Source organism: Phyllobates terribilis, unplaced genomic scaffold, assembly GCF_046119375.1.
Source record: "Phyllobates terribilis strain yellow unplaced genomic scaffold, ASM4611937v1 Scaffold_1100__1_contigs__length_419211, whole genome shotgun sequence".
Lineage (NCBI taxonomy): Eukaryota > Metazoa > Chordata > Amphibia > Anura > Dendrobatidae > Phyllobates > Phyllobates terribilis.
Genome location: NW_027363860.1, coordinates 314,392 through 419,212, shown reverse-complemented (window position 1 = coordinate 419,212; position 104,821 = coordinate 314,392). Strand labels below are relative to the sequence as shown.

General features: G+C 47.8%; 1 pseudogene; it reads left to right on the top strand.

Moving 5' to 3' along the window:
* The first annotated feature begins 37,246 nt into the window (after positions 1 to 37,246).
* LOC141243036 (protein transport protein Sec23A-like) lies at positions 37,247 to 93,838 on the top strand (annotated as a pseudogene).
* Positions 93,839 to 104,821: the final 10,983 nt, after the last annotated feature.

Genomic DNA, 104,821 nt, shown 5'->3' with positions numbered 1-104,821 from the left:
AGCACTGCTCTCGGTTGGAATGGAGAACATGATGGAATGCACCAGTGCGTCTTGGTACTCCCGCATTTTACGCTCCCGGTTCAACGGTGTTATGAGGCTTTGTAAGTTGTCCCGGTAGCGAGGATCTAGGAGGGTGGACACCCAATAATCAGCCGTGTTGAGAATGTGGGCGATGCGGCGGTCGTTTCTCAGGCACTGCAGCATGAAATCAACCATGTGCTGCAGACTGCCAACTGGCCAAGAAACGCTGTCCCCTGCTTGAGGCGTGATCTCTGCCTGCTCTGCATCACCCCACCCTCGCTCTAGATACTGACTACTAGAGCATTGTGTACCTCCCTCCTCTGGACAGATGTCTTCCTCATCCATTGACTCCTCCTCATCCTCCTCACAAAGTGTCCCCTGCCTAGGCCTTTGTGAGGAACCACGTTGCGCAGACTGTAGAGAAGCAGATGGCATTTGTGACTCCTCATCCTCCACCTCTTCCAAAACCTCGTCCCTTAGTGCTTGCAGTGTTTTTTCAAGCAGGCAGATAAGGGGGATAGTCATGCTGACTAGTGCATCATCTGCACTCGCCATCCGCGTGGAGTAATCGAAGGCACGCAAAACGTGGCAAATGTCCTTCATAGAGGCCCACTCAGTGGTGGTGAAGTGTGAACGGCGCGCACTGCGACTTGTTTGCGCCTACTGCAGCTGGTACTCCATTACTGCTGCCTGCTGCTCACACAACCTCTCCAACATATGTAACGTTGAATTCCACCTGGTGGGTAGGTCACATATGATGCGATGTTCCGGAAGACATAATCGGCGCTGCAGAGCTGCAATGCGTGATCTTGCATTGCTGGAACGCCGCAAGTGAGCGCACTCTATGCGGACCTTGTGAAGCAGTGCATCAAGATCCGGATAGTCCCTCAAAAAACTCTGCACGACCAAGTTGAGCACATGTGCCAGACATGGGATGTGAGTGAGGTTGCCTAGGCCCAGAGCTGCCACCAGATTTCGGCCATTGTCACACACTACCATGCCTGGCTGGAGATTCGCTGGCACAAACCACACGTCGCTCTGCTGCTTGATGGCATTCCAGAGCTCCTGCGCTGTGTGGCTTCGATTCCCCAAAGAAATTAATTTTAATACGGCCTGTTGACGTTTGGCCATGGCTGTGCTCATATCGGTCATCATAACAGGTAACCGTTCACGGGTCGATGTGGAGGTAGACCGTGACGGCTCCTGCAGCGCTGATTCAGAGGAACTGGAGTATGAGGAGGAGTCAATGTGTACAGACTGGATTCCTGCAATCCTTGGAGTTGGCAGAACACGTACAGCGCCACTCTCAAGATTTGTACCCGGCTCCACAACATTTACCCAATGGGCAGTGAGGGAAAGGTATCGTCCCTGTCCATGCTTACTGGTCCACGCATCAGTGGTCAGGTGGACCTTGCTACTGACGGCGTTTTGTAGCGCATGTTTAATTTTTCCCTCCACATGATGTTGCAGGGCAGGGACGGCTTGCCTGCTGAAATAAAAGCGGCTGGGCACGTTGTATTGTGGGACTGCCAATGCCATAAAGTTACGGATTGTGTCAGTCTCCACCAGCCTGAATGATAGCATTTCAAGGGCCAGTAGTTTAGCAATGCCAGCATTCAGAGCCTGTGCTCGGGGGTGGTTTGCCGAGTATGGGCGCCTTTTCTCCCATGCCTGTGCTAACGATGGCTGTAGACTGGCCTGGGAGTGTGAGGATGACTGGGAAAGTGGTGCTGTGGGTGCAATTACACTGTGTCTCTGTACAACAGTGCCAGAGATTCTTCCATGGCGATCCTGTGAGGAAGCCGAACCAGCTATGTGTGAGCTGGAGGAAGAGGCTACAACACGAGCTGAAGAGGTGGTAGGTGGCGCTGTAGGTTGGCCTAGGTCTTCAGTGTGTTTTTGTAACTCCACCACGTGCTTGGTCCGCACATGTTTCCACATATTTGTGGTTTTGAGGTTGCTGACACTTTTCCCTCTTTTCACCTTCTGATTACACAGCTTGCATTTGACAAAGCAAATGTCATCTGCAACTGTGTCAAAAAAGGACCAGGCACTGCAAGTCTTGGGAGCGCCCGCTTTGGATTTTGGAAGAGCCATGCTCCTAATGGGTGCCGAAGTGGAGGCTACAGGCAACCAAGTCTACCCCCTCCCTCTCCCTCCTTTTTGGGCCGTTCGGGGAATCTCTTCCTCAGAGCTGCTCCCACCACCTTCCTGTCCCTCACGCCATGATGGGTCAAGGACCTCATCATCTACACCACCCTCTTCAAACAACTGCTTCTCCTGGGTAGTCTCGACAGCACAGTACGCACCAGAAAGTGGCACCTGAGTCTCATCATCAGATGCGTACTGAGGTGTGCTGCTGACCATAGGCACTGGCCCACCCGCCTCTTCAGATTCAGAGAGACAAAACGGTTGCGCATCACTGCATACTACCTCTTCTTCAAATTCTAGAATTCTGCTTGGCTGGCCCCCTCTTTCCAAGCCAAGAGATTCAGAGAACAGAAGTAGAGATGGCTCCTGTCCAGAGCTCTCTGACTGCCTGGGCAATTTGGCAGGTGGTGAAGAGACAGATGGGTGCTCTTCAGTGCTCAGGACCTGAGAGGATCTGGAACTAATTGAAGTCGATGCGTTAGCTGCCATCCATCCGACAACGGCTTCAATTTGGTCCTCGCGCAGCAGTGGGGTACGGCTAGCTCCTACAAAGCTGCGCATAAAGAACTGTTCCCTGGTAAAACTGGGGAATGCTGAGTCACTGGTGCCCGCAGCAGGCACAGAATCCCCACGTCCTCTCCCTGCAGGCACAGAATCCTCACGTCCTCTCCCTGCAGAAACTCCACGCCCACGTCCACGACCAGATGCCTTACTCCCTGCCTTCTTCATCTTGGTAGACTGATAAAGATAGGCAGAAAAGTACTAAGGGCTTAGCAGCTGTTCAGGAATAAGCACACTAACAGGTATAAGAAACACTAATTTTATAAAGTGTGGACTAGACTTTAATATGAGCTAATGTGGCCTACACAACTGTAAAGTGGAGTGTTTGGTGAACTTTATTTAGGTTTTTTTTGTCACAAAAAGACACTGGATGTGCCTAAAGATGTAATAACGATAGTATCACAAACTTTTTGTAGCTATTACAATGTAGGAAGGTAACCTACAATGCAATAGATGAGGCTGCAAAAAATAGGCTAATACTAATCTGGCTGGGGCTGCAGGGCCCAATGCTGCAGAAAGGCTCCTCTATCTACTCCTATATAGTGTGTTTGGAATCAATTTAGCTGAATACGGATGGAACCACCACGCTAATAGGAGATATCAGGAAAAATTATGAATTGGCAATAAAGGACAATGTATGAGGCAGTGACACACACTGAGTGCACTACAACCAGACGGGGTTGAAGCACACACTACAGGGTGAGCTGCACTCACACACACAGACCTTGCAGACAGCAGTGAACAGCACAGGGAACTGTGCACTAGCGCTGCAAGGCACAGCGATTTAGAAAGTAGCTTGGGTAAAGCAGTATAGAGCAAATAGGTAGCTAAAACTGTCCCTCAGAACAACAGCGTCCTATCCCTAACTGAATTCACAGCAGAGTGAGCTCAAAATGGCGGCGGCGGCTTTTATAGTGCATTATGACATCATTTCAGCAGCCAATCACAGCCATGCCATTAGTTAACATGCCTACATGCCTAACAGGATGTGCCCACACTTCTTAGGATCCTCATTGGCTGAATAAAATGAAAATGGCTCATTGCATTATGGGAACTTCCGATTCCGGTATACGATATTGCAAAAGTATCGGAATTAAGTATCGGAATTCCGATACCGCGAATATCGGCCGATACCCGATATTTCAGTATCGGAATGCTCAACACTAACAGTGACTTTTCCTCATCCTGTACCTGATAACCCGTCTATTTCTTCCTATGAGCTTGACAAGATGTACCTCGAAGCAGAGTTTACCCCCAAGTCTCTGCTCCCCTCCAACCCGGTGGAGGACTTCCAGTTGTCTCCTGTACCCTCTGGGGTGCCACCTGAAAATATGTGGAGAGAGACTTCCTTGTGTACTGTTCCTGGTACTCCACCCGTTTCGTCTGTTGCTGAGGATGGCTGGATAGGAGTTAGCATCCTAGCTAACCAGATGAGACCAGTTTTTCCTGTGGACAGTGGGAGTGATCTCCTTGAAGTGAAGGATTGGCCCTCGAATTCCCTGCGGAAGATTCTGGTAGGCCTGAAGAAGAGGGGGCGTAAGGGGGGGGGTACTGTAACATACCTGGCGGCGCCCTTGCATGGTGGTCCATCTCCCACTGTGCAAGAGCGCGCACTTGGTCTCCGGTCCAGAATGTCTCTCTGGCTTCCCTCCATGCTGTCTGTTTGTGTCTGTTTCTGCTGCTTAAGGGCGGCGCCCGATCACTTCCTGCTTTTTGTACCTGCTGTGGGTCACACCCCTTGTGCGTCCTCAGCCTATTGCTGTCTGTCACCTGGTATATAACCCAGCTGCTCCAATCAATCCCGGCCTGAGCATTGTGCTTCATTCAGTGTGTGCTTGCACTCTGAAGGTGCCAGGTCCCGTTCTGTGTTTCTCTTGTCTGCCTATCCTGGAGGCTGTATTTCCAGGCCTGTCTGAACACGCTCCTAGCCTGTTCCCCCCGCCTTCTAGGGGCTGATTACCTAGACCCGCTCCTGTATCTTGTCTGTCCTGTCTGAACACGCTCCTAGCCTGTTCCTCCCGCCTTCTAGGGGCCGATTACCTAGACCCGCTCCTGTATCTTGTCTGTCCTGTCTGAACACGCTCCTTGCCTGTTCGTCCCGCCTCTCTGGGGGCCGTATTCCCAGACCCGCTCCTGTATCCCGCTGCAGTGTAGGTCTCTTCCGTACACTCAGTTCCAGTCTGAACTCTCTCCTATCCTTTACCTGTTTTGCCTCTATGTCCGTTCCTTTCCTTTTTCTGCAGAGTCTGAACTCGTACCTAACTCCTGCTTGTTGTCTCTGTACTCCCGTTTGTGAGTTTGTGGTCCACTCGCTGCTTCTCTGCGGGTGCCCTGTGGGTGTCTGGCTCTGCCTTTCCCTTCCTGTCTGTTCCGTGTGAACAGAGCCCTGTCCGTCCTGCTCTGACTCCTTGCTCACTTCTCCGGCAGTCTCGCTCAGCTCTGACCCTTTGCTCACCGCTCCTGGCGGCCTCGTCCTGCTCTGCTCTTGCTCACCGCTCCAGGCGGTCTCGTCCTGCTCTGCTCTTGCTCACCGCTCCAGGCGGCCTCGTCCTGCTCTGCTCTTGCTCACCGCTCCAGGCGGTCTCGTCCTGCTCTGCTCTTGCTCACCGCTCCAGGCGGTCTCGTCCTGCTCTGCTCTTGCTCACCGCTCCAGGCGGTCTCGCTCACCGCTCCAGGCGGTCTCGTCCTGCTCTGTTCTTGCTCACCGCTCCAGGCGGTCTCGTCCTGCCCTGCTCTCGCTCACCTCTCTGGGCGGCCTCACTCTGCTATGCTTGTCTGCCACATCTGTGGTTCTGTTCCAGAGTCCCAGTGTGTACTGGGTCCTATCCCGCCTGTGTTCCTACCTGCTAGTGCCTTCCTGTCTGCATTCTAGCCGTGCTTGCCTGTACCCCCCTGCCTGCATACCCGCCTGCCTGCATACCAGTCGTGCCTGCCTATTCCCACCAGTCTGTGTGCCAGCCTAACCAGTCTGTTCCTATATTCCCCTGTGTGGGTCAACAGCCGTGTCCGGGGTCTGTCCTGGAGTAGCACCTGGTCCCTCTGCTCGGTTCCTCCTTGGTGCACTGGCGTCGTATGCCGTCGTGCGACCCTGGTCGGATCGGGTGAATACCTAGTTACGCCCCTCCAGGCATTCACTCTCCGGCACGGTCCAGTGGAATCACACGCACACGCCGCTCAGCCCGGGTGTGTGCATTACAGAGAAAAGAACAAAAATCTATGTCTAGGGTCTGACAATGGTCTTGTGTCCAATTCAATAGCATAGAAAGTAAAATACACACTACTAACATGATTGTAAAATTCATGATTCTAGTTTATAGTGCATGTCATTTCATGTCCATTATCAATGATAGTCTTATAGGTAACTCAATAGCATAGAGTATTAGATATACAGTACAATACCGACATGATTATAAATGTTATGATTGTAGTAAACATAATATCATATTCAGTCCCATGGACTCAATCATAAGCGTAGCCTAACCACCCCACATAAAACTCGACGCGTTTCTCCTTTAACAAGGTTCATCAGGAGTAGTTAATGAGGCAAAGTTATTGCGGATATCAAAAAGCTACTTATCTGGATCCTTTACTTATTATGACACAGAACCTGAGAGACCCAGCCTCATGATAGGGCATTTAGGGGGTAATCCGAGGAGAGTCCCCCGCAATCCCTGTGTTCCGATAATGGGACCCTTTCTCACTGTCAGCCCTTCTTTTATAAGCCCCTTTTAGTACCGGCGTGCGTTCCACCAGTAACCCGAATTGTGTTACTCACACAGCCGAAAATACAACACCGGAACCAAGGTGCGCCCCTCTAACACCGGCGTGCGTTTTATATAGATTCGCTCAGCTTTCCACAAGTAACCGGAAGTAACATCACTCATATTGCTGGAAGCACATGACCGGAACTAAGGTGCGTTCCACCATATGCATTCCAGGTATAGTCCCCTCCTGTATCAGTCCAATGGCCGGAAGTACATGACCATGTGCGTTCCCCCATATGCATTCCAGATGCCACCACGATTTGTAGTATCCTAAGGCTTCCATGCATTTCCCAGTATATTCAGAAATCAGAGCGGGCGATATCTATATCTCTGGTGTCTAAATGCAATCTATGTCAGTATAATCACAATAATTTAATTCTCAATTTTTATGAATAATAGAAGGGGGTCTTCTTTCTGTATAAAAGCATATTTGATATATTCTACAAAGCATGCAGAATCACACATAGTGCATTGAAAAGTGCTACCGTGTATTATCAGATAAACCAGCCCATGATTAAGGCATCAGAAGCACATCACCCATTAGGGACAATGATGCAGAGCAGATTTTACCGTCATGTCTTACACATAGCGGCATTCAAATATAACAACCAAAATTCATCTGTTTGTTCAACCCATTTGGTGGAAAAGACTTGAACCTGTAGATCCATTTCAGTTCTTTTTGCGGAATATTTTCAGCCCGGTTTCCCTTCCTGATTGCAGGTGTTACAATCTCAATAACCAAGAAAGAAAACACATTTAAATCACCCAGATGCTTCTCCATGACGTGAAGAGATTGACGTGTCCCTGGCATGCTTTATGTCTCCTATGTGATCCCCTATTCTCCTTCTAAGCTCCCTTTTCATCTTACCGATATAATTTACCATCATATATACGTGATACGTCTGATCTGATACAAATATACATCACAAAGTGCCCATAAGCTGCAAAAACCTAAGGCATAGACTTGAATCAACATCCAAACTCAATAATTACCTTGGGAAATGGAGACCCGATATCGCTGACCACAGGACCCTCTCACCCCGATGCTGTTTCGCCTCGCTTCTTCCGGGGGAGAAACGGCGCTCTGTGATGCATATTTGTAGAAGTTTACTACCATCTAGTAGCCTTCCTGATAGAAGCTGCATATAAGGGATTATCATAAACTATGTGCATATCACATTGAGAAGCAACTATTGGATATTATGATAAGGATTTTACTCATTATTTTGGCTGTAATTGGAGAAAGCTATATATATATATACAGTATATAGTCATTTGACTCTGATATGGATAATATTGAATTTACATTGCGTTTTTTGGGGATATATGTGACCACAGTGCCCTCTTGAGGCATCTTTGCTTTTTTATTTGAATACATTGCTTTTATTGAACATTAATAAAGATTCTTGTTTTTACAAATTTATATGGCATACTTCTTTTTCTTGAAGACTTTAAAGAGCCTTTAGGAAGGGTAATTGATTATTGGATTTTAAGTGCCATAGTGATGTTGGAATTTGGACATTCACTTTGGAATATCTAATGCTGTAGAATGACCCTGAATAGAGGCAGAAACCCCCTTTTTATAGATCACAATTGTTCTTGCAGCCATCATTCACAGGTCAAGGGTCAGGGATGAAGGTGGAAAGAGCTCATGACTCATTGTTTGAGCATTTAGTTAATTTACATAGTTGGTAAAAGCAGGGGGACTCTTTAAATAAACTAGCTAGCTTAGTATAATATACAATTAGCATAGTATCAAACCATATTGCTCCATGAACCTATCTTTCAAGATTTGCATACAATAAGTTGCAGTACATCTCAACTCAAGTGTCAGGATTATTCAAACAATAGCCTGTGTTAATCAACCAAACAAGAGCACAGGTTAAAAAAGTCAACATAAAAATATAGCTCTTGCCTATCAGAAAGTATGTCTGGCATAATTAAAAAGAAAAGCTGTGTTGTCACAATAATACTCACCCGTCCGACATACTGTCCCACACCGTAATCCATTATTAGAATGTCACTTATAGAACAGCCACATCGTTAGATGTGACTGCTCTATCCAGCAACTGGTGATACACTGACAGGAGAATAATCGCTCTCGGCAGTGTATCCTTTCTCAAGCAGATACCCTGAGCTCCATCCCATGGATTTCTGGGTCAACAAATTGGACCAAGCTAGAAATGGCCCAGTTTACTATGGGTGTACTGTCAATTCCAGCTACAATGTAATATCAAAGATAGTGTTCAGCATGGCCCTTGGATTTTTCACACTAAAACGTACCAGGTTGTCCGTTTTAAATGTGAAAAAACAAATATTTGTGAAAATGAATCGGGCATGTATCAGTGCAGACTTTCATGCACCGTTGGCTGATGCATCAACTATTCAACTATTCCATCTGTCTGCCGGCCAGTCCGTTGACTGTCTTCCAGACCATTCTGCTGCCACCAAGAGAAATGGACCACACACTGCCAGAAATCGCCTCCCTGTCCATCATGTCTTGGCCTTTAACTTCCAAGCATTTTATGGTCTGACATCTTATCTTTCTACCATGCTGCTTCTGCTGCAGCCACTGCACAAATCACTATATTATGGGATTTGTCCTAATTCCTGGAAATAAAAATACATGTAAGTGGCTTCCTGTCCCTGCTTTTCCCCAGTCTATTTGATATCAGAGTGTCCACCTTTGAAGTACAGATGATGGCAGTGATGGGTCAGCACCTATTTGCTGAACATCGTTCTGGTAAGGACAACACTCAGAGGAGGACAAAAAGTGCTGACCCGCTCACTGCCAGCATCTGTACTCCAAATGAATATTTTTTTACAGCAGTGCAACTGAATGTAGGCAAATAGTCTATGGAAAAGCAGGATTTTGGAAGTCACAAATAAATGCATATGATTTTTTTACAGGAATAAAGACAAATCCCTTAATAAAATGATTTGCAAAGTTTCATAAATTTCCATGCTGGCCAAAATAATTTTTATTTTAAATGAAAGTTAATTACTCCATAAAGGGAATCTGTCTAGAGGTTCTTGCTATGTAATCTGAAAGCAGCATGATGTAGGGGCAGAGACCTTGATTCCAGCGATGTGTCACTCACTGGGTTGTGTATGGCTGTGTGAATAAATTAGTGTTTTATAAACAGGAGATTATCAGTACAGGACTAGATGTCACGTGAAACCTAGTCAACTGTTCCATGTAACCCCGCCTCCACCACTGTTTAGCTGCTGCCAATATAGGGTGTAAACATAAAGCAGCCAATCAGTGGTGATGGCGGGGTTATTCAGAGCTCAGTATTTGAAGCTCTGCTAGATCTGCAGGAGAGAAAACTATGACTCATCGCTGGAATCACAGTCCCAGGTCCTAAATATTGCTACTCTCAGATTCAAGCCATGGCCCCACTATCAGTATTTGTTCAGTATTGGGTCAGTATTTTTTCTCAGAAGTGGGAGCCAAAACCAGGAGTGGGTGATAATGAAGAATTGGTGACTTGTTTCTGTTATACCTCTTCTCTGATTGTTCCTCACCTGGTTTTAGCTCCCACTCCTGAGAAAAAATACTGACCAAATACTGATAGTGGGGCTGTGGCCTTAATAGGAAAAACGTTAAAACCATTTAAAATTAAGGAGAGAAAAATTTATGCCATGACCCATTAAATGATGTCACTTTATTACAGTGGTGATAATGGTGTTATACTGTGGCAAAACATGGAGACACTGCAACTTTATATTATGGTTATAAAGAATGACTGACTGTTATGGCTGTGAAACAGGAGGATTGCTCAGAACAATTGACTCAAACTGACGATGTCACTGTCAGAGGTAACATCATCTTACTGTGACTGTGTAATTTCTCATAATCTATAATGTCTATGTTTTCCCCTCACTAATATGCTTCCCAGAGGCAAACTACTGCCCGATTGGCTGGTGCCTACTGTTCTGCTAATGACCTAAGACTAGTGTTGAGCGAGCATGCTCGACACTGCTCGGTACTCGCCCGAGCATCTCACTACTCGGGATGTTCGGCAAACACCGAGCATTTTCGGGTTACTCGGACGGGAGCTCGGGTCTCCGCCCTGCATGTTTGGCGCTCTTTACAGAGCCAATGAACATGGAGGGATTGCCAGCCAGTCACTGTAATGCCACAGCCATGTTGGTTGTGGGCATTACAGTGATTGGCTGGCCGCACAGCGTCACCTCGAGTATTTAAAACCGGGCGCCGCCACCTTGCACACAGTTGCTCCGGATCAGACAGTTTAGGGAGTGTGCTGCTGAGCTAGGGAGAGATTTATACTGGGAAATAGGTAGTGTAGGGTCTCTAAAGCCTGCCAAATCAAACAAACAGTCCTTCTGAGGACTAATATCCATCCCAGATATCAGGCAGGCAGGCAGGCTGTATAGGAGACGCAGTGGTTATACCAATAAACACTGCATTACAGTCCTATGTGCTGCTTCTCAAATTGCTAGACCTAGCCCCAGGTCTCAGGGGCCATGAAAAATCCTTTTTTTTTTCATCTAAATCCTCTTTTTTTTTTTCCTCAGTCAGACTGTACAAATACCCATCTTATTAACCTTTTGGTATCCACCCCCCCCCCCAAAAAAAAAATTGAGTGTGTCTGTGAGTCTTCAGACACAAATATATCTGTTTAAAAGAGTCTGGCTTCGGCCAGATAACTAGAACTGTGGTTTTGCAGTCCCACGGTTCAAATCTCTGTATTGTCCACCTTTTTGCCTTTTTTACATAAAAAAAAACAGTTTGAGTGTCTCGCTGACTGTTCAGACACAAATATATCAGTTTAAAAGATTCCGGTGTAGGCCAGAGAAATAGAACTGTGGTTTTCCTCTTCCACGGTTCGACTCTCCTTTTTATTACCCTTTTGCCATTGATAGTGCGAGTGTAAGCTATTTTACTTCATTTACAATGGACAAGGCGCGTAGCAAGGAACGTGGAACTGGACGTTCTGGTGATGGTGCGTGCAGAGAATGGGGCCGTGGCCAAGGTGAAAATGTGCCACAACCAACAGCCACATCTTCTCGCTCCCAGTTCTTGACCGAATTCCTTGGGAAGCACACAACACCACTATTGCGAACTGATCAGTGTGAACAGGTTATTAATTGGATAGCAGATAATACTTCCAGTCACCTGGGCACTACAACCAAGTGTTAGTAGCCGTGAGTCTCGACCGCATACTCCTCCTCACCCTGATGCTCCTTCCTCCCACCATGCCGAGTGTCGTCATACAGCAAATGATCCCACAGTTGGACACTCTGAAGAGCTGTTCACTGGTCCATTTCCATATTTGGGCCCCTCGCCTGCTCCGCTTGAAGTGGTGGAAGAGGAGATCCCATGTAGCGATGGCCAAATATTTAAACCGCCTCGGCCACAGGAAAGCAGCGCTGGCAATTTATCACAAGAGGTGGACGATGACGAGACACAATTGCCACGAAGTGAGGAGGAGGACCGTGGTGCGGAAGTGGAAGAGGAGGAGGTGGTGGATGATCTAGTAACTGACCCAACGTGGCAGGAGGACACGCAGAGTGAGGCCAGCAGCACACAGGGGGAGGGAGGCAGAGTACCCCAACAGGCAGGAAGAAGCAGTGTGGTGGCCGCAGACAGAAGGCGGGCAACCGTTCCCCGTAACACCAACACGAGGGACGTTGCCAGTACAACCGGTAGGTCTTCCAGAGTCTGGAATTTTTTTAAAGACTCTGCTGATAACCCCAAAAAGGCCATTTGTACCATCTGCCAGGCCAGCATCAGCAGGGGTGACAAAACTACCAGCCTGACCACCACCAGCATGATCAGGCACATGTCAGCAAAGCACCCGACTTTGTGGGGCGAACCCCAGGGTCCACGACCAGTGTCAGCCGGTGTCACCACTGCTTCTTCCGCTGTTGTGCGTGTAAGAGAACCCCCTGTTGTGCGTGCAAGGCAATCCCCTGTCCATACTGCATGCTAAGATGCCCCCTCCTCTCAGTCTTCACTTCTTATAGCAGTTTGTCAAGAAACAGCATCAACATCCACGTCCACGTCCCACCGCAGCGTTCAATTGTCCATATCCCAGACCTTTGAACGAAAGCGCAAATTCGCAGCCAACGTCCCACAGGCCACAGTCCTAAATTCGCACATTTCACGACTGCTTGCGTTGGAAATGCTGCCTTTTAGGCTGGTGGAGACCGAATCCTTCTGCAACCTTATGGCGGTGGCCGTCCCTCAGTACTCGGTCCCCAGCCGACACTATTTTGCCCGGTGTGTCATCCCCGCACAACACAAGCACGTGTCCCAAAACATCTGCCGTGCCCTCGACAACGCAGTTACTGGGAGAATCCACCTGACAACTGACACGTGGACAAGTGATTGTGGCCAGGGATGGTACATCTCCCTGACGGCACACTGGGTAAACATAGTGGAAGCCGGGACCTAGTCGGACCTTGGGACGGAACACATCCTCCCCACACCGAGTATTGCGGGCCCTATGTCAGTCAGAGTTGCCCCCACAGTGTACAGCTCCTGCGCATCATCTCCACCTCCTCATGTTCAGCCTCCATCTTAGATATCACCACATCAGTTACAAGCCGGAAGCAATGCAGTACTGCCTCAGCCAAGCGGCAACAGGCTGTGCTGAAACTCATAAGCTTAGGTGATAAACCTCACACTGCTTGTGAGTTGTGGACAGCTGTGAAAGAGCAGGCAAATCTGTGGCTGAGACCGCTGAACCTACATCCGGACATGGTCGTGTGTGACAATGGCCGTAACCTGGTGGTGGTTCTGAGGTTAGGCGAGATCACACACGTAACATGCCTGGCTCATGTGCTTAACCTCGTGGTTCAGCGGTTTCTTAAATCGTACCCCGAGTTGCCAGATCTGCTCGTCAAAGTACGCCGCCTGTCAGCTCATTTTCGCAAGTCGGCTACAGCTTCCGCCGCCCTTGCTGTGTTGCAGCAGCGTTTGCAGCTTCCGGCACACCGACTGGTGTGTGATGTCCCCACACATTGGAACTCTACCCTCCACATGTTGCAAAGGATTTGTGAGCAGAAGAGAGCAGTTGTGGAGTACCAGCTGCAACAAGGCCGTCGAAATTCAGGTCAGACTCCACACATAAGACCTCAGGAGTGGACTTGGATGCCTGACACATGTACCATCCTGACAAACTTTGAGGAGTCCACCAAGATGGTGCGTGGCAATGACGCCATCATTAGCGTCAGCATCCCACTTGTCTGTCTTTTGCAACGCTCTCTGCAGAGAATTAAAGAGGAGACATTGCAGCCAGAGTATGATGAGATGGATCAAGAATCCGTAGTGGGCAATTACACACAGCCCAGCCTCATCTCATCCCAACGTGCATTGGTGGACAATGAGGGAGAGGAGGAGGAGGAGGAAGAACAGGAGCTGGTATCATGCGCTGTAGACGGTAGAACCTGTACAACTGTTATACCGTCGGTTCAGCGTGGGTGGCCTGAGGACAGAGGGGAGGAGGAGAGCATGGTCAGTCGTCATCTTGGTGAGGACACAGAAGTCTTGCCCGTTACCAGTCTGGCACGCATGGCTGACTTTATGTTACGCTGCCTTAACCGTGACCCTTGCGTTGTCAAAATGTTGGGTGACAGTCATTACTGGTTGGTGACACTTTTAGACCCCCGCTACAAGGAGAACTTTCACTCTCTTATTCCTGAGGTGGAGAGGTCTACGAAAACGGGGGTAGTACCAGAAGGCCCTTGCTGCAGAACTGTTAAAAAATTCCCATCTGAACATGCTAGCGGCAGAGGTCACAGTTCGTTGCCCAACCAAGGCGTACAGGCGAGAGAGACGCAACTCCAATCCAGCAGAGGCAGGGGAACACTGTCAATGTTCTGGGACAGTTTTCTGAGACTCGCCCAGCTTACAGGCCCTGAGGCGTGGGGTACTCTCACAAGGAGTGGAAAGTTTCAAAAGATGGTGAGGGAGTACCTTGCCGACCATGCCAGCGTCCTCCGTGATTCCTCTTGTGCCTTTTAATTATTGGGTATCCAAGCTGGACACTTGGAATGAACTCGCTCTGTACGCCTTGGAGGTCCTGTCCTGCCCTGCTGCTAGCGTGTTATCGGAGCGTGTTTTTAGTGCCACTGGGGGAATTATAACTGATAAGCACACTTGACTGTCAAATGACAATGCTGACAGGCTGACCCTTATCAAAATGAACAAGGGCTGAATTGGGCCAGACTTCTCATCAACACCAAATGACAGCAGAGTAACATAAAGTCAAATTCACTGTGTTATTTCGGGAGGTGTATTCCCATGCACCGCTTCACACCCACACATGGGTATACGCTTCCTCATTTCGGCTGTTTTTTGCTCTTCTCCTTATCTTCAGCCTCCACCACCACTATACCACCAGGGTGACCGTGGTCCGTGTTGCCAGCATTGCAAGTTCCTCCGTCCTAATTTTTAGCAGCTTTTGCTTGGAAGGCATAGGCAAAGACTATGGGAGACCAACTCCCCAGTAATGGGAATAATGTTTTTAATATGCTGTACTGCATGGCTCTTGTAAGGGGCATTGCAAGTTCCTTCGTCCTAACTTTTGGCAGCTTTTGCTTGGAAGGCATATGCAAAGACTATGGGAGACCCACTCCCAATAATGGGAATAATGTTTTTAATATGCTGTACTGCATGGCTCTTGTAAGGGGCATTGCAAGTTCCTCCATCCCAATTTTTGACAGCTTTTTTTTGGAAGGCATAGGCAAAGACTATGGGAGACACACTCCACAATAATGGGAATAATGTTTTTAATCTGCTGTACTGCATGGCTGTTGTAAGTGGCATTGCAAGTTCCTCCGTCCTAATTTTTGGCTGCTTTTGCTTGGAAGGCATAGGCAAAGACTATGGAGAGACCCACTCCCCAATCATGGGAATAATGTTTTTAATATGCTGTACTGCATGGCTCTTGTAAGGGGCATTGCAAGTTCCTCCGTCCTAATTTTTGGCAGCTTTTGCTTGGAAGGCATAGGCAAAGACTGTGGGAGACCCACTCCCCAGTAATGGGAATAATGTTTTTAATCAACATAGAAGAAAAAGTTTTCCAGCGAAGTGGTATCCAATTTCCAAAATTTATTGTGCAAAAGATAAAATCTTCAATCCAAACAGGGGGTTACACAGTGCTTAAGCCAACATGTTTCGACAGATGGTCTTAGTCATGACAATGTCTTAAGCACTGTGTAACCCCCTGTTTGGATTGAAGATTTTATCTTTTGCACAATAAATTTTGGAAATTGGATACCACTTTGCTGGAAAACTTTTTCTTATATGTTGATTACTGGTCACAGGACAGTGTCCGTGGGAGTGAGTATCTAACGGGACAGATTTATACTACTGGCTGGGGAGCTGCTTCACCTCCTTTTACTATAATGTTTTTAATATGCTGTACTGCATGGCTCTTATAAGGGACATTAAAATTGTCATGTTAAGCTACTGTGACCTCCATGCCACTTCCAAGGGGCATTAAAACCGTCTTGTCAAACCACTCTGAACTCCACGTCTCTTCCAAGTGGCATTAAAATCGTCTTGTTAAGCTACTGTGACCTCCACGTCTCTTCCAAAGGGCATTAAAACCGTCTTGTTAAACCACTCTGACCTCCACGTCTCTTCCAAGGGGCATTAAAATCGTCTTGTTAAACCACTCTGAACTCCACGTCTCTTCCAAGGGGCATTAAAATAGTCTTGTTAAGCTACTGTGACCTCCACATCCTTTCCAAGGGTCATTGATATTGTCTTTTTATTCCACTGGGACCTCCACCACTCTTCCAAGGGGCATTGATATTGTCTTTTTATTCCACTGGGACCTCCACCTCTCTTCCAAGGGGCATTAAAACCTTCTTGTTAAACCACTCTTAACTCCACGTCTCTTCCAAGTGGCATTAAAACTGTCTTGTTAAGCTACTGTGACGTCCACGTCTCTTCCAAGGGGCATTAAAATCATCTTGTTAAACCTCTCTGAACTCCACTTCTCTTCCAAGGGGCATTAAAATCGTCTTGTTAAGCTACTGTGACCTCCACGTTTCTTCCAAGGTTCATTGATATTGTCCTTTTATTCCACTGGGACCTCCACCACTCTTCCAAGGGGCATTGATATTGTCTTTTTATTCCACTGCGACCTCCACCAATCTTCCAAGGGTCATTGATATTGTCTTTTTATTCCACTGGGACCTCCATGTCTCTTCCAAGGGGCATTAAAACCGTCTTGTTAAACCACTCTGTACTCATCGTCTCTTCCAAGGGGCATTAAAACCATCTTGTTAAGCTACTGTGACCTCCACGTCTCTTCCAAGGGGCATTAAAACCATCTTGCTAAACCACTCTGAACTCCACAGCTCTTCCAAGGGGCATTCAAATGTTGTTTTTAATTACCTCTACCCTCCATGACTCTTCCAACGGACATTGCATTTCCTCCTAATTTTAGTCAGCTTTTGCTTTTCAATGCATAGGCGAACACTAAAGGAGACCCACTCCCCAATAATGGGTAGAAGTTTTTAGTACGCTGTAATCCACGTCTGTTTCAAGGGGCATTGCAGTTCCTCATAATTTTTGGAAAGCCTTCCATTCACTACTTAGATCAACAGTGCACAGGAGACCCAGTTGCTATAAATGGAAAAAACAGTTTAGTTAAGGCCCTCTGACCTCTATGTCACTTCCAAGGGGCATTGGAGTTCCTCGAAATTTTTGGTAGGCATTGCACTCACTGTATGCCCTATAACTGTGTAGCCGAACCGCTGCTTTTGGTACAGAAACATATCCTACAAGACATGTGTGGTTGACTGGCCTGATATTGATGCGAATGGTCCCTGTTCCTCCTGCTCTTTCTCCTTTGCCACCACCTCATCCATCATTCATCACCTGAAGCTTTGTTTTAACGGGAGTCATAGAACTGGGATAGTAGCAGGAAAACATCCAGCAATCCTCGGAGGAGGTAGGATATGCGCCAAAACGCTGACCACCTCAAGCCTAGCTGCTACTACATACATGCCCTTGTATTCCAAGGAACAGAAAGCTAAGGAAATGGATGGCCTCATGATCATGAATAATTTACTCATTGTGTAGGAGGCCGACCACTGTTGCTGTCTACCTTCTGAACTTTGTGTTGAAGCCTGATTGACCCAGAACCTGCAATCCTCTATGTCTGGAGGACGTGTTGCATCCCAGTGTCCAACTGTGTCCCAGCTTCCACAATATTAACCCAGTGTGAAGGCGTCAGTGAGATGGACCATCCCTGGCCACATTCACTTGTCCACGTGTTTGTGGTTAGGCTGTCCTTCCCACTAAATGCACTGGGGAGGGCACAGGTAATGTTTTGGTATGCGCGCTTGTGTATAAGGCGCACCGGGACAAATAGGGGCGGCTGGGGACCGTTTATGGACACCTGACCGCCCCCAGGCGGCTGGGGACCGTGTGTGACCGACCTGGGTGTCAGATGCTTCCAGGGGTCTTCCCCATGCTGTTCCCATGTCTTTTCAGCACTGTATGCATGTGTCACACAGGACATGGCCAGATAAGATTGTAAAATGTTAAAATTACGTTTCCCGGTGAATGCATTTGTCACGGTTGAAAGCAATACAAAAGTGCAAAAATGCATAAAAAATGCTACTTGTGAACATAGCCCAAGGTGTGGAGAAGTATTTTTGTTTTTGGTTATTTATTTTACCTTATACACAAGTCTTTACCCTGGAAAGGATGTTCCTTAACATATTTCACAGGAAAACCGTTTCAGTTTAGTTTTTGAACGTTTTATTGTGAACCCGTAAAAGTGGCTTAATACCTCTGACCACGTTGTTGACAGCAGTGACCTGGGGGTCAGAAATGCTTCCTGTGGCGATCCCCATGCTGTCCCCATGTCATTTGAGCACTGTCACTATGGTTTTGGGCACTTTTTAGAATTTCTACAGACTGCCAGGGGTACCGCCGCAAAAATGCTCGGGTCTCCTATAGACTAACATTGGGCTCGTTGCTCGGGTTGAGCACCCGAATATCACGGTGAGCTCTGCCCGAGCTTAGAGCACCCGAGCATTTTAGTGCTCGATCAACACTACCTAAGACTAATCTTTAATAATCCGAACCTCTCACTCCTGTCTCCAAGAATTTTTGAGAGCTGCACCAATTCTCTGGAATGCACTACCCTGGACAATTCGGTTAATTCTCAATGCCCAGTTTTATGCGTGGCCTATCGCCTCACCTCACTTATCTAACTATTCCCATCTTGCCCTTCCAAAATTTTCCTCAGAATTTGGTCCCTGGTAGTATCTGTGTTACCCACCCCCCATGCACTTAATAGCACTTTGGATCTGTACTTGTACACATACTGTCTGGTGACCGGTTCATTAATACCATACCTCCCAACCTTTGAAGAAGAGAAAGAGGGACAGATAATAAATACATTTTGGCCACACCCCAATCCACACCCAATTACCATTTCTTTCTATTTTGGCAGGAGTTGTGAGAGGGGCACTGGTAATGAGGGGCATTCAGCAGACAGCCCTCATTCCCAATCTTGGTATGCATGGCACCCCTCATCCCCAATTCTGGTATGCATGGCACCCCTCATCCCCAATCCTGGTATGCATGACCCCCTCATCCCCAATCCTAGTATGCAAGGCCCCCTCATTCCCAATCCTGGTATGCATGGCCCTCTCATCCCCAATCCTGGTATGCATGCCACCCCTCAGACCCAATCCTGGTATGCATGGCACCCCTCATCCCCAATCCTGATATACATGGCCCCCCATCACTGCACACGTGAAAAAAATAAACAATTCTACTCAGCTTCCTTCCTCCCCTCTGCTCTGCTCCAATGCTGCGCCTTGTCTGCCAGCAGCTCATGTTAGCATCTGAACAGCGCATGATGTCACTGCCAAGCGCCCTCAGATGCCGAGGTGAGCTGCTGGAATATTTACTCCTCTCCGCGCCGGGACTATGGATGTGGAGAGGAGTGAATAGTCATTCTCCTTAATAGCACACACAGCAGCGGCCGCGCTCCTGCTGCGGCTCTGCTATTCTGTGTGCCCGCTACTAAAGAGAATGAATATTCACTCTTCTCTATGCCCATGGGAGTGGGGAGGAGTGAATATTCATACACTCTAATAGCGGGCACAGAGGATAACAGAGCTGCAGCAGAAAGCCGGCAGCTGCGATTGACAGTGTGCGCTGTTAAGGAGAATGAATATTCACTCTTCTCCACTCCCACAGTAGTGGAAAAGAGTGAATATTTATTTTCTTTAGCAATGGGCACACATGGTAGCTGTAGTTGCCGGCCACTGCCTGTGCCTGCTGCTCCACCACAGCAACCCCCCACCACTCTCCACAGCCAGGAGAACAGCTAAGCCATGGCGGGACTGAGCCTTCGAAGAGGGACAGTACTGCAGAAACCGGGATGATTGAGAGCTATGGAATACCCTACCTATTATATTGATGACCGGACCATACAGTACAAGCACTTCTTACTATTCACCCTTCGTGTCTCCACCATTTCCTCATAAATTGTGGCTTGCGAGCAGGAACCTCACTCCTCTTGGTATCTGTTGAATTATGTGTTACTCTGTAATATCTTTATTGTCTGTACAAGTCCCCTTTGAAATGTAAAGTGTTGGGGAATATATTGGTGCTATAGAAATAAAAATTATTATAATTATTATTATCCATGAAAAGGGTTCACTCATAAGTGTCTTTTCATAAACTTGATGGATTTGTCAATAAAAGTGTAAAACCTTATGAAATGCTGATAATTGCACTTCAGTAACTGTCGAAACATCCAACTAAATCTAAAAACACTGAAGCAGCAAACAGTGAAAACCAAAATTTGTGTCAGTCTCAAAACTTTTAGCCTCGAGTATATGATTTCTACCGAAAATTGATGACTGATGTCAAGGAAGTTTGAAGGGGAAGATGGGCAAAGCAGGTTGAGTCTGAAAGAGAACAGAGGGGTCAGGAGGAAGGATGAAGGGCTCAGAGTGGTCCAAAAGGAGCAACCAGATCTGGTGGAGAGTGAGATGAGCTGGAGGGGTGATAGAGAGGTCTGGAGAGTACAAAGGGCTCAGGATGGAACAGAGGGGTCAGGGTGGAGTGATGTGACACAAGAAAGAGGGGTCTGGGGGAAAGCCAAAGAAGCTGAAGGACATGTAGGGTCTGAAAAAGACAGAAGGATCTGGAGGAGAATGATATGATCTGGAGGACTACAGAGAGGATCTGGAGGAGGAGTAGATGGGTCTCATGAGTACAAAAGGCTCAGGACAGAACAAAGAAGTCAGAAAGACAGAGTCGTAAAGATAGACACAAGAGGGTTAAAAGGCGACTGAAGGGCTTTGAGGAGAAAAGAAATCTCTGGAGATCACGGAGGGGTTCAGCAATAGTTAATTCTCCTCCATCCTAGTAGTAATATATTTACATTCACATCCAGATCTGAATGTTTCTGAAAGAATTGGCTCTTGTGTAATTGCAACATACAACACACACAATAACACAATAAAGTAAATGTAATGGTACCTGAAAATGTGACATGAAGTATCGAAAACATTATAGGTGCAGCTCCAGAAGTGAATGGAGTACGGAGCACAAAGTAATAGAAACACCGCGGCTGCAGCTCTGGATGTGATTGCAGTAGGGGAGTTTTATTCTGGAAGATGCTGGGAGTTGAATCGGTGAGATGTGGGTCACAAGTAGGACACTTGACCATTGGGACAGACAGCTGTTATAGGAGCTGAGAGCTTATATTACTTTTTCCCTTCAGTCGAGTAAGACAAGTCCAGTAAGAGAAGTACCCAACTCAGTGTCCGGCACAATGGCCAAGAATTCTAATAGTGACCCCGAGCTCACAGGTTCACTTTGTATCAAATGAAAATCATTAAAATGCACTAAAAGTGCTGAATGTAAAGAAAAAATGATTAGAAATATATTAGCCAGTGAATTTAAACAGCAATTAGCCCTATATGTTTTCTCCACCTTTGTGAAAGGCTTGCACCTTCTAGTTTGGGGGATGCTGGGGCTTGAGCTGGTGAGATCTGGACTCTGGATCACTAGTAGGACTCTAGACCATTGTACCAGACGCTGAGCTGATTCCATCTTACTGAGCTGAAAGTATTAAAATCTGATGAGAGCGGAAACATTAACACTAAGTAACGGAAATACTCAGCTCCTCTCACAGCTGAGGGTCTGGCACAATGGTGAAGAGTCCAGCTAGTGACCCAGATTGTCCTTGTTCATCTCTCATCATCATACCAAGTAAATATGTCAAGTGTTTAAAATATTGAAGCTGAGCATGTGACCTTATTAAAACCTCTTTGGGAGTGTAGTCCTAATTTTAATGATTTTCATCATGATTTATTAAAAAAAAACAGACTGATCATTTTGATTTTCAATGATTTTAGTGATTCCTGGTGATTTTCACTGAATTCATCAGATTCGAATCAATGTTACCAAATTTGGCTGATTTTGTTGATATGATAGGAAAATAGGCAGGATGGGCTTACTTGTGAACAACAATAGTGCAAATAAGTACAAATCACCCGGATGCACTAATAGTGAAAGCTCAGAATTTCTTTTCCTGTTACAGTTCCCATTCTCAGCAGCTATTAATATGCCCAGCGCGGTATGAGAGGGAACCAGTCAGGAACTGGCACAATGGGTAAGAGTCCCGCTAGTGACCCTGATCTCACTGGTTCAACTCCCTGCAGCCTCAAGCATAAAGATCAAGAATCTTTACACTATTGAAGCAGAACATATAGGGTTAATTTTGTTGCTTTAAAAGTCAACTGGAAAATGTATTTTAAATACATTTTTCTTGATTTTCACCCCTGTTAGTGCATTTTAAGGATTTTCACCTGAATCAATGTCATGATTTATTCAAAAAGAAAAAAGGGCGCCCACTGTGATTTTCACTGATATTAGTGCTTCTTGGTGATTTTCACTGATTTTCACTGAATTAGTCTGATTCAAATCAACGTGACTGAATTTGGCTGAATTTGCTGATTTCATCGAAAAATAGACAAGATGGGATTACTTGTGAACAATAATAGTGCAAATAGTGCAAATTAGTGCAAAACACCAGGATAAATGAATATTAGTGCAATCCCCCCCCTTTTTAATGAATCATTTGAATCAGGTGAAAATCATTAAAATTCACTAAAATTGGTATAAATCATCTAGTAGATTTTAATAGCAATCACTAAGAAAGTCAATAGTCTATGCTCCTTTATCAAAAGTTTCTAGCATGTTTATGCTGATGAACACCAGGAGTCGAACCTGTGAACAGTAGGTCACCAGCAGGACACTTGCCATTGTCCTAAATGCTGAGCTGGCTTCTTCTAATAGTTCCCTGTCTTATTACTTTCTTCGTACTAATTGCTAATGAGAAACCAACTGAGTAAAAGCAATTCTCAGCTCTCTTAGCAGCTGAGTTTCTGGCACAATGGTTAAGAGTTGACATAGTAGCCCAGATCTCCCTGGTTTGATACCATATGTCCTCAAGAAAAAAGATGAGTTGTTTTTAAAATAATAAAGCAGAAGACATGAAGTTAATAGTGATTGCTTTAAAAGTCACCTGGAAAATCTATCTCAAATAAGTTTTTTGTTGATTTCCGCCAATTTTAGTGCATTTTAATGATCTTCACCTGATTCAAATAAGGATTAATTGAAAAAAAGGGGAGGGTTTTGCACAAATATTAGTGAATCCTGGTGATTTGCACTAATTTGCACTATTGTTGTTCCCAAGTATCCCATCTTGCCTATTTTTCTATGAAATCAATAAAATCAGCCAAATTCAGTCACGTTGATTCGAATCTGATGAATTCAGTAAAAATCAGTGAAAATCTGTGCAAATCACCAGGAATCACTAATATCAGTAAAATCACAGTGATCACCCTGCTTTTTTTTTTAAAATAAACTATAACCTGAATCAAGTAAAAATTATTAAAATGCACAAAAATTTGTGAAAATCAAGAACAATATATTTGAAATAAATCTCCCAGTACTTTTCAAAAACATTAATTAACCTTCCATATTCTGCTTTATTATTATAAGTATTCAATGTCTTTATTCTTGAGATTTCAGGGAGATGAACCGGTGAGATCTGAGTCACTAGCAGGTCTCCTAACCATTGTGCCAGACACTCAGCTGCGTTGGAAGTTTAGCATTTCTTTTACTTATTGTTACAGTTCCCATTTTCATCAAATATTCAAATACCCAGGATATACGAATATTCGTGCAAATCTCCCCTTTTTTTAATAAATCATTTGAATCAGGTAAAAATCATTAAAACCAAGAAACAATTATTCCAGTAGATTTTAACAGCAATGAACCCTATACATTATGCTCAATTATTGTAAGCTTGTAACATGTTTTTGCTGATGAATGCCAGGAGCTGAACCGATGAAAGGTAGATCACTAGGAGGAAACTTGACCATTGTCCTAAACACTGAGCTGATTTCTTGAAGTACTGGACTAGATCCCTGACTTTCTGCATTGGTCGTATTAATAGCTAATGAGAAACCAACTGTGTAAAAGAAATTCTCAGCTCTCTCTACAGTTGAGTTTCTGGTGGAGCGGGGTCTCAGGGCAGCGTAGCGAGGGTGTCGAATAGATCGTTGACGGGTGCAGAGTCGCGGAGGAAAGAACAGACAGAAGCAGTAATTGAAGTCATCCAAGTCTTTACTCATGGTGGTGCTTTCTCAGCTCAGAGCTTCTCTCTGCTGTCACACGGCAAGCTGCGGCTGCCAGGGTGGGGTTCAGCACTAGAGATGAGCGTTGTTCTACTCGAACTGTTCGCCAATCTCAAATTCGAGCTGTTTTGGGCGGTGTTCGAGCCGGTCGGCGAACACGAACAATTTGAGAAAAATTCGGCTGTTCGAGGTTATGTTCGATAACTGTTCGTGCACCAAAATCATAACTGGATTTTTTCTCAGTAATGATGAAAATTAATGTTAATACGCAGTTTGAGTGTACAGCGGGGTGTGGGGAGGGGCAGGGGATGGATCTCTGCAGGAACAATGAAGATCTCCATTTTTTTTTCTCTTTCCCGCATTTGCAGTGGGGAGGTGCAATCTGTCAGCCTATCAGCAGCGCACACACGGAGCGAAGTGCTTTTTTTCACACAAGCAAGGGCATGTGTGATTGGCAGTGTATGTCACATGTCCTTGCCCTATAAGACCAAGCCATTTTCCCCGTCGCCACCATTTTCTCACTGCTGCAGCTGCGTGTTAGACGGCACCGCTGTTGCTGTGTGCGCTATACCTTGTTAATTTCAAGCCAATTTTCGCACAAATATACAGATAGCTTGGGAGTAGGGAATAGTTGTGATTGCAGTCCTTTTAAGGACTAGGTTACAGCATTTCCTACGACTTTTATCAGGCAGGTCTGTGCTCTTAAATAGATAGATTGTGGGAGTAAAGACTAATTGTAATTGGAGTCCTTTTCAGGACTAGGTTACATCAGTTCCTATCAGTTTTTGCCAGCCAGGTCTGTGCCAGTGCTGTGCAAGTTTTTTTCACAGCATTTGGCTGAATCTAGCAAAGCTAATCCTTTTTGGCCTATTGCAGAGTGTGTTAGTCAGTGGAGTAGCCTATCTGTGTTGCAAGATATACCACCTGTGTATAGAATACCAATTTTTTTACTGCACCTAGTGAAGTAAAATCTTTTGGGCATAGCATCATTCTATTAGTCCATCTATACTGACCTCCATCAGGTTGCAAACTGAATATAATTTTTTTCTGCATCTAGCTCTGAAAAAATATTTGGGCTTCTAGCGGTGTGTGGGACTTGGTCTATTAGTCCATCTATACTGACCTCCATCAGGTTGCAAATTAAAAATAATTTTTTTCTGCATCTAGCTCTGAAAAAATATTTGGGCTTCTAGCAGTGTGTGGGACTTGGTCTATTAGTCCATCTATACTGACCTCCATCAGGTTGCAAATTAAAAATAATTTTTTTCTTCATTTATCTCTGAAAAAATATTTGGGCTTCTAGCAGCGTGTGGGACTTGTTCTATTAGTCCATCTATACTGACCTCCATCAGGTTGCAAATTAAAAATAATTTTTTTCTGCATCTAGCTCTGAAAAAATATTTGGGCTTCTAGCAGTGTGTGGGACTTGGTCTATTAGTCCATCTATACTGACCTCCATCAGGTTGCAAATTAAAAATAATTTTTTTCTGCATCTAGTTCTGAAAAAATATTTGGGCTTCTAGCAGTGTGTGGGACTTGGTCTATTAGTCCATCTATACTGACCTCCATCAGGTTGCAAATTGAATAAAAAAATTTTCTGCATCTAGCTCTGAAAAAATATTTGGGCTTCTAGCGGTGTGTGGGACTTGGTCTATTAGTCCATCTATACTGACCTCCATCAGGTTGCAAATTAAAAATAATTTTTTTCTGCATCTAGCTCTGAAAAAATATTTGGGCTTCTAGCAGTGTGTGGGACTTGGTCTATTAGTCCATCTATACTGACCTCCATCAGGTTGCAAATTAAAAATAATTTTTTTCTTCATTTAGCTCTGAAAAAATATTTGGGCTTCTAGCAGTGTGTGGGACTTGTTCTATTAGTCCTTCTATACTGACGTCCAGCAGGTTGCAAATTGAATATAATTTTTTTCTGCATCTAGCTCTGAAAAAATATTTGGGCTTCTAGCGGTGTGTGGGACTTGGTCTATTAGTCCATCTATACTGACCTCCATCAGGTTGCAAATTAAAAATAATTTTTTTCTGCATCTAGCTCTGAAAAAATATTTGGGCTTCTAGCAGTGTGTGGGACTTGGTCTATTAGTCCATCTATACTGACCTCCATCAGGTTGCAAATTAAAAATAATTTTTTTCTGCATCTAGCTCTGAAAAAATATTTGGGCTTCTAGCAGTGTGTGGGACTTGGTCTATTAGTCCATCTATACTGACCTCCATCAGGTTGCAAATTGAATAAAAAAATTTTCTGCATCTAGCTCTGAAAAAATATTTGGGCTTCTAGCGGTGTGTGGGACTTGGTCTATTAGTCCATCTATACTGACCTCCATCAGGTTGCAAATTGAATATAATTTTTTTCTGCATCTAGCTCTGAAAAAATATTTGGGCTTCTAGCAGTGTGTGGGACTTGGTCTATTAGTCCATCTATACTGACCTCCATCAGGTTGCAAATTAAAAATAATTTTTTTCTGCATCTAGCTCTGAAAAAATATTTGGGCTTCTAGCAGTGTGTGGGACTTGGTCTATTAGTCCATCTATACTGACCTCCATCAGGTTGCAAATTAAAAATAATTTTTTTCTGCATCTAGCTCTGAAAAAATATTTGGGCTTCTAGCAGTGTGTGGGACTTGGTCTATTAGTCCATCTATACTGACCTCCATCAGGTTGCAAATTGAATAAAAAAAATTTCTGCATCTAGCTCTGAAAAAATATTTGGGCTTCTAGCGGTGTGTGGGACTTGGTCTATTAGTCCATCTATACTGACCTCCATCAGGTTGCAAATTAAAAATATTTTTTTTCTGCATCTAACCCAGCCAATAGTTTTGGCCTAATACCACAGTTTGGCCACTCAGCTCTGCTCGGTTACCATCCATTGTTTTTTTGTGCAAACAACTCCAGAGTTGTGAATTAGTTAACCACCAAAATGAGTGGAAAAAGGCCTGCTGCTGGTGGAAAGGGGAATAGGCGTGTTGGGAAGGGGAAAAAAGGTTGTGTCCGTGGGGTAGGTGCAGAAGAAAGACCATCTTCCAGCCAAACTAAAATGTCTACTTCTTTTAGCGGACAATGTGATAAGATCCCTTTCTTACGGCCACGCCAATCGCTACAAATTCCAGATGAGGCACAAAAACAGCAGGTGCTTCAACGGATATCAAGTGCTCCTTTAAGTGGGCTCTCCTCCACATCAACTTCAACATCACAAATACTCCAGTCCTCAAAGGTGTCACCCAAATCGCACTTGCTTCCTCACAGCTCCCAAATCTCCAGCTGCCCGTATGAGTATGAGGTAGAACAGATGGTTGAGTCTGCAGAGCTGTTTACTCATACTATAGCCTGGGAATCAGAGGTCGACTCCAGCGCTTCTGTGAATCCAGACGAGGAAATGATCTGCACTGATGCCCAGAATCTTTATGAGTCGGATCCAGGACCAGACGCAGAAGGTTCTGACCATAATGTAGACCCTCATTCCCAAACTGTAACTCCTGTTGGTGGAGACAATGAGGAAGACGATGATAAGACTCAAATACCTGATTGGAGCGACAACTTTAGTTTTTTGTCAGGGCAGGAACAGGTTGGCTCTGAGGACGACGGGTGTGATAACGCACAGGGTGATGATGATGAGGTCGGAGATCCCACTTACTGTCAACCCACAGTCAGCCAAGAGATGAGGTCAGCAGAGGAGGTGGAGGAAGATGCTAGTGACGACGAGGTCAGGTTGCGCCTTCCTGGACAGAGACGTAGTACTGGAAGCACGTCAACAACTGCATCCTCAAACACAACTCTGCCTCTCACCACAAGTCGTGGTGGCTCTTCAGGTCGCATGGGTGCTAAGCCTTGCATAGCCTGGGCATTTTTTCAGATCGATAAAGATGACCCAACTCGTGTTATCTGTAACATTTGTCAGCAAAAGCTAAGTAGAGGCCAAAAAATACATAGTTTGAGTACTTCATGCATGAACCGGCACATGGACATGAAGCATAAGTTGCAGTGGGAAGCTCAGTGTGCTACAATGCGGTCTAGCCGGCCGGGCCAACCACCGTCTGCCATATCTTGTGCATCCGTGGCCTCTTCATCCTCTGTGACTGGGGGGACAGCAGTCACACCTGTTTTGGGGCGCAGACCTGCCACCTCTTTACCCGCAACAGCCAGCGTGATTGGCAGGTCATCATTTTCTTTGGAGGTGGTAACACCAGCTGGTCTTGAGCGCTGTCCGACATCGATAGCACCACCTTTGGATCAAGGCAACCTAACATGTCCGCCTGCATCTTCCTCACAGACCGGCAGTTTGCCGGGGACACCCTTATCAACCCCGTCTAAGCACAATAGCCAGCCCTCGGTCCCTCAGATGTGGACAAGTAAAAGACCATTTCCTCCTAGCCATGAGAAAGCTAAGAGGTTGAATTTCACCATCTGCAAGCTCTTGGCTACAGAAATGCTGCCTTTCCGCCTGGTGGACACAGAGGATTTTCGAGACCTTATGTCCGTCGCAGTGCCCCAGTACCAGATGCCCAGTCGGCACTACTTCTCAAAGAAAGGTGTGCCTGCGCTCCACCAGCATGTCGCACACAACATCACCGCTTCTTTGAGAAACTCTGTGTGTGACAGGGTGCATTTCACCACAGACACTTGGACGAGTAGGCATGGACAGGGGCGTTACATGTCGCTGACTGGGCACTGGGTAACTATGGTGACAGCAGGACAAGGGGCTGCTGTCCAAGTCTTGCCGTCCCCACGAGTTGTGCGTCAATCCTCTTTATGTCATTTTTCCTCCACTGCTTCTGCCTCCTCAACCTCCTCTCGGTCTTCCACCTGCACCCAAAGCCTGTCTGGTCATGCCACAAGCTTTCTAACTGCGCAGAAGGGATCCTGCACACCTCCTTACTATGCTGGCAGTAGGGCTCAACGTCATCAGGCGGTTTTTACATTGAAATGTCTGGGAAATGTGAGTCACACAGCTGAGGAGTTGTGGTCAGCTCTGGAGAACCAATTTCATGAATGGTTGTCTCCACTGGACCTGAAACCAGGGAAGGCCGTGTGCGACAATGCTGCAAACCTGGGTGCGGCCCTTCGCCGGGGCAATGTCACACACGTGCCTTGTATGGCTCACGTGTTGAACCTGGTTGTCCAGCAATTTTTAGCCCACTATCCCAGACTAGATGGCCTTCTGCAGAGGGCACGGTCGCTGTGTGCTCACTTCCGCCGTTCGCATCCCGCAGCTCAGCGACTTACATCTCTACAGAAGTCGTTGGGCCTGCCACTTCACCGGCTAAAATGCGATGTGCCTACCCGGTGGAATTCAACTCTGCACATGTTGCAGCGACTGTGGCAGCACCGACAAGCCCTGGTGCAATACGTTCTGACGTATAGCCTGGGCCAACGAGATTCAGAGGTGGGGCAAATCACTCTGGAGGAGTGGTCTCAGATCAGGGACCTATGCACCCTTCTGCACAGTTTTGAAATGGCGACGAAGATGTTTAGTGCTGACGATGCCATTATCAGCATGACTATTCCGGTGATTTACATGCTGGAGCACATGTTAAACAGAATTCGGAGTCAGGTGGTGGCACAAGAGGAGGTGGAGGAAGTAGAGGAGGAGGAGTTGTATGCGGAAGGGCTAACATCTGCAAGGTCCAGACGGTCGGCAGCACCAAGGCGGCAGGCATGTGAGGGTGGGGGAGATGGTTTAACCAGGGCGCATGGTAGCAGCCAAACTAGTGAGGAAGGTGCAGGAGCCCAGGAAGAAGTGGAGGACGAACTGATGGAAGACTCATCAGATGAGGGAGACCTTGATCACATTTCTGTTGTGCGAGGTTGGGGGGAGAGGACAGAGGAAGGAAGCATGATTGTTACCTCGCCACCAACACAACAGGGACTTGGTGCTCCTGGATGCGCAACACACATGAGTGCCTTCTTGCTGCACTACCTGCAACATGACCCTCGAATTGTGAGAATTAGAAATAATCCTGACTACTGGGTTGCCACACTGTTAGATCCCCGGTACAAAAGTAAATTTGCAGAAATTATTCCTGCCATAGAAAGGGATGCACGCATGCAGGAGTATCAGCAGAGACTGTTGCAGAATCTTACATGTGCTTTTCCACAAAATACCAGTGGTGCACGTAGTGAATCTCACAGTTCCAACTTGCCAACCGTGGGACCGTCAAGTGTTCAGCACTCAAACCGTAACAGAACCACAGTATCTGCTGGTAACATCAATTTTGCGGAATCATTTCACCACTTTTTTAGCCCATCCTTTGCAAGGCCACAGGAGACAAGAAGTCTGACACATAGTCAACGCCTAGAGACGATGGTACAGGAGTATCTCCAAGTAAACATTGAAGCCACGACTGTGTCACTGGACCCTTGCTCTTTTTGGGCTTCCAATCTGGATAAATGGCCGGAGCTAGCCACTTACGCCTTGGAGATCTTGTCATGCCCCGCAGCCAGCGTTCTGTCTGAACGTGTGTTCAGCGCTGCTGGTGGTGTGCTGACAGATAAGCGCACGCGGCTCTCCACTGATAATGTAGACAGACTCACGTTCATAAAGATGAACAAATCATGGATCCGAAACGACTTTTCTACCCCTGTATCATCCTGGGGAGAGTAAAAGCTTGATGATTGGTTAAAATCACCCTACCAACCGTTTTAAGCTTTCAAATTACTAATCATGTTTATCTGTATCTTGACTGGAAAATAATTTGGGCTTTGTAGCAGTGTGCAGCACTGATCCTATTAGGCCATCTATAATAAGCTTCACCAGATTTAAAATTAAAAATAATTTTTAGCTGCATCTAGCCCGGAAAATAATTTTGGGGCTCCGAGATGCGCAAGACACATAAGTGCCTTCTTGCTGCACTACCTGCAGCATGACCCTCATATTGTCAGAATTCGAAGTAATCATGACTACTGGGTTGCCACACTCTTAGATCCCCCAAACTTTTCGATCAACCTTTTCATTTTAATAAAGACCAAAAAAATGGTCATTTTTGAAATTATAAGCATTAGCAGGTTGTTAGAAACTGAAATCAAACAGTTTTCAACTCAAAACTTTATTCTAGGTGATGTTACATTTTCACATAGGACCCCTTGTTCGAAAGGAGCTTCTGAACTCTCTCGTCCATTGAATTTGTCAGGTTTTGGATGGTTTCTGCTTCAATTGTTTTGCATGAGGACAGAATACCCTCCCAGAGCTGTTGCTTAGATGTGAACTGCCTCCCGCCATCATAGACACTCCTTTTAATGATGCTCCAAAGGTTCTGAATGGGGTAGAGGTCAGGGGAGCATGGGGGTCACACCATAAGTTTGTCCCCTTTTATGCCCATATCAGCCAGAGATGCAGATGTTTTATGTGCAGCATGAGATGGTGCATTATCATGCAGAAAAATGATCTTGCTGTGAAATACACGGTTCTTCTTCTTGAACCATGGCAGGAAGTGCTGTTTGAGAAAATCCACATACATTATGGAGTTCATCTTTAGCGCCTTCAGGGATCCTAAAGGGGCCGACAATCTCTCTCCCCATGATTCCAGCCCAAAACATTACTCCACCTCCTCCTTGTTGGCGCTGTAGCCGTGTTTGCGTGGGGTGTCCATCAACCAGCCATCCTCCACTCCATTCATCTGGACCATCGAGCGCTGCACGGCACTCATCCGTGAACAAAACAGTTTTGAAATCAGTCTTCATGTAATGTTTGGCCCACTGGAGCCGTTTCTGCTTGTGTGAAGTGGATAGAGGAGGTCGACAGGATGGCGTATGCACAGCTGCAAACCTCTGAAGGACCCTGCATCTTGTTGTTCGGGGGACGTTGGAGGCACAAGCAGCTTCAAAAACTTGTCTGCTGCTATGACAAGGCTTTTTTGCCGCTGCTCTTTCAACCTGACGTAATTGCCTGTAGGAAAGAGTCCTCAATTTGCCCTTATCAGCACGCACACGTGTGTACTGTGAATCAGCTACATACTTCTTGATTGCCAAGACACTTCATCCTGATCATCGCACAATGTTGATTGTAGTCATGCCTTGACCTAAACACTCCACAATTTGTTGCTTCTCAGCAGCCGACACATCCTTTTTCTTTCCCATTTTGGCAGAAAATGTAGGCTGCTTAATAATGTGAGAGAGCCTTCTTAAGTAGTCTTGCCTTTCATTGGACACACCTGCCAAACTAATTAGCACAGGTGTCTGCAATTGCTTACAGTGATATAAAGAGCCCTGACACACATCACCATCAATGAGTTTAACTGACAAACAAACAAATTCTTCCCTTATCACTCCTAAACACTTTTTGCATAATAATTTGGAACGCGGTGTACATGTGCTTTTCCACAAAACACCAGTGGTTCACGTAGTGAATCTTACAGTTCTAACTTGCCAACCGTGGTCTGTATGGAATTGTTCAATAAAGGGCCCAAAATTAAGATAACATAGATGGGAGAGGTCTCTATGAATAGGAATTCCTAAGTATTTGATACCCTGTGAGGGCCAGGCAAAGGGAAAGTTGGACTGGATGGAATCCTATATGGATTTAGGGAGGGAGACATCGAGGGCCTCAGACTTCGCTGCATTGATTTTAAAATTTTACCATGTAACAAAGTGATCTATTTCAGCCATAACAGCAGGGATGGATATATGTGATTGAGTGATATATACTAGGACATCATCAGCAAATAGAGAGCACTTGTACTCGGTGCCTCCCACCTCAATCCACCTAATATTGGGGTTATGGCGAATTGATGAGAGCAGGTGCTCCGTCACTAGGATGTATAAGAGAGGGGAAAGAGGACATCCCTGCCTTGTCCCATTGGTGATTGTGAAAGGTGATGAAAATGTTCTGACGCACCCCCTGGGCCTTGGGACACCCGGAGCCGGACCCTTTTTGGTGGATGCTGGTGGTTGTAGTCTTCGTGGCGGCGATCCGGTTCCGTGGCTCAGGGCGGTCAAACCAGTGGCGGAACTATTTATGTGGTTTTGATGTTTAAATGTCCGACTACGCCACCCGTGGATTGCGGTCAGAGTGAACCGCCGCTACAGGGCAGACCGCTAAGGCTGGTGTTGTGGGTGCAGCAGAGCGTAGCATAACTCCCCACGGGAGGAGTATAGCCTCAGGGCAGTGTATGCGGAGGATGGGGGTGATGGTGCAGGGCAGCAGCAGTAACGACATGGAGTCAGTGATGCAGTTCAGGGCCTTTACTCACAGTTCTTATTATCCAGACCACGTCTGCAGGTAACGGCTGCCCACGTCGTACTGTGCTCACCAGGTGAGGGGCTCAGACAACTCCCAGATAACTTTGGAGCGCTTCACAGGACCCCCTTTGTGTGTCCTTTGTCTGGCCTTTCTTACCAACACTTCTGTCCGGCTGCCTCGGGCCTCCTCTTGGTAAACTTGGCGCCAGTTTCCCTGACCCTATGTGGTGCCTTCCTAGCGGGTGGAGCAAGGGGCTGCGCCACATAAAATGTCAGAGCCTCCGGTTTCTAGCTGAGGGTCGTTTCCTGCCTCCACTAGTTCGGGGACCGGTCTCCCCCTTTGGCCTGACCCCTCCACGCAGGTGGATTCGGGCGTGCGGTGGCGACTCGCCCGTCCGCACCCCTGGGATCCCTTCATTCCTCGTTCCTGGAGCCTTCTCCGCTCCTCTTCCTTCCTTCTCCCTCTTGCAGGCCTGGGCCTCTGTTACTAGGCCCGCCTCCGGAGCAGAGCTCATGCAGAGCCCCTGCTCCCTGCCACTTCTGCTCAGACTTCTCTGCACTGAACTAAGATGGTGCCCACCTTTTATACTCCCTTCTCAATGCACCCAGGAACTGCTTCCTCCCTGCTCCTGCACTGCAGGGTTCCCCTTCCTCAGTGTTCCCTCCCCCCACTCCAGCCAGGGACAGGGACTGTCATGCCCATCTCAGGGGCATATTGGTCGCCCTGCCCCACGGCAATGTGGTGTAATGCATGCAGGTGTCGGGTCCTGATCCACACTCCATCCTTATCTGAGAGTGAGATATCACACCTCTGGGTGAGGTGCAATACGTCTGTAGCAACCGAGCCCTCGGTGCTGCAGTTCCATTTATCTTCAGCCTAGGTGACGTATTGTGATACAGGGCCGTGATTTTGGCTATAAAAGGGTCCCCTAGACCCCTACCCCAAGCTTTTTAAGAGAATCATATATGGCGTGCCAGGAGACTCTATGGAATGCTTTCTCAGCATCCAACGAGAGTATCTACTTACAAATTTTTAACTGCATCTAGCCCAGGAAATACTTTGTGCCTAGTAGCAGTGTCTGCTAGTCAGCGGATTCTCCCGGCTGTTAAGCAAGCTACACCACCTGTAGTTTGGACACTTAATTTTTTCAAAGGAAATGCTTCGGGACCACGGGATACTTAGTGAAGAGCATCAGGAGGCACCCCAAGGCATAGGGGCTGGGACTGGCACTAGGATGCCTTGCGGTGGACAGCCGAGCTCGATCCTTATAAAAGCTTTTTAACTGCAGCAGCTTTAGTGGACGCTACTGGAGCTGGAATTACGCGGCTGCTGGCATGAGACTTGCCCTCCAATAGATCCTTGTAAATGGATTTAAAGTGTATTCATTCAAATTAGAGGGACAATTTAAATTAAAAAGCTTAGAGCTGCCTCCACCACAGGGGGGCTCTCTCGACCCACCAGCGGACAGGCACCAGTATTGGGAGAGGGGGGCTGGCCGTCAGGGTTCACCGCGGCTCTGGCACAAACCCGGCGACACGGAGGTGGCACGGGCAGGAGCGGACTGGCCGTCTCGGCTTCTCACTTTTTGGATTTTAGAAGGGCATGACATGCCTATATCTGTGTCTCCCCCTCCTTTTACTCCTCCACCTCTTTTCTTTTCGCATGACTATATGTACTTGTCACTTTTCCATGTGTTAGTTGTGTCTTCTGAGCAGTTTGTCAGCTTTTGGACACCTTTGAAGGTGTTTTCTATGTGTTTCTATGTGTTTTTGTTTGCCTGCCATTGGTTTTAACGGTGTTCGAAGGTGTTCGACGAACAGTTCGACGAACAGTTCGGCGAACACACGGGTGTTCGACGAACCGAACCGAACTCGAACACTACGGGGGTGGCTCAACACTATTCAGCACACTCCAGGTAGTTCAGGAGCGCTTGATAGGACCCCCACTCTAGTGTGTTCCTCTCTTGTTGAACTTCTCCCGCCTTGTGTCCCCCACTGAGTCCCGTACGGGTACTGCGATGTCCCTTATGGGTAACATGTAGCTCCTAGACCGACTGGGTGCCCTTCTTGGTGACTAGTGGTGGGAACGTGGCGTAAGGCCGGGTCCCTCTGGATAAACTCAGATTAGGGCATACAGGTGGCGACTCCGCTCCGTCCGTGTCCCCCTGGGATCCACATAAGCCTCCGGACTTTTCCGACAGAGACGTAAAGTGCAAAGTCATATAATCGGGGACCGGTACCCCCTCTTGCGCCACATTCTCCCCTGGTGAAACAGCATGTCCGCGGGCTGCAATAGAGCAAAGACAGGGTATTTTCAGGCATTCAAAATTTTTAAACAAAGCAATAACAATCTTCCCTTTATGGGAGGCACTTTTCTTAAACGTTGCAGAATATACACTATAAATATAAAGGCATTATATATATAGAAAACAGTAGAAAATATTAGTTAAGTCCAAGTTCAGCCGCATGAGGGACCTGTCCAAAGCAAACCCTCAACGTAGGCCCTGGGGTGGCTGCAGGGCATGGTGATCCCGAGTTGGACCTCTGCTTGTGCCACTCCAGACAGGTTTTTGTTCTGAGGTCTGGTGTTGTGCATATAAAACCAATAGGGGGCACCTTAATAGGTGCAAATTATTTACAATCAAGTTGGTTGACTGCTCGCTGTCCGCAGGCACAATGTCCTATTAAAACATAAACAGTAAACTGGAAAATAAGGAAGTTCAGCCTCCGGGGCCGCACTAATGATGGTATCCCCACCGGGGGTACGGCTCGTGTTTGCCCACAGATCCGGACCGGTGTCCAGTGGCAATGCGCAGGGGGGCATCTTCCTTGAACACCTGGTACACCTCTAGGGCATACCATCCACGGACTCCGTGGTGGCGGGTGTACGAGACCAAGTCTCCCGGGTAGAGACTACAGTCGGGGTGTCCTTGCTCCAAGTGGGGCTCAACGTCCCGCTGATTCACAAAGACGTCATGCTTGAACTGGGGGCTGCGGATGAAGCCCCATCCCGCTTCCTGGTGGAACCGGACGATTAGTCCTTCCTCCTGGGGCCTAGGACGCGAGGCCTCCGCCTGTCTGGCTTGGGCCTTGGCGGCTTTTGATCACACCTCCAACTGTTCACAGCGGACCCTCCGCCGTTCCCTCTCTAGCTGGAGGAGCTCACGTTCACAATGCTCTTCCCGCCATCGAGCCTCAGCTTGGGTCTCCCGGGGAAACCCCATTAGATCCCCCCCCTGGTTGTCCCATCTAAACTCCTCCCCTCTTTGGCAAGCAACCGGGGGTGCTGGCAACGGCGTTAACGGGGACCGCTGTTGGTCCTCCACCTTCGCGGACCAGTCCGGGTTCGGGTGCGTGTACACCCAGGCGAGGGCAGGTGCTGGCAGTTCTGGGAGCATGAGGGGTAGCAGGCTTCCGGTAGCTGCGGCAAGTTGGGCCTCAGGTTCCGGGGCTAGTAACTGCTCCCAAACAGTGGCGCCCGGGGATGGAGGTGACGGTAGGAGGTCCAGTAGCAGGTCGGCACACTCAGCGCCCGGGGCAGGGGTTTCACTCTTACCAGCTGCATGCGGCCTCCTGGTCTTCCTCCTTTTCCGCCTGGGCTGAGGCATCGCTGGTGGGACGCAACGTATCTTGGCGTCGGGCTGCAAGCTTCCCCAGCAGGTCCTCTCTCCACTCCGCGACCGCTTTCCGCTGGGCCTTCTCAACTCGACGGGTCAGGTCCTGCGTCTCGCCGCGGAGGAACTCGGCCTCCCCCGCTGTCAAATGAACGCTGTTCATCATGTTGTGGGGATGTCAATGGGGTAAGAGAGTGAGCCCACTCCCTCTTAATACCTTGTAATCATTATTGATCGCGTCATCTAGAAAATAAGAAAGTTGTGGGGTTGACTTAAATGGGCCAATTAAGTCCAGATGATGTTGCCAGTTCAAGGCTGTGTTTAGCACTGGGATCCTGGACCACCCAACGTAAATTTACAACGGCGCTGTGCATCGCTGTCGGTGGTCATGAAGAGCTTAATATGAAGTTGATCCCTCATTTGCAATTTTAATGGATTCCATTCTTCTACAAAATTTTGTTTTGTGTCTATGGGAATTGCTGTGGTTTCTAAAGATTTCCACTTTTCAATTTGCATAAGAAAAAAACAGAAACAGACAGCATATCCTTCACTAATAAAATGTCAGTGATTTAATTCATCTTTGCTAAAATCCGGCACAAGTGGTCCGGTGAACCACCCCGACGCGTTTCTGGCAATAAACTGCCCTCAATGATAGTAACACACTTGCATAGAAAACCTTATTTAAGAACGACATCGACAAATCACGTGCCAAAATGTAAAAGCATAATAATTAATAGGAGCAAAATAAGAAAACAATCATTATTTTACACAATAATGACTGAGTGGCAAAATAGTTAACAAATATACATAGTGTCGTTCCCGAAATTCATAACTTTGGGCTGTTTTGTATCCAGAGCTAGAATTCAATGCATTTCTCCGAGGAACCAATTTCAATACTTTAGAACACTAAACCATTTGTATCTTTAATCCACGTTCACACACTCAGTATTTGATCAGTATTTTACATCAGTATTTGTAAGTCAAAACCAGGAGTGGAGCAATCAGAGGAAAAGTATAATAGAAACACGTCACCACTTCTGCATTTATCACCCACTCCTGGTTTTGGCTTACAAATACTGATGTACAATCCTGACCAAATACTGAATGTGTGAACATGGCCTTACTATGTTTATCGACAAAATGTTTGCTGCCCTCAATGTGTTGTTGCCTTTGTTTTGTATAGCTGTTCTCCTTTTCGTTTTACTATTTACCATTCACAGTTGAATGTGAAAAATTTAGGGGAACTTTTATGAATTTGAACGCTGAGTTTTTTTTAGTAAGGCCTCGTTCACATGTTCATGATTAAACACGTATGTGAAAGAATGTTACCGGTGTCATCAGTGTTTTGGATCAATGTGTCATCCGTGAATGGTCCGTGTGTCTGTTTTTCCTATTATTGTGTCATCAGTGTTTTTCTCGGATAGATACATAAATTACAAAGTTCCTCTTCTTGGTAAAGTTAAACAGACAGCACATGGTCGGTACAATGAGGTCATCCGTGCGCTGTACGGATTTTTCACAGACGTGTATTGCCTCTTTTCATCCGTGATACCGGAAACAAATGGACATGTCTGTGAGTTTTGCATGGACACATCGTCTGTGAGAAAACACGAATATGTGAACTTCCCTATAGATTATAATGGTTACGTGTTGTATCCTTGAAAAAAGACGGATACAACACGTATGTGCAACACTGACGTCTGAATAAGGCCTTAAAGGGGTTTTCCCATGAACAAAGGACATTTTAATCAATATAGTTTGGAATAATAAGTTCCACAATTGGATATGTTTAAATACAATGTTCCTGTGCTGAGATAATCTTATAAATGTGCCCCTGTTTAATGTCTGTGTCTGACCGGGTACAGAACATGGTCTGATCATACCACAGCTCCTGGGCAGAGGAGGAGGCAAAAGAGTATACAGACAGGACAGCCCGGGATCACAGCTGATTCTTCCTGTGAGGTAAAACATTGCTTACAACAGGCAGTGAATTGTTTTACCTCACAGGAAGAATCAGCTGTGATCCCGTGTCCAATCCAATTGTGGAACTTATTATTATTCAAAGATCTATTGATTAAAATGTTGATTAAGATTAATGTTGTTTATGGTAAAACCCGTTTAAGTAAAGGCTGACTGCAATGCTGAGTGCTTCATTGTAGGCCATTGTGGAAGTGGTAGAGATCAATAGGTTTGAACTAGAGGTCAGAAGCCCCCATAAACCAACCAACCACAGCATAATTTATATAAAAAGGCCTTTATTAAACTAATGGCAGATTAGAAGACTACAAACAACAAATACTAAAAACAGAACCTCACACCGTGAGGGACATCAGAATTCATAAATCCCAATCAGGTTCCATATACATAGGGAAACAATCTCCACATAGTGTGTTTTGGACTGACAGTATTACAATTACATACAAGTGTTAAATAGTACACGGCTCCTTTATGAGAGCTCCACCAAAATACATATATTTAGACATATCAGTGGCTGAAATATCATTTTCAACACATAATAAGCTGTATAACATACACAAAGTAGTCACCAAAAGACCATAATGTGGAGATATCTACCGCAGCCAAGGGCTGTACCGCAGGAGCACATGTAATGTTTGATGTCCCTTTACCCCTACGCACGTTTCGTATACTGTACTTCCTCAGGGGGCGTGGTAAACCGGGGGAATGTCAGTTCCTGATTTACCCAAACCCAGCCATTCAGGGGATATATGCGACACTTCTTGCTTGCGCTTCATGGACCAGAGACCGGAAGGCATCAGATATGGGAGGTGGTGCTGGGGCAGGATGCGCCGTAGACGAGGCAATACAGCGAGCATGGGACATTTCACATCACCTCTAGTTCAAACCTACCCTATTGATCTCTATTGCTAGTATACACAGCATCTAAAAATATTTCAGGAAATATTTTTGATTGTAACCTTGTGAAAGGAGGACTGAATTGAAAACATGAATTCAATAATTATGATGTGTGTCCAGTGGTGTACCGCCAATGGCGGCAGGCCACATGACAGCTATGGGGTCCGCAGGGGGCCCAGAGCCAGTACCATCTCCCACCCCGTTCCTTTCCCATCATCACACTTTCATCCAGGATACCAATACAGTTGAAAACAATGATGCATCTGATGTGTCAGCACAGCAGGCACGATGATGTCACTATAACGTGCCCGCTGTGCCGAGCAGTGCAGAGCTGCAGAAGACACGCTGAGGAGACCGGAGCAGCGGGGAATGGGGAGAGGTGAGGATTTAATTTAATTTCTAGTCAAGTACTTATGGAGGCCATTATATTATATGGAGGGCAATATGGGGACCATGATATTTTATGGAGGGCTATGTGGGACCCAGTATATTATATGGAAGACTATGTGGGGCCAATATATTACATGTAAGGCTATGTGGGGCCCATTATACTGTTTGGAAGGCTATGTAGGGGAGGGGGGCATTCTACTGTTTGGAGGTCTATGTGGAGGGTAGGGGGGCATTACTGTTTGGAAGGCTATGTGGGGGGTGGCATTACTGTTTGGAGGGCTACACAGGGGCCATTATTTTGTTGCAGGGCTATGTGGGGGCCATTATACTATTTGGAGAGCTATGTGAGGTCCATTATACTGTTTGGAGGGCTATATGGCAGCTATTATACTGTTTGAATGGCTACGTGGGAGCCATTATACTGTTGGAGGGCTTTGTGGGGAGTATTAAACTGTTTGGAGAGCTAGTAGGGGCCATTATACAGTGTGGAGGTTTGTTTGGGGTCTGTCATTCTCTGTGGGGGCCATGATATTGTTTGGATTGCAGTGTTGGGGTCACAGTTGGGGCATCATACTGTATTGGGGTCACCATACTTTTCCAGGAGGATACAGCAGGGTCATCATACTGTGCATCTGGAGCGTGCTGTGTGGGAATTCACTGTGTGGGTATCATATTGTGTTTGGGGGTACTTTTATTGGCATCATAATTTAAGGAGGCAATGAAAGGGGAATCTAGAATCTAGGGCTTCAAAAGGAGGAAAATTACTCTGTAAGGGCTGCAGAGTTGTGAGGTATGCTCTTCTGTGCCTCACCAAATTTTTTATTTTTTGTGGGGGATTAGAACTTCTCTTATAGGGCCCCATTATTTCTATGTACGCCCCTGTGTGTGTCCTAATATTTATGTCCATATAGTGTATAACTCTACTGAACATTTATATACCTTAAACACTATATATGCAGGAATTCCTAACATGTTTTTACTATCCCTCAGATATGATTTAAGAACAGGCAAAATGTGGTTTCTTATGGAAGACTGGGTCTGGTTGTGCATAGTGAAAGCGGATCTGTCAGCAATTGACATTACACTTTTACATTATTAGATATTTTAAGTCTGATACTTACTTTTTAAATCTATTTCAGACTGGCTTAATAATTCTGATGAGTAATTTATGAGTCCAGCTGTAGAGTGAAATAGCTAATGAGTACAAGCATATGTGACTCGCCCCCTGGGCCGTGGGGCACCCGGAACCGGGCTTCTGTGCGAAGCTGGGGGTAGTAGTGGCAACCCGATCCCGTGGCTCAGGGTGGTCAAACCACATGCTGTGGCAGTCTATTTATAGAGTTATGAATGTCCGTCTACGCCACCCGTGTATTGCGGTCAGAGATAACCGCTGCTGCAAGGCAGACCGCTGAGGCTGGTGTTGGTGTGCAGCACAGGGGTAGGATAACTCCCCACAGGAAGAGTGTAGCCTCAGGGCAGCGTATGTGAATGCTGGGGGTGATAGTGCAGGCCGCAATAGTAAGAGTTCAGAGTCCGCTTCAAACAGTCCAGGGTCTTTATTGTAGGTATTATTAATGACCCAACAGGAGTACCGGGTAGGAATGGGCCTGGGTATCTGAGAGCATTCGGGCGAGCCCCACTGGTCAGGGTGAGTGTGTAGGCCTACCGTTCTCTCTATGCTCTTCCTGACTATCCCCCTTTTCGTGGTGTAATAGCCCACGTCCCTGAGCTGGCCGTGTACTCCTCGCCTGTATGGCTTGCGACTTGGGCCTTGGGTACCTTTTGCTTCTCCTTGCTGTACTGGTCCCTCTGTGTGGTGGAGCCTCCAGGCTTCTTAGGCCAAGGGACCTGAAATCCCTCGCAGGTTGGTTCTCTGCTGCTGGGCTTGCAACCCTGACAGCCTCGGACCCCAATGTCCGGTTGTGTGCTTCTCTCAGCCAGGACCGGCACTCGTCCCTGGCTTGCAGTTTCTCCTCTGCCTCACAGACTCCTCGGCTACAGCTGAACTGTCCCTCCTTCTCTGGGACTAGTCTCAGTCCTGAGCTAGGTCGTCCAGTTCTCTCTAACCCTGCCCCCAGTTCCAGCTTTTATAGGGGCAGCCAGCTCCCCCTACTGGCCTGGGACAGGAGGTGTTGTATGCTAATTGTCCCTGACCAGGGAACCTCCCTCCTGCTCTCAGACACAGCCTTGAATATTTGTGGCATCCAGGCCTGGCGTGACACATTCCCCCCTAGTAAAGTTTAGTACTCCGGGACTAAGCCTTTTTGGCCAAAAACAAACAGGGTAACCTATGCACGACCATAAACACAACATTAATACATGGCAACAAACAAAACACAATTGAGTTCTTTAGGTCACAGTGTGGTCTGTGACCGGGTGTCCATATCACCAACAAAAGGAGAGGGTCACAGTATGATCCGTGACCGGGTGTCCATTTCACCAACACAACGGGAGCCTTAACCAGGTGGGGGTCTGTCCTTGCCCCGAGTCCTTGACAGTCTTAATTCATTCCTTTGCTAAGGCTCCGAACATATTTTACAAGGAAGTCCCGGTTACTCAAAGTTCATAACCAGTTAGTCCATATAGTCAACTGAAAGAAACTGAAACACATAATTACTGGTCATGCAATTAACTGTTTAAACATTTGACAACTATTTATAAGGGTTATTTACAGTTCTTTAATACACCCTATATTCTCCAGCGAGCGGGTATCTGCCCCCTAGTGCTCCGGGTTGACCTGCGTAACCCACTGTCTGGTGGTGGTCTAACCTGGCTTTCCCCACTATCATTTAGGGTACAGCTACTAGCTGGGTTTTCAGGTAGTGCAGGCAGCTGTCTGCGGGTCCTTTGACTTACCGCAGGCATGGCAGGCTCACTGTCAACAGAGGGTTGACTCTCCTGGGCTGCTGGCATGGGTTCTTCTGCCTCTGGGGCTGCTTGTTCTCCTTGTTCTTCCTGCTCTCCTGTAGGCTCCGGCTGGGATGGCTGAAGGAAGTGTAGGACGGGTACCACTATTGCGTCGTTTATTCGAGTCCAGGTCCGGGGGAACTCTCCGAGAACGGTGCTGACCATTTCTTCCTTGTCCACTGCGGGCTCAAGGTCATCTTGATCTTCACTTGGACTCCGCAGTTGCTCGGGGCACCTTTTTAGGTGGTCTCTGGAGACGGTGCTAGTGGTTTCTCCTCGGTCCTTGGTAATTACACATACCTTCGGGTTGTTGTGGTCGGACTGCAGTACTGTGTACGGGTCGCTCTCCCACTGGTCATCCAGCTTGTGAAGCCTTCTCTTCCGCTTCAGGACTTGCTCACCAGGTTCCAGGGGACCAGCAGGGGCATGTTCGTTGAAGAGCCTCTCCTGCTTTTCTCTCGCTTGAGCCAGACTCCTCTCCACACTCTCCTGTACCTTCTTGTACTGTAGCCTCCGTTCCGTATCCCAGTCCGCATCTGGGGATGTGTCCTCGGGTGTCAGGACTCCCATCTCCAGGTCTACCGGCAGCTTACCTGGTCTTGCTCGCATCAGGTAAGCCGGGGTGCAATTTGTAGCATTCACCGGGATATGGTTGTATAAGTCAATCAGGTCTGGCAGCTTCTCCGGCCACAGGCTGCGTTCTTCCAGGGGCAACGTCTTGAGGAGATCAATGACGATATTATTCATTTTCTCACACAGCCCGTTGGTTTGCGGGTGGTAAGGTTTTGTCCGAATCTTCCTACAGCCGAATCAAACGTCTTAATCTGTCAAGACCTGTTCCGGATACCCGTGTGGACGGCAGAAGTGTTGTTGGAAGGCTCTGGCCGCCGTTTGGGCTGTCAAGTCTTTAACCGGGACCACCACCAAGAACTGGGAGTAATGGTCCACAATCGTGAGGGCATAGATGTAGCCGGACCGGCTTGGAACCAACTTCACATGGTCCAGAGCTACCAGCTCAAGAGGCTGTCTGGTGACGATGGGCCTCAAGGGTGTCTTCTGGCTAGTACGGTCCTTCCTTCTGAGGTGACATGGCCCCTCTCATACCGACCCAGTAGAACCGCTCTCTCAGTAGGAACTCCAGTTTCTTCCACCCGAAGTGTCCCGCTCTGTCATGGTAGGCCTCCAGGACCATTGCTGCATCTCGTCTTGGGACCAGTACCTGCCAGGTCAGCTCGTGCATCCGGTGGTTGACAAGCCTTCTGCACAGCTTACTTTCGTAGAGGAATAGCCTGCTTTTCTCCTTCCATAACTGCTTGACTTCCTCGGGAGCGTCCGGGCCAGGGCTAGCGTCTGCCTGGGTTGACATGTCTTTCACCAGGCATATTGCAGGGTTACTATCTTGTGTTTCAGCCCAGCCGTGGTGGGGTAAGGGGTTGAACATGACGGTGGTTAGGTCTTTGTCTCTTACCCGGTGAGAATACTGAGTGGCCCCATACCTGTGGAACGCAGGGAGCTCTACTTCCTCCAGCTCTTCCGAATCCTCTTCTCCTTCGGGTAGGTGGGGCATTCTTGATAGGGCGTCTGCGTTGGTGTTGGTTCTGCCCGCCCGGTACTTGATTGTGAAGTCATAATTTGATAGCTGGGCCATCCACCGCTGTTCTAGGGCACCTAGTCTTGCATTGTCCAGGTGTGTCAGTGGGTTGTTGTCCGTGTACACAATGAACTTTGCGGAGGCCAGGTAATGCTTAAACCATTCTGTGACGGCCCACACCACTGCCAAGAATTCTAGCTTGAAGGAGATGTAATTCTCCGGGTTTCTTTCAGTGGGCCTCAGCTTCCGGCTGGCATACGCTATCACTTGTTCCCTGCCCTGTTGGTTTTGGGACAGTACGGCTCCTAGCCCCACATTACTGGCATCGGTGTGGAGAATAAAAGGCTGCCATAATCAGGGTAGGCCAGGATCTCATTCCTCGTGAGGGCCATCTTCAGCTGGCGGAAGGACTCCTCTTCCGGCTTGTCCCACTTGAAGGGTGGCTTCTGACTTCTGGATTTAGACTGGCCTATCAGGAGGTCCTGCATTGGAGCTGCCATCTTTGTGAACCCGGGGATGAACCTTTCGTAGTAGCCTACCAACCCGAGGAACTGCCTAACTTCTTGGCCAGCTCTTGATTACTGTGACCTTGTCGGGGTCGGGGGCTACTCCTTCTGCACTCACCACGTGTCCTAGGTACTGTACCTTCGGCTTTAACAGATGGCACTTGGAGGGTTTCACTTTCATGCCAAAGCCTGCCAGGGCCTCGAACACCTCGGCCAGGTGCTTTAGATGGTCCTCGTAAGTCTTCGAATAGACAATCACGTCGTCCATGTAAAGGAGGACCGTCTCGAAGTTTCGGTGCCCTAGACAGCATTCCATCAGCCTTTGGAAGGTCCCGGATGCGTTGCAGAGCCCGAATGGCATACAGTTAAACTCGCTTAATCCCATCGGGGTGGTGAAGGCGGTCTTCTCCTTGTCAGCCTCTGCCACAGGAACCTGCCAGTACCCGCTAGTATGGTCCAAAGTAGAGAAGAAATTAGCTGATTTTAGTGCGGTCAAAGACTGCTCTATCCTAGGTAACGGGTACGCGTCTTTATGGGTGATGCGATTGACCTTTCTATAGTCCACGCACATTCTCATGGTACAGTCTTTCTTTTTTACCAAAACTAAGGGAGCTGCCCAGGGGCTACAGCTATCTCTAATGACCCCAGCTTCTTTCATTTCTCTCAGCATGCCCTTTGCATTCTGATAATGTGCAGGGGGTACAGGTCTATGTCTCTCTTTTATTGGTGGGTGGCTCCCCTTGGGGATGTGGTGTTCCATTCCCTTTACTCGACCGAAGTCTAGCGGGTGCTTACTAAAGATTCTCTCGTACTCCTGAACCACCCGGAAGACTCCTTGTTTTTGGTGCAGGGGAGTAGAGTCAGCACCCACATGGAGTTTCTGGCACCAGTCCTCCTTGTGTTTCTGGGAGCCATTACCCTCCACCGTGGAAGATGGAGGCAAGGGTTCCACGACCCTGATAGCACTGTGTTCAACGGCAAACAATTTGGCTAGTGTAGCGTACCGGGGCAGGTGTACTTCCCTTTCCCCAATGTTTAAGATCCGGACGGGCACCCTTCCATGACGGACAGCAGGCCCACCATTTTGACACCCCCCGGGCTGTCAAAATGGTGGGCCTGCTGTCTGAGTTCACGGGTTCTACCATGGCTTGGTAGTCTCTCCCTCTTAACCCGATTGCAGTCCGACACCAGATCATCATTTCACTTTTGGGAGGCATGGCAATGGGGAAGGGGTCGCTCATCCTCACGCTACCGATCCCACCACCAGACAGTTCTACCTGTTGCCGTCTCATCAGGGCTCTTATCTCTTTCTGGAGGACCCTCTGTTGACTGAAGCTCGCATTCATCGCCACCTGCTGCAAAATTACAATTACTTCTGAAAGACAGTTTTCAATCACATTAGTACCCAAGGTTATTTTAGGGTGACTATCTCGACGGTCAATGTCCACAATGATCACTCCCTGTGCCGGCAGTTCAACCTTACCAATCTTGATGGTCATCTCTCTGAACCCCACCTGCGGCACGGGTTGGCCATTGCTGGTGATCATGCTTAAGTCATCGTCTGGATAACGAGTTATATCAGCGTCACTCCAGTACCGCTTGAAAAGTACGTAGGGGATGGTAGTCACTTGAGACCCGGTGTCCAGCAGTGCACTCATGGGAATACCGTCCAGCACTACGGTTAAGACCGGGCGTCCCCCCACTTAATTATCGCGCCAATTAGACGGGCCTGGTGACCTTATGCCTGGGGGTTGGCCCTCTGCCCCAGGTCGGACCCATTTAAAGTACAGTACCTGGCTATGTGTCCTGGCTGGCTGCAACGGCGGCAAATCGGCTGTCCATCCTCAGTGTAACGGTCGGCGGGCCTCGCTCGGAACGACGGGATCCTCCTTTGTTGACACCACGGGACATCCTCCGGACTGGAAGCCAGCTTGATTGGTCCTGACGGGTCCATTTGTAACGACTGTATGGTCCTGGTCAATGCAGCAACAGTCTTTGTTAATTCCTAGACCTGATGGTGCAGGTTTGCAGACTGGGATGGATTTAGGGCCTGCGCATCAGCCCCCACAAGGTCTGCGGGGTAGGGCGCCGCCCCCTGGTGGTAAGTGATGGCAGGACGCCGGGAAGCTACAGCGCCACCTGGTGCGGGTTCTTGGAGAACCCGGATGGCCCTATCTTTGAATTGTGCAAAAGTCAAATCGGCGTTCTGTAGGGCCATGAGGTGCAGTTGAGTCCTCTGGGCGCTGGACAGCAGACCTTCTATGAACTGGTCAGTCAACAGTTTATCGATGTCTTGCACGCTGCCAGGGTCAGCTTGTTTAATTGCTCCCAGGGCTTCTTGCAGGTTTAAGGCATAGTCTCTGATACTATCTTGGGCTCGCTGCTTACAGCCATAGAACCGCATTTTGATTTCTGCTGAGGTACGGGTGTCAAAGGGGTCCCGTAAATGGGTCAGAACCCCCTTACAGTCCTTTTCTCTTCAGCTGTCCAAGACTTTACCTCCCGCTGGGCCGCACCAGTTAACTGCCCTATCAGTATGCTTACTTTTTGTTCTTCTGTCAGGGGATAAACTTTGAATAAGCTATACAGTCTTTCTTTAAAGTCGCCCAAGGTATGCGACTCGCTGGCATACTGTGGCAGCCAGGCCGTTCCGGGGATATAGGGCATGGAAAACGGCATCACAGCTGCAGCGGCTACGCTGGTGGTAGAGTGTCCCTCCGCGTCCGACATCTTCCTCCCTAGTTAACCGTGGCCTACCTTCCGACGATCCTCTTCTGTAGGCCGCGGTTCCACTAGCGCTGCTCTGGGCGAGGACCTTGCGTCGCATCCTGGTGACGTCAGCGTCACTCTCTCTCCTTCCAGGACCTTGCGCAGCGTCTCAGCGTAGGGCGGAGCTTCAAGTCTCGTGCGATTTTGACGTCCACGCCCCTCTTCTTCCTGCGCAGCGTCCCGAAGATGGCGTCCGATGGCGGGAAAACGGCTGAAGATGGCGGGAAACGGCTCCGAATGGCGGGAAACTTCACTCAGGTAAGTATAAAGTCTTTTTCAGGCACTCAATACCCGTTTGTGGCGGATTGGTCACAATCCTGCCGACTACGCCAAAACTGACTTGCTCCCTGGGCCGTGGGGCACCCGGAACCGGGCTTCTGTGCGAAGCTGGGGGTAGTAGTGGCAACCCGATCCCGTGACTCATGCTGTGGCAGTCTATTTATAGAGTTATGAATGTCCGACTACGCCACCCATGGATTGCGGTCAGAGATAACCGCTGCTGCAAGGCAGACCACTGAGGCTGGTGTTGGTGTGCAGCACAGGGATAGGATAACTCCCCACAGGAAGAGTGTAGCCTCAGGGCAGCGTATGTGAATGCTAGGGGTGATAGTGCAGGCCGCAATAGTAAGAGTTCAGAGTCCGCTTCAAACAGTCCAGGGTCTTTATTGTAGGTATTATTAATGACCCAACAGGAGTACCGGGTAGGAATGGGCCTGGGTATCTGAGAGCATTCGGGCGAGCCCCACTGGTCTGGGTGAGTGTGTAGGCCTACCGTTCTCTCTATGCTCTTGCTGACTATCCCCCTTTTCGTGGTGTAATAGCCCACGTCCCTGAGCTGGCCGTGTACTCCTCGCCTGTATGGCTTGCGACTTGGGCCTTGGGTACCTTTTGCTTCTCCTTGCTGTACTGGTCCCTCTGTGTGGCGGAGACTCCAGGCTGGACCTGAAATCCCTCGCGGGTTGGTTCTCTGCTGCTGGGCTTGCAACACTGACAGCCTCGGGCCCCAATGTCCGGTTGTGTGCTTCTCTCAGCCAGGACCGGCTCTCGTCGCCTCTGTCCCTGGCTTGCAGTTTCTCCTCTGCCTCACGGACTCCTCGGCTACAGCTGAACTGTCCCTCCTTCTCTGGGACTAGTCTCAGTCCTGAGCTTGGTCGTCCAGTTCTCTCTAACCCGGCCCCCAGTTCCAGCTTATATAGGGGCAGCCAGCTCCCCCTACTGGCCTGGGACAGGAGGTGCTGTATGCTAATTGTCCCTGACCAGGGAACCTCCCTCCTGCTCTCAGACACAGCCTTGAATATTTGTGGCATCCAGGCCTGGGGTGACACATATGCACACTCCACCCACCCAACCTGACAGACAACTGCAGCTTGTACTTAGCAGTGTGATATTTCAGCAGCAGCAGATGGACACGGTCAGTCAGGTTCAGTGGGCAGAGAACATATTAAACTTTCATAAAAGATTATGCAGCCGTTCTGGCATACATCATCTTATAAGGTTTAGGTAATCTATTCAGTAATGTATGCAGTTTTGTATTAGGAAATCTGGTGATGGATCTGCTTGTCAAGTGCTCACTAGGTGAGGTGGATCCTCGAAGACCAAGGTCCGGGTGGTCATACAATGCTGCTCACCATTATTGGCACCCCTTCATTTTTTCATAGACTGTACAATATTTTCAGAAATAAATGGAAATATACCAAAGTTATGTTCTCAGGATTTTTTAATTAGTGGTTCTAAGTAATGCAACAATAAAACATTGTTTTTCAACTTCCATGTTGCAATTTCAAAGAAGAAACTGAATAAACAGCTTTTGCAGCAATAAAAGCATCCCTAATTAATACTTGGTTGCATCCCCTTTGGCATTGCTGACAGCCTCCAAATGTTTCTTGTAGCCATCTATCAGCTTCTTGCACTTCCCAGCTGGAATTTTTTCCCACTCCTCCTTTGCAGTTTGTTCAACTCTTGAATGTTTGCAGGGATCTTTTTCCCAATGGCAGATTTCAGCTCACCACAGATTTTTAATGGGATTGAAGTTGGGACTCATTTCTGGCCATTTTAAAACAATCCATTTTTTCCTTTTCAACCATTCCTATGTACTTTTGGATGTTTGCTTTGGGTCATTGTCTTGCTGGAGGACCAATGACCAAGTTTTCTTATACTGGGTAGGACATTTCATTCTAAAATGTCTTGATAATTATCTGATTTCATGATTCCTGTGATACAGTCAAGCCCTCCAATACCAGACACAACAAAGCAACCCCACAGCATTATGGATCCTCCACCATGCTAGACTGTTGGTAATGTGCTCTATTCCTTATAAGCTTCCCATTGCTCCATCTGTAAACAAACTGTTGCTTTGCATTGACAAAAAGCTCTATTTTTGTTTCATCTGTCCACAGAACATTTTTCCAGAAGGATTGTGCTTTGTCAAGGTACTCTTTGGCAAAGATCGGTCGTTCCTTTTTATGCCTTTTCTTCAGCTATGGTTTCTTCCTTGCTCTTCGCCCATAAAGCTCTGCTTGGTTTAGTGTGCGGCTTATGTTACTTGTTGAAACCACGACCCCAGACCGTTCCAGGTTGGTCTTCAGGTCTTTGGATGTTTGACATGGTGTTTTTTTTCCACCATTCGCACCAACCTTCAAAGACAGCTCGTCAATTTTCCTTTTTCCCGCACGTCCAGAGAGGTTCTTGACGGTTCCATGCTTGGCAAACTTAATAACATTGCGCACTGTTGAAACTGGGATACCAAGGTCTTTGGAGATGGCCTTATATCCTTTGGAAGTTTTGTGTTTGCTAATAATAGCAGTTCTGATGTCTTCAAACAGCTCCATTGTCTTCACCATTGTGACAAAGGAAAGGACCTACCATTTTTAAAACACTGAAGTCATCATTCATTGGCTAATTCATGTCACATGGGCACCGACAATTAATCACAGGTAAATCTCACTTGTGATTTTCCATAGGCGAGTCAAAATGTGTTTCCATACTAAATTAATTTAAAGGGTGCCAATACCAGTGACACAGCAAGCTTTAGGTTTTCCTATTTTCCCTCCCATTGGTTTTTGTTTTAAATTATTGTTTATCATTTGCTCTTTTGTATTAAACACGAGTCTGTATACAAAAATACTGTTTCACTTGATTCATTTTTTTCAGGAGGTATTCCACATTATGTACTTAAACTTCATGGGTGCCAATAACGATGAGCAGGACTGTAGGGGTCACAGGCATCAGTGCAGCAGGCAGTTGAAACACGCAGGAAATGCAGACAGATAGCAGAGGTACTGGAAGCCACAGGCAGAGAGGAGACATCCTGGTGAACGCAGACAGCAGATGCCATAGAAGACTTTGAAAAAGTAACAGAGGTTCCGGAAGCTGCAGGCAGACAGGAGACATCCTGGAGACCAGAGACAGGGAGCTGTGCATAGACAAAGTAAAATTCTTAATACCAAGACACAGGGTGTGTTTATTGGTAGGCCTTATATAGGCCTAGGAAATTCAACACATGGGAGCACATCAGGATACTTGCAAAGCTCAACATGCAGAACAAGAAAGTTTAGCGCACCTGGGGTGTAGGAAGCAGAGTCCAGACCTGGGACAGGTGTGTGACACTGTTTTAAAGAAGCCCTCCCATGAAGTTTTTTTTTTAACTAAATCTGTGTATGTAGTGTAGTTTGTGTGCTAATATACTCACCTAAAGCCACCTTCTCTGGCCTCCAGCGCCGTTCCGCTCCTATTCTCAGTGGTGTTACTGCTCTGCAAGCTCTCCGGCTCACATTGAGCTCTGCGTGACACGGAAGTGGCTTTTACAATGTAAGCCTATGGAGTGTCAGAATGCTTCCTTTATAAAAGAGAGTTCTGTCTCATACATAGAGATGGAATAAGCCGGAGAGTCTGAAGTATGAAGTGACGTCGCTGAGAAGAGGAGCAGAACGGATCTGTAAGCTGAATACAGCAGAAGGTGGCGATTGGTGACATCACTGAGAAGAGGAGCAGAATGGAACTGGAAGCTGGGGAAGGTGGCGATAGGCGAGTATATTAATACACTCACACTACATTACATGCATATATACACACATTTAGTAAAAAAATTAACATGAGTGCATCTTTAATATACACAGTATATGTAATGTATCAAGTTTCCTTAGAAAACTCATTCAAGCAAATAAATGATTCCTTGTTTTTACAGCCTGTATTGCTCGATAGCACCAGCATTCTACAAGATAGGATCCTTCTGATGGACACATTTTTCCAGATCCTTATTTATCATGGTGAGGTAAGTTTGACTCTTGTCATATGCAGTAATGGAATATTTTTGCATCTATCAGTTTTGTGTTTAATTCATATTGTTAATATTTTTGGTTAACTTATTCTCCTTGTCCTGGTTTAATCTAGACTATTGCATAGTGGAGGAAAGCAGGCTATCAAGATATGCCTGAGCATGAGAATTTCCGACATTTGCTTCAGGCCCCTGTTGATCATGGACAGGAGATCCTTTACTCTCGTTTCCCCATGCCTCGTTACGTTGATACAGAACATGGAGGAAGCCAAGTAAGTGCTGATATAAATATAAGGCTTTAACAGGGAGAAATACACTAAAATGAGTTGTCTGGGCACATGATATTAATGATCATAGAAGGTGGGTGGTCCAACTTAAGGCACCCCCACCGATCAGCTCTTTTAAGGTCAGGCCGAAGCCAGATGTAGACATAGAAAGGAGTTGAACATATCAACTACATTCAATGTGTAGAACGTGCTTTGAGGTTCTGAAGATAAATTCCTAGTAGCTGATAACAGCTGATTACTGGGGGTGCTGGAAAGTGGACCCCCATCCTTCTGATATGGAGGACCTATTCATAGATGAGCAATACCATATTCCCAGACATCTCCTTTAAGGACCTACAGTCATCTAAGTTTTCATAACATTGTAAAGGCAGTCACATTGCATGGGCAATTACTCCTCACTCTATACCAGGAACAGGCCCCTACTTTTTCATAGCCTACTTTTGATATCATTTTCATTGCTGAAGTGCAAGGCAAGGGGTGGAGGTGCCATCACTTAATGTGCGTTATGGGGATGTTCACAGAGACTTTGTGTGTGGCAGAAAAATCCAGTATGTTTTTTTTTTTTTTTAGAGAAATCAATATTCCATGTATTTTTTGGATAAGATTTTCAGATCTAACTCAGTTTTTGAAGTGATTTGAAGATAGTTTTAAGCGTTTTTGCAAGGTTCCTACATGTTTTTTTGCATCCTTTTGACTTGACAATGTCAGGTTTGGAGTGGATTTTGACAGCTGTATGAAGCGCATAGTCTGCAGCTATCATTGCGTCCAGGATAAAAGCGGGACTCACCGATAGAGAATAGACCACAATTCCAGCCTCTGTTGCTTCACTTCAGCCTCCAGTCTCCATCTGGACCGTGTTGGTAAAGAGGCCTTCAAGAAACAATGTCACATTGGTCCTACTCCAAGGATTGATGTAAGTTGTGGGGTGGCATAATGTGTCTTCATGCTCCTGCCACACTTCTTTTGGGATTTTGGACATTGTAAATCTGCTCCTCTATCCATTTACGCAATGACCTTGATGGACCAACATACAGTACATGTTATGACTTCACTGTTTATCAGGTAGACAATGAACTTACTAGTACAATTTTCAAATGAATCTATATGGCATTTGATGCGCCCCCTGGGCCGCGCGTGTGTGGGGATACCCGGAACCGGACCCGTTGCGGATGCTGGGGGTTGTAGTCCTCGTGTGGCGGGGACCCGGTCCCATGGCTCAGGGTGGTCAATTCAAATGGCGGTCTATATACCGAATGTCCGACTACGCCACCCGTGGATTGTGGTCAGAACGAACCGCCGCTGCAGGGCAGACCGCTGAGGCTGGTGTTGGGAGGGCAGCGGAGGATAGTATAACTCCCCACGGGAAGAGTATAGCCTCAGGGCAGCAAGTGCAGATGTTGGGGGTGATGGTGCGCGGGAGCAGCAGTAACGACACAGAGTCCTGTAATGCAGTCTAGGGTATTTACTCACAGTTCTTTATCCACGTTACTACAGCTGGTCATAACGTCCCTCGTCGCACTGTGCTCACCAGGTGATAACTTTGGAGCGTTTCACAGGACCCCCTTTGTGTGTCCTTTCTCTGGCCTGTCATACCCCGCCAGTGACCTTGCTTCTGTCTGGCTGCCTCGGGCCTTCTCTGGTAAACCTTGGCGCCAGTTTCCCTGACCCTATATGGTGCCTTCCTAGCGGGTGTAGCGAGGGGCTGAACCACATGAAATGTCACAGCCTCCGGTTTCTAGCTGAGGGTAGTTCCCCGCCTCCACTAGTTTCGGGGACCGTTTTCCCCCTTTGGCCTGACCCCCCTACGCAGGTAGATTCGGGCATGCGGTGGCGACTCGCCGGTCCACACCCCTGGGGTCCCTTCGTTCCTGGAGCCTCCTCCGCTCCTCTTCCTTCCTTCTCCTTCCTTCTGCTTCCTCCAGGCTCCGGCCTCTCTCTTAGGCCTGCCTGCGGAGCAGAGCCCATGCAGAGCCTCGGCTCCACCTCCTGCTCTCTCTTCTCCTCTGTCTGAACTGACTCTCTAAACTAAGATGGTGCCCACCTTTTATACCTCCCTCTAGGTGCACCCAGGAACAGCCCTCTCCCTCCTATGCACTACAGGGTCCCCCCTTCCTCGGTGTTCCCTCCCCCCACTCCAGCCAGGGACAGGGACTGTCGTGCTCTACTTGGAGCATATCGGTCGCCCTGCCCCCTGGAAATGTGGTGTAATGCATGCAGGTGTCAGGGTCCTGATCCACACTCCATCCTTACCTGGAAGTGAGATATCGCACATCTGGATGAGGTGCAATACCTCTGTAGCAACCGAGCCCTCGGGGTGCTACACATTCACATATGAGCAGTACTGTTTTGTGTACTTAAGTCTCAGAATTGTTTTATTACAATTGTATTTTCTTACCCAATGAAAAAAAAAAGGAACCTGTTGCTTGGAGACACATTATTGCTGATTGTTAAACCTCTTTTGGATACAAATTTACAGCCATTTTCTATATTTGTGTAAGGACAGGATCTGTATGTAAAATCAAGAAATGTTTCCTAATTACATCCACTACCTGATAGTGGTTACAACTGTATTATGTCAGAAAAAAACACTGTTTTATTTCCTTTATAATTCTTAAGACTCCAATCCCTATAACGGTCACAAGTACTGTGTCTTATTTTTGGAATCATTCACCTGTTTTGCTGGAGCAAGGATTTTTTTCAGAATATCCATGTGCTCCCGGCCAGGAATCAATCCCAGCACATTCCGATTCACAAATGTCAGAATTTGTATAAAATACACAAACTTGTATATATTCTCCTACTGGAAGATTGCATAAAACATCATCTACGTCAGAGGTCCCCAACCGCCGGTCCGCGGACCAGGACCGGGCCGTTGGGGTTTTTCAGCCGGTCCGCGGGGAGAGGGGGCCCCTCCAGCCTCCAGCAGGGCCGCCATCAGGGCATGACTGCCCTGACTCCAGTATGGGGCCCGGCCGGTAGGAGCCCCCTCGGAGCCCCCCTCTTGTGCGTCTCTCTCCTCATGGGGCCCCCGGCCGCATGCTAAGCGCCGGGTCCGGGACATCTTAGCGCTGCGCTGCTGCGGCAGCACCTTCATGATTCCCCTGACTTCCGGTCATGTGACGGCGCCGTCACATGGCCGGAAGTCAGGAGAACCTGGTGTCAGCGATTTGGACGAGCGCCAGGATTCTGCAGGGATCGCATGGGGGTAAGTATAACAAGTTTTATTTTTTTTTAAATACAATTAACTAGGAGTGATGGGAATGGGAGATGCACATGGGGGGAGGGGAGAGATGAGAGATGCACATGGGGGGGAGGGGAGAGATGAGAGATGCACATGGGGGAGGGGAGAGATGAGAGATTCACATGGGGGGGAGGGGAGAGATGAGAGATCCACATGGGGGAGGGGAGAGATGAGAGATGCACATGGGGGGAGGGGAGAGATGAGAGATGCACATGGGGGGAGGGGAGAGATGAGAGATGCACATGGGGGGAGGGGAGAGATGAGAGATGCACATGGGAGGGAGGGGAGAGATGAGAGATGCACGGGGGGGTGAGAGATGCACGGGGGGGATGAGAGATGCACGGGGGGAGGATGAGAGATGCACGGGGGGGTGAGAGATGCACGGGGGGGATGAGAGATGCACGGGGGGTGGATGAGAGATGCACGGGGGGGTGAGAGATGCACGGGGGGGATGAGAGATGCACGGAGGGGATGAGAGATGCACGGGGGGTGGATGAGAGATGCACGGAGGGGGATGAGAGATGCACGGGGGTGAGCTGCACATGGGGGGGTGAGAGATGCACATGGGGGGGTTATGTTTACATAACTTTGTTGCCTTATGAAGGGCGGGGGGGGGCCCCCAAAAATTTCTTGCACAGGGGCCCACTACAGTCTGTGTCCGCCCCTGGGATGAAGTAAATGCAGCTGAACAGCAGCTGTCAGGACAGCTGCCCTGTCCTGCTGCAGGGCGTGATGGGGCCTCAGTGATGCGGCTCCTGGCACAGCACATTATGTGGGGCTCCTGGCATAGCTCCTGGCGGGGACCTGGTCTACACTATATGATAAGTATGCACTAAACTCCAAATCCCTCCATTACCCCGCCCCCATATGACCAAAGCCCCGCCCACCCCACCCCCTCCTTGCTGGGCCATGGAAAAATGATCTTGCTTCAAGCCGGTCCCTGGTGCAAAAAAGGTTGGGGACCACTGATCTACGTGACAACTGGTGCCGGCAAAAAGCCGGGTCCCACTGTCTGTTCTTTTCTGATGGCACTGCTGGACATCTTCAGATTTTGAAGGGATATAAGCAATCATAATGTGTTTTTCACCTGCTACACTAAGTTTTCTAGGCTGACCACTGCGCCTATGGTGACCAAATTCTTGGTGCTTCTTCAAAAGAGCTTGATCCGCACATTCTTAAACCTGACTCTTTTGAAATCTTTGCCTGGGAGAGATCTTAAGTACAAAGCAAGGCGTACCCCTCTAAAACAACCGGATCATATTGGATCTCAACTGGGACCTTACCCTTATATTTACTGTTTTACTCTAAATCATATGATCCTAATTTTATGCTTTTATCCTTTTATTGTTAACTCTCATTTATATCTAATAAACTAATCTTTTTAATTATATGCATTGACCAACTTAAATTCAGCGCACTTATTTTATCAGTGAGAGATCTTCCCCAATCCCGGTCCTTAGTGCAGCGCAAATTTACCTATTTACATATCTACTTTGGGATCCTTTTGGCTCCATCTGGACAAGTAGTGGCTCTTGTTCTGAATTTGCAGCCAGCCTAATCGACCACCTACCAGCGCCACTGCCTTTTTATATTCTCCTGCATTTACTTTTTAACCACCACAGAGGCAGCACAGTAGGTTTATACTAATCCTTCTTCTCTCCACAAACCCTTGTGTAAAACAATGGCAGACCTCTGGAGCGACAGGAAATCACGCATCCTGAATATCCAAAAATGTTTCTACATACCACATCACCAACAATCTTGTCCACCAGACAATGACAAAATGAATAATATTAAGGAATCTCTTAAAACACTAGAACAACTCCTTTTAAAAGAAATGAGAGACCTATGGGAAATAGCTACGCTGGAACGATATTTAGCACATGATAGCATTCCACGAGGCCTAATTGTCTCAAAACCCCTATCAGGCAATAGAGGTGACCCAGCCACCCTATTGGAATGGGAACATATGTTCAAAATGTTCTCCCAACAAGCAGTAAAATTCATCATCGACAAAAGGAGAAAACAAGTAATGGAAAGTAAAATAAAAATAGCCGAACTCTTTAATGAAATAAAACCGTATCAGGATTTCCCTGAGGTGATTCGCCTATCCACTAACATCAGGAATCGGATTAACAAGAAGGAAAAAGACATCATTGACAAGAAACGCCGTAAATTCGGTAGAGATGCCATTCCAACTAACAAGCGATACTGTGAAAAAGAAAATAATAGATATGAAATCATTGATGAGGTAGGAGCCACCAGCCCTACCTCAGAGGACAGATTCTCCATCTATCCTATTTCAGAAGGGGAATCCGCTCTGACTCACCATTCTAACATCGATACACCCCACCATCAACCTACCCCCACACCTAATACCCCCAATCCTCCAATTAATAACACTATCACTATCCCCACCGACCCCCATTAGCACCCAGAATAGATTTGATCTCCTCAATGATTATGGCGAAACCCCCCCGACTGACTCACATACATGTAACCGCTCTCAAAACCCCACAACACTTTGTGTTGAAACCACTGGTAATCCTCCTCAAGTCAGAAAAAGAACCAGCAGATCAAATTTTTATCAGGTGGCCACAAAAAAAGATCCAAAAGAGGCAACAGGGGGGGAGGGGAAACTCGCCAAAAAGAAAAAACAATCCGAGAAGATAAGTGAACAAAAGACCCTAAACAAAGGTATCTTTAATTTAAGTCAATATTCACTAAAACAGAACGAAATCTCCCTGCTGAACAAAGGCCTTAAATATGCCCCATCCTCCAAATTTCAGAAATTCCAAGCATTTATTGGCATAAAACAGTTTACGCGCAAACTAGCAATTAAAAAACATTTCTTGAAAAAGTATCACCAAGCTAAATACACACAATGGATAAAAAGGTATTTCCCTACAATTTCAGCACAGCTACCGCTAGTCCTATCTGACACAGACTTGTCAGCCAGAGCTTCCTGCTGCACCCCCCTCTGGAATTCTACACCAAGACAGGTACCTAGCCAATACTATACAGCCAGCCAATAGTGACCACTGACCACTCCGCCTATAATAATACAACTACCACCTTAGCTTACTGACGCCGACCCTCTGGCATAGCCTGAGCGTCCTGCTGCAGCCAGAGCCTCATATTGCATCCACCTAACGGGTACTACTATCAGAAACCCCAACTATCCTGAGACATCCCTGAGACCTCTCTGGACCACCCCTGCAAACCTACCTGGCAGGTAACTCTAGGCACCTAGTGTGCCAACCCTGTTACTACTGTGCTAACCTTGATATTAGTCCCCACTACTGCTACTATTATTAATCTTCCTTCCAGAACCGCTCTGGACAAGCATCCAGATCCTCCTGGTGCATCTACTTAAAATAGGACAAAACCAAATCCGTAACACCTACCACGGAGCCTACCTTCTAACTACTGGACCCTCACAGGTACCCCCTACAGCTTACCTACAGGTAGCCAATTATCCTCCATCGCTCCTACAACTGGGCATTATCCCACTAGTCTCTCCTAGACTAATCTCTGTAAAGAGCCATACAGGACCACTGTCCAAGCAAGACACCGTCTACATCATCCACCACCTGCTGATTGCCACACCAATAGCAGGTAAGTCGCAAACCAATATACAGTTCGGCCAACATCTTAACACCGAACACTCAATCCCACAACCTTAATTACCTTTTCCCGTAGATACCACCAAAGGTGAGCGTCTACCTACTGCAAGGACGACATCACCACTGGACCTACAGCCTGCTGATTGCCTTATCAATAGCAGGTAACTCCATTGGTATATCACTGACCACTGGTCATCCACTCACCCACCCCCAAAAAAAAACCCTAACCAGCTTGTCTTCATCCCAGGTACCACTACCTTTAACCTCACTCCGCCTACCACAAGGAGCCATCAATCAAGTCTCCTAAAATCAACCACTCATATTGAGCACCTTGACAACTTGAAAAGCAAGACACTATCCAACTATCCATTTACTTATTTTTTATTTATTATGTATTAATACCTTTTTATCCATTGTGTGTATTTAGCTTGGTGATACTAAACACCAATATTGAGCATGGTGATACTTAACACCAATTTTTAAACTATTCCCTTATTTTACACGCAATTTTATATCGCCTGTGTATCTCAATAAAAGTCTAATTCTTTTAACCAAGCATCTCTCCCCTTCTTTCTCCAATCTCAAAACCATTAGCGCGAATTTATATCTTTACATTTTTACCTTGACTTAGTTCAAACTCGGACATTCGTGGTTCCCTGTCCACAAATTCGCTGCCATTGCTAGTGACTAGCTTTACAGCGCCTCCTACACCCAATACCATTTCTTGAAAAAGGAACCAATTATAGAAAATTACGGCACAGGCAAACTAAATGAGGCTTATGTGCACACCGAACTGAAAAATAAATCCAACTTCAACCCCCTAAATGAGTATACAGAAGCTCTATTGAGTTTTCAAAAAAATATTATCACTGACATACGCCACATAAGTAATAAAAAATGTGCAAAATTTAAGAATAACCTGACAACATCAGAATATAAAGCCATACGACAATTTCAGAACAACAAACAGATTGTCATAAGACCAGCCGACAAAGGTGGTGGCATTGTACTTCTGGACTCGATCCAATACCAAAACGAAGCTTCCAGAATCCTGAACGATACACGCACCTATAAAATTCTACAACATGACCCCACCGTCACATATTCACTTGAGCTAAAGAAACTCACATTAAAGAGACTGCACTCCGGTTATATAAATAAAAAGGAGTTCAAATACATCAATATCCCCCACCCGAAAACTGCCGTCTTTTATTATCTACCCAAGATTCACAAATCACTTTGTAACCCCCCAGGAAGACCTATTATATCAGGCATGCAGTGCCTTACTTCCAACTTATCCAGATTTATAGACCACCACCTCCAAGACATTGTTCCGAAACTTCCATCATATCTCAAGGACAGAAAACACGTCCTACAATTACTAAATAAAATAGTATGGAGGGATAATTATATTCTAGGCACCCTAGACATAACCTCACTGTATACTGTTATACAGCACGACAAAGGCTGTGAAGCATCAGCACATTTTTTAGAGACCCTGAGCCAGACCCCACCAGAACAAATCTCGTTCCTAAAGGATTGTATGCATTTCATTCTGACCCACAACTTTTTTCTACATGAGGGGCACTACTACACCCAGCAATGGGGCACTGCTATGGGGACCAGGTTCGCACCTAGCTACGCAAACCTTTACGTGGGCAGATGGGAACAATCGACCATCTGCCCCGGGGGGGCGCTGCATACGAACCTGGTCTTCTGGCAAAGATTTATCGATGACATCCTATTTATTTGGTCAGGAGACCAAATCTCACTTAATCATTTTCTGGCAGATATCAATAATAATGACTTTCACCTTGAATTCACATCCCATACCAACCCTAACCAAATTAATTTCTTGGACCTAAATATATATATAGACCAAGGACAAATACAGACCCGTACCTATTCAAAACCCACGGATGCAAACAGCTTCATTCCATTGAACAGCTGCCATTTACCTCAATGGTTATTAAACATACCCCGCAGCCAATATACCAGACTTCACCGCAATTGTTCACATCCTCAGGATTTTGAAATGGAGGCAGATATTCTCACAAATAAATTCTTAGAGAAAGGCTATCAAGCTTCCTTTCTGGAATCAACAAAAACTATAGTCCAGAAAACCCCCAGGAATCAGTTATTAGTGGATAAGAGTACTAACTCCCACCCTGCACGTAAAGAAACCAATATATGTGGCACCCCAGGAGTCTGGTTGCCACAGTAATAGAAATATTATGTCTGGGAGCAAGTGGGAGGTTTCTCTTGTCAGGAGCCCTAAGCATGCAACACTGCCCGCCCAGACCTGGGAGGGGAGGAATCTGCCCTTATAAACTGGGTCTGGGGCGGGATTAGGTCAGAGAGTCCCAGACAGAGACGCAGTCAGGTCTGGAGGACAGCAGACACAGGGAAAGCAAGAACTAGGAGCTCTGTAGGAGCAGGAGCGAGTGCCAGAGGCTGGAAGCTAGAAAGCTCGCCTTGGCTGAAGACACTAAACCCGGACACGGAGTCCGAGGCTGTGGGGACATCCAGGTCCAGCAGCAGAATCCAACCGGCAGGGGATTCCATGTCCTCTGGCCAGAGAAGCCCGGAGGCACGGTCACAAGCAAGGGACCAGCACCACCATCGTGAAGCGGAGGCTAACGGAAGGCCCCAAGTCACCGGCCATACGGGTGAGCACCACACGGTATACTCAGGGACGTGGGCTACTTCTACCCACATAGAGCAAGGTAGCCAGGAAAGAGTGCAGATAGTCGGGGAGGCCTACAACTCCACCTGGCCAGGGGAGATCCTACTTGCTTACAGACTGACCAGGCCGCTACTGCTAACCAATACTCCCGGGAGGGTCTGTGTTATACCATCAGTAAAGACCCTGAACTGCACCACACGTCTCTGTGTTTCATCGCCGCACCAGCACCATCAGTATTGGGACGCTCACACCACCACTCCCATCATCCACACTAGCTGCCCTGAGGCAATACTTCTCCCGTGGGGAGTTATCCCATACTTGGCTGCGCATACAACATCAGCTTCAGCGGTCTGCAGCGCAGCGGCGGTCCCCACTGACCGCAATCCACGGGTGGCGTAGTCGGACATTTGTTATCACACTCAGACTGCCACTGGTTTGACCGCCCTGGGCACGGACCGGGTCACAGCCACGGAGGACTACAACCCCCAGCGATCCGGCTCCGGGTATCCCCTGCACAGCACAGGCCCAGGGGGCGCGTCAACTTTGGCGTAGTCGGCAGGATTTCGTGCCCGCAACCACCGGGTACTGCGTGCCTGAAAAAAGACTTTTATACTTACCTGTGGCGAAGTTTCCCGCCGTCCGGAGCCGTTTTCCGCCATCGGACGCCATCTTCGGTCGTTTCCCGCCGTCTTCTGCCGTCTTCCCGCCATCCGCAGCTGCTTCCCGCCATCGGACGCCATCTACAGGACGCCGCACGGGAAGAAGAGGGGCATGGACGCCGAAAGCGCGCGAGACCCGACGCCAGGTCCTCTACCCCGACGATTGACTGCGGAGCCGCGGCCTACGGAAGAAGAGCATCGCAAGGTAGGCCACGGTCCACTAGGGGGGAAGGAGGATGTTGGATACCGAGGGGAGCTCCACCGCCACACCGGCCGCCAGCGCAACCGCTGCAGCGGTCATGCCATTCACCATGCCCTATATCCCGGGGGCAACCTGGCTACCCTAGTACTCAGGGGAGTCACATACCCTGAGTGACTTTAGGGAAAAACTGGATAGCCTCTTCCAGGTATACCCCCTCACGGAAGAGCAAAAAGTAAGCATCCTGGTGGCCCAGTAAATCGGGGCAGCCCAAAGGGAGGTAAAGTCCTGGTCATCTGGGAAGAAGAGGACTGTCAGAGAAATACTAGCCCGGCTGAAAGACACATTTGACACCCGAACCTCAGCCGAGATAAAACTAAGATTTTACGGGTGCAAACAACGGGCACATGAAAGTATAAGAGACTATGCTCTAAACCTACAAGAGGCCCTGAGAGCCATTAAGCAGGCAGACCCTGACAGCGTGGGAAATGAAGACAAGCTGTTGACCGAACAATTTATTGAGGGTCTACTGTGCAATGCCCACCGAACCCAGTTGCGGGCAATGGCCTTACAGGACCCTGACCTGGACTTTGCACAGTTCAAGGACAGAGCCATCCGGGTGCTCCGAGAACCGGCACCAGGTGGCGCTGTGACCCACAGGCGCCCTGCTATCACTTATCACCAGGACGCGGCGCCCTTGTCTGCAGGGCCTGTGGGAGCTGATGCGCAGGCTTTGAACAATGACCCGGCTACAGACCTGCACCATCAGGTCCAAGAGCTGACTAAGAGCGTTGCCGCGCTAACCAGAACTGTGCAGTCTTTACAGGTCTCTTCTCCAGGAAAGATCCAGCTGGCATACGGACCGGAGGACGTCCCATGGCGCCGACTGAGGAGGACTCCACCGGCCAGAGGAAGACCCAGCGACAGATACAACGAGGACGGACGACCCATCTGCCGCCGCTGCAATCAACCCGGACATATGGCAAGGTACTGTCATTTAAACGGGCACAACCTGGGGTAGAGAGGGCCAACCCCCAGGCATAAGATCATCAGGCCCATCAAACTGGCGTGATAAATACGTAGGGGGACGTCCGGTCTTGCCTGTGGTACTGGACGGCATTCCTATGAGTGCCCTACTGGACACCGGGTCACAGGTCACCACCATCCCGTACGTGCTCTTCAAGCGGTACTGGAATGACTCGGACATAACCCGTTACCCAGATGACGACCTGAGCATTATCGCCAGCAATGGTCAGCGCGTGCCACAGATAGGATTTAAAGAAGTGACCATCAAGGTCGGTAAAGTTGAACTGCAGGCACAAGGACTGATCATTGTGGACATTGACCGTCGCGAGAGTCACCCAAAAATAACCCTAGGTACTAACGTAATCGAAAACTGTCTTGCAGAGGTGATTCTTATTTTGCAACAGGTTGCCAAGAACGCCAGTTCCAGCCAGCAGCGTGTCCTCCAAAAAGAGATCCGGGCACTGATGAAGAGGCAACAGGTGGAATTATCTGGTGGTGAGATAGGTAGCGTGAGAATGTGTGACCCGTTCCCTATTGCCATGCCCCCAAAAAGTGAGATGATGATTTGGTGCCGGGCAGCTATTGGTCTAAGAGGTAGAGACTACCAAGCAATGGTAGAACCCGTCTACTCAGACAGTAGGCCCACCATTTTGACAGCACGGGGGGTGGTCGATGTACGCCATGGGAGGGTGCCCGTCCGCATCATAAATATCGGGGAGAGAGAAGTATACCTGCCCCGGTATGCCACGCTAGCCAAATTGTTCACCATCAACCAGAACTCTGTACAGGCCGTGGAACCCTTGCCTCCATCTCAACCAGAGGAAGGTAACGGCTCTAAGAAACCAATGGAGGACTGGTGTCAGCAACTGCATTTGGGTACTGACTCCACTCCCTCAGACCAAAAACAGGGAGTCTATCGGGTGGTCCAAGAGTACGAGAGAGTGTTTAGTAAACACCCGCTGGACTTCGGGTGAGTAAAGGGGGTAGAACATCACATCCCCACGGGAGACCATCCTCCCATAAAGGAGAGATACCGACCCGTACCCCCTGCACACTATCAACACGCCAAGGGGATGTTAAAAGACATGAAGGAGGCTGGGGTAATCAGGGACAGCAGTAGCCCCTGGGCAGCTCCACTAGTCTTAGTGAAAAAGAAAGACAACACCATGAGAATGTGTGTAGACTACAGGAAGGTCAACCGTATCACACACAAAGATGCGTACCCGTTACCAAGGATAGAACAGTCCTTAGCTGCATTAAAATCTGCTAACTTCTTCTCTACTTTGGATCTCACTAGCGGTACTGGCAGGTTCCTGTAGCAGAGGCGGACCGGGAGAAGACCGCATTCACCACCCCGATGGGACTCAGCGAATTTAACTGTATGCCGTTCGGGCTCTGCAACGCACCAAGAACCTTCCAACGGTTGATGGAATGCTGTCTGGGACACCGGAACTTCGAGACGGTCCTATTATACCTGGACGACGTCATCGTCTATTCCAAGACCTATGAGGACCATCTGGAACACTTGGCAGAAGTGTTTGAAGCCCTGGCAAACTATGGCTTAAAGGTAAAACCCTCAAAGTGTCATCTACTGAAGCCAAAGGTACAGTACCTGGGACACGTGGTGAGTGCTGACGGAGTAGCCCCCGACCCTGACAAGATCACAGTGATTAAGGACTGGCCAAGACCATCCAGCATAAAGGAAGTGCGGCAGTTCCTCGGGTTGGTAGGCTACTACCGAAGATTCATTCCCGGTTTTACCAAGAAGGCAGCTCATATGCAGGACCTCCTGATAGGCCAGTCCAGGAAGGCCAAAAACCAGAAGCCACCCTTCAAATGGGAAAAGCTGGAAGAGGAGTCCTTCCGCCAGCTGAAGATGGCCCTCACAGGGGATGAAATCCTGGCGTACCCTGATTACATCCAGCCCTTTATCCTCCACACGGACGCAAGCAACATTGGGCTAGGAGCCGTACTGTCCCAGATCCAGCAGGGGAGAGAACGGGTAATTGCTTACGCCAGCCGAAAACGGCGACCCACGGAAAGAAACCCTGAGAATTACAGCTCGTTCAAGCTAGAGTTCCTGGCAGTGGTGTGGGCAGTAACCGAACGTTTCAAGCATTACCTTGCCTCTTCCAGGTTCACCGTGTACACGGACAACAACCCGTTGACACACCTGGACACTGAAAAACTGGGTGCCCTGGAGCAGAGATGGATGGCCCGCCTGTCCAATTTTGAGTTCACAATCAAATACCGGGCAGGACGCTCCAATACCAACGCGGACGCCCTGTCCAGGATGCCAAACCTACCGGACGAAGGGGAGGATCCAGAAGAATTGGAAGAGATCGAACTCCCTGCGTTTCACCGTCATGGGATTACCCAGTATTCCCACCGTGTGAGGGGCCAGCGATCCGCTACGTTCAACCCCTTACCCCACTACAACTGGGCGGAGACGCAAGACAGTGACCCCGCAGTCCGTCTGGTGAAGGAGATGCTGACCCAGACTGACGCCCGCCTGGACCCAGACGCTCCGGAAGAGACCAAGCAACTGTGGACGGAGAAGAGCAGACTGTTCTTCTACAAGGAGAAGTTATGCCGCAGAATGGTCAATTCCCGGACATATGAACTGATCTGGCAGGTTGTGGTACCGAGACGGGACGCAGCTATGGTGCTGGAGGCCTACCACAATGGGGCAGGGCACTTCGGATGGAAGAAGCTGGAGTTCCTGCTGCGTGAACGGTTCTACTGGATAGGCATGAGAGGAGCCATTGAGAGGTGGTGTAGAGACTGTGGCCCGTGCAATCTAAGAAGAAGGGACCGTGCCAGCCAGAGGACTCCCCTGCAGCCCATCATCACCAGGCAGCCGCTGGAACTGGTCGCTCTGGACCATGTAAAACTGGCTCCAAGCAGAAGCGGGTATGTCTACGCCCTAACCATCGTGGATCACTACTCCCGCTTCCTGGTGGTGGTCCCTGTCAAAGACCTGACGGCTCAGACAGCAGCCAGAGCCTTCCAGCTGCACTTCTGCCGCCCACACGGGTACCCAGACCAAGTGCTGACGGACCAAGGACCAGCCTTCGAAGCGGAGGTCTTCCAGGAGTTCTGCAACCTGTATGGCTGCAAGAAGATAAGAACAACGCCCTATCACCCCCAAACCAATGGACTCTGCGAGAAGATGAACCAGGTGGTGATAGATCTGCTAAAAACATTGCCCCTGGAAGAACGCAGTCTGTGGCCTGAAAAACTGCCCGATCTGGTGGACCTGTATAACCACATCCCGGTGGGTTCCACCAACTGTACCCCGGCTTACCTAACGCGAGCAAGACCTGGTAAGCTGCCTGTTGACCTGGATATGGGAGTCCTGATACCCGAGGACACCTCGCCAGAGGCAGACTGGGATACAGAACGGCAGCAGCAGTACCGGAAAGTACAGGAGAGTGTCGAGCGAAGTCTCTGTCAATCAAGAGAATGGCAGGAGAGGACTTATAACCAACATGCTCCCGCTGTTCCCCTGGTACCTGGAGAGCAGGTCTTGAAAAGAAAAAGGCGGCTCCATAAGTTGGACAACCAGTGGCAAAAGGACCCGTACACCGTACTGCCCTCAAGCCACAATAATCCAAAGGTGTACGTCATCAGCAAGGATGGAGGAGAGACCACAGCCACTGTCTCCAGAGACCACCTGAAAAAGTTCCCCGAGAAGTTGCAAAGCACGGATGAAGATCAGGAAGACCCTCAACCCGTAGAGGAAAAGGAGGAAATGATCAGCACCGTACTCTGTGACTTTCCCCGGTCCTGGACACAAGTAAACAACGCTATCGTGGTGCCCGTCCTCACCTTTCTCCAGCCAGCCCCTCAGGTGCCTACAGAATACCAGGTAGAGCTGGAAGAGCAGCCGGCCCAGGAGGCAGAAGAGTCCACACCAGCAGCGCAGGAGGATCAACCCTCTGCTAGTAGTGAGCCTGCTGTGCCTCTAGTGAGCCAAAGAGTGCGCAGACAGCTGCCCAGCTTACCCATAACACCTCCTACACCCTGTAGTGCAGGACCAGTTAGTGAGCTCCGTAGGTCCACTAGAGTCTCTAGAGGTCAGATGCCCGCTCGCTGGAAAATCTAAACTAATGCACTGTGAATTTATCTGTTTAAATGTTTATGGTTTTTGTTGTTGCCTGTTATTAATTATGTTTCTCAGTTACCCTTCAGATTTATTTGGACTAACAGGTTATGGACGCTGGATAACCGGAACAGTTTTGTAGATAGTTGCACATTGTGCCTCTTGCAAAGACGGCCGCGGAAGAGAAAACCTGTCTGGCTTGGCCTCCTTGCGGTCCAAAATAGCTAGCTTCAGCCTTGCAGCCACGCCCAAGGCCAACGCAAGGGGTTTGCTTTGGACAGGTCCCCTACTTCGCTTAAAGCTTCACCTTGGGTGACATGGACGCCCTCTTGTTTCACAAACTTCACCTTGGGTGATATGGACACCCGGTTGCGGACACGCCGTGACCTTTAAAGAACTAAAGCTTCTTGTAAATATGTTATTGTATTATTGTTTATACCCTGCATTTATGTTTCTTTAAAAATGTGTTTAGTCCCGGAGTACTAAAATTTACTAGGGGGGAATGTGGCACCCCAGGGGTCTGGTTGCCACAGTAATAGAAATATTATGTCTGGGGGCAAGTGGGAGGTTTCTCTGGTCAGGAGCCCTAAGCATGCAACACCGCCCGCCCAGACCTGGGAGGGGAGGAATCTGCCCTTATAAACTGGGTCTGGGGCGGGATTAGGTGAGAGAGTCCCAGACAGAGACGCAGTCAGGTCTGGAGGACAGCAGACACAGGGAAAGCAAGAACTAGGAGCTCTGTAGGAGCAGGAGCGAGTGCCAGAGGCTGGAAGCTAGAAAGCTCGCCTTGGCTGAAGACACTAAACCCGGACACGGAGTCCGAGGCTGTGGGGACATCCAGGTCCACAAGCAGAATCCAACCGGCAGGGGATTCCATGTCCTCTGGCCATAGAAGCCCGGAGGCACGGTCACAAGCAAGGGACCAGCACCGCCATCGTGAAGCGGAGGCTAACGGAAGGCTCCAATCACCGGCCATACGGGTGAGCACCACACGGTATACTCAGGGACGTGGGCTACTTCTACCCGCATAGAGCAAGGTAGCCAGGAAAGAGTGCAGATAGTCAGGGAGGCCTACAACTCCACCTGGCCAGGGGAGATCCTACTTGCTTACAGACTGACCAGGCCCCTACTGCTAACCAGTACTCCCGGGAGGGTCTGTGTTATACCATCAGTAAAGACCCTGAACTGCACCACACGTCTCCGTGTTTCATCGCCGCACCAGCACCATCAGTATTGGGACGCTCACACCATCACTCCCATCATCCACACTAGCTGCCCTGAGGCAATACTTCTCCCGTGGGGAGTTATCCCATACTTGGCTGCGCATACAACATCAGCCTCAGCGGTCTGCAGCGCAGCGGCGGTCCCCACTGACCGCAATCCATGGGTGGCGTAGTCGGACATTTGTTATCACACTCAGACTGCCACTGGTTTGACCGCCCCGGGCACGGACCGGCTCACAGCCACGGAGGACTACAACCCCCAGCGATCCGGCTCCGGGTATCCCCTGCACACCACAGGCCCAGGGGGCGCGTCATATAGATATCCCGATAATCCTACAATACAATACAATTCCAACATCCATCTAAAATTGTGAGAAAACATTGGGACATACTTAAAGATGACAAAATCTTGGGCGGCAAACTAGCACCAAATCCGAGATTTGTTTTCAGAAAAGCTCAAAATTTGGGCAATCTAATTGCCCCATCAGTGAGAAATCCATTTAATCTTAACAATACTTCCAACATACTCACAAAAAAACTGAAAGGTTTCTTTCCATGCAAAAAAATGCAAGGCTTGCAAACACTCACTCTCTAAACAAAGAATTATTATAACGCCACAAAAAGAATATCCCATTACTGACTTTATTACATGTTCAACACCAGGTGTCATTTATTGTTTAAAATGCCCATGTGGAAAGAGATACATAGGACGCACCAAACGTCCTATGTTCAAACGCATTAATGAACATCTACGGAACATTAAAAATCACCCCCTATCTGTACACTATTCAGAAACACATGGGGGTAATATAGCAGGCACCCAGATAATGGGGATACAAACTGTATAAAAAAACTGGCGAAATGGCGACTATATCAAGAGCATGTTGCGCAAGGAAAGCTTCTGGATCTTTGAAATGGACACATTGAAGCCAAAGGGACTCAATACTGAGATTGAGATCTTTGCCTTTAAAGGCCCCGTCACACTTAGTGACGCTGCAACGATCCCGACAACGATACGACCTGTCAGGGATCGTTGCTGCGTCGCTATGTGGTCGCTGGTGAGCTGTCAAACAGGCAGGCTCACCAACGATCAGGGAGCAGCGACATTGTGGAAAGAATCTTTCCACGATGTCCTGCTCCTGGTTACCAGCCTGCTGAAGCAGGAGCAGGCTGGTAACCATGGTAAACATTGGGTTACTAGGGGCACACGCGCACCTAGTAACCCGTTGTTTATCATGGTTACCACTCGGCTACGGTGAGCGGGAGGTTACCGCTCACTTTAGCAGGCTCGTAACCATGATAAACAACGGGTTACTAGGTGCGCGTGTGCCTCTAGTAACCCGATGTTTACCATGGTTACCAGCCTGATCGCTGCTCCCGCTGGTCACACACAGCGATGTGTGCTGACCAGCGGGATGGCAACGACCAAAAAATGGTCCAGGACACTTTGCAGCGATCAGCGACCTCACAGCAGGGGCCTGATCGCTGCAAAGTGTCACACATAGCGACATCGCTGGTGAGGTCGCTGTTGCGTCACCAAAACCGTGACACAGCAGCGATCTCGCTAGCGATCTCGCTATGTGAGACGGGGTCTTAATGACTAATGAACGCTTACCAATCGATCTCTTAATGAGGATTGACCTATCAATTAAAACTAATGGACATCAACTATATAAAGGACCATAGGCAGAAGTTGCACCATCCTTGATGAAGAAAGCCGCAGCTTTCGAAACGCGTCGGAATTGGTCCTTCTGCCACACCGTATCCATACTAGATCACGTGCTCCACACGTGACCGTGACGTCACGCCAGGTCCTGAAAGGCCCTGCACTACCGCCCCACCAGTACGCGAGGTAACTACGGAGCACGAGTCACCGGCCGGGACTCTGCTCCCACACTCCTCGCCCCCTCTCTCCACCGCTGCAACCTTTTCACCTAGGGGAGACAAGCCAAGCATTACTGAACGGAGGTAAGCCGTACATCTCCGTCACTCAATACAGACGGTACAGCTCTCCACAACGTAACCTCCAGCCTAGCTGAGCCTCATCTCTCATCCATCTGGGTGCCTCACAGTGCCTAGCAGCACAACGCAGTGGTTCATTTATACCTCTATACTACTACAGGTAAATTCCACTGGCCCCCAATAACCACTTATTGAATTAAGCCACACTGACTCATGCTTACTCTATCCTTTAGATCGCAATAGCACCTTCAGAGCTCGTCCCTCTACAGTACAACCTGACTGGTGAATTTACACCTTCAGACATCCTGTACAATAGTTATATACACGTCTACCACAGAACGCATTGGTTGACACAGACGTTCTCCTCAAAAGCAAGTACTTTTCCTGACCTTATTAGTATCCACTTTATCAAGCCACCTTTACATTTACTTACCTATCTACCAGGTTCAAAATAAGAAACCTCCACCATTGCTGTCCTACCTACTGGTCCTAAAACTCTCAGCACCATACTTCAATAAAGACCACCTCCATTCTACAACTGGTAAATATTCAAAAACAAATATATATTTACTCTCACTGGCTAGTTGGGTTACTTAATTCTGCTTCATTTCTTTAAAAAATTAGCCTCTCCTACAAACATACGTGGACGACCCCGCCACCTGTGTACATTCCTCAGAACCACCAATATCTTCAGGTAATTATCGCCGCTTCCTTAACTCCTCAGTAATTTCAACAGCCATCACTGCGTCCACTCATTCATCTCTTCTTTACTCCCCTCTCTTTAGCAGAAGACCTCGACTACCACATCCTATTGTGTACCCCTCTAAAACAACCGGATCATATTGGATCTCAACTGGGACCTTACCCTTATATCTACTGTTTTACTCTAAATCATATGATCCTAATTTTATGCTTCTATCCTTTTATTGTTAACTCTCATTTATATCTAATAAACTAATCTTTTTAATTATATGTATTGACCAACTTAAATTCAGCGCACTAATTTTATCAGTGAGAGATCTTCCCCAATCCCGGTCCTTAGTGCAGCGCAAATTTACCTATTTACATGCCATCACTTAGTTTGCATTAAATAGGTTGTCCACTACATTAACATTGATGGCCGACCCTTAGGAAAGGTCATCAATGTCTGATCGGCCAAGGTCCGACACCCGGCAACCCTGCCGATCAGTTGTTATCGGTGGCAGCGATGGCCGCCGGCCGGATGTACTCACTTGCCAAGCTTCACCATCTACTTGTAATGGCTGCTGCAGGGTTCTGCATATCCTCCTCCTATTCAAATCAATAGGAGGCAGATGTGCAGTACAAGCACCAGTCATGACAAGTAGATGGAGCAGCTCTGCAAGTGAGAACTTCCACCTGGCGGCCACCAGCGGTATCTTTCCAGAGATATACTGGAGAGAGGAGACACCTTTGCCACCTGTCCTCCGCGTCCCCCTGGACCCCATATACAATTGTGATAAGCATCTGGTGAACCTGGGTTTGGGTTATACATTTTTCTGCGCTCCACTTGGAATATATAGCCTTATTCTAGCCAGTATATCTCTGGAAAGATACCGCACTATGTATATGGACTCTTTGTAGCTGGGGTATGATATGCCCTTGCAGGTGGACTGCGTTTTTCTTCCAGCACATTGCACTTTCTTGTCATGCATTATATTTATATTATGGATATATTAATGGAAGTTAGTTACAGATTGACTAAATAAAACTGTAACTTTTTATGCCATTTTGTACTCAGGTTTTTTTTCTTTTCTAAAAACAATATTGTAATTAGTCATGGCAATATTTTAATGAAGCTCAGGGCTCAAAAAATAAGCCCTCACCCAGCCCCATATCCTGAAAAATGAAAACGTTATAGGTCTCGGAAAATGGCCCGTGTCATTTGATTTCCTTCCTCAGGGCAGGGACACACGGGCCGTATAACTCGTGCGATGATGATCGCATCGCACTGAATGGACTGACCTGAGTATGACAGCATGATGGATTTCTATGTAGCTGTCAAGCTTAGGTCAGGAGCGGTGCCGGCCAGTACCAGGTTTACCATGCCATCCTCGGATGTGAAATACGGCAGTGTGTCCCTGCCCTTACTGTGCTACTGGCCCCTATTTAAATGGGTTTTTGTACACAATTGTACTTGGGTGCCATCTAGTGGCTATACCATATTACTACAGTCAGATATTTTGAATGAATTTTTATTTGTGGATGACTAACTTTAAGCCATCTATTTAACTAAATCTTCTTTTGCTACCCCATTACCTATGACATTTATGTGTCTTTCACGTTATCACATTTTTTGTGTCCTCACCATGTGACCTACTACTAATTTTTGGTCTGATTATTTATTGTAATGTTGCCTATTAATTCTTTTGACTTTTTCAATAAAATTACATTTTTAATTAAATAGGCTTTTTTTACTATTTCATATATATTTTGAGCTCAACATATTCCATTTTTCGTCTTTTTGTTTCCTAACTGTATTGGGAGTTCTCCATCTACTTTTTGGGATTATGGTCCCTGGTATTGTCCATATTTCTGGTATTTTTATATTCTGTACATGTTTGGTATCTATGCACTCGTATTGACCTAGAGAAGTAAATTGCCAGATCAGTTTTACCATATATTAAATATGGTAAATAAAAAAAAACAAAAAACATTGTGGAGGTGCAATTTCACTACACTTGGAATTTTTTTCCCCGTTTTCCAGTACACTATGTGGCAGAATGAAAATAAAAAAAAAGTTATGGCTCCTGGAAGAAAGGGATGATAAAACGAAAACGGAAAATCGCCAGGGGGTGAATGGGTTAAAATAAAATGGTGCTGCCGGCTCTCATCTTTTACAGTGATCGTCCCCCCTGATTTGCTGCTCTAGACCACATATAGCTCTATATTAGGGGAAAAAACCCTTCCCTGCCTCCACATATGGCACTAGGGGCATTTTTTTAAATTAAATTAAACATTTTTTCCATTTGCAGGAAGCAGAGAATTACAGGATCCGACTATCTATAATAATTCAGGTTTTATTGCCACCACAACTCAGTTTGTAGGTCAGTTTGGGGGATGGGGGATGGTTAATTAAGTTGGGGAAAGAGGTGACAGAACGGCCAGTGATGAGCAATATAATGAATAATATCTTGTGAATGGATAACAAAAAACTGTCTATATATGTAAGAATCGTGTAGAACATGAAAGAAGGAAGCAAGGCGAACATCTTCCTCCTGATTGCTAGACATGTATATTATTATCTGACCCACGCTTTGTGCTTTAACTTGACACTTTTTCACAGATAATGATACCCAAGAAAACACATGATTATAAAATACTATATTGGACTTCTAATCTACTTTTGTTTTATTTTCCAGGCACGCTTTCTGCTTTCAAAAGTGAACCCTTCCCAGACTCATAGCAATATGTATGGCTGGGGACAGGTCAGTATTTATGCAGATCTGTGATTTTTTTTATTCGTCCAGTGAATAATATTTTAGTGTATTAAAGGGAACCTGTGAGCTGATACATGCTGCCCACCGCCCCGGCAGCACGAGTCCCAGACCAGCTACTGCACTACAAACATATGTTTTACTCTAAAAGAATAACATAGTATAAAACATGGACGAGGACAAGGTGATTAGTCCAAGAGGCATGTCCTCTCAGGTTTCTCTGGCTAGATTGACAGGTCTATTCTGCATCATGTCAGTCTTGTAAGGTAGGCGGTTTTGGCAGCATGAATCAGCTGACAAGTTCCCTTTAACAGGTATTTTCACCAGACATTGATGGCAGGTCCACAGGACCTTCAACTATCTCTGTAATGGGAACCCCTCTTCCTGCCTGGCGGGGCAGCTCATAGGCATCACATGAAGGTTAAGAATAAATAAAGAGATGTCTGCACATGTCGAGCATGCTTGTGGATAAGCAATAAGGCTTGGGTAGATGGCGATTTTGCCCACTGCACGGGTCATATGGACAAATTTTGCTTTGTGTGGCTGCTAAATTGCAGCGTAATGCGGATGTACCACAACTAACAAATCACAAAAAATCCAACTGGTCCTTACTATTAGCTTGATACAGTAGTCTTGTCGCAGTACAGCCACACTCACCGGCATTATGCTGCAGCGTAGAATATTTGGCCGCTCAATCTGTGTCATGGAAAAAGACTGTCTAGCCACAGCTTTACTGTCTAGAGCAGAGGTCCCCAACCGCCGGTCCGCGGACCAGGACCGGGCCGTTGGGGTTTTTCAGCCGGTCCGCGGCGCCGCTGACCGCTAGCTCCGCGGCCCTGCGCCTGGTCAGAGCTCGCTCTGTGTGGATTTATAATGTTTTCTGCCATAGCCGTGACAGCTCGCAGCTCCTGGCAGAGAACATTATGCAGGACGGGGTGGGGCGTCGGGCGAGTCTTAGTGACGCAGCCCTCCACAGCACAGCATGGTACCTGTTGTACGTCACGGGGCGGGTCTTAGTGACGCGGCCCTCCTGCACAGCATGGTGTGTTCCTGACGGGGTGGGGCGGCAGGCTCTCCTCACTGACACGCCCCCGGCAGAACATGTTATGTGGGGCGTGCTGGGGCAGCAGACTGGCTTCAGTGACGCGGCTCCCGGTACCGGTGTTCAGTGTGTAGCGCTGCTAAGCAGCAGCGCTGTATACACTGACGCTCAATGTACAATGCTGCTACTTAGCAGCGCTGTACACCGAGGTCCCGCCAGCATCCTCCCCATACAGCTCCACCCCTCCATAACCCCACCCCCATATGACCAAAGCCCCGCCCCCACCCCCACCGGGCCATGGAAAACTGGTCTTGCTTAAAGCCGGTCCCTGGTGCAAAAAAGGTTGGGGACCTCTGGTCTAGAGTGAGAATCTCTCTTTAAATAATGTTACATATAGCAACATTTCTGCAACAATGAGTAAAGTTAAGGGAATGCTATGTTTGTAATTACTTTTGTTATTTTATTTTTTGATATATATAAAGAGTAATAGCTAAACTTTAGTTAAAGAAGCACTCCTCCTCCCTTCAAAGTTTCTATCCTCTTAATATATTACAATCATCATATTATATAGCACTGTGTACTTACGATTGCTCATTTTGCCTTTTTACCCAGTTAATTCTACTCTTTTCTCTGCTCTATGACAATAGCAGGAAGTCTCTTGTCCCTGCAGGACTCCTTCCCCTCTTCTGCTCCTGACCCAGCTGATCCCTTCTCTGTCCAGGGCCTTTTGCAGTGACTCATGACTTATTCAGGGAAAATTGACCTCCTGTTTCTACATAGACCTTAGAATGATTCAGCTAGCCAGATTTTAATCACATGATGCCATAGACCTAATGGAAAGGAGAAGAATTAACTGGGTAGAAAGGCAAAATGAGCAATTGTAAGTACACAGTGCTTTAAAATATTCTGACTGTAATATATTAAGAGGATAAAAACTTTGAAGGGAGGAGGAGGAGTGCTTCTTAAATAAAGCTTAATATCCAACTGCCATTTCAGTAAAATTTTCAGTGGCATGTCTGTTTTTGATTTCAGCTATTTCTAGCTCGTCCCTCCTCCTTCCCTTTTTTATGGAAAAATAAAATGACGGTTCCCCTTTAAGAAAAGGTTAGATACGTTGAAAAGGTTGTCCGGGACTTTAACATTAGAGACTTGCCCTTAGAATACAGGTCGTCATTGTCTGATTGTTGTGGTGCGGCACCGCTGCCTATTAAAGAAGTTGTCCACTACTTTATATGAACCCCCAATGTATGCCCCCGGGGCACAGAAGTGTTTTTGTAAATACCTTGCAGTGCCTTTTCTGCCTATGAGTGGCGCTATCGCTGGCCGCTCAGAGGGATCACGTGACCCTTCACTGATATCACGTCAAGTGAGGCGTGACATCAGTGACGTGTTCCCCGCGGTGGACGCTGGGCTGTTGGCGGCAGCATGTCACACCCAGTATCTGACCAGCCCAGGGGATGGGGATGACTCGGTACCCGGGCCTTTGCCTTGGGGAAGTCACGTTGGTCGGCTCCCGGGCCCGTACCCTGGGGTTTCTCTTAAAAGGGGGTTATTGGTTGTTAAGTTTATGAAAGTTCGTGACGCCACCTGTGGCTTCTGGTGAGAATCACCAGCGCTGCGCAGTCCTCTGAGGCCGGTGATAAGGCAGCTCGATGGTATAGCTCCCCACAGGTGGAGCTAGGCCTCAGGGCAGTGTATGAAGGGGGAATGCAGGACAGGCGAGACCCAGCCGGGTCAGAGCAAGAACAGGGACAGACACGATAGTCACTTCAGTACCTTTTACTGATGGAAATTCAGGCACGTCCCGGAGCACTGTAGGGTGAAGGGTGCATGTCAGGATCCTCCCCAATGAGCGGATGTAGGGCCTCCTGTTTCTTGCCTTTGCGTATTAAGTTTCTGACCTGCCTGGAGCTAGGCCTAACTTTGTCTCTGTCCTGCGTTGGCTGACGTAGTGGTTGGGCCTTCTCTTGGAGTGCACGCTCCCAGCTTACGGGGCCTATGTGTCTCCTGGCTGTTACGTATCAGCACTTTAGCGATCCTGGGACTTGTAGTTCTCCAGGGATTCCGGTTATGCCTTACTGGGTCATAGATATCCCGGTAAGCTTCGGACCCGGTGTCCGGTAACTGCTTTGGGGTGAGCTAGTTAAGCTCCTCTGCCCCCTATGTACTAACTCTCCACTCACCTTCAGCCTACTCGGGCCCTCACTAGGCTACTCACACTAACAGCAGCTTGCCGCTCTTCACCGATCTTATGGCGCCGGCACACCTAAAGCTCCCTATTCTGAGCTACGAGCTCGACTCTGTATTCAGACTTGCACTAACTGAACTCTCCAGAGGAACTGCTGAATCACTGAGCTCCACTGCAGACTGACCTGTTTCTGTGTCTCACTCTGCAGGAACTGAACTGCCTGGCTCCACCTTCCCTATTTATTTCCCTAATGGGCTCCCTCTGTTGGTCTGAGGTGGAAGGTGGAGATGCATGAATGGTTATGGGGGCCTCTTGTGGAGGAATCCATCAAAGCACTCTTCCAGGATCTGTGATACTAAGCGCAGCTGGGCATCACATTCCCCCCTAGTAAAGCTCAGCACTCCCGGGCTGAAGTACATTTTATAACAATAACAATAATAACATGAACAATGCATTAACAATCTTCCCTTTATGGGAGGCACATTTCTTAAACATTGCATAACAATAACAAATACAAAGTGTCCTCAGAGTTCAAGTCTCCTATGGTGAGTTTCCCAAACAGGATGTCCATCTCACAGGGTAGAGTACTTGGTGGTTTTGAGGGCCCTGTCCCAAACCCTCAACGTAAGCCCTGGGGTGGCTGCAGGGCATGAAGATCCTGAGTTGGACCTCCAATAGAGCCACTCCAGACAGGTTTTCCTTCTGAGGTCACCTAGAAGGGCACTCCAGGGAGCACAATTATATACAAAAGCAGTTTTGGGCTGCACATAGTCCTCAGCCACGAAGTTCTTAGGTAAATAAAGAAGTAAATAAGCAAAACACAAATTAATAAAGACATACATATGTCTGAATATATACAATTATACAGTGCTATAATACAATTTAATACTCCAGGGGTAACTATCTACATTTGTCAGAGTTTAGCTATTTTACTGCTTATATCTGGCAGGGGCTTGGCCCCGCGTGCTACGTGTTGATCTGCGTAGTGCGGTGGTTTGTGTGGTATCAGAGTCTGTATGGTCAGTTACTCTACCAGTTCTACGTGTGACTAAGTTGTAAAACTGCCTTAACCTCTCTCCTGGACTGGCAAGTTCACCATTGGCTGGGCCTTCTTGCTCTGCTCCTACTGGGGATCCTTCGTCCAGGGATACTTCTTGAGCTGGCTCTTCTGCAGCACTTACAGGTTCAACTTGCTGTGGAAGATTTTCTGGCTGTTCGTAGAATTGGAGTGTTGGAATGATTACTGCTCCTTCTATTTGAGGCCAATCTGCCGGGAAATCTCCCAAGTCAGTGTGGATCACTTCTTCTTTAGCCTCCTCCGGGGCAGTAAGAGGTGTTTTGTCTTGAGGTTTCAGTAGATCTGGACCCAACTTTAGGTGGTCCCTGGACACTGTTGTAGACGTTTTTCCTCCATCTCGACTGATTAAGCATGTCTTCTTATTGTCAAATCTCGAATTCAATACAGTGTAGGGTTCTTTTTCCCACTGATCATCAAGTTTGTGGTTACGTCTTTTCCTTTTCAATACTGTTTCACCAGGTGTGAAAGGTTCTGCGGGTGCGTTTTTGTTGTAGTGAGCTTCCTGCTTTTCTCTCACCCGAGTAAGACTGTCCTCGACACAAGCTTGTACCCTCCTGTACTGCTCCTGCCTGGTCTTGTCCCAGTCTTCAGTGGTCATATCAGCTTCAGGTTCAACAACACCAAGCTCCAGATTCATGGGCAGCTTTCCTGGCCTTGCCCGCATGAGATATGCCGGAGTGCAGTTTGTGGAACTTACTGGTATATGATTGTACAGATCTACTAAATCAGGCAGTAGGTCTGGCCACTGGTTTCTCTCCTCAAGTGGTATGGTCTTTAGCAGGTCGATGATGATGTTGTTCATCTTTTCGCAGAGACCGTTGGTTTGTGGGTGGTACGGTGTAGTTCTCATTTTCTTACACCCGTAGAGATGGCAGAACTCCTTGAACAACTCAGCCTCAAAGGCCGGGCCTTGGTCCGTCAGCACCTGCTCAGGATAACCATGGGGTCTACAGAAATACGCTTGGAACGTCTTTGCTGCTGTCTCTGCCGTCAGGTCTTTGACAGGTGCGACGACCAGGAAACGTGAGTAGTGATCTACCATGGTCAGAGCATAAGAGTACCCTGACCTGCTGGGGGACAGCTTGACATGGTCCAGAGCCACGATCTCCAGGGGTCGAGTCGTCTTGATGGGTTGCAGGGGTGCCTTCTGGCTGTTGAAGTCTTTTCTTCTTAGGTCACAGGGTCCACAGTCCCCGCACCACCTCTCAATGGAGCTGCGCATTCCTACCCAGTAGAATCGACACTTCAGCAGGGTCTCTAGCTTTTTCCAGCCAAAGTGCCCCACCTGATCGTGGTAAGCTCCTAATACCATTTGGATGTCTGTCTTCGGGACTACTATCTGCCATACCATCTCATGGGTTTTTGGATTGACGTACCTCCGGCACAGTTTCTCACGGTAGATAAACAGCCGGCTTCTCTCGTTCCACAGCTGCTTTGCTTGCAGAGACGCATCCTTCTCCAGGGAGGCACCTTCTTGGATTATCAGCTCCTTGATGCGGCTGACAACCGGGTCACTGTCCTGGGTCTCTTTCCAGCTGTGGTGAGGCAGGGGGTTTAACGTCTTTCCACACTGCCTCCTGGAGGCTCGTTGCTCGTGGATCATCCCATTCCGGTGAAAGGCAGGTAGCTCAATCTCTTCCAGGTCATCCACTTCTTCTTCTGTGTCTGACTGGTGAGGCATCCTAGACAGAGCATTGGCATTGGCGTTCTTGCGGCCCGCCCAGTATTTAATTGTAAATTGGTAATTCGACAGCCGCGTCATCCATCGTTGTTCCAGTGCCCCGAACTTAGCTGTTTCAAGATGGGTCAAGGGGTTGTTATCAGTGAAGGCAGTGAACTTACTGGAGGCTAGATAGTGCTTGAACCTTTCAGTGATGGCCCAGACCAGGGCCAGGAACTCCAACTTAAAGCTGCTATAGTTCTCTGGGTTCCTCTCAGTCGGGCGGAGCTTCCTGCTTGCGTATGCGATCGCTTTCTCTTGGCCATTCTGCTTCTGACTTAAGACAGCTCCCAGTCCTTCGTTGCTGGCATCAGTATACAGCAGGAACGGTAGGCTGTAGTCAGGGTAGGCTAGGATCTCATCGCCTGTCAGGATCTCCTTCATCTCCTGAAACGACTCGGCTTGCTCCTTACCCCAGTGGAATGGGGGATTTCTGCCTTTGGGGGACTGCCCTACCAGGAGGTCTTGCAGAGGAGCTGCTTTCTTAGTGTAGTCCTTTACGAACCTCCGGTAGTATCCTACTAGTCCCAAGAACTGACGCACCTCCTTGAGGTTCTTCGGCTCCGGACACTTCTGGATGGCAGTGACTTTCTCCGGATCTGGTGCTACCCCTTCCAGACTGACAATGTGCCCCAGGTACTGTACCTTTCTCTTGAGCAGGTGGCACTTTGAGGGCTTCAACTTCATCCTGTACCGGGACAGTGACTCAAATACCTCTGCTAGGTGTTTCAAGTGCTCCTCGTACGTTCTGGAGTACATTATTACATCGTCCAGGTAAAGTAACACAGTCTCGAAGTTGCGGTGTCCCAGGCAGCACTCCATCAATCTCTGGAATGTTCCGGGGGCATTGCAGAGTCCAAACGGCATACTGTTGAACTCGCAGAGTCCCATCGGGGTAGTGAAGGTCGTCTTCTCCCAATCCTCCTCAGCCACAGCTACTTGCCAGTACCCACTAGTGAGGTCAAGGGTGGAAAAGTAATTTGCAGACTTTAAGGCAGCTAGGGACTCCTCTATGCGTGGTAAAGGGTATGCATCTTTATGTGTAATGCGATTTACTTGACGATAATCTACACACATTCTCATGCTCCCGTCCTTTTTCCTAACTAGCACTAGGGGAGCTGCCCAGAGACTACAACTATCCCTTATTACTCCCGCCTTTCTCATGTCCTGCAACATTTTCTTTGCCTTCTGGTAGTGAGCTGGTGGTATAGGCCTGTAACGTTCTTTGATTGGGGAATGGTCGCCTGTGGGGATATGATGTTGAACCCCCTTAATCCTCCCGAAGTCGTGGATGTTTACTGAACACCTGCGCGTATTCTTGAACCACCCGGTGTACACCCTGTTTCTGATGGGCAGGAGTGGTGTCTGTCCCAACATGGAGCTGTTGACACCAATCCTCCACCTGGGTTGCAGGGTCATTATCCTCCACTTCATCTGGTGAGGTTAAGGACTCCGCCTTGTGAATGCAGTTGTTATTTACAGCATGTAATTTGGCAACAGTGGCATAACGTGGCAATCTGACCTCATCTTCCCCACAATTGAGAAGACGGACGGGCACCCTCCCATTGTTTACATCTACCACTCCCCTGGCGGTTAAGAGCGTGGGTCTGTGCTCGAAGCAAAGGGGTTCTACTACCGCCTGGTAGCTCTGTCCTCTAAGACCTATAGCAGCTCGACACCAGATGAGCATTTCACTCATTGGGGGAATGACAATGGGTATGGGGTCCGTTACCCGCACGTTACCTATTTCACCGTCTGTTAACCTTACTTGCTGTTGATACATCAGGACTCGAATCTCCCTCTGCAGTGCCCTCCTCTGTCTTGGTCTGGCAGTGTCGGCTATCTGTTGGAGCAAGAACACAACTTCTCCCAAACAGTTACCAACAATGTTAGTGCCTAGTACCATATACGGGTTGGTGTCATCAGGATTAGTCTCTACTACAATTAGCCCCTGGTCCTTCAGCTCCACTCTCCCCACCTTTACAGTCACATTCTTAACCCCGAGTAGGTTAAGGGGGAGTCCGTTTGAGGCATATACAGAAAGATTTGGAGCTGGCGGACGTAGATCGTCCATGGACCATAACCTCTTGTAGAGGACGTCAGGCATGATGGTTACCTGAGATCCTATGTCCAGCAGAGCGTGCGTCGGGATCCCGTCCAACAAAATGGACAGGAAAGGTCTTCCTCCGACGAACCTGTTGTACCAGTCTGATGGGCCTGTTGAGTTTACTCCTGGGTGTCAGCCCTCGGACCCAGGGTTTTCTCGTTTAAAGGACAATTCTGGGCGATGTGTCCGATCTTGCGGCAGCGGTAGCAGGCAGGGTCCTTCTGTGGACGGCGCTGGTCACTGGTCCTCGGTGAGGGTGGTGTTGGCCTCCTCCTCCTTCTCATCAAGGGGACATCCTCAGGGCTATCGGCTAACAGGATTTTCCCTCCTTCCTCGGGCTCCATCCGCAGCTGCAGAGCACTCAGCACTGTGGTCAGGGTTTTGCTCAACTGACGCACCTCAGAGCGCAAACTGTCCAGTTCTTTAGGGGACGTTGCTGGAACCCTAGCTTCAGCAGCCACTGGGGAAAAGGTGGGTGTAGCAGGTACTGGGGTAGCCCCACCCTGGTAACATTGGATGGCATTTGTTTTCAGGGGCTGCTGTCCTTTTATAGCCATGTCCTTGAGATTGTCAAAGGTGACATCTCGATGATCCAGGGACCACCAACGCACTGTCCTGCTCTCCTCTGGAGACCTCAGTCCCTGGACAAACTGTTCCTTCAGCATTTTGTTCTCATTCTCAACGCTGGTTGGACTAACCTGGTTCAGAGCCCGCAGGGCCCCTTGTAGACGCCAGACGTAGTTCTGAACATTGTCCTCCGGCTGTTGGGAACAGGTGTAGAACCTCATCCGGAGGTCCGCCTCAGTAAGATCCTCAAACACAGTCTGTAGTTTTTGAAATATTGTGGACACTGACTCCTGGTCTGCGGCCGACCATGTTTCCACTTCCCGTTCCGCAGCACCGGTCAGTTGTCCCAATACAACAGCGGCTCTTTGTTTGCCTGTTATAGACTACATGTCCAAGATACCACATATCTTACGTTTGAATCCAGACAGGGTATCTGGTTTGCCGTTGTACTGGGGGAGCCACTTTGCTCCAGGAATGTACGGTAAAGTTATGGGAATGACAGGGGTTACAGGCACTGCTGGTGGAGCGGCCGCTTCGGCCTGCTCGTTGTCGGGCGCGGGTTGAACTTCAGGGACGTTGGCCGGCATGTCGGCGTTCTGCTGTTCGTTGGACATCCTGACGCCCCCCTAGTTTACCATGGCCTACCTTCTAGCTTTTCTTCCAGTAGGCCGCAGCTCCGCAGGTGACAGTTATCTTCAGGACCTTGCGTCGCTTGCGTCCTACATCAGATCGTTCAGCGACGCTCCTTACAGGACCTGGCGCTTCTTGGTTTGATGTCGAAGCGTGGGGCGTGTGCGAGGCTTCGCGCTCTTTTGCAGGTACGCCCCTTAGTTTCCCGCGGTTACGCCCTTCTTCTCGCTCAGCGGCCCAACAATGGCGGCAATCTTCACCACAGTCAAATATACAGTTCACTTCAATAAAGGCGCACAGTACCCGGTGGCAACTGGCATAACACTCCGTCGTTGCAGCGGGCAAGGAATCCTGTTCATGACGCCAGAAAGAAGATGACCAGCCCAGGGGATGGGGATGACTCGGTACCCGGGCCTTTGCCTTGGGGATGTCGCGGTGGTCGGCTCCCAGGCTCGTACCCTGGGGTCTCTCTTAAAAGGGGGTTATTGGTTGTTAAGTTTATGAAAGTTCGTGACGCCACCTGTGGCTTCTGGTGAGAATCACCAGCGCTGTGCAGTCCTCTGAGGCCGGTGATAAGGCAGCTCGATGGTATAGCTCCCCACAGGTGGAGCTAGGCCTCAGGGCAGTGTATGAAGGGGGAATGCAGGACAGGCGAGACCTAGCCGGGTCAGAGCAAGAACAGGGACAGACACGATAGTCACTTCAGTACCTTTTACTGATGGAAATTCAGGCACGTCCTGGAGCACTGTAGGGTGAAGGGTGCATGTCAGGATCCTCCCCAATGAGCGCGTGTAGGGCCTCCTGTTTCTTGCCTCTGTGTAGAATGTTTCTGACCTGCCTGGAGCTAGGCCTAACTTTGTCTCTGCCCTGCGCTGGCTGACGTTGTGGTTGGGCCTTCTCTTGGAGTGCACGCTCCCAGCTTACGGGGCCTATGTGTCTCCTGGCTCTGTTACGTATCAGCACTTTAGCGATCCCGGGACTTGTAGTTTTCCAGGGATTCCGGTTATGTGATAGAGATCCCGGTAAGCTTCGGACCCGGTGTCCGGTAACTGCTTCGGGGTAAGCTAGTTAAGCTCCTCTGCCCGCTATGTACTAACTCTCCACTCGCCTTCGGCTTACTCGGGCCCTCACTAGGCTATACACACTAACAGCAGCTTGCCGTGCTTCTCCGATCTTATGGCGCCGGCACACCTAAAGCTCCCTATTCTGAGCTTCAACTGAGTCTGGACTGTGCTCCACTGCAGACTTACCTCTCTCAGGCTTCTCTACTGCAGGAACTCTCTCAACAGACTTGGCTCTCTGTCGACTCCAGACTGAACTGCCTGGCTCCACCTTCCCTATTTATATCCCTAACGGGCTCCCTCTGCTGGTCTGAGGTGGAAGGTGGAGATGTGTGAATGGTCATGGGGGCCTCTTGTGGAGGAATCCATCAATGCACTCTTCCGGGATCTGTGATACCAAGCGCAGCTGGGCGTCACAGATGCCGGGTGTGACGCGGAGGGGTAACCCCGCCCACAACCCAGCAGCCACCAGTGGAACGCGAAAGAGGGACCTTCGGCTGCAGTCTGGACTTGTCGTGACGTCAGCGGATGTCAGCGCTGGCTGCAGCCGGGGGTCACGTGAAAAGGCACCACAAGGTATTCAGAGAAATACTTTTGGGCCCTAGGGGAATACATTGGGGGATCATATAAAGTAGTGGACAACCCCATTCAAGTGTTTATTCAGGACTTAGTTTTTAAACCCATAGTAAAAAAAAAATAAAACAGGCAGATAGTTGCTCACTACTTGCCTGTTGTAGCATCGGCGTCTCTGCCCCTTGCTAGGCAGAGACGCCGTTCCCCTCACCTCTCTGCTCCGTGCTCGGCGTCCTCCTCCTGCGCTGCTGGCAGCGCGCGCTGCTTCCCAGGCACTGTGCTTAGGGCGCTCTCCCTCTCTCTTAAAGGGGCCGCTCGCGCCGTCCTAAGGAGTCCCCGGCCAATTGCCGGAGGATCTCCCATATATAAGGCACCTCCTCCAAAATGGAGGTGCCCGAGCAAAGTTGTTTGCACTGTGTCTTCCTGTGCTTCAGCCCTCAGGTCCCGCTGCTAGCCTGACTTCTCGTCCTGCCTGCCAGCCTGTTATCCACCAGTTACCTGCCTGTTACCTGCCTTGTCTGCCAGACCGCTCACCTGGGAGCGTCCACCAGTTACCTGCCTGTCTCCTGCCTCGTCTGTCAGACCGCTCACCTGGGAGCGTCCACCAGTTACTTGCCTGTTACCTGCCTTGTCTGCCAGACCACTCACCTGGGAGCGTCCACCAGTTACCTGCCTGTCTCCTGCCTCATCTGTCAGACCGCTCACCTGGGAGCGTCCTCCAGTTACCTGCCTGTTACCTGCTGTCTCTGTCAGCCTGCTCACCTGGGAGCGCCCGCCAGTTACCGGTCAGGTATCCGCCTCGCCTGTCTACCCAGAGACTGTCCACGTCACTTGCCGTGACCACCTGCCTGTCTACCCAGAGACTGTCCCCGTCACTTGCCGTGACCACCTGCCTGTGTACCCAGAGACTGTCCCCGTCACTTGCCGTGACCACCTGCCTGTCTACCCAGAGACTGTCCCCGTCACTTGTCATGACCACCTGCCTGCTTACCCAGAGACTGTCCCCGTCACTTGCTGTGGCTACCTGCTTGCCTTCCCTGGGAGTCACCCGCTTCCTTACAAGGACTTCCTCTTTGTATTGCAGCTCAGAGGTTCCACCTCCCGGCCTCGTTACAGTTTGCTCGGGCCATGGAACCCGGTGGCACCCAAGCTCCCTCACTCTCGGACCTATGCCATGAACTATCCCATCAGAGGTCCCAACAGGAGTCCATCCTGAGTCACCTGCGTAGTGTTAACTCCCGCCTGGACACACTGACTGCCTCATTGGGAGCTGCTTCCACTCGCACAACTACTACCCCGGCAGCGTCGCTGCCCTTCAATACCATGGCATCCCTTCCCGGTCCTCGCCTTTCCACCCTGCCTCGTTTTGGTGGAGACCCCGGCCTGGCACAGACTTCATTAACCAGTGCACCCTGCACTTCGAACTCTTGGCACACCAGTTCACCACCGACCGGGCCAAGGTGGCCTTCATCATGTCCCATCTCACAGGGGAGGCACTGTCCTGGCTAAATCCTCTATGGGAGAGAGGAGACCCCCTGGTGTCCAACTTGCCAGCCTTTCTCACGGCTTTCCGGAAAGTCTTCGACGAACCAGGAAGAAAGACCTCTTCTGCCTCCTCTCTGCTTCGCCTCCACCAAGGGAGTCTCACCGTGGGCCAATATGCCATACGGTTCCGTACCCTTGCTTCCAAGCTTGCCTGGGATAACGAGGTCCTGGTGTCCGTCTTCTGGGAGGGCCTATCCGGCCGGATTAAAGATGAACTTGCCGGTTGGGACATTCCAACCACCCTGGATGACTTGGTGACACTTGCCACCCGGATTGACATCCGGTTCCAGGAGCGTACCAAAGAGGTCACCCATGAGAGGAAGTTTCCCTGCCTTGCTCCTACTTTCCAGAGACCCGTCTCTTCATCTGTAACTTCTCGGGCGCACTCGCCAGAGCCCATGCAGGTCGACCAAACCAAGATGGTCAAAACCCGTCAAGAGTCAAGCCGTGCCGAGGGGAGCTGTTTCTACTGTGGCAGTAAGGAGCACCGGATCCGTGCCTGCCCAGAGAGGTCGGGAAACGCCTGTGTCTAGGATCGCTCAGAGAGGTCGTCCTAGACAAGAGTAAACCCTCTCCATCTCTGATGCTGTCGGTCTCTATCATCTGCGGGGAGAACCGTTACTTTGAACTAGCTCAACTTGATTCTGGAGCTGCCGGAAATCTCATTTCTCAGTCCCTGGTAGAGAAATACCGCATTCCCACTAAACCTCTGGCTGAACCCTTATCTGTCACCTCCGTGGATGGGGGTCTCTAACCGCAACCCATCCAACTCATCACCGAACCCATAACGCTGCAGGTGGGAATGCTGCACTCTGAGAGCATCTTCTTCCATGTTCTACCGGGACTCTCTCACGCCCTTTTGTTAGGCCTACCTTGGCTCCAGAGACATGCACCCGTGCTGAATTGGCAGACCGGAGAAGTCCTACGCTGGGGGCAGGACTGCCATAAGACTTGTTTAGTTCCTGTTCATCCTGCTCGTCCCTCTCCTTCTCCAGCCAATCGACCCGGCCTACCGGTCCCTTATTGGTCTTATGCTGATGTTTTCAACAAGAAAGAAGCAGAGACATTACCCCCTCATAGACCATACGATTGCCCAATAGACCTGGTACCCCGCGCTACTCCACCCCGTGGGCGTATTTACCCGTTGTCCGCTGCCGAGACCCGGGCCATGTCTGAATGTATCGAGGAAAATTTGGCCCGGGGATTTATCCGGAAATCTACCTCCCCGGCGGGAGCAGGCTTCTTCTTCGTTAAAAAAAAGGATGGTTCACTTCGTCCCTGTATTGACTATAGAGGTCTTAACCGGATCACGGTGAAGAATAAATACCCCCTTCCGCTCATTCCTGAATTATTTGACCGTCTGAGGGGTGCCAGAATCTTCACCAAGCTGGATCTCCATGGGGCGTATAACCTGGTCCGTATCCGTCGGGGGGATGAATGGAAGATGGCATTCAACACCCGGGACGGCCACTATGAATACCTCGTAATGCCCTTCGGCCTCTGTAATGCTCCCGCCGTCTTTCAAGAGTTGGTCAATGACATCTTCCGTGACCTTCTCTACTCCTGCGTGGTGGTGTACCTGGACGACATCTTGATCTTCTCTCCGGATCTTCCCGCACACCGGAGGGACGTTCGTCAAGTCCTGCTCAGGCTCAGGCAAAACCACCTCTACGCAAAATTTGAGAAGTGCCTCTTTGAGCAGACCTTGCTTCCATTTCTGGGCTACGTCATCTCCCAGACCGGCCTACAAATGGATCCTGAGAAACTTTCTGCCATCCTGAAGTGGCCCCGACCGGAGGGGTTCAAGGCTATTCAGCTGTTCCTGGGCTTCGCCAGCTACTGCCGCCTCTTCATTCCGCACTTCTCTTACCGGACTGCCCCTATCTCCGCGCTCACCCGTAAGGGCGCTAGTCCCAAAGAATGGCCGCCCGAGGCAGAGGAGGCCTTCCTTTCTTTGAAACAAGCTTTTGCCTCCGCTTCTGTGCTGCACCGTCCGGACTGCAACAAACAATTCTTCTTAGAAGTAGATGCTTCCTCCTCCGGAGCCGGAGCGGTACTCACCCAAAAGTCGCCATCCGGGAGAATGGTAACCTGCGGCTCCTTCTCCAAACTCTTCTCCTCGTCTGAGCGCAATTATTCTATGGGAGACCGAGAATTGTTAGCCGTTAAGTTGGCACTGGAGGAGTGGCGTTACTTGCTCGAGGGGGCTCTTCATCCGGTAATAATTTATACGGACCACAAAAACTTGGCTTACCTCCAGAGTGCCCAAAGACTTAACCCGCACCAGGCCCGGTGGTCCTTGTTCTTCGCCCACTTTGATTTCATTCTTCATTTCCGCCCGGCTGACAAAAATATCAAAGCCGATGCCTTGTCCCGATCCTTTCTGTCCTCCGATCTTGAGGAGGAGCCTAAGCACATCATCGACCCCGCCAAGGTAATGCAGGTGGCCCCCGTGGATCTGAATCGTCTTCCACCCGGTAAGACGTTCGTGACAGTACCTGATCGTGAGAAGGTTCTGCACTGGGGACATTCGTCTAAACTAGCCGGCCATGCTGGCCAAAAGAAGACCCTCCAGCTTATTACCCGGCATTACTGGTGGCCTACCCTGCGCAAGGAGGTAATAGACTTTGTCTCGGCCTGTGCGTCCTGTGCTCGCAACAAGGTTCCTAGACATCTGCCAGCCGGCCGCCTTCTGCCTCTTCCCGTACCTGCTGCCCCGTGGCAGCATATAGCCATGGACTTTATAACGGATCTCCCTGTCTCTGCTGGTTGTACGGTCATTTGGGTGGTCGCTGACCGCTTCTCTATTTTCCGTCTCCATGGTCTTCCTCTCCACATCGTGTCCGATCGAGGGGTCCAGTTCACCTCTCGCTTCTGGAGAGCCACGTGTAAACTACTGGGGGTCACCTTGGACTTCTCTTCTGCTTATCACCCACAGTCCAATGGTCAAGTAGAGCGGATCAACCAAATTTTAACCAGTTACCTCCGGCACTTTGTTAATGCCCACCATTCCGACTGGGTGGATCTTTTACCGTGGGCTGAATTCTCCTATAATAATCACGAGAGTGAATCCTCTTCCAAATCCCCGTTTTTTACAGTCTACGGTCAAAATCCCCGGATCCTGTTTCCCGTCTCCACCTCCGTGGACAACCCAGCCGCGGAGTCTCTTGTTAGCAAATTCTCCTCCATTTGGGAGAGTACCAGATCCGCACTTCTTCAGTCCTCCGAGCGGATGAAGAGACAGGCTGACAAGAGACGTCTGGATCTGCCCCAATTCCGTCCTGGAGATAAAGTCTGGCTCTCGTCCAAATATGTCCGGCTCAAGGTTCCTTCCTACAAGTTAGGGACCCGGTTCATCGGCCCACTGGAAGTTATCAAGCAAATCAACCCGGTGGCCTATAAATTGAAACTCCCGGCCAACTTGCGGATCCCCAACTCCTTCCATGTATCTCTCCTCAAACCCGTGGTACTTAACTCTTTTTCCAAGTCTACAGGTACGCCTCCTGCTCCGGTCTCCGCTGAAGACGAGTTTGAGGTAGAGAGCATTCTGGCCATCAAGAGGGTAAGAGGAAGGACCTTTTTTCTAGTGGATTGGAAGGGGTTTGGTCCTGAAGAGAGAACATGGGAGCCCCGGGAGAACATCCATGCCCCGCTCATCCTTGATAAATTTCTCTCTGGCCTAAGAAAGGGGGGGCCTAAAGGGGGGGGTACTGTAGCATCGGCGTCTCTGCCCCTTGCTAGGCAGAGACGCCGTTCACCTCACCTCTCTGCTCCGTGCTCGGTGTCCTCCTCCCGCGCTGCTGGCAGCGCGCGCTGCTTCCCAGGCACTGTGCTTAGGGCGCGCGCGCTCCCTCTCTCTTAAAGGGGCCATGCGTTCCGTCCTAAGGAGTCCCCAGCCAATTGCCGGAGGATCTCCCATATATAAGGCACCTCCTCCAAAATGGAGGTGCCCGAGCAAAGTTGTTTGCACTGTGTCTTCCTGTGCTTCAGCCCTCAGGTCCCGCTGCTAGCCTGACTTCTCGTCCTACCTGCCAGCCTGTTATCCACCAGTTACCTGCCTGTTACCTGCCTTGTCTGCCAGACCGCTCACCTGGGAGCGTCCACCAGTTACCTGCCTGTTACCTGCCTTGTCTGCCAGACCGCTCACCTGGGAGCATCCACCAGTTACCTGCCTGTCTCCTGCCTCATCTGTCAGACCGCTCACCTGGGAGCGTCCACCAGTTACCTGCCTGTTACCTGCTGTCTCAGTCAGCCCGCTCACCTGGAAGCACCCACCAGTTACCTGTCAGGTATCTGCCTCGCCTGTCTACCCAGAGACTGTCCCCGTCACTTGCCGTGACCACCTGCCTGTCTACCCAGAGACTGTCCCCGTCACTTGCCGTGACCACGTGCCTGTCTACCCAGAGACTGTCCCCGTCACTTGCCGTGACCACCTGCTTGTCTACCCAGAGACTGTCCCCGTCACTTGCCGTGACCACCTGCCTGTCTACCCAGAGACTGTCCCCGTCACTTGCTGTGGCTACCTGCTTGCCTTCCCTGGGAGTCACCCGCTTCCTTACAAGGACTTCCCCTTTGTATTGCAGCTCAGAGGTTCCACCTCCTGGCCCCGTTACACCTGTTCTACCCGGCATTGGCACAGAGCGATCACTGACTGCTCCTGGTGGAAATTTAGTTCCTCAACTTCAAAAGCACATTTTTTCCTCTTCCGCACTGTTGACAGGGCGTGACTGTTGACGTCATACTGATCGATAGCTGGCTCCCTGCAATTAGGCAGAGGGGAGCCGGATGTCAATCAGCATGATGTTGGCAGTCACGTTCTGTCAACAGAACAGAGTGAAAAAGAAGCCGCTGCTCTGTCAACGTGACATCAGGGGAAGCTGCTGAATAACCGGTAGGAGCGGTGTGTGACTGCTCTGTTCTGGCAGAGATAAGCACCGGGCACAAGAGGCAGCTAGGTAGCTCCTACCTGCCTGTTAATTTTTAGGCCCATAGCTAAAAAAAAAAATAGTCTTGGATAAACCCTTTAACTGTCCCCATTAATTGGGGCGGATGTGCAGTACCTGACTGAGGCCATTATTCCATTGACAGAGCTGAGCAGTACCGGCCGCTGCCAATGTTGAGAACAGCTGATTGGCGTGGGTGCCAGGTAATAAATGACCTATTCTAAGGATAGGCCATTAATGTTAAAGTCCCGGACACCCCCTCTAAGGTTAAAGCCAATTTCTAAGCATATGAGAAATTGAGAGAGATTTCTTGAATCGTAACAGTGTTCAATGTGCATTTACTGTTACGGATCCAGGTGGTGGAACCTCTGTGCTGCGGTGCAAGGAGGGGCCAGAGGGGCGTGACTAAGTATCAACTCCGTCTGACCAAGGTCGCACGGCGGCTCAGTTGACTCCGTGAACCAGGGAGGAACAGAGCAGAGGAAACAGGTGCACTCTGGGACCGACCTTGAATGAGAGCAGGTGACTCCCACAGGTGAGAAGGCAGGAACTGACCGGTACAGCGGATGAGCTTCGGCTGGCAGGCTGACGGGTGGTCCGGGTAGACAAGCAGGCTGATTAGGCAGATAGATAGTCAGGCGAGTGTTTTGGGTAGGCAAGCTGGCGGCACAACTGATAGCTGGCTGGTGCTTCCAGGTAAGCGGGCTGGCAGACACGGCAGGTAACAGGCAGGTGCTTCCAGATAAGCAGGCGGGCAGAGCCCATAGACAGACTGGCGGACTGGACTGTAGACAGACTGTCGGGCTGAAGAGAAGACAGGCTAGCGGACTGAGCAGAAGAACAGACTGGTGAACAGGCCTGATTTGCAGAGGACCTGGGGGCTGAAGCAAAGTAAGAATCACAAAGTAACAACCTTGCACGGGCACCTCCATATTGGTGGAGGTGCCTCTTTTAGGGAAAGCCCTCCGGTGATTGGCCGGGGACTTTTTAGGACGGCGCGCGTGACCTCTTTAAGAGGGAGTGAGCGCGCACGCCCTAAGCACAGAGCCATGGAAGCTGTGTGCACCAGCAGCAGCTGCAGCGAGGCCGGAAGACGCTGGAGCAGGACCGCAGCGGTAAGGGGGACGGCGTCTGTGCCTGGCAGGGGGCAGAGACGCCGATGCTACATTTACAATGCCAATAGTCATACATTTGTTCTATTGAGAGAAACAGATGAGAATCTAAATCAGCTTGTGGCTGCAAGTGTGCGATTTTTGTGATCAACCATTTGTATTGGCTTCCTGCAATGTGCAGTCACACAGTGACTGCAGAAATTTCTCTTGAGCCTGGAAAATGCCATTAAGCTTCAGTTCAGTTCAGTAAAAATTATTTTTAAAATGTACTATACATGCTACATGTAATTATTTCTGTCTATACATTATATGAATGCTTTTTACAAAATGATGTATTCTTAAATAAATTTCATTGCAGGAAACTGGGGCCCCTATTCTCACAGATGATGTCAGTTTACAAGTTTTTATGGATCACCTGAAGAAATTAGCGGTTTCCAGTGCAGCCTAGATGTTTAAAAGGACATTATGGAGCAATCTTTGTTGATACACTCCTGCATTACATTGGATAATGATACGTTTTAATAAATCTATATAGGCGATATACCTTTAGATATCTTTTTTTTATTGCACGATTCAACCTTTAAATCAGAAAACTGTCTTTCCCACAGTATGATCTTGTAAAGCGACTCATTAACAACCGTAACGAATACTTTTGCAATGCCAAAAAAGGAGTCAAATATATTATACTATAGAGGATACAAAGACCAATTGTTTTTATAACAAAACAAGATCAACATAATTAGACTTGGGTTTATTACCCCGAAATGAACTGTCTTTCTTTTATCTTCTTTGCAACAGCCCTGTTTGTTGTAGTTTCACTTTAACCATTTGTTTTATTCTGATTGGTTTTCTGCTAAATGTCTGATTTGGATTAGTTCTGTAGTGACCACCTATCATCCCGCTTTATTATTCCTTTTTCCTATAAGAATCAACACTTGCCACAATGGGACATTTCTGTTCTACTAATGATCAGAGCTCTTATTGCCATAATGAGCTTTCTTTAAAATTATAGAAAGATGTTGCGGCATCCTTGGGAGATTGAAAAGTTATTCAGATTTTTCAAAGGTTTTATGGACTGATGAAATGAGCATGACTCTTGATGGGCCAGATGGATGGGCCAGAGGCTGGATCAGTAAAGGGCAGAGAGCTCCACTCCGACTCAGACGCCAGCAAGGTGGAGGTGGGGTACTGGTATGGTCTGGTATCGTCAAAGATGAACTTGTGGGACCTTTTCGGGTTGAGGATGGAGTGAAGCTCAACTCCCAGACCTACTGCCAGTTTCTGGAAGACAACTTCTTCAAGCAGTGGTACAGGAAAAAGTCGGTATCATTCAAGAAAAACATGATTTTCATGCAGGACAATGCTCCATCACATGCATCCAACTACTCTACAGCATGGCTGGCCAGTAAAGGTCTAAAAGAAGAAAAAATAATGACATGGCCCCCTTGTTCACCTGATCTGAACCCCATAGAGAACCTGTGGTCCATCATAAAATATGAGATCTACAGGGAGGGAAAACAGTACACCTCTCGGAACAGTGTCTGGGAGGCTGTGGTGGCTGCTGCACGCAATGTTGATGGAAAACAGATCAAGCGACTGACAGAATCTATGGATAGAAGGCTGTTGAGTGTCATCATAAAGAAAGGTGGCTATATTGATCACTAATTTTTTTGGTTTTTGTTTTTGCATGTCAGAAATGTTTATTTCTAAATTTTGTGCACTGATATTGGTTTACCTGGTGAAAATAAACAAGTGAGATGGGATTATATTTGTTTTTTATTAAGTTGCCTAATAATTCGGCACAGTAATAGTTACCTGCACAAACAGATATCCTCCTAAGATAGCCAAATCTAAAAAAAACCCACTCCAACTTCCAAAAATATTAAGCTTGGATATTTATGAGTCTTTTGGGTAGATTGAGAACATAGTTGTTGATCAATAATAAAAATAATCCTCTAAAATACAACTTGCCTAATAATTCGGCACACAATAGTAAAATGTAATAAAATTACATTACATACACAAATGTAATAAAACACAATAAGATCGATGGAACCGGTGCTCCGTGCTGGAAAAAGTCTCCCTCAGAGCCGTGGCATCATGTGCAAAGCACATCAGGATTACCATTCCAATGGCTGGCAGACCGATTACCAAGCATTTTCGCTGCATTTCAGCTCGGAAAAAACGCCGTGAAAACGCATCAAAAACGCTACGTGTGCACTTAACTATAAAGTGATTCTCAACCTTTGAACGAACCTAAGTGATCCGTTCAGAAGAGGAGTAATTTCTTCTCTTTACTCACTTTCAATTCTCCACCAGGAAGTTGTACGGCTAAATTCATGGGACAGTGAGAGGACGATCTCATGCTTACAATGTCACTAGAACAATGGCAGCACTATTGTGATCCATTATATAAAGGAAGTAATCAGACATCCTTGTCAGAAACTTCTCTTAAAGTCTTACACAGAGCTTATTTCATACCAGCTAAACTTAATAAAATATACCCTAACGTTTCAGACAAATACTTTAGAGGGTGCAATATATTGGGAGACATGAAACATATCTGGTGGATGCAGGTTAAGGCTCTAGTCTCGAGGGTCTCGGGAAAGTCCATTAAATGTAGCCCTACTGTCATGTTACTCGGAGACAAGTGTAAGGCGGCGGTGTTCACACCGTGCAGTAACTGAGGCAGTGACCCAAGCAAGTCCAACATAAACAGCTTTTATTTCAGCAACTCACGGGTTAACAGAAAGTCCTCCGGTTCGCAGCCTGGTTAACAGAAAGTCCATACACAATGGTTGCCGTGGGCAATGGCCGTGCCGGCCGCTCAGAGCTTGACAGGTGCAGAGGGTTCCCAGGCAGGGGTTCAGCCACCCTCAATCCTGCTGAGCTTCCCTGCTCTGCTCCTAGCAGGCTCCAACATAGAACAACACTAATCCTTAGTGCAGGGATTTTAAGGGACCTGTGGCAAAAGCCACTGGAAAACCCGGGTCGGAGGGAGGAGGCCGCCCCACTGCCTCCTGTGACCTCCTCCAAGAAATGAAGGCCCTGCCGGGTTTTACTAATCTGCCTTAGCCAGGTAGTCTGACCAGGTCATTGCTCACCTTCATTCCTACATTGCAGCCGCAGCTGTGTCTGTGACTGCAATGCACTCCAATGGACTTAATAGGTCTCTGTACACATTCTGGGGGATATATAACGCCCCTCGTATACGATCCCGGTCACTGCCTCACACAAGCCAGTGGGAATTTCCAATAAAACTTTTCGTCTAATACATTTTATTACCATGGCAGCCAGAATTCATATAGCATCACAATGGAAATCTACAGCTTTGTCAATAAATATTGTTAAAGATAGAATAAATACAATAATGCTATATGAAAGAATTGATGCTACCAAAACGGACTCTCTAGAAACTTTTTTGAATACATGGACTCCATGGATGGACTCACAACATGATCAGAACGTAAGTCAGGCTATAATTATATCTCCATGACAATGCTAACTTTAGCGATTGATCTTTCCTATATACTTACCAATTTATTTTGATTAAGGAATAATTGATTGGTAATGCTATATTTATCCTCTATTCTTGTCTCCTTTTCTTTTTTTCGATCCCTCCCCTTAGAATGTGTTAATCTTCTGTTTTATAATGAACCTCACAAAAAATATTCATATTTTATGTACAAGAATATATCTTGACCCCCTGCGCGGGGATTATGTTTTGCTCATTGGCAACTATGTTTGTTAAAGTTAAAATTAATAAAACACTTTTGTAACTAAAAAATATATATATATTTATTTAAAAGGAATCCAAAATGAATTCATTCTGAAGAGTTAGCCTGCGCATCCTGCCTTTGGTAATATAAGCCACATTCATAGCCATAGAGATGGTTTAGCACCATCTATAGAGCATGTTGATGTTGCACTATGCAGGGGCATTATGGCATCAAGGCCATTTTAATTGTCCCAGTAGGACGGCTCTAGATATTCTAAATGTTCTTCAGTACTCCAGCAATCACAATGGCTGATGAGTTCTGCTGCTTTGTGTCCCGGGACATTGTTGTTATTGATGTCCATCTCTTCCATGATGGATTACTCATTTCTTTACTCTTCGGTACCTGCTTTGCTCCTAACTTCTTCTCATTTCTAGTTCTGTCCATCTTCCAGAAGAAGTGCATCTGCGGGGCCATTCTGGTACCATGAGTGGTATTCAACAATTGACTTTGTAATTTCCCATCACATTATAAAATTGATGGTAATTTTGATCTGTGCAGATAACCACAGTGACCTACATGTAAATGGCCAGCTTCTGTGGAATCACCCGCTCCTTGTCCTGCTGTAGGTCTTAGGGGTCAGGTCTTCATTTCCCTTTATCCGACTTGCAGGAAGATGTTATGATCCAGCACAGATGGTTTGAGTTGTCTTTGTGTCGTTCCAGCCATAGTTCTTACCCTTTGGACTTTATACGGGCATTTTGAAGGCCTGGTTCTTTTCCCTTAGACAGATGGTGACACCTTCTCGGGAGATCTTTAAAGACAAACTCTAAGGAAAAGAAGAAAATACATTTATTATTAGGAATCATTGAACTGTGGCATCTCTGTCATCATCTATTTTATATAAGCAATTGAATTTTTCAATGTAACAAATCTTTAACTGAAACAGTTTTGGTGCTTATAAGACCTTCACACGTCATTTACTCACCTGGAAATCGGTATAATTTGTAAGTTGGTGCATTACCAGGCCGACTAATCCTGTCCACTCAGCTATCATGCCGGTCTTATAGAAGATCTGCAGAAGATAGAGAACGTTATTACCTGACTATACTCACCAATGCATCTGTCTGGCATGGAATGAGATGGAAGGATGACTTGTACACCGAGAGTTTATCATTTACTTTTACACAGGACACTAGTGAGTTATGCAAAATGGTGAAACGTGAAATAAACTTACCGCCATACAGAGGCCATTGCATAGCTGGAAGAAGTCGGCGCACATATCTGCAGCAACTGGAAGGACGTGTTAAGAAAAGTACCAGAATGTTGTTATTATAGTGTTTCCTATAATCATGACTGACCAATGAAATAATGGTCACAATGGAGCACACCTTACCCACCTAAACACACTGAATTATTTAGAAAAGGATACATATAAGCAATAACAGAATTGTCATCAAAGTTGCTGCCAGTCTAAAGTGGCAGATGCACCGGCTGCTGAAGGATCTCTTGTACAGGTACACAGATTGACATAAGTTGTACATGGCAAGAAGAAAAAAAGCCATTCCTGCACCGATCCTGTGGGCTGTAGGGTTGGTTTTCACCTGCGAAAAGAAATATGAGTGTCATTAATAAGGTCATCTTGGAGATGTGAGAATACATAAGAGCAAGGTCCGCCCCACTGTAATATACTGGACTCCAGGTAGTCACCATAGTATGTGTTATACTGAGCCTGAGGTCCTGAGTATTACTGGAGACTTTATATAAAACCTAATAACTAACCGAATATACAGCATTAACCGCGGTCCCAATGCACACGATCCATCCAACGATGAGAAGGATTTTCTGGCTGATGATATACCGCTTCTCCGATGGCTCAGACTGAATAGTCATGAACCTATACTGGATGTAAGCGATGCCAGCTCCTGAAATACACAGAGCAAGTTATCAACCAGATATTTCTATACCACTGCTGTAGAAAACCTGATCTTAAGAATGCACCAATTATTGTTAGAGGTTTAAAAATATTTAGATTTGAGAGTCCGCAGTGGTTGATACCTTTTAATGGCTAACTGAAAAGATGGTAACAGATTGCAAGCTTTCCAGACTACTCAGGTTTCTTCATCAGGCAGAATCTGAAGAGTCACATATTTATACACGAAAAAAGAATAGATCTACCTGTGGCCAAACATTTTTGTATCCCTGATCACATCATCAAGGACATGAAATTACTGGTATTAAAAGGTAATTTAAAATTTCAGAGAGACAGAAAACTTTGGGAATATAAACTCATGACAACCTTTGACACCTTCAGAGCATGAATGAATGTGTTGCATGGATTTATGGCATTCTACATCAACTAAGGAATGTGGTCCTCAGACCTATGGGGTCATCACAACCCTGGACCAGACCTCAATCACAGGATAATAAAACTTTCACACTCCTTATCTATGAACTATTCCAATATTTATGGCCATAACTGTGTTTATCTCTCTCCAATAGTAATAACTCTGCTTTATGTCACTTGTCTCATCTATTACATTATTTCTGTGACCTGCTGTGTATAAATATGTGACTCTTCAGACTTTGTGTTATACTATGCCTGATGACGAAACCTGAGTAGTCTGGAAAGCTTGCAATTTGTTACCATCTTTTCAGTTAGCCATTAAAAGGTATCAACCACTGAGGACTCTCAAAACTAAATATTTTTCTATCTACTGGCTAACACGGTACAAAAATATATTTTTCCTGTTAGAGGTTTAGAGATTTAAAGGAGTTATCTGGGACTTTAATAGACTATCCTTATATCAAATTGATGGATTATAAAAGTGTGAGAGAAAAGAATCCATCTTGTTTGTCTGTGGTATCCATTTTGTCTTCACTCTTATGTAATGGTCATCAGGTAACACTGAGGGGCAGTGAGGTTTCACGTTACTGTTCACTCCCCTATGGTTACTATTGGTTCATAGGTCAGAGGGAACTATTCCTTTGTCTCTGACCCTATTTAAAGTGTCACATGTGTTAATAAAGCAGAAGTCTTTTTCTAGTACACCATTCCTGGCTGTGCTGTACTGATTTCCCGAGCGCTCGTAAAACAAATCTTATTAATTTGGAGTTCGGAAGGCATAGAGGAGAGCGTATTTCGCTCACAGAATTTGGTGCCGAAAAGTCCCGGGACTAGACGTGCATTATACCATCCGGATCTAGAGTGAGGAGGACTCTCCAGTAAAAGTGAATTCAAACGCTGCAGCATAAGGTAAGAAGCTTATTCTTACAATTGTATTTCACTTTTACTGCGAGCTGGTCACCTCCAATCCGGGTGAGTTATTTTTGCAATTAATAGTCTAGTCCAAGAGCTGGGAAGAGTTACCTATGCCTTCTTGAACTGTGTTCATGTGATGTGATCAGTGTATGAGTGTGATATAGTGGTACTTATACTTAGAGGATTGCTGTGTTGGATTGTTGTGTTGCTGAATCTTGTTTGGCTGATGAGACTGATCATCTCACCAGAGGGGTATCTTAGGGACCATTTACGGGCTGTATTGTAGTATTTCTGGCTTTGTGACGGACTACTCTACAGAATAATAGGATGTGTGTCTGTGTGGCCTGCCTATTGGACGCTTGGCTTTGTGCCTATTGTTGATATTGTGCTAGCACTGACTTTGAGGCAAGTATGGGAAACTTGTCGAGTAAATGGAGACAGAAACCCAGTGGAAAGACAGCAAAAAGTAGAATGTGCAGATAACGTGAAGGCAAGGATGCCATAATGGATAGTAAAAGAATGCTGAAATGACTGAAATTCCCCACAGGGTGGTCTGGTCCGTATGTGTTCAGGGAGAAGGCTGAGCAGGTAAAGAATGTTGGCTCTGGAAGTAATTAGTGCAGAAAGTGTGAGAAAACCACTATAAGTAAAAGTATTGTGTGAGTGCTTTTGACAATGGACTGAACGGACTTAATGAGACAGAATTAGCAGTACCTCCTCCTTATAATGGACCAGGACGGTGGACATGTACAGTATTTGGGATGGAAAAATATCTGTTCAAATTGCAAGATAACTAAATCTACATTAAATTCCCCAAATGCTCCTATTGAGTTATAACAAAGACGCATGTGGTAGCTGATAATACACCTCCTTCCCCAGAGCTAATTACATGGGATGGGGGGGGGGAGAGCAGTGAGAGGGGGGGACTGACAGAGGATACTCTCACATAGCAACGACCAGTACTCCACACACGAGGCATGGCCCCCCTCACAAGGTGATGAAACAACTTCCTGACCCTGACGAGAAGTCTGTTCCTTTCTCTAGACAAATTAAGCAGATACAAGTTACATACAACTGTACATGGCAGGATTTAGAATCGTTAGTAGACGCAAAAGGAGGAGATGTGACTGCACATATTATAAAGCAAGAGACCGGACAGTCAAAAGACTATCTGACTGACAGACGTGGAACAGAATATTTACAGACATTAGAGTCATGGGAAGACTATTGTAAGATGTTGCAGGGTTGGGCATTGACAAAACAGAGAGGACAATCTATATCATTAAATGACATAACTCAAGAAAAAGATGAAGCTGTAGAAAAATATTTTGCCCGTTTACAGATGACTTGGACAGATATGGGATATTTTCCAGGGGACACTCTTAATATACTTATATTGGGAGATGCTTTTGTGGATGGGTTAAAGAAACCAATTAGAGAGGGACTTGTAAAAGCATGCCCAGAGTGGAGGGGGAAGGACCCAAAGGATTTGCTACAAGTAGCCAAAGGGGTGGAGCAAGAGTTGATCCAAACTTGCAGAACAAAGAGAGTAAGTTTTTTTTCTTTACCATAGAAAAAGGTGGGGGGAGACAGGAATGCAGCAGCCCCCATTCACATAGCAGATAGCTGGGAATGACTTTTTTCCCTTCATCCTAATTATTGAAAACCACTAGATAGAAATTATGACAGAAATTCAAATTTTAGAGGTTCTATTTCAATGATTAAAATTAACTCCAGACACATTTTTAAATTTTTATTTTTTCCTTAATATATACTGGACAGCCGGGTCTGTATGCAATTAGTGTTTTTCTTTGAGAAATCATCAAAGCATTTCATGGTGATTTACTTACAAAATGCATTCTTTTCCGTGCCTCTGCACCCAGACTGCCGGCATTTATTTGTTTTTATTTATTTATTTTTCCTTGGTCATAAACAATTTACATGGATGACAGTGCCATCACAAGGTGCTCAGAATTCACCGATAATGTCTAGTTTTGCAATATTTTCTTATTTTGAAAATTTGTTGACTCCTCCATGTTTGGAGGTGGTGATGCTTCAGAGTATGTGGACGATTTATTACTTTGTTCTGACCAAGTCTCATGTCAGGAGTCGTCTATCTCACTTTTGTGTTCCTTAGCAGAACGTACATGTAAAGCCTATAAAAAGAAATCACAGGTTTATCACCAGAAGGTGGTCTTCTTAGGACATGGCATGTCACAATACACCAGACATTTCACAGAGGAAAGAAAGGTCACAATACAGTAGGTTGCATTACCCAAAGCCACGGACAACTACAAAGACCAGTGGCCTACTACTCAGCTAGGCTGGATCCTGGTGCCAGGGGGGCACCCTCTTGTGTTACAGCCATTTCTGCGGTTCAAGCCATGATTGAAAAGGCCACAGAAATAGTTCTTGATTACAAGGTCACACTATACACTCAACATGACATTCATGGTGTCCTCAGTCAGGTACATCCTAGGCACATTTCAATGACCCAGCAACTTTGTCTTCGATGTGCCCTCATTCCCCCAAATGTAGACCTCAAACGACGTACAGTTTTGAATCCAGTTAAGCTTCTGCCATTGGATTCAAAAAGGGGGGAAAGATGGGGAAAATGAACTATTTTTACGTTCTCTGACAGAGGAGGAAATAGGCGAAATACAGACACCCCATGATTGTGTAGCTCTGATGTAGCAAGAGATGGCAGGGTTTGAACATGTCTCAGGTGAACCCATTGCTAATGCAAATTTTGAGTTTTTTTGTAGATGGATCCAAATGCCAAGATGTTGGTTGGTTCTATACTGGATACGCTGTGATCACACAACATGAGGTAATAAAAGCTGAACCACTCCCTCCTCACCTATCGGCACAGGAGGCAGAGCTGAGGGCACTCACTGAGGCGTGTAGAGCGGCAAAGGGTAAGACTGCCAATGTGTATGTAGATAATAGATCTTGCCTAAAGTCGCAAGAAAAACCTGTAAACCACAGAGAGCGTAAGGGCCCTGATGAAGGCTCTCCTGTTACCAACTAAGCTTGGCGTGGTGAAGATAAAAGCTCACACTCGAGCTGACACCAATGAAGCCAGAGAAAATGCTTGTGCAGATACTGCCGCCAAGGAAGCAGCAAAAAGGCCGAGAGTTGAGAGTTTAGCAGTGGTACAGACCGTGACCTCAGTGGCACCTGTCACTCCTGATATTCTTAAATCCCTGCAGAAACAGGCGGTACAACAGGAAAAGGAGTGGAGACGCAGGGAGCCCAGCTGACTGAGGAAGGTTTGTGGAGAAAGGGCAGTAAGCTCTGCCTGCCGCCAGCTCTTTACTCAGTGACGGCCCAGGTAACCCATGGACTAACACATTTGTCAAAAACAGCTATGTGTGCTTTGGTAGACAAGGTATGGATGGCGCCAGGGTCCAGTACCCAGGCGGTCAGGCACACGCAGTCTTGTATGAAGTGTGCACAACAACGTAGGGAAAGCTGTGAAGATCACGCAGAAACACACCCCTTGTCCGCTCTACCATTCCAGAGATTGCAGATTGACTATATCCAACTACCACGAGTAGGGGTATATGAGTTCGTGCTTGTGTGTGTTGATCTCTTTTCAGGTTCGCCTGAGGCATATTCGGTGCAGAAAGCGACAGTAAAGATTACTGCTCAAAAACTCATGAATGAGGTGGTATGTAGATATTGGGTTCCTGAAGTGATTGAAAGTGATAGAGGTACACATTTCACTGGACAGATCATGAGAGAGATCTTAAAGTCTTTGGGAATTGAGCAGGGTTTACACACACCTTATCACCACATAGAAGTGGGAAGGTAGAAAGACTGAATGGGACATTAAAGTTAAAGATTCAGAAGTCAAAAGAGGAAAGCAGCAAACCATGGACCGAATGCTCGCCTCCAGCTCTTTTCTCAATAAGGTACACTCCAAGTATAAGAACAGGTCTCAATCCATATGAGATACTTTTTGGTTCAGTACCTAGAACAGGGTTATATTTCCCACAGTCACTTCAGATGCAGAATGACAGCCTGACTAGCTATGTGCCAGCCTTGCATAATCGCCTAAACAGTGTGATAAACAGGTGTATTCTTCCATTCCAGACCCTGAATCAGTGTCTGGAGCACATGATCTCAAGCCTGGAGACTGGGTGGTCCTAAAAAGACATGTCAGAAAAAGCCTTGATCCAAGATTTGATGGGCCATTCCAAGTTCTTCTGACCACAGCAACTTCGGTGAAGCTTCAGGGAAAATCCACTTGGATACACGCCAGCCACTGTAAACGAGTCACTCCACCAGCAGAATGATGACCTTTTTACCAGTTCTAATGGGGATAGTGGTGGCATTGCCTCTAGCAGAGACATTAAATGAAGTTCTGAATGATGACTGAGATAATAAATTCATTAGACATCACCAAGTACTTTTAAAAGACATGGACACGAGTACATTAGCAAAAGACTGTTGGATTTGCACTCACAGTCCTGTGAGCTCCAATACTATGCCTTATTAAGCCATTCCAGTGACTGAAAGAAAT